This window comes from Ranitomeya variabilis, chromosome 6 (genome assembly GCF_051348905.1).
Source record: "Ranitomeya variabilis isolate aRanVar5 chromosome 6, aRanVar5.hap1, whole genome shotgun sequence".
Lineage (NCBI taxonomy): Eukaryota > Metazoa > Chordata > Amphibia > Anura > Dendrobatidae > Ranitomeya > Ranitomeya variabilis.
The window spans coordinates 143,574,239-143,718,417 of NC_135237.1; the positions used below are offsets into that span (position 1 = coordinate 143,574,239).

The 144,179-nt window shown below is 44.2% G+C and overlaps 1 protein-coding gene and 1 long non-coding RNA gene across 4 annotated transcripts; one reads left to right on the plus strand and one right to left on the minus strand.

Annotated features, from left to right (window-relative positions):
* Nucleotides 1-24,348: 24,348 nt before the first annotated feature.
* Nucleotides 24,349-75,671, minus strand: CTNNB1 (catenin beta 1). 3 transcript variants are annotated; one of them, XM_077269087.1, is made up of 17 exons: nt 75,327-75,671; nt 53,133-53,209; nt 32,167-32,215; nt 31,775-32,002; nt 31,447-31,700; nt 31,016-31,254; nt 30,649-30,850; nt 30,350-30,494; nt 30,027-30,130; nt 29,601-29,939; nt 28,997-29,155; nt 28,410-28,529; nt 28,100-28,250; nt 27,434-27,555; nt 26,980-27,040; nt 25,316-25,540; nt 24,349-25,225 (listed from the first exon to the last, which is right to left on the minus strand). In XM_077269087.1, exons 3-16 carry the CDS (start codon nt 32,177-32,179, stop codon nt 25,332-25,334), a joined length of 2,346 nt encoding a protein of 781 aa, XP_077125202.1. In that variant the 5' UTR covers nt 32,180-32,215; nt 53,133-53,209; nt 75,327-75,671; the 3' UTR covers nt 24,349-25,225; nt 25,316-25,331. The 3 variants fall into 3 exon arrangements, with proteins under 3 accessions (XP_077125202.1, XP_077125201.1, XP_077125200.1); XM_077269086.1 differs by lacking the exons at nt 53,133-53,209; nt 75,327-75,671 and adding an exon at nt 36,711-36,776; XM_077269085.1 differs by lacking the exons at nt 53,133-53,209; nt 75,327-75,671 and adding an exon at nt 36,499-36,757.
* On the plus strand, nt 37,258-67,416 carry LOC143782024 (uncharacterized). Its single transcript, XR_013216861.1, has 3 exons — nt 37,258-37,397; nt 38,991-39,150; nt 66,824-67,416. It is a non-coding gene; the product is annotated as an uncharacterized LOC143782024 (long non-coding RNA).
* Nucleotides 75,672-144,179: the final 68,508 nt, after the last annotated feature.

Below are 144,179 nucleotides of genomic sequence, written 5' to 3' on the forward strand. Positions count from 1 at the left end.
CGGAGCACGAATCTATGGTAATTTCATCCAGCATTAGATTTGTCAGATATCAAATATGAAATTGGAGTAGAAAAAATATTTATGTCATCATTGTTCAGGTTTGTGGTGGGAAAACTTTATTTAAAGGAGTTCCCCATAACTAACATTTATCAGCTATACAAAGGGTAGATGCGAATTGTCTGATAGCTGAGGACTTTACCACTTGTACTGATCCGTAGAAGCCGCCATTCCTCTGTAGTGTATGATTGAGCATGCCGCATGTCTGTGGGGCCGACAGAAACAGCTGCGCTCGGCTCACTCCATCACATCTATAGACTTTGAAGGGAGCGTCACATTATATGTTTTATCACCGACCCGGCTTAGGACAATCTTTGAACTTTTGTTAGTGGTTTTTTTTTTTTTTGTTTTTTTTTTAAAGTCTTACTAGGAGACTTGTATACACCATGCGCTAATCCAACGGTCCAAAACCCATCTGAATATACGGGCTGCACATGGAAAAAAAAAAAAAAAGTTGAATTTGACGGGCTTCATTCTTGCAATACGACGATTGATGTTTTCAATTATACCATTTTTTATATATGTTACATTGTGATACATTTTTTGAACATTTTTGGAGTTTTTTTTTATTATATAGCTTGGGTAGTTCCGGATACAGCGATAATGAACATGCACTTTTCTGTTGACTTTAGTTTGTACATAAACCATCATTTATAGTGACAAAATATTTTTCCATTATTTTTTCATACTTTATTTTGAATTTTTTTACTTATATATCCCATTTTGTAGAAATGTTACCCAACCTGAGGTAATGCGCCCATAATGGTCCCCATTTTGTGGTAATGTCCCCCATCCTACTCTCCATCGTGGCAATGTCCCCATCATGGTCTCCATCTTGAGGTAATGCCCCTCTAGTCCCCATCTTATAGTAAAGTTCCCCATCCTGATCGCCATCTTGTAGTAATGTCCCCCATCATGTGGTTATGTTCCTCATCCAGGTCTCCATCTTGCAATAATGTACCCCAGCCCGGTCCCCACCTTGTTGTAATTTCTCTCATCCTTGGCTTCATGTTGCTGTAATGTCCCTCATTCTGCCACTCTTCACATACACACAAAAAAAATACTTCTCCCCTGTCGTCCACAACTGGGGCACCACCTGGCACTGTCGTCACACACCGCCTGTGATTGGCTGGTATGGGTATTGCGGTAGAGAGCTGGTTGGGCACCGCAATACATTTCAATTTAATGTGAATCTAAGGACAAACATTCAGCTGTAATACAGCGCTAGCGTCGGCTGCCCCCTCACCAGGCTGCAATTGACACTGGGGCTCTGGTGCCTGCGGGCTGCAAGACCCAACCTCAGGGGCTGCAAGACCCAACCTCAGGGGCTGCAAGACCCAACCTCAGGGGCTCCAAGACCCAACCTCAGGGGCTCCAAGACCCAACCTCAGGGGCTCCAAGACCCAACCTCAGGGGCTCCAAGACCCAACCTCAGGGGCTCCAAGACCCAACCTCAGGGGCTGCAAGACCCAACCTCAGGGGCTGCAAGACCCAACCTCAGGGGCTCCAAGACCCAACCTCAGGGGCTCCAAGACCCAACCGCAGGGGCTGCAGGCACACTCAGCATTTAAGACCCCTGCTCTAATGACTCACATAATACACTGCCATATTCATGCCCAACAGAGTATACCCGATGGCATAATCCTCTTTAATACAAGGCAGACGTGTGTGTGTGTGTGTGTGTGTGTGTGTGTGTGTGTGTGTGTGTGTGTGTGTGTGTGTGTGTGTGTGTGTGTGTGTGTGTGTGTGTAAACATGGTGTAAGAGTATTATTTGTATGGAATCTCATTATTTGCTGCACTACGGCAGTCACCCCTGATAGATTCTGCTCACTTAACCAACTAGATGCCGCGTTCTCTCCCATCTCAGCCATCACAGCAAAGGGTCAGTAAACTAAAGCTAACAAGCACTGCAGATTGGCACAAGGTCAGCTTACACATATATCTCAAGCCAAGTTAGAACATCTGTCAGTAGCACCACAGTTGCAGAAAAGGCTGGAAAAAAAAATTGCATCGCTACAAAGGCAGTGGCAAAGAAGTAATGGCAGAATTTCAACCAGTGTGAAAATAATGGCAGGCAATGTATTTTGACTTATTCAAAAAGGCAAATGCAGCCATAAATCTGTTGTAACATGTATCAATAAAATGGACATATATAGCTTCTACAGCCGTACAATGAATAAAATAACATTAACTAAATTTAGAAATAAAATGTAATTAAAATATAGAAAATTATATATTCCCAAGTTCTCTAAGGAAAGATATATTCCTAATCTTTCTCTTCTATCCAATACAAACCTTAAAGGGAATCTGTTATCAGGTTTTTACTACTCTATCTGAAAGCAGCATAATTTAGGAGCAGAGACCCTGATTCCAGCGATGTGTCACTTTACTGAGCTGCTTTGAACAGTTTAGATAAAATCAATGATTTCTCTGCTGCAGAACTTGCAGTTCTCTAATGCTGAGCTCTGTATAACGCCGCCCACATCACAGATTGCCAGCTTTCTGTGTACGCGCTGCATGGGACAGAACTCATGACAATGGGGACTACTACATGGCAGAAGGTTTACTAGTCCTCTAGTGATGATCTCCTGCTGATAAAACAATGCAGCCCAATAAGTGATTCAGGGTCACTAGAATCTGGATGCTGCTCTCAGATTAAATATAACTATTTGCCAGGTTTACACCACATAAAGTGGCTGTGGCGGGAATCTTATGGCACCTTTAATATACCTGTTAGAGGATTACAGGTTCAGCAAATCTATACCTGCAGTAACTAATGGCTCCGAGTCTTGCGAGAATCTGATGACACCCACAAAAGAAAGCTAAGATAAAGTAATAACAGACTGCACAAAATACACATTTCATGATAGTAATGTATGCGCAAACTTACAAAAAGAGAGGACTGAATTGAATAAGTATTCATCAAACAGTAAATACAAGAGACCAAATTAATCTTTTGAGCCTAAATAAAATGGGAATGTATTTTTATCTATTGTGAAACAGCGCTGGCTCTCACGCTGGGGAGGAATGCATGACATTTACTTGTGGTTAAATAATGGTCGTTTCTCAGTTTAATAGAATTATTGAGCATTTCAAGTATATTCATAATCCACTTGTGTTGTATGTTTTTCTAAATATGGTTACACAATTATAACATAGAAACCTAATACGCCATAACAAGAATACTATAGAAGGACTCTGTGTTTTCCTTACTACTGCGGGTACTTTCTCAGACTTGGTAGTTCATGAATTGTAATACTATAAAGCCGAGGATAGATACTCTACAACACTGCCATGTGAAGATTAGAGGCGTTGTTTGGTCTTGTGGACTTACAGCGTGCACACTGTGTGCTGTCAGGATTCTCCAGTACTGCCCGTAACATCACCGCAAGTGTGTGATTTGCATACATGAGGTCACATGTTAAATGTGCTCGGCCTCACTCGGTATAAGAGAATTGCGCGAGGCAGAGCACATCTAGCTGTAATGTGACTGGACGTATGCAAATCTCATATTTGCAGTCATGTGGCCTCCTGCTCTCCCCGGCAACACCGGTTAATCCCGACAGTGTGCAGTGCACGTGCCGTGAGGATTCAGAAGAATACACCCAAATACAGACCAACTTAAAGAGACTCCGCCAGCACAGAATGACTGTTCATACTAAGTACTGGCCCTCAGTGCATCATGGTGGAGGCCACACAATGAAGTACACCTTTTCACCTGATTATTTTCCCTCTATCTCCATCCCTCCTTCTTTGATGGATAGCTCTGGCTTCATAGAGTCAAACTGAAAACAAGCAGTTGTGAAGGTGTTCTTAATTGTATAACCATGCCTTGAGGCACCGAGCACATGTATTTGGTTTGAACACTCATTCTGTGCGGACAGAGTCCATTTAAAATCATATACTTTTCTGGAGGACTTTGGGCTGTTTCCGTTGACTCCAAACATCCCTCTGGCACCAGAGCTGCAGGGAGCAGTTACAGTGCAGGAAAGGTAGACATGATTAAGGGGGTACATATAGCTATACAAAAGTGATGCTGCACTGAGAAATATGAATTAAGGTGCTTCATATGATATGGGACTAGGCTTACAAAACTTAGGCTAGAAAAGCACAGAGGTATCGCAGTGTGTTTGAGAGCGACAGAATTGATTCTACAAGAAGTATGCCGGCATAAAGTCTCCACTTCATTTCCAGAGTTCCAAAAAAATATATAACCTGGTAAGCAGACCTAGTGACCAGATCCACTTCTATATTTCTCACTGCAAGTGCTGTTATCATGCATAGTGTGATAAGTTCTAACAGTATCAAAAGGTTATTCCCACAGTGCTGTTCATTGACTCAAAATTATAGGACTATTTTCCCAAAAGTGACTTATGTAAGACTTCTTTCATTTGAAAGGGATGACTGCAGCTGATCAGCATTCAGAGATTGGCTGCAGAGGTCATGTAATGCCCTAGAATGGCAAAGGACCCAGCAGTATGGAGGAAAGGCATCTTTCTGAGAAAAAAAAAAAACTATATATATATATATATATATATATATATATATATATATATATATATATATACACTCACTGGCCACTTTATTAGGTACACCTGTCCAACTTCTTGTTAACACTTAATTTCTAATCAGCCAATCACATGGCGGCAACTCAGTGCATTTAGGCATGTAGACATGGTCAAGACAATCTCCTGCAGTTCAAACCGAGCATCAGTATGGGGAAGAAAGGTGATTTGAGTGCCTTTGAACGTGGCATGGTTGTTGGTGCCAGAAGGGCTGGTCTGAGTATTTCAGAAACTGCTGATCTACTGGGATTTTCACGCACAACCATCTCTAGGGTTTACAGAGAATGGTCCGAAAAAGAAAAAAAATCCAGTGAGCGGCAGTTCTGTGGGCGGAAATGCCTTGTTGATGCCAGAGGTCAGAGGAGAATGGGCAGACTGGTTCGAGCTGATAGAAAGGCAACAGTGACTCAAATCGCCACCCGTTACAACCAAGGTAGGCCTAAGAGCATCTCTGAACGCACAGTGCGTCGAACTTTGAGGCAGATGGGCTACAGCAGCAGAAGACCACACCGGGTACCACTCCTTTCAGCTAAGAACAGGAAACTGAGGCTACAATTTGTACAAGCTCATCGAAATTGGACAGTAGAAGATTGGAAAAACGTTGCTTGGTCTGATGAGTCTCGATTTCTGCTGCGACATTCGGATGGTAGGGTCAGAATTTGGCGTAAACAACATGAAAGCATGGATCCATCCTGCCTTGTATGGAGCATCTTTGGGATGTGCAGCCGACAAATCTGCGGCAACTGTGTGATGCCATCATGTCAATATGGACCAAAATCTCTGAGGAATGCTTCCAGCACCTTGTTGAATCTATGCCACAAAGAATTGAGGCAGTTCTGAAGGCAAAAGGGGGTCCAACCCGTTACTAGCATGGTGTACCTAATAAAGTGGCCGGTGAGTGTATATATATATATATATGTTTTTTTTGCTTTTATTCTTGTTACCCCACCCTAGACTCATTGAAGATAACTTTTAAATTAGTCAAAACCTCTTAGGGTATGTGCACACAGTCAGTAAACGCTGTGGGTTTGGACACTGCGTATTTGCACAGTGTCCAGATGTTACAGCATAGTGGATGGTATTTCAATGAATCCCATGCCCACTATGCACCCACAGATGCCCGCGGCTTACCTGCAGAGACAGACATGTGACGCGTCATTCCAGACTGCAGCATGTCAATTTCACCCATACAATGTATTGGACGCGGTGATTCCGCACGGTTCAATGAACACATGTGGAATCACCTGCATTCAATAGCCAGCAGCACTTTGGACGCATCGGACATGTGCTGCGTACAACGCGCTGCCAATTCCTGAACGTCTGCACATACCCTAAAGTGATATCGTTCTTCACTATAGTACCGTGTACATGAGGCACAGTAAAGGACCAATATTTATCATGGGGAAAATAGTTCTGGTAGTGGCAGACTTTCCTGTATATTGGCCAGGAAGAAAAAAGAAAAAAAAATCTTCAAAAACCTACAAAGAAAGAAAGGATTAAGCCCAAAATGTAAAATTGAATGTTTGAGTAACCACAATTAAAAATACATACAAGAATTAAAAAGTAGAGATTATATACAGAAAAACCACTGTACTCAGGTGACCCAGAAAATAATCACAATAATTACATAAAATGTTGCATAAGCTCCATAAAGCCAAGAATTCTGCAAAATAATAAATAAGTGCAGCTAACAAGGTGTTTGGATGACCAAAAAAAAAAATATAATAATTTATCTATGTGTTACAGTTAAAGATATGGACAAAGAAAGAACATAAAATACATAAATGGCAAAGAAAAGGCAACGCTGGATAAGCAACCTGTAGGCAGTAGAAGGACTCCGATGCACTTTGCGTTAGTTTCTTCCAAGAGTGGAGAAATTGGTACTGCCTTCCACTTGGTTCTAATTGCTCTGCACTTTAGAATTGTCGGACATTGCTTTATATTAATGCTGTGAGAACTACCTATTTGTTGGTTAGCATTAAAATCTATATTATGAATAATTTCATAAAACTTATATTGTTTAATAATTCTGTAATGTTTGCCACCCACCTTTTTTTGTGGCTATGCAATTGATAAATGAAAGTGTATAGATTTTTTTGCTATCCAAACACCTTGTAAGCAGCGCTTATTATTTTGCAGAATTCTTGGATTTATGGCACTTATGCAACATTTGCTGTAATTAGTGTGATTATTTTCTGGGGCACCCCCGAGTGCAATAGTTTCTCTTTTACATAATCTCCACTTTTTAATCCTTGTATGTCTTTTTAACCCCTTACTGACCTCGGACGGGATAGTACGTCCGAGGTCAGCTCCCCTGCTTTGATGCAGGGCTCCGCGGTGAGCCCGCATCAAAGCCGGGACATGTCAGCTGTTTTGAACAGCTGACATGTGCCCGCAATAGGCGCGGGAAGAATCGCGATCTGCCCGCACCTATTAACTAGTTAAATGCCGGTGTCAAACGCAGACAGCGGCATTTAAATACCACATCCGGCCAGGCGGCCGGAAATGACGTCTTCGCCGACCCCCGTCACATGATCGGAGGTCGGCGATGCTTCAGAATGGTAACCATAGAGGTCCTTGAGACCTCTATGGTTACTGATCGCCGGTAGCTGTGAGCGCCACCCTGTGGTCGGCGCTCACAGCACACCTGCATTTCTGCTGCATAGCAGCGATCTGATGATCGCTGCTATGTAGCAGAGCCGATCGCATTGTGCCAGCTTCTAGCCTCCCATGGAGGCTATTGAAGCATGGCAAAAGTAAAAAAAAAAAAAAAGTTAAAAAAAAATGTGAAAAAAATAAAAAAAATATAAAAGTTTAAATCACCCCCCTTTCGCCCCAATCAAAATAAATCAATAAAAAAAAATCAAACCTACACATATTTGGTATCGCCTTGTACAGAATCGCCTGATCTATCAATAAAAAAAAGCATTAACCTGATCGCTAAACGGTGTAACGAGAAAAAAATTAGAAACGCCAGAATTACGTTTTTTGGGTCGCCACGACATTGCATTAAAATGCAATAACGGGCGATCAAAAGAACGTATCTGCACCAAAATGCTATCATTAAAAACGCCAGCTCGGCACGCAAAAAATAAGCCCTCACCTGACCCCAGATCACGAAAAATGGAGACGCTACGAGTATCGGAAAATGGCGCTTTTTTTTTTTTGCAAAGTTTGGAATTTTTTTTCACCACTTAGGTGAAAAATAACCTAGTCATGTTAGGTGTCTATGAACTCGTACTGACCTGGAGAATCATAATGGCAGGTCAGTTTTAGCATTTAGTGAACATAGCAAAAAAGCCAAACAAAAAACAAGTGTGGGACTGCACTTTTTTTGCAATTTCACTGCACTTGGAATTTTTTTCCCGTTTTCTAGTACACGACATGGTAAAACCAATGTTGTCGTTCAAAAGTACAACTCGTCCCGCAAAAAAATAAGCCCTCACATGGCCAAATTGACGGAAAAATAAAAAAGTTATGGCTCTGGGAAGGAGGGGAGTGAAAAACGAACACGGGAAAACTGAAAATCCCAAGGTCATGAAGGGGTTAAATTGCTGTTATTCAAACATTATTCGATTTTACATTTTAAGTATAGTACTTCCTTTGCTTGTAGGTTTTAGAGACACTTTTGTCCATATCTATATTTCAGCAGCTTGCCTTTCAGGCAGATGGCAACTATTAACATTAAAGCAGTTGTCCGCTAATTGGACTTCTTACAACCCTCGCTTGGCCCCCATTAATTAATAAAGCTTATACTCACCACCCGTGCTGCCATCGTTTCCGCAGTGTCTGCACTCTGTCTCCCGTGCAGTTGTGACTAGTGTTGAGCGATACCGTCCGATACTTGAAAGTATCGGTATCGGAAAGTATCGGCCGATACCGGCAAAGTATCGGATCCAATCCGATACCGATACCCGATACCAATACAAGTCAATGGGACGGTATCCCTGATGGTTCCCAGGGTCTGAAGGAGAGGAAACTCTCCTTCAGGCCCTGGGAACCATATTAATGTGTAAAAGAAAGAATTAAAATAAAAAATATTGCTATACTCACCTCTCCGACGCAGCCTGCACCTTACCGAGGGAAGCGGCAGCGTTCTTTGTTTAAAATTCGCGCTTTTCTTTCCTTTACGTGAAGTCCCGGCTTGTGATTGGTCGCGTGCCGCCCATGTGGCCGGGACGCAACCAATCACAGCAAGCCGTGACGTAATTTCAGGTCCTTCAGGATTTTAAAATTACGTTCCGGCGTTGTGATTGGTTGCGTCGCAGTCACATGGGCGACGCAACCAATCACAGCAAGCCGTGACGTAATTTCAGGTCCTTCAGGATTTTAAAATTACGTCCCGGCTTTGTGATTGGTTGCGTCGCGGTCAACCAATCACAAGCCGGGAGGCTGGACACGCGCGCATTTTAAAATGCGCGCTTGTCCAACCTCCCGTGACGTCCCGGCTTGTGATTGGTTGCTTCGCGGTCAACCAATCACAAGCCGGGACGTCACGGGAGGCTGGACAAGCGCGCATTTTAAAATGCGCGCGTGTCCAGCCTCCCGGCTTGTGATTGGTTGATCGCGACGCAACCAATCACAAGCCGGGACGTCACGGGAGGCTGGACAAGCGCGCATTTTAAAATGCGCGCGTGTCCAGCCTCCCGTGACGTCACGGCTTGTGATTGGTTGCGTCGCCCATGTGACTGCGACGCAACCAATCACAAAGCCGGGATGTAATTTTAAAATCCTTAAGGACCTGAAATTACGTCACGGCTTGCTGTGATTGGTTGCGTCGCCCATGTGACTGCGACGCAACCAATCACAAAGCCGGGACTTCACGTAAGGAAAGAAAAGCGCAAATTTTAAACAAAGAACGCTGCCGCTTCCCTCGGTAAGGTGCAGGCTGCGTCGGAGAGGTGAGTACAGGTCCTTCTCAAAAAATTAGCATATAGTGTTAAATTTCATTATTTACCATAATGTAATGATTACAATTAAACTTTCATATATTATAGATTCATTATCCACCAACTGAAATTTGTCAGGTCTTTTATTGTTTTAATACTGATGATTTTGGCCTACAACTCCTGATAACCCAAAAAACCTGTCTCAATAAATTAGCATATCAAGAAAAGGTTCTCTAAACGACCTATTACCCTAATCTTCTGAATCAACTAATTAACTCTAAACACATGCAAAAGATACCTGAGGCTTTTAAAAACTCCCTGCCTGGTTCATTACTCAAAACCCCCATCATGGGTAAGACTAGCGACCTGACAGATGTCAAGAAGGCCATCATTGACACCCTCAAGCAAGAGGGTAAGACCCAGAAAGAAATTTCTCAACAAATAGGCTGTTCCCAGAGTGCTGTATCAAGGCACCTCAATGGTAAGTCTGTTGGAAGGAAACAATGTGGCAGAAAACGCTGTACAACGAGAAGAGGTGACCGGACCCTGAGGAAGATTGTGGAGAAGGACCGATTCCAGACCTTGGGGAACCTGAGGAAGCAGTGGACTGAGTCTGGTGTGGAAACATCCAGAGCCACCGTGCACAGGCGTGTGCAGGAAATGGGCTACAGGTGCCGCATTCCCCAGGTAAAGCCACTTTTGAACCATAAACAGCGGCAGAAGCGCCTGACCTGGGCTACAGAGAAGCAGCACTGGACTGTTGCTAAGTGGTCCCAAGTACTTTTTTCTGATGAAAGCAAATTTTGCATGTCATTCGGAAATCAAGGTGCCAGAGTCTGGAGGAAGACTGGGGAGAAGGAAATGCCAAAATGCCTGAAGTCCAGTGTCAAGTACCCAGTCAGTGATGGTGTGGGGTGCCATGTCAGCTGCTGGTGTTGGTCCACTGTGTTTCAAGGGCAGGGTCAATGCAGCTAGCTATCAGGGGATTTTGGAGCACTTCATGCTTCCTGGCACCTGCTCACAGTGCCAAAACCACTGGTAAATGGTTTACTGACCATGGTATTACTGTGCTCAATTGGCCTGCCAACTCTCCTGACCTGAACCCCATAGAGAATCTGTGGGATATTGTGAAGAGAAAGTTGAGAGACGCAAGACCCAACACTCTGGATGAGCTTAAGGCCGCTATTGAAGCATCCTGGGCCTCCATAACATCTCAGCAGTGTCACAGGCTGATTGCCTCCATGCCACGCCGCATTGAAGCAGTCATTTCTGCCAAAGGATTCCCGACCAAGTATTGAGTGCATAACTGAACATTATTATTTGATGTTTTTTTTGTTTGTTATTAAAAAACACTTTTATTTGATTGGACGGTTGAAATATGCTAATTTATTGAGACAGGTTTTTTGGGTTATCAGGAGTTGTAGGCCAAAATAATCAGTATTAAAACAATAAAAGACCTGACAAATTTCAGTTGGTGGATAATGAATCTATAATATATGAAAGTTTAATTGTAATCATTACATTATGGTAAATAATGAAATTTAACACTATATGCAAATTTTTTGAGAAGGACCTGTATAGCAATATTTTTTATTTTAATTCTCTCTTTTACACATTTTTACATTAATTTTGTTTCGATACCGATACCCGATACCACAAAAGTATCGGATCTCGGTATCGGAATTCCGATACAGCAAATATCGGCCGATACCCGATACTTGCGGTATCGGAATGCTCAACACTAGTTGTGACACATGACGCCGGCATCACTGTCCCCACCTCTTGTCAAATTGAGCAGGAAGAGGAAGTCCAGAGATCAGCTGCAGCCCGGATTTCCTCTTCATGTTCGATTTGTCCGAAGGCCGGAGCAGTGACGCCGGTGCCAATATAGCGCTGGCATCACAACCACCGCACGTGAGCCCCCAGGACTGCGAGTAACGGCACCGGTACAGGAGGTGAGTACAAGGTTTATTGATTCATGGGGGCCAAACATTTTGATCAAGAAGGGGTTGTCCTAGTAGTGGATAACCCCTTTAAAAGGAGGTTCTCATATTTATGGCTGGGTATTGTTGGTTTGTGCATGTAAAAACAAGCACTTTTGCCATTTACTGTCCTTTACAACTTTCAGCTATTTAACGCCTTTATTTAGCACCATTAATTCCACAAAGCTTGATAGAATAGCTTTTCTATATAGCTCATTGCCTAGGAAGCCGACCACCTCTGCTGTCCATCTTGTAAGTGCTGCACCGAATCTGGTGGTATTAGGATCTAAGAGTCCAGCCATCAAGGCTAGCTTCGAAGCAGTAAGCTAATACATATGAGATTGTAAGCACTGAGCATGCTTGGCCACTGCTGTTAAATTGTAGTGGTGAGCGGTCTCCTAGGAAACAAGCTATAAACAAAAGTGTTAATATTTCAAGAATGACTGAAAATTGTAGCAAGCAATAAATTGCAATGCATTGTTTTTACAAGTGCTGACAATACTCCTCTTTAATGTTCAGAATAAAACTTTAAATTACTGAGATTTTGAAAAAAATTAAAAAGGGAGGAGGGGGGGGGGGACGGGCTGAATCCCACAGGAGCCAAAATGTTATGCTACAAGATGACAATACATTGGTTTTAGTATAAGCAGATAAATTTAAGGTAATTTTTATACTTGCACAATACTTGTATAGAAACTATACAACAATCTGATGCAAGTCATTTTATGCCCAAAATGACAAAAGTACGTTATTGGCTGACTACGAAAAAGAGCATCTGTGCTCTGAAGCCTGCATTCACAATATTAGCAGTGGGCCACCAATACAACACTTTACCAGGTGTACTATAGGCTGTACCTCAGGCTTTATTCACACCACACTGCCAGATAGAAATCTTATTACAACTAAAACCCCACAAAAGCTTTGAAAATTGCACAGTATGTCTGGGTAGTTGGTTTTAAAACCTTTAAAAACACAAGGTGCAGAAAAAAAAGCCCCCCCCCAAAAAAAAAAAAAAAACACAGTAAAAACAGTCAAACGTGCCAAAAAGTCTAGCCACATCCTCTCTGCAATATACTTTATCTATGCTTAATTAACGCCTTTAGATTTTTTGCTAATTCCTCATCTTACTAACTTTAGCTGCTGATGCCATCTGCACCGCATAAAATAAAAAGCTAAAGATAGCAGATCAGCTAAACATAATCCATCTGGATGTAGAAATTAAACATTCTATTATTACATGTACTAAAAAAGAAAACCAGCGTGCGCTGTATTTGAATTATAGCACCACCAAGGCTAATGAGGGGCAGAGATGATGTGGATTTTAAAAAAATTATCAGAAAGCTGAGGGGCATCTCCAACTATAGCACCTCTTAGGGCTCATTTCCACTTGCAAGAGACAAAACGGTCCGATTTACGGACCGAAAAAACGGAGGAAAATTATGCGAGTGTCATGCGATTTTTTTATCGCAACATCCTTATGACATCCGTATTGCTGTCCGATTTTTACGCACCAGTGTCCTTTGAAAAGCCGGTAATTCAGAGCGGTGTACAGTAAAATCATACTGACAGGTTAGAATAGAGTAGATATATACACATATATATATATACACTCACTGGCCACTTTATTAGGTACACCTGTCCAACTTCTTGTTAACACTTAATTTCTAATCAGCCAATCACATGGCGGCAACTCAGTGCATTTAGGCATGTAGACATGGTCAAGACAATCTCCTGCAGTTCAAACCGAGCATCAGTATGGGGAAGAAAGGGGATTTGAGTGCCTTTGAACGTGGCATGGTTGTTGGTGCCAGAAGGGCTGGTCTGAGTATTTCAGAAACTGCTGATCTACTGGGATTTTCACGCACAACCATCTCTAGGGTTTACAGAGAATGGTCCGAAAAAGAAAAAAAATCCAGTGAGCGGCAGTTCTGTGGGCGGAAATGCCTTGTTGATGCCAGAGGTCAGAGGACAATGGGCAGACTGGTTCGAGCTGATAGAAAGGCAACAGTGACTCAAATCGCCACCCGTTACAACCAAGGTAGGCCTAAGAGCATCTCTGAACGCACAGTGCGTCGAACTTTGAGGCAGATGGGCTACAGCAGCAGAAGACCACACCGGGTACCACTCCTTTCAGCTAAGAACAGGAAACTGAGGCTACAATTTGCACAAGCTCATCGAAATTGGACAGTAGAAGATTGGAAAAACGTTGCTTGGTCTGATGAGTCTCGATTTCTGCTGCGACATTCGGATGGTAGGGTCAGAATTTGGCGTAAACAACATGAAATCTTTGGGATGTGGTGGAACGGGAGATTCGCATCAGGGATGTGCAGCCGACAAATCTGCGGCAACTGTGTGATGCCATCATGTCAATATGGACCAAAATCTCTGAGGAATGCTTCCAGCACCTTGTTGAATCTATGCCACGAAGAATTGAGGCAGTTCTGAAGGCAAAAGGGGGTCCAACCCGTTACTAGCATGGTGTACCTAATAAAGTGGCCGGTGAGTGTATGTATATATACACATTCTATGTCAGTGAGACTATATATATATATATATATATATATATTGCAGCGCTAGATAGCATAAAAGCCGCTAATTCAATTGCCGGCTTTTGCTCTCTCCTTCACAAACCCGACAGGATATGAGACATGGTTTACATACAGTAAACCATCTCATATCCCTTCTTTTATTACATATTCCTCTTCACTAATGTAAGAAGTGTCTGTGTGTCAAATTTGGGAGCTCTAGCTATTAAATTAAAGGGTTAAATCACGGAAAAAATTGGCGTGGGCTCCCGTGCAATTTTCTCCGCCAGAGTGGTAAAGGCAGTGACTGAGGGCAGATATTAATAGCCTAGAGAGGGTCCATGGTTATTGGCCCCCCCCTGGCTACAAACATCTGCCCCCAGCCACCCCAGAAAAGGCACATCTGGAAGATGCGCCTATTCTGGCACTTGGCCACTCTCTTCCCACTCCCGTGTAGCGGTGGGATATGGGGTAATTAAGGGTTAATGTCACCTTGCTATTGTAAGGTGACATTAAGCCAGGTTAATAATGGAGAGGTGTCAATTATGACACCTATCCATTATTAATCCAATAGTACGAAATGGTTAAGAAAACACACATTATTTAAAAGTAATTTAATGAAATAAAGACACAGGGTGTTGTAATATTTTATTATTCTCTTAATCCAGCTGAAGACCCTCGTTCTGTAACAAAGGAAAAATAAAAAAACAATATCCCATATCTTCCGACGCTCAGGTCAAGTCCAACGAAGTAAATCCATCTGAAGGGGTTAAATCATTTTACACCCAGGAGCTGTGCTAATGCAATTGTGCTTCTTTGTGTAAAACCCGGGACTGAATGAAATGCAGGGTGACCTGTAGTTACCTTGAGTTGTGGTGAGGCGCCCTCTGCTGGATGTCCTCATGAACTGGAGCCTGTGAAAAGTTCCCATGCTCGAGTTCATGAGGACATCCAGCAGGGGGCGCATCACCGCAACTCAAGGTAACTACAGGTCATCCCGCTTTCCATTCATTCCCGGGGTTGAGCACTGCTTTAGCACAGCTCCTGGCTGTAAAATGATTTAACCCCTTCAGATGGATTTACATCGTGGGACGTGACTGATCATCGGAAGGTATGGGATATTGTTGATTTTTCCTTTGTTACAGAACGAGGGTCTTCAGCTGGATTAAGAGAATAAAATATTATAACACCCTGTGTCTTTATTTCATTAAAGAACTTTTAAATAATGTGTGTTTTCTTAACCATTTCGTACTATTGGATTAATAATGGATAGGTGTCATAATTGACGCCTCTCCATTATTAACCTGGCTTAATGTCACCTTACAATAGCAAGGTGACATTAACCCTTCATTACCCCATATCCCACCGCTACACGGGAGTGGGAAGAAAGTGGCCAAGTGCCAGAATAGGCGCATCTTCCAGATGTGCCTTTTCTGGGGTGGCTGGGGGCAGATGTTTGTAGCCAGGGAGGGCCAATAACCATGGACCCTCTCTAGGCTATTAATATCTGCCCTCAGTCACTGGCTTTACCACTCTGGCGTAGAAAATTGCGCGGGAGCCCACGCCAATTTTTTCCGCAATTTAACCCTTTAATTTCATAGCTAGAGCCCCCAAATTTGACACAGACCATTCTTACATTAGTGAAGAGGAATATGTAATAAAAGAAGGGATATGAAATGGTTTACTGTATGTAAACCATGTATCATATGCTGTCGGGTTTGTGAAGGAGATAGGAAAAGCCGGCAATTGAATTAGCGGCTGTTCTGCTATCTAGCGCTGCATTAAATATAAATATACATATATAGGTGTCTCACTGACATAGAATAGGTATAGATATAGAGATATATATATATATATATATAGAGATATATATATATATATATATAGAGATATATATATATATATATATATATATATAGAGATATATATATATATATATAGAGATATATATATATATATATATAGAGATATATATATATATATATATATATAGAGATATATATATATATATATATATATATAGAGATATATATATATATATATATATATATATATAGAGATATATATATATAGAGATATATATATATATATATATATATATAGAGATATATATATATATATATAGAGATATATATATATATATAGAGATATATATATATATATATAGAGATATATATATATAGAGATATATATATATATATATAGAGATATATATATATATATATATAGAGATATATATATATATATAGAGATATATATATATATATAGAGATATATATATATAGAGATATATATATATATATAGAGATATATATATATAGAGATATATATATATATATATATAGAGATATATAGAGATATATATAGAGATATATATATATAGAGATATATATATATATATAGAGATATATATATATATAGAGATATATATATATATATATATATATATATAGAGATATATAGATATATATAGAGATATATATATATAGAGATATATATATATAGAGATATATATAGATATATATATATATATATAGAGATATATATATATATAGAGATATATATAGAGATATATATATATATAGAGATATATATATATATAGAGATATATATATATATAGAGATATATATATATATAGAGATATATATATATATATATAGAGATATATATATATATATATATATAGAGATATATATATATATATATAGAGATATATATATATATAGAGATATATATATATATATATAGAGATATATATATATATAGATATATATATATATGAGATATATATATATCTATACACTCAACCAGCCAGTATGATTTTACTGTACACTGCGCTGAATTACCGGCTTTTCAAAGGACACCGGTGCGTAAAAATCGGACAGAACTCGCATGGTGCAAGTGCTGTGCGATTTTTTTCTCGCACCCATTGACTTGCATTGGCGAGTCTCGTCCGAGAATCGCAGCAATACGCAGCATGCTGCGATTTTTTTCTCAGTCCGATTTCAGCTGAGAAAAAAAAAAAAAAAAAAAAAAAAAAAAAAATCGCAAATGAAAGGACACCTATTGAATAACATTGGTCCGAGTGCAATCGGATTGCACTCGTCCGTTTTCCTCGCAAGTGGAAATGAGCCCTTATACGCAAAATACCATAAACTTAGAACACGGTATAAGACGCATTGGACTACAAGACACTCCAAATTTGGGGGTGGAAAATAGGAGCAAAAACTTTAAATAAAATGGTGGTGCGTCTTATCAGTTAACAGTAGCACAGTGGTGGGGGGGCGATGGCAGTGGAGCGGAGTCAGGGTCGCTGCTTCAGGAGGGCAATTGGGGGGGGGGGGAGGAGTGGGGTGATGCTGCAGTGGCTGGGCGCTCGTTAGATGTCGACGCCGGTGAGTGGACTCCCCTTTCCCCTTCAGTTCCCTGCGGTAGGCTTTAGGAAAAGGTCTGCTGGAAGAGGCGTATGCAGACTGATCTTGTTCGATCTTAGCTCCTGCGATCTCAATCTGCCCATGCGCCCCCTCTGGCGACCATTTTCATGAAGCCCACCACAGGGAACAGAGGGGGGAAAGGGGTCTTTGCTCATGGGTGTTGACATCTAATGAGCACTCCTGCCACCACCAGCCTCCTGAAGCAGCGTCCCTGCTTCGCTCCGCTGCCCTCCCCCACCCACCATAAGCTCACTTCAGATTATAAAATGCACCCCTATTTTCCTCCCAAGTTTGGAGGAAAAAAAAGTGTGTTTTATAATCTGAAAAATACGGCATTATCTCCAATTTGCATAAGTGACAAAAATGTAAAGTTTTTGATTTTCAAAAACTCATGGATGGTATTGAGGCTCAGGGTTTTTTGGATCACTGAAATCAATCTCAAACACCTGTGATAATTTTCCAAATGAGCCCAAATTAGCGGAAAACCACTTGCAAAAGACATTCCACATTATTAATAAGGACACAGGTTTTAAACTATATGGGAAAGAAAAAGGACTTCTGCTGCCAAAATGCATCACCATGCAATGCCTTGTACAAGGTATGGAAACAATAGATTCTTAATAAAACGGAAAAGTGAACATCATACTGTGAAGAGATTTTTGGGCGATACAGATCTCGGATGCGTTTGTGCAGATAAGAGCATAATGAGGAAGGTTTCTGACAGACCAATTCATCAGCTTAAGAGATGAACTGCTAAAATACCATTACAAATCAGCAAAGTGTTTGAAGCTGCTGGTGCCTCTGGAGTCCCACAAACCTCAAGCTATAGGATTCTCCAGACTTGCAGTTATGCACTAACCTACTATTCGGATACCCTCACGAGAAACAACTGCTGTGGGTCCAGACATACATGAAGACTAGTTTACTGATGAAGGCCATGCAAACCCCTGGATGGTCCAGATGGAAAGAGTAGTGCATGGTTGGTAGATGGTCATGTCCCAACAAGGCTGCATTGTCAGCAAGGTGGTGTAGAGGTTTTAGACCGGAATCATGGGGAGAGCTGGTAGGCGCAATTAAGATTCCTGAAGGTGTTAAAGGGAACCTGTCACCCCCCCCCCCAGGCGTTTTTAACTAAAAGAGCCACCTTGTGCAGCAGTAATGCTGCATTCTGACAAGGTGGCACTTTTAGTTCTTGGTGCTGTAACTGCCAAAAAAAATCAGTTTTGTAATTTGTCCTAAAAACCTTTTCTTCAGTCAAGGAGGCAGGCCTTTCCCCCCTCCTGCAGATGCCACACAGCCGTCACTCAAATCTTCTTGGCGCCGGCTCATCGCTGGTTTGAAATGAGCCGGCGCCTGCGCGCTGTTCTCCTGCCTTGGGCAGGCGCAGTGAGCGCTGCCCGTCTGTCCTCATATGCAGTCTAGCTGACTGTGCCTGTGCGGCCGCCCTGCCTGTGAATCCCCGCCCCGCAGTGTCTTCTGATTTATTCTCACTGCGGGGCTGGGATTCACAGGCAGGGCGGCCGCACAGGCGCAGTCAGCTAGACTGCATATGAGCAGAGGACGGACAGCGCTCACTGCGCCTGCCCAAGGCAGGAGAAAAGAGTGCAGGCGCAGGCTCATTTCAGCGCTGAGGAGGTGGCGCCCAGTGCCAAGAAGATTTGAGTGGCTGCTGTGTGGCGTCTCCAGCAGGGGGGAAAGGCCGGCCTCCTTGACTGAAGAAAAGGTATTTAGGACAAGTTACAAAACTGATTATTTCAGCAGTTACTGCAACCAGAACTAAATGAGCCACCTTGTCAGAATGCAGCATTACTGCTGCACAAGGTGGCTTTTAGTTAAAACGCCTGGGGGGGGGGGGGGGGGGGGGGGGTACAGGTTCCCTTTAAAATGATCAAGCCAAAGTATATAGTTTGAGTGATCACATTCTTCCATGGTACAAAAAGAACTGCCATCTGTAGCAAAATCATATTCATACATGACAATAGCTCTCACACTGAAGAAAAAAATCCAGCTCACCAGTAATGCCTGAAATCAGTCTTGTCCAGAGCATGGAAAGGGTTACTGCAAAATAAAAAATCCATCTAGTGCTGCAAAGAATACCTCCAAGGCACTGGCTGCTATGGGCATAAAGGAGAGAAACTGAGTGTGGCCATCATCCCCTAACCTAAGCCCTATAGAGAACCTTTGGAATATCGTCAAGTAAAATATCTATGAGGGTGGGAGGCAGTTCACATCAAAACAGCAGCTCTGGAAGTCTGCAAAGAAATACAAGCAGAAACTATCCAAAAACTCAAACGTTCAATAGATGAAAGAATTATGAAGGTGATAAGAATGGGTCCTGTCTTACAAAGGGACTTTGTCAGCACCAAATGACTATTCAAACTAAGTCCTGCTGCTCAGTGCATAACATCGGGGATAATCTTTTAACCCCTTCATGACCCAGCCTATTTTGACCTTAATGACCTGGCCGTTTTTTGCAATTCTGACCGCACTGGTCTTTATGAGGTAATAACTCAGGAACTCTTCAAACGGATCCTAGCGGTTCTGAGACTGTTTTTTCGTGACATATTGGGCTTCATGTTAATGGTAAATTTAGGTTGATAATTTTTGCGTTTGTGAAAAAAAATGGAAATTTGGCTAAAATTTTGAATTTTTATTTTGGTTAACGAGAGCTATGTGACAAAATAGTTAATAAACAACATTACCCACATGTCTACTTTACATCAGCACAATTTTGGAAACAAATTTTTTTTTGCTAGGAAGTTATAAGGGTTAAAATTTGACCAGCGATCTCATTTTTACAACTTTTTTTTTTTTAGGGATCACCTCACATTTGAAGTCAGTTTGAGGGGTTCTATATGGCTGAAAATACCCAAGTGACACCATTCTAAAAACTGCACCCCTCAAGGTGCTCAAAACCACATTCAAGAAGTTTATTAACTCTTCAGGTGCTTCACAGTGGCAGAAGCAACATGGAAAGAAAAAATTAAACATTTAACTTTAGTCACAAAAATGATCTTTTAGCAACAATTTTTTTATTTTCCCCAAGGGTAAAATGAGAAACTGGACCCCAAAAGTTATTGTACAGTTTGTCCTGAGTACGCTGATACCCCATATGTGGGGGGAAACCAGTTTGGGCACACAACAGGGCTCGGAAGGGAAGGAGCGCCATTTGACTATTTCAATGAAAAATTGGTTCCAATCTTTAGCGGACACCATGTCGCATTTGGAGAGCCCCTGTGTGCCTAAACATTGGAGATCCCCCACAAGTGACCCCATTTTGGAAACTAGACCCCCCAAGGAACTTCTCTGGATGCATAGTGAGCACTTTGAACTGCTTCACAAATTGATCTGTAAAAATGAAAAAGTACTTTTTTTTTTTCACACAAATCTTTTAGCCTCAATTTGTTCATTTCCACATGGGCAACAATAAAATGGATCCTAAAATTTATTGTGCAATTTCTCCTGAGTACGAAGATACCTCACATGTGGGGGTAAACCACTGTTTTGGCACACGGCAGGGCTCAGAAGGGAAGGAGCACCATTTGACTATTTCAATGAAAAATTGGTTCCAATTGTTAGCGGACACTGTCGCGTTTGGAGAGCCCGTGTGCCTAAACATTGGAGTTCCCCCACATTTGACCCCATTTTGGAAACTAGACCTCCCATGGAACTAATCTAGATGTGCGGTGTCCACTTTAAACCCCCAAGTGCTTCACAGAAGTTTATAACGCAGAGACGTGAAAATAAAAAAATCATTTTTCTTTTCTCAGACAGGAGGACGGAGGGGAGCGGACCACAGTAAGGGGCAGAATGGAGGACTGGGGAGGAGATCGGTGGCGGGGGGCAGATCAGGGTTTCCAGCCGTGGCCGATGATATTGCAGCATCGGCCAATGGCCATGGCTGGATTGTAATATTTCACCACTTTTCATAGGTGAAATATTACAAATTGCTCTGATTGGCTGTTGAAACAGCCAATCAGAGCGATCGTACCCATTGGTACCACTGAAGTACCACTCCCCCTGTCCCTGCAGATCGGGTGAAATTAGAGTTAACCCTTTCACCCGATCTGCAGGGACGCGATCCCTCCACGATGCCACATAGGCGTCACAGGTCTGATTGGCACCGACTTTCATGACGCCTACGTGGCGTCACAGGTTGGGAAGGGGTTAAATACACCTGGCCGTATCTACAGGTTACCAGTGTTATCCCAGGTGACGGGTTCCAGTTAGTGCTGTAAATTCAACAAATTGTTATTTTCAGCTGTCTTCAACATATAATGTTTGGCAACCAATGCGCATAATTTGGAACAGTGCGTTTCAAAGGGTTTTTTTATCTTTCAAATCAGTTGATAATTTGAACATTTTCCTGACTCACTTGCATTGTCATTTAGGAAAAATCAGAGAATAGTGTTTCAAATTATGCAAATGATGTTTAAGTCACTGAAAAAAAAAAAAGCCCAAAAAACTTAAAATGCAAGCTTGTTCTTGTATTATACCCTTGCATCTTAGTGACCTGGCCAACATTTTTAAATCTGATGTGTAACTTTATATAGGAATAACTCTGGAATGTCAATATATCCCAGTGATTGACACATTGTACTTTATATATTAATGGTAAGTTTAGGATGATACTTCATAATTATAAGTAAATGCAAAATCAGAAATGTGACAAATTTAAAATTAGCAATATTCAGATTTATACATTGCACACCTAACAATAAAGTACAACACTGACCTGATGTTAACTACTGCAATGACAGACACCCTCACTTTGTGGGCTCCTGCGGTGAGCCCACATCTTTTCTGGCACGTCAGCTGTTTTTAACAGCCGACATGTGCCAATAGCCACGGGATCAATCTCATCCACCCGTGGCTGTTAGCGGCATTTAACACGCACTTTCGGCAAGCTCATAGAAATTCTGCTACATACAGGCAATCTGATAATCGCCTGTATGTAGCAGAGGCAATTGGGTTATGGCAGCTTTTAGTCTCCCATGGAGACTATTGAAGCATGCCAATATTTAAAAATAAATATAAAACGTTCAAGTTACCCCCGTAACCAAAAAAAAAAAAAAAAAAAACACATTTTGGAATCGCCATGTTCAGAATCACCCGATCGCTAAATGGTTTAACGAGAAAAAAAAAAAAAAAAAACTAAAAAAAACCACCAGAATTACTTTTTTGTGGCCGCAGCATTGCATTAAAATGCAATAACTGGTGATCAAAAGATCGTATCTGCACCAAAATGGTATCTTTAAAAACGTCAGCTTGGCACGCAAAAAAAATAAGCCCTCACCCAACCCAAGATCACAAAAAAATGGAGACGATACGGGTATTGGAAAATGGTGCAATTCTCACAAAGTATGGAATTTATTTATTTTCTTCACTGCTAAGAAAAAACAAAAGGTGTTTTGAGTCTTATGAACTTGTAATGACCTGGAGAATCATAATGGCAGGTCAGTTTTAGCATCTAGTGAACATAGTAAAAACGCAAAACAAAAGAATTGTGGAATTACATTTTTTTTTGCAATTTCAACGCACCAATTTCCAGTACACGATATGTTAACGATCAATGGTGTTGTTCTAAAGTCCTGCAAAGAAACAAGCCCTCGCATGGCCATTTTGACCAAAAAATAAATAAAAAAAGTTATGGCACTGGGAAGGGGAGCAAAAACAAACGAAAATACCTCTTGTCATGAAGGGTTTAAGTCCAAGTTAATGAGGGTGCAAAAAAGTTTTCAGAAGAAATAGGACCAAATACAGTTTGTTTACATTCATTAATGCAGTATAGTCAAATAAACTCAAGATACTATACAGTTGAGCTATATGGGATGATGGATCAGATCTGTTAGCCCTAGACTTTAATAGTCAAGTTTCATCTGAAATACAGGAAAGATTACTGCATGCCGTGATTTTTTTTTTTGGCCACTGCTTCATTCCTGTTGGCTTGTGATAAGGGTCCCAGTAGAGACCTACATCATAGAATATCTGTGTGCCAAGTCTATCTCCTAATGCTGATCTATTTTGAGATTATTAACAGACCAAGCGTGATCTGGCACTGCAGCATTAAACCCAGCTGCTGCCCAAATATTGACAATTTTAATTAATTTTGGTAGGTTAAGAGTTTGAATAGTTAAATCTGCTCAATAGCGGTCATGCAGCTATCTGTCCATGGTCAACTAAGTGGTTTTGTCCTAAGGGGGTTTTCTGGGATCATTTTATTTTTCCCAATTGGCATAAAAACTGACGGGCAGGTAGTGAGTAAAATAAATAGCACCTGCCTATTATTGGCTCAGAGTGGTCAGAGACCACCAATGCCGCTTCACATCAGAGAAATTTACTCTTTCGGGCTGCCCTGTCACCAGGGTGTGACAGCCAATGACATGCAGAGGAGAGCCAGCTGTCAGTCAGCATGTCGTCAGTCACACCCCACCAACAAAGCAGAAGAGACGCTGCTGCTCTGTGAACACGATTGGAAGCTGCTGAACCACTGGCTGGAGGGATCCATGACTGCTGACCCAGAAGAGATCAGTGCTGGGCACAGGCAAATAGTTCTTTAGCCCATAGGAAGAAAAAAAAAAAAAAAAAAAAAAAAAAGGATGCAAGTACTGCCAGATAACTTAAGGGTCCAAAAAGTTTGCACTGTGTAATATAAAATACTCATTGAGTAATGGCAAACTGATGGGTTTAAATAACCTTTCTTCCACAGGCAAAAAAAAAAAAAAAAAAGTGTAAGTTCAAACAAGATAGCATAAAAAAAAATCCATTCCGTCAATGGCAGCAAGTAGTTTACTGCCCATTCATACACATATTCCATAAAGTTAGACCACACAGCAGAACATTTAAAGCAATGGATTTTGCAGAGAAATGACGCTTCTGTTCACACTAGACACCTGAATTTAAAAATAACTTTACTTTGTTCATTCCATTTACAAACATATAGGTTCGTTCTTAAGACCACAGAAACCCATTCCACATGGACTTGCTTAAAATAACGTGACACAGTAGAATGCATTAAAAGTCCACTTTAATTCTTCTGAGCCATTTTATGATCTGTTTTCATTAAGCATCTGTGGCCTCAGTACATAACTTTGGGATAAAAGGCAACTGGTAAACTGTCCATTACAGGTTCCAAATAAGTTCTTACTGGCCCCTACCCAGACATATCCCAGATAAAAGCTTTGATCAAAAATCGATCCACCTGCTTATTTTAAGCATATTAAAAGTAAACTATTTGGACCATTTCTATTTGTCTATGTTTTATACAAAAAGGCTACACAATGTTCCACTTTATTCAGGATACAATTAGAGTGATTATGAATTAGTGTTCTACACTTACTTGATCCTTAAAAATTAGAAACCGCTTTAGCAATATGCACTAACTGAACACTACAGAGACTTAAAATGTTACCGCAGAAAGGGAAAAGAAATCTAAATACTAAGAAAAGCAAGCTAGGTCAGTACCATTACAGAGATAAAAAAAAATAAAAATAAAAAAGTTATTTAAACAAGCAAGGCTAGTGTTTGAGAAGTTCCAGCTTGCAATCAATTCTTGTGCATTCTTGATGTACGAGTCACTTCCAAAAATCCATTGGTATTGTTCCTCCGACCAAAAATAAGGACCAGAACATAAAGTTAGCTTCCATTGTTCCCATAGGAAACTCAGCTTGGTTAGTGTGTCAGGCACTTTCTGAGATAACCAGTCCACCACTTGAGCCCTCTTTCAGCAACTCTACAGGCCAATCACAATGCAAATTCATTCTGACAATAACTGCAGGGGGAAACAAATGAAACCAGGTTACCATTAAATATAGACCGACATAACAGATAGAGTATTGCCAATAAGCGACAACACACTTACCGAAAAATAGATATATTTACAGGTCAGTGTCAAACCAGGCCAACTGATTGCTGTCACCTGGGGGCAGGCCATCCATAAGATCCTGAGCGTGGCCTAAATCGGGCAAGCCATCAACTGGGTATTCAGCACCAGGATGATGTCCTCCCATGTCGTGGTCCATCATTGGGTCCATTCCCATTGCATCTTGCCCATATCCACCAGCATGGAAAGATCGGTAGCTGGGATCTGCAAAAAGTTATGGTTATGGCACATTGACTGCGAGAACTGCATTACTTCCAACACAGATCATCAGCGTCCGTTGGAGTTAAGTCCAGAAGCTCAGGCCGCTGCAACGTGCAGGACACAGCCCTCAGCATTCGCGCCCTTCTAAGTTTTACATTAAACATTTAAGTGGGACGCGTGCTTCTGCAGAAACGGAAATACAATCTCCTGTAGCACCAAGGTCTGCAGCAAGCTTTGGGCAAATTAAAAAATGTAATGTCAAACTACTACAACAAAAAAAAAACACCACAAACAAACCAAATAGAAAAAAAATGCATATGCATCTACTGGCAACTGCATAGAATCCTGCACACAGGAAGAGCGTTCTGTTCCAGAAGTACTGATGTGGTTTGTGATTGGCTGGAGATCAGACCTGACTGCTGCCCCAATCACACGTTATAACACATTGTCATTCTACCAGCAACCTGTCTCTGAACGCAGACCAAGGAGAAGTCTGCAGATTTGCTGCAAAAAGGCTTTTTTGTAGCCCCAGCATAATTTTCTCCCCCCCCCCCAGATAACATGTTTAGATACCAGGGCCAATTCAAACAATCATGTAATTTTAACCCCTTAGTGACAGAGCCAAATTTTTGAAATCTGACCAGTGTCACTTTATGTGGCAACTCTGGAACACTTCAACAAATTCCAGTGATTTGGAGATTGTTTTTTCGTGACACATTATAACCTTATGATAATGGTAAATTAGGTCAATATCCCTTTAATCCAGATAGCCATACCACAGAAAAACATTAACTAACATTTCCCACATGTCTGCTTTACATCAGCAACATTTGTAAAATATTCTTTTAATTTTCTTAGCATTTTAGGAGGTTTAAATATGTAGCAGTATTTTTTCATGGAAATTTACAATTTTTTTTTTTTTTTTTTAGGGACCTATTTATGTTTGAAGTGCCTTTAAGGGTCCCATATATTGGGAAACCCCCAAAATGTATACCATTTTAAAAACAGCACCCCCTGACATATTGAAAACTGCAATCAAGGCGATTTTCAGGAATTAATGCTAAGCGGCATGACAAATGAAAATCTGTATTTTTACCACCTAAATGCCGCTAACTTCTGAACAGGTTACAACAGCCATCAGACTCTAAGGCTGCTATGTGGTCATGAATTGCCATGGCAAACATTAGGACCACAAAATCATGATCTGAGGGCACCAACTGGGATAAAGAGGAAGACCCCACACTGTTAACCATTTATATGATGTAACTTGACAGCAGCATCTAAGGGGTTAAACAGATTTGGAAGGGGCAAACACTGGCTAATGCAGCAAGCTGTCAGCTATAGTGTACAGCCAACAGCTGCTGGATTGTCACATGTATGGGGAGGGAGGGAGGAAGGGAGGGAGGAAGGAAGGAAGGCAGGAAGATAAAACCAAAACTCACCATCTTGTCTATATCCAAGTGATTCTCCAGGGGCACATATGTCAACACCAAGATCTCCAGCCTGAATAGGAGGGGAACAATTGCATTAGAGAAATAAAGGTTTTATAAGAGGTGTTGTACACAAATGATCTCTGCAATTTTAAGCCAACATTAAGATGCAAAAAGCTACATTTTAAAACACTTTTGTATCTTCAAGGACACCCCCCCCCCCCAGGTGATGCGTCTCATGTGACCTCAGCCGCCATGGATTGCCTGCAGCTTGTCTGTATTCCATCAGCGGCTGTAGCAGTTACATGACAGTGTCACAGCACACGCTGGGAGTGACAGGGCCGACAGTTGGGACGGTACAATGGGGGGGACAAGCAAGTTTTCTTCACATGGAACTGTGTTTAAGTTACTATTGTTTAGTAGTAGACAACACCTTTAAAGGAAAATTAAGCTTTAAAAAGCTCACCTCATTCCAAGGCATTGGCTCAGTTCTGAACAGAGAGCTTGTAAGTTCAACTGACAAACGCTTCTTGTAGTCCTGAGGCTTGTCTTCAGACATACGGAACAGTACAGCGGCTGCATATGTTGCTGCAGAGGGGAGACAAGCATTCAATTAACTTAAACTTGCAGTAGATTGGATATAATGCGAAAAAAAATAAAAAACGAACCACAACACTTTATACAGCCAAGTCAGTTATATTTTGATCCACTCTTGCCAAATTATACAAGTTACAGGACATATAAAAGGTGCGATTGTGGGAGGGAAACCTGACCATGCACATCTTTTCATCCATGGTTACGGCACTTATGGACATAGTACAGCACGTAACTGTCAATCACAAAAAGGTTTATTATTGTGTGACTATTGGGCCATGTAACTGAGCCCTCCAGAGTACAGCTCTTGGAACTGGCTGGTGACAGGTTTGACATCCAGCAATCAGACAATCATGTATGTTGTGGACAGGCGATTATGTCGGGCCCTCTAAATCCACACAAGACAGCCATTACTAGGAGTCAGCTTGCTTGGGCTAGTCTTTAAATGAAAGCAGGAAGTGATGATATTGAAGAATGTTAAGTTAGAACGTAGCGTTCAATATTATAGGGCTGGGTGATTTGTACTGTTTTTACTCACCAACTCCTTCATTTCTTGAGTGAAGCAGTTCTGTCAGAGGGGCAGTAGCACCTTCAGCCTCAATAGCTTCAGCGGCTTCCTTGTCTTGAGCCAGCTCACAGAGCACACCAGCTGCAACCCTTTGGATGTTTTCAATGGGAGAGTATAACAGCTAGAAAAAAGGAGGAAACATTTTTACATTACTTTAAGGTCATTTCAGTCAACCCCCACAAAAAAAAAAAAATCTTGCTTTATTCACTGGCAAGTGCATCATCTGTTAGCCCTTTGCTACAGTAAAAATTTTACCCAAAATCCATAATTTTACATTTACCTGTACAAAAAGTGGAATGGTATTTAGCCCTCGGATAACAATTCTGTTGTGCACATCCCGTGCAAGAATATGAAGAGCCCCTGTGCACCCTTCAACAATTTCTTCCATACGTACACCTTCCTAATGAAAAAGATAAATGCAATAGGGGCAGAGCATTTAACAATCCACTTATGGTAGTGGGACAGCAACTAAATGTTAAATCCACATACTAGTAAACCTGCTGCCATGTAGACCTCCATATTCATGAGCCTTGTAACTCCACCACTACTGCTCATTGGCAGCTTCCTGACTATGCACAGTAAGCAGCCAGTGGTGTGAACAGGGTTCTACAGATCTGTAAGAATGGCAGCAGATAAGGTCATTTTATCAAAACCGCGTACAGCCCAATAAGCGATCTCTTATGCAGCTCTCAAATGGGGTATCCTGATGAGATAATCTCCAATATTGATATGAAATGCTACAAGTGAGTGACAGCTGCTTCATATTCACAATTGTGGAAATCACAGTAGTCAAGACCTTAATTGATAACTGTATTTGCGGTCAAAAGATATGTAAAGAGCGGGGAAAACCCAAGTAGTGCAACATACCACAAACTGCTGCTGTGTTCCCCCCATAGATGTGCGACGTTGGGTGTCCTGGTGTGCACGGACCAGAAGCTGAACCAGCCTTGGAATAGCACCTTGTTCACGTAATGGTGCATGGTTAGCTGGGCACAATGCAAGGTTACGAATCAAGCCAACAGTTGCCTATTAATAAATAAATAAAAAAGTCACTTCACAAAAAAAATGTAAAAAGATGAAAGTACACAAAACCACCCCAGCCTGTCATTCCTTAAGCTATAAAACCTAAAATGTTGACCCAGATATTCACCACATTGTCTCGTTTTCTTCCTGCTCCAGAGAAAGACAGGTTCGATAGCTTTGTAGGTGTGAAAAGGTGGAAGTGGTGGAGCAAACCAATGTCTGCAGGAACATGCAGAAAATCTTGCGGATACAAATAGCGAGAGCATGATCTTAAAGGTATTTTGAGGTATAGTGTTCTGATGTCTCTTGTAGTATGTGTAAGACAGTGCAGTTTTTGGAGCAGAAACTGCAAATTCTAATCAAAGTGCCTCAAAACCAGGAGTTTCTGCTCAGAAAACGCTACAAAAAGCCTGCAAAGATATTAAGGCTAAATACCACATTTGCTTACCTTAATGAGCGGCCAGTGAGAGGGTGGGTGTAGTAACTTTACCACCACTGGGAGTCCATAGTGGAGTCGTACAGCATTCTGAGCCATCTCTGCTTCTTGGTGTCTGCTGGTAAGGTGACGAAGCGCACATATAGCAGGCTCTGTGATGTCCTCTCTGTCACCAGCACGTAGAACTGTGCGCACTAGTGCCTCAATACCACCAACTTGACAGACCATCATCTTATTCTTGTAGTTGTTGCATGTGAGATTGGACAGAATACCAGCTGCACAAGTTACAACATTGATATCATCTGACCCAAGCAGCTGAACAAGGGTTCCTAGAAGGCCTTCCATTCCCTCCTGTAATACAATCACATTGTAAAGCTAATGAATTGCCAGGAATAGAGGCACTATCCACTATAAAATCAAAATTTAAGAAATGCTTACCTGTTTAGTTGCAGCATCGGAAAGATTTCTTAATGTCCAGAGACAATTCTGTACCAGACGCTGGCTTGGGTCTGTGAGGTGCAACCCCAAAGCTTGCATGCCACCTAGAAGACAGCAAGAAATGGTATTTATGTAGCATGGACTATAGGTTCAAATAGAATCCGGACCAAGATTTCAAGCTGATGTCTACAGGTCACATTTGTTAATGCAAATACTAAACCCTACAAAAGCACAGAGTCCAAACGCACAACAGTGCTGCATGAGGACTCTTCCAGTAATGGATCAATATGACCAGAATCAGTAGAAACTCCACCAAATCTTACCTGCTTCAACAATAGCAGGCTTGTTACTGGAGCAGACGGATAACACCTTCAGCACCCGACTTGTGGTCCACAGAAGTTTCTCATAACTGTAAGTCCTCATTATTGTGACCAACGCTTGAGGACCACCACTTGCAAGAATTATTAACTAGAGGGATGGAAAAAATATATATATATTAAATATTAAACAAGTACCAACTCATTAACTGCCAAACGTGTAATGTATGGGTAAGGCAGGTTTTTACAATCTTGAACACGACTACACTACTCAAACCCCATACAGCCATGTTAGCATGACATACCTTGCTCTCTTGGTTCCCATAAGCTAAAATTTGGAGACAATCTGTTGTGATGGCTAAAAATTTGACATTTGTTTTGTTCAGCAGGGCAACCATTTTCTGCAATCCACCGGCTAAGCGAACAGCCATTTTTGCACCTTCTTGATGCAAGAGAAGATTGTGCAGTGTTGTGATTGCGTAAAAGAGCACAGAATCCACAGGTGACCTGAGTAAGATTATAGAAAGACATATTGAGTGCCAAAAATATTTTAACTGGTAAAGTATTAACTTTAGAAACATTATCTAATAAAAATACACAAACTTTAATACCTAATGGAGACATTTGTGATTATGGCAAGATTGTCATGAATACCGTTCAGAAGAAACCTACCCAAGCATTTTGACCAAAGCAGGAATGCCTCCAGATTTGAAGATGGCCAGCAACCCTTCACGATGATGAGAAAGGTTGTGAAGCGTACCAGCAGTACACCGCGCTGTTTCAACATCATTTGTGTTTTGCATGGTACGAACAATCGCAGAAACCATCTGTGGAGAACGCATGATAGCATGGCGGGAAGCTTCCTTTTTTGACAACTGATGAACCATAACCGCAGCTTTGTTAACCACAACCTATAGAACATAAAACAAAAAAATTGTAGTGTTACGAAAGTGATCTGAAGTGGTGTTTAAATGCAATCACCACAACACAAAGCTTAGAAAAGCCTTAGTAAATGTTTAACCAATCTTAACATTTCCTGAATTAAATATTTTTTTAATTATGCACAATAAATGCTGCTAATCGACTACAGAAGAGGAGCTTACCTGATCCTCATCATTAAGCAGTTTTGTTAGCTCAGGAATAGCACGGGTAGCCAATTCTGCATCATCCTGGTAGTTTATCAAGTTGACCACAGCATGTTTCAGCATCTGGGAAGGTTCTGCCAAGCGCTGCACATTTGTAGGATGAGCAGAATCAAACTGTGTTGAGGGAATCTGCATGCCTTCGTCTAGCGTTTCTGGAAACATGGCAGCACGTACCCTCTGGGCTCTGGTCATTGCAAACTGCCCATCAATATCTGCAAATCAATAGAAACATTAGAATATGGAAGCCTCTGCAAATTAATAGGAAAGTTATGAATCATCTTTTCACCTGCCACTTGATCTTGAGTGAAAGGCTGCGAGAAGCCCTGTTCCCATTCATACAGTACTTGGGACGTGTCCACATCTTCCTCATCTGGATTTCCCTTCCCGCTAAGAGATGGGGCAGTGGTAGTAGCTCCAGAATGAATTCCAGAATCCAAATAAGACTGCTGTTGCCAGTGACTGACTGCCGCTTTCCGATCTGGCTCCATTGCCATGTCTAGCTCCATTAGGTCAGCTAATCAAAAAAACAAATCCCAAAATTACAACTGGCCAAGCGTCTTCCTTATATCATAACTGTGCAACAAATTAATGTCATGTGCCATGTAGCCTGTGAAAACAAAACATTCAGACGTTATTATTCCCCCCTTAACATGTCTAGGGCCTAAAAAGAGGAGTCACCTTGATTTGCCATGTTTCAGTCCAAGACAGACTGCTGTAATGTAGAAGCCTTAAAGAAAAAAAACAAAACATTTTATTAGGACACACTTCAATTAAAAAAAGGTAGCAAATATTCTTACAGTAAATTGAAGCAGACATTTAACTTACTCAGCTTATTAGGGAATTACATACAACACTTCCAGTTTACTTAAAAATATTTGATACTAGGTTTAACATTATGGCTGCAAAGCTTAGGTTCAGCTTCTTTCAAAATGCATAATAACTGACGACAAGACCGCTCAGCATAGCAATAAGCACAGTCATGCACATCAGTTCATGTGGAGGAAGGGCTCCATGGATGAGCACAATTTGTGCACCCACATGGTATCCGACAAGTGCTGTGACAGTACCAAGTGCAAGTTTAACTCCTCATTAATTCTAGGGTCTTGATACTAAAACCAATCAACTGTTACACAACCTTCTAATAGACAGTAATAGTGGAGCTAATGCAGTTCCTGTTCGGGAGACCTGCAAATTAAACTTGCCCCAAAGGCCATTACACACTGTTCTCTTCAGCATATGACCCAGCGATTTTGCACAGGGAGAACAGTTTCAGCCTTTTGTGATGCAGTCCTATTCCAAGACAGGAACCAAGCTGTTCCCTCCCCCACTTGGGACTGGGTAATAGAATACCTATATCTTATACCAAGCAGAATTGTGACATTGAGAAATCTCTTCCAGAAAACAACCCCTACAAGCGCAGTGGGGAAAAAAAAAAATAAGGCAATTTCCCCTGAGGAATTTCTTAAGAAATTAAACACATTTAACAGGGTCTTAATTTTAGAATTAACAAAATGGTGACGTTAATACAGGTATTCGCCGAGTAAAAAAAAAAAATATATATATACACACCACTACTGAAAGTTTACTATGAGGTTAGACAGTACTCTGGTCGGCAGAGTCAAGCATCTTAGTTATCGGCACCTAAATGAGGTTTATCTTTTTTTTTTTTTTTAAATTTCCATTAACACATATAATATCATGTTGGCTCTTCAGGTTTGTGGCTTAAAAACACATCTTGCTACTGCTGTCTGTTCCTCCAAGACTTCTGTACAACATTAATTCAAATTGAAAACAAACCTGCTGAGCGAGTGTTTCTTGTTGGAGCCAATGTCACACTAAAGCCCAAAACTAAGGTGTAGGCACATGGTGTAAGCACACTGGACACCAAGACGTTCCTGCATTAGACTGGTGCTTTTCTCACAAACAAGAAGCCACCAAGCTTGACCTGTCTGAGCCCTCATGGTGCAGTATGGCTTCTATAGAGGGGGCAGGTAGTCATTATGTAACCACAATGAAGTCATGACCATTTTGTCAGCCTAGCAATTTAAGGACTGATCAATAGGCTTAAGGGCCACAAAGCAATAGACTTTCTACATATGTAAATAAAGCAGTACTTTCAGCATCTTATGCCACACCAGCTTTTTAGTGTAGAAAGGAGCAGGCTAAAACCTGAAGAAACTTAAGTGTATGATGACCTCAATTAGTACTCAAAAAAGTCCCCATATGGAATGTTTTTTCATTTGGCCACTGACACAAGTGGCCAAGACTGGAAGGATATGGCTCTGCTGCTCTTTGTTTTTTTGCTGTGTGTATGGTCCACAGCCCCGGTTTGTAAGGCAAGGACTGACTTGTGCCAACAGAGAAGAGGACAACTGCAGACAATCTGAAACCATTTCAGAGATGTACATTTACAGTCCACGACAGCCACAAACCCTTCCATCGCTGCAGTAGTCAATAAGGACTGCAGACAGTTCCTACAACTACACCTCCCTTTACATAAAACATTTGTTAGTCTGGAAATTTTGGTGAACAGCATTCACTTGTCATGGTTCAGAAAGGTTACACTTGTTTAGACTACAGGAAATTGTTTACAATAGGGTACTGGTATGAATAGTTATAGCCTTGTATCCAACACAAGAAAAACACCCACACAACTAAAAATTATGCTCTGAACCCCTGAAAGCACTTTACGTCCATATTCATAGAAATGGTTTGCTTAAGGAATCAATATATAATACTAATCACTACTATATTCTTGGGTCTCTTGTAAAGCCAGGAAATGCTGAAAAACAAACTAGAATGGAGACTGGGAAAGTTGGCAAAAAAGTGACTGTCCAGAAATGTAGCCTTTTAACATGGCCACTACCACAGGATTATAGACATTAGCCTATAGGAACTGCAAGTCAGTAATAGCATGAAAAAGCAAGAGCACAGGGCAACAAGACATCAGTCACAAACACGCATTTACCATATAAATACATATCAGGGAAACTTCCCTGAATACACAAGACCACCATGAACAATACTGTGCAGTACATAGATCAGTCTCCAGCACTGGCTGCCTTCACCAGTTACTCAGTACATGTACATATTCACCATCTGATGAACCCTCCTTTCCCCAATAAACGAAGGGGATTATGGAAACCATAAACGGGATCAGCAATTCCTTCTCCATTTTATTAGCATTCAGAACAGTGGCATTTTACCTGGTTTCCACACAAATACACGGCCAATCTGTTTAAATGCTGAAGAAATGGTCCACTGTACATTCTCCACCTCAACAAACTAGCTTTGACATTAGGCTTTAGATGCAGATGCCCCTCAATATCATGGCATATTGATTGTCAAGTTACTTAGCAGCTGTCCTGCATATTAAAGGCAATACCAATGTGCCAGATCATTGTGTTCCTCAGCAAACCCCCATACTATTACCACGGTTAGCACTGTTACCTTGCAGCTCTGGGGTCCTGGGTTCAAATGCCACCAAGGACAACATCTACAAGAAGTTTGTATGTAATCCCCTGTTTGGAGTGTGGGAGGAAACCCACGCAGACATCTACTGATCGGAATTTAGATTGAGCGCCAATGAGGACAGTGATGATGTCTAAAGCACTGTGGAATTAAATGGTGCTAAAGGAGTAAAATAGGATTACTGTTATTGTAAACACCCTAAAAATTGACACCTGTCCACTTATGAACTGCAAAAACCCAGGGGGGAGGTTGTAGGTGAGCAATAGAAACATAATTCTGCAGGCAACACGCAGGGTTAAGTCTGTCCTCAAACAACATCTTATTAAAATGGAAATGCCAGGCTGCCATCTCCATGCCAGTTACTAACCATCCAGAGAGCATTAGAAGCAGGAACATCAGGAAACATGAACTTGAGTCCCACGCATATAATTGACATTTTTGGGCTAAAGTTTATCAAATGAGAAAATAAAAAGTCTGGAAACAATGTACAAACTAAGGAGAAATCAGGTCAGTTGCATTTATAGTTTGATTTCTCTGAATGGTCACTATATGTACACACTGATGTAACTTTGTAATATACACAATAGATTTTGGCAGCCAATGTTGAACAGGTTATCAGTCCTTGGCATCTTCATCTCTAAATTAACCGGAAGAAAAATAAATAAATAATGAACCTCGACTTATGGAGAGGGGGAAAGAAATACAAAAGGCACCTTTAGCGAACACCAAATGTGAGGTGGCGAGGGCAGGATCTAGACCCAACACACCAGTTCTGCAAGGGGATTGTGCCAACCGATGCTCCATCTATTACAAGCCTGAGGACTGTCTATACTTAGAGGTGGCAGGTCATATAGGAGTGCCCAAACAATGTAATCACCTACAACCACACCTACACAGCAGTCATACACAGTTTAAAGGAGAAAAAAAAAAAAAAGCAGCACTGCTACAGAGGCAACAACCTTAGAGTTCTTGTGTAGAGTATTTGTCCCATTGGAAAGTCATATTCTAGGCCGAACAACAGGAGTCAACAGCAGACAAGACAGCACAAGGATCGGCGCTTTACGGCCATGACCCCCAGCTCCCTTCCTGGGCGCCCACCAGGGCTCATGACTAGGACACTTCCCATTACTAACCTACATGTAATGGACGGTCACTAGGTCAGAGCTACGGAGCCGAAGGTAGAGGCAGGCACTGTACACGAAGTGGCCCAGCACTGCACCCCGTGTGCCCCAGAGACACGGAGCCCTATGGGCAGCCATGCAGCAGAGCCAGCACAGCCGCCATCAGGAGAGACCTGGACTGGGCAGGAACTCTGTATAAGGGCAGGGAGGAGCAGGAAGGCACCTCCGCCCTAGCAGCCATTCTCACCACACAGGAGCTCAGGTTACAGCTCCACCGAAAAGTAAACAGTCCCGAGACAAAGAGCAGACAGCGCGTAGTCCGAGGAGGATGGGGGTGATCATGGCAAACACAAGGGCACACCTGGGACAGGCGCCCCGGGGCTGCAGGCACCGCACCGGGCACCGCTCACACACATACCGCTCAGTGCTGGACTCCAGGCTCCGGCTGCCGTTACAATGTCGTCCGGTGTCGGCCTCCTCCTCCTCCAACCCCGCTCTCCTTATTCCGCGCCCCACGTCAGGAGTAACGGTACATAGGGTTCAGTACCAGGAGGTACGCAAGTCACACGGTAATGTTAATAAATCCCCGTAACACGCAATCTCCCCGTGGCTTCCAAGCCAGCCGCGTACCTCTCCGCGCTCTCCCTCCTCACAACGCGACACAGAGGCTTAAAATGGCGTCGCACACTCTAGTTTTATACCAGGGCGCTGCGTCGGTTGTGGCTGTATCCCTCCGCCTGCTCGGCACACAGCGGGTGGGGGGAGCGAGAGCGAGTATGGTGAGGGCGGAGTGATACGAAAAGTAGTCCCGCCTACTCTCGGCTCTGCTGGTGTTGTGACGTGAGCCGTGCATTGTGCTGGTGGTGGCTCTTGGCTGAAGCCCGCTCACAACGCTAACTATACGCCACACATTACATAACTACATTGTAAACGCAGTCTGGTACGTTTTCATGAGGAAAATAAAGCATTCTTATAATTGATCTGAACACACAATAGAACCGGGTAGCGGCGGTGACATACGCAGTAGCGCAGCACATTCCTAACAGCTCCAGGTGGAGGGCGGGGGACGCTTTTCCGCTGCTGCTCATTGTGTGGCTGGAGCTGGATGGCGGAGTGATCCTAGACTGGTGATGCGGCGCACGCACCTTTTCCCAGTGGTTGGAATGTGGAGCTGGAGGAAGGCAGAGACAAAGCGGGAGGGGGCGGGAGCCGGTCACTGCTCAGGACCAACTTTTCTCAGGATGCTGCAGGGCTGCTCACAGTAAAGTTGTCGCCTTACACCACAATGACTGAACATCACTTGAATTCCTCTATGATGTAAATATAAGGGAACGTTGGCAGCTCTGGGAATTTCCATGAATTTCTGCCTCCAAATTCACTTATAGAGGCCAAAACTCAGTCATAACAAAGCTCAAATGAAATCCAAGGATGCAAATAGTAACCTCTCCAAAGACGTCTGCTAGGACTGTCCTACATCAGCTGGGACTGTCCTACATTGGCTAGCGCTGTCCTATATTTTAGCCGGGACTGTCCAACATTAGCAGGATCTGTCCTATATTAGCCAGGACTGTCCTACATCAGCTGGGACTGTCCTACATTGGCTAGCGCTGTCCTATATTTTAGCCAGGACTGTCCTACATCAGCTGGGACTGTCCTACATTGGCTAGCGCTGTCCTATATTTTAGCCAGGACTGTCCTACATCAGCTGGGACTGTCCTACATTGGCTGGCTCTGTCCTGCATTGGCTACCGTTGTCCTATATTTTAGCCGGGACTGACCTACATCAGCCGGGACTGTCCAACATTAGCAGGATCTGTCCTATATTAGCTGGGACCGTCCTACATTAGCTGGCTCTGTCCTGCATTGGCTACCGTTGTCCTATAGTTTAGCTGGGACTCTCCTACATCAGCTGGGTATGGATCCTCACATATTGGTGCATGGCGATGTGTCTAGATAGCTGGTGCCCAGAATAATGGAACCTTCAAGTTTTACCTTAGAGGTTTCCTATCTCCTGAGACCAGCTGAATCCACACATTACTTTATGGAGACACACATTGAACAATGGGCTGCATGTCCCCCTTATTCCAGTGATTGTGGGGTTCCCAATTATTAAACTAACAGAAGACAATCCATATATTGGATTATGGGCTAGTCATGCTCCTGCAGGTCATTCACATCTCACATTGGGGGTGTACAGTTTCACAATCTGTTTTCTTTTCCACACATTTGTTAGACCACAATGCCATAAATAGATTTCCAGCAGCGACATTCCCGGCTGGCCGGAGCAGCAAGGTCCCTACAATGATTAGCTGGTATGCACTGTACATATGGAAGGATAGCTGATGTTTAGTACAAGTCCATCCATGTGTCGGGCTCCTAATGTTGCAGGATGAGCACGTATCTAGACATGTGCAGTCACTTCTTGTACCATACTCTTCTACCCAGTCCAGTAATAAAAATGATGGACTGCTGCTCATGTTCAACTGGGGTGCTATTTCTAGAATGGGCTGATAGGATGAGTGGAATTAGAGGTGCTAAGAGAAATAGAGTAGGAACCTGTCCAATTTTTGTATCCCCATTGGGGACAGTCACCAAAGTCATGAGGTTACAGAGGGCAGTGTAACATACACATTGTCCTCGCCGTCTAGTTTTGTGTAGGATATGGATGCCTACTGCCTGGAAACTTTACCAAAACAACTATTATACCATACAATTGTATTTAAAGGAGAAAATACCCAACACAAATCAAATAAGGTAAAAACCCCACTTAACCATAAGTGATCAAAGAACTTTCAGTTCTTCAACATCTAGCATTTTCATGAGAAATTAATATGAAAGATTGTGCAAAGTAAAGAGTTGGAATTTAGTTAAGTTCCGTTCCTATCAATCACCTCAATTTTTGTGCACCAGGTACCGAAAGACAGTTCAGTTATTGCGATCATGTATCCAGTCTATCGGTTCTCTACAAGGTATCAGTGCAGCCCAAGATGTTCAACTCATTGCCTATAGAATAATTACATGAAAGGGAATCTCAGAAGGCTCAACCCTCCTATGCCATCTATATGGGCAGGTAGGTCATAGGAAGCTGATGCTACCTTAATATCTGCAATCTGATTTTTTAATATGTAAATGAGCCATTACGAACACTGGGCCAGACACTGATCGATACGAGAATCTGCTTCCAGAGCTTATTTTACATGAAGGAGGAGCTATCAATGTGATCAATGTGATATGTAATGGCCGCTCTCTGCAGAGCTGTGTGTGATTGTGCCTGACACATCTGCAGGTTCCTCTCAGCTTCCATCTCACAGGCAGACAGGGCTGCAATATTATTGAGATACAGCAGAGCTGTAGTTGTTAACGTGTTTGTTATGAGAAAGTGCAGCTCTGTTTTGTTAGTTACATGTCTCAGTAATGCCCTCTTTAATGAGAAATAATCTCTGGAGGCAGATTCTCGTGCAAATCAGTATACAGCCCATAGTTCTGAACAGCTGATCAGTGGCTGTGCCGCACCTCCACTGATCTGACATTGAGGACATGTCCTAAAACCCTTCCATAAGGCCCCGTCTCACATAGCGAGATCGCTAGCGAGATCGCTGCTGAGTCACAAGTTTTGTGACGCAACAGCGACCTCCATAGCGATCTCGCTATGTGTGACACGTACCAGCGATCAGGCCCCTGCTGCGAGATCGCTGGTCGTGTCGGAATGGCCTGGACCTTTTTTTGGTCGTTGAGGCCCCGCTGACATCGCTGAATCGGTGTGTGTGACACCGATCCAGCGATGTCTTCACTGGTAACCAGGGTAAACATCGGATTACTAAGCGCAGGGCCGCGCTTAGTAACCCGATGTTTACCCTGGTTACCAAAAAAAACAAACAGTACATACTCGCCTTTCGGTGTCCAGGTCCCTTGCCGTCTGCTTCCTGCTCTCACTGACTGCCGGCCGTACAGTGAGAAGTGAGAGCGCAGCAGTGACGTCACCGCTGCGCTCTGCTCTCACTGTACGGCCGGATCTCAGTCAGAGCAGGAAGCAGACGGCAAGGGACCTGGACACCGAAAGGCGAGTATGTACTGTTTGTTTTTTTTGGTAACCAGGGTAAACATCGGGTTACTAAGCGCGGCCCTGCGCTTAGTAACCCGATGTTTACCCTGGTTACCCGGGTGCTGCAGGGGGACTTCGGCATCGTTGAAGACAGTTTCAACGATGCCGAAGTCGTTCCCCTGATCGTTGGTCGCTGGAGAGCGGTCTGTGTGACAGCTCCCCAGCGACCACACAACGACTTACCAACGATCATGGCCAGGTCGTATTGCTGGTCGTGATCGTTGGTAAATCGCTATGTGAGACGGGGCCTATACACATTAGACTAATTTAGGCTGCACTCACCAATATTGATTGGATTGGCTGACATTCTAAAGGCCCCGTCTCACATAGCGATTTACCAACGATCACGACCAGCGATATGACCTGGCCGTGATCGTTGGTAAGTCGTTGTGTGGTCGCTGGGGAGCTGTCACACAGACCGCTCTCCAGCGACCAACGATCAGGGGAACGACTTCGGCATCGTTGAAACTGTCTTCAACGATGCCGAAGTCCCCCTGCAGCACCCGGGTAACCAGGGTAAACATCGGGTTACTAAGCGCAGGGCCGCGCTTAGTAACCCGATGTTTACCCTGGTTACCAAAAAAAACAAACAGTACATACTCGCCTTTCGGTGTCCAGGTCCCTTGCCGTCTGCTTCCTGCTCTGACTGAGATCCGGCCGTACAGTGAGAGCAGAGCGCAGCGGTGACGTCACTGCTGCGCTCTCACTTCTCACTGTACGGCCGGCAGTCAGTGAGAGCAGGAAGCAGACGGCAAGGGACCTGGACACCGAAAGGCGAGTATGTACTGTTTGTTTTTTTTGGTAACCAGGGTAAACATCGGGTTACTAAGCGCGGCCCTGCGCTTAGTAATCCGATGTTTACCCTGGTTACCAGTGAAGACATCGCTGGATCGGTGTCACACACACCGATTCAGCGATGTCAGCGGGGCCTCAACGACCAAAAAAAGGTCCAGGCCATTCCGACACGACCAGCGATCTCGCAGCAGGGGCCTGATCGCTGGTACGTGTCACACATAGCGAGATCGCTATGGAGGTCGCTGTTGCGTCACAAAACTTGTGACTCAGCAGCGATCTCGCTAGCGATCTCGCTATGTGAGACGGGGCCTTTAGGTGTATGGGGGTGAAGGCCAACTGATTGTGATCGGAGGTGTTGATAAGTATATCCGGTTTCAGACTTCTGATTACCTTGTTCTTCTGGAGATAAGTCGCCAGCTTTCTCATAGAGGACACAGGAGTGTTCGGCTTAGTGACTGCTCCTGTAAATGGGAGAGTGGGCTGAGATTGTTGGTGGCTAAACGATCGTCCAAAGTATTGCTCAGATGACAGCCATCTAATGTGTATGGGTCTTAAGGATAGGTCATCAATATTAGAGTGGGAGAATATTCATTTAAGTTTGTAATCAAACAACAGATTTGTTTTTGAAATTTTCAAATGGGGCTTGTAGAAATCCATGAAGAATGAACAAATCCAAATCCATCCCGTGTGACAATATACTGAAAATAATAACATTTCTACATTTTACAAGGGTCATTCATGTTTTGGAATGATGTATGCTAGGGAGGGTCTATGGCCGTTTGTAGTGATATTAGGAAGCTACTGGCTAAATGTTTGTTTGCTATAGGCTGAAGCTTTTTCTCATTGGTTTTTACATCTCACTTAGTAGTAAAAGGATGGTATGTAACAGCCATTCTGAGTTTTATGAAAGGACAGAAATGAATTTTGAGGACACAGTTTGCTCCTACATATGTTCTCAACATGCCAGAAATCTCTGTCTTGTATGCCAGCAGTGTTTCACTGAGGACATCTGGCTGCAGCTACTTCCTGCTATATTATTGTACACAGGAAGAAGAAGAGACTCATTTCGCTCTCTGTTCCACATATTAATGGAAGACAGGGCAGTGATCCTTGCCAGAACTGCCAACTTCTTTTTCTCTACAGTAGCTGATTCCAGGATTAGTTTAAAGCAACACACACATCTTTCTGTGCGTATTCAGACATGTACAGACTGTGTAATTGTGTGCATTGATGAGAGCTGCCGAAACTAAGAGTATAAATGTAAGGTAACAAGGTAATATAAGTGTCTAGATGTCTACTAGTATACTGACTACAGCAAATGTACTAACACTCCGCCTGACATAGGGAGGGCTAGCCATCTTCTCACTACTACAAATATGTATTAGGAAGACAGGATGAATAATAAAGGCATCTCCTTTATGAAAACTGCCTCCCTGATAATGTTTGCAATGATGACAGCTCAGTTTTTGTATGTTTCTTTTGGCCAAAACAACAGTTTATCCATAAAGGAATTAAAAAGGAAAGCATTTCTGGTTCATGACCCAACAAGAAGGGGGGCACTGCTAGACCTAATATTAACCAACAGGCCAGACCGCATATCAAATATAAGAGTTGGGGGTCACTTGGGGAATAGTGATCACAAAATAATAAGTTTTCGTGTATCCTTTAATAAGATGTGTAGTAGAGGGGTGACAAGGACACTAAACTTCAGGAGGGCAAATTACCAACGGATGAGAGAGGATCTTGGTGCAATTAACTGGGACGATATCCTGAGACATAAAAATACACAAAGAAAATGGGAGACGTTTATTAGCATCCTGGATAGGACCTGTGCACAGTATATACTGTATGGGAATATACATACCGTATATACTCGAGTATAAGCCGACCCGAGTATAAGCCGACCCCCCTAATTTTGCCACAAAAAACTGGGAAAACTTATTGACTCAAGTATAAGCCTAGGGTGGAAAATGCAGCAGCTACCGGTGAATTTCAAAAATAAAAATAGATGCACCATACCGTTCATTATGGCCCCATAGCTGTGCCATATAGTGCTCTGCACCATTCATTATTGCCCCATAGCTGTACCATAGAAAGCTGTGCCATATAGTGCTCTGCACCGTTCATTATTGCCCCATAGCTGTGCCATATAGTGCTCTGCACCATTCATAATTGCCCCATAGCTGTGCCATATAGTGCTCTGCACCATTCATTATTGCCCCATAGATGTACAATAGAAAGCTGTGCCATATAGTGCGCTGCACTGTTCATTATTGCCCCATAGCTGTGCCATATAGTGCTCTGCACCATTCCTTATTGCCCCATAGCTGTGCCATATAGTGCTCTGCACCGTTCATTATTGCCCCATAGCTGTGCCATAGAAAGCTGTGCTGCTGCTGCTGCAATAAAAATAATAAAACACATACTCACCTCTCTTGCTTGCAGCTCCTCAGCGTCCCGTCCCGGCGTCTCTCCGCACTGACTGATCAGGCAGAGGGCGGCGCGCACACTATATGCGTCATCGCGCCCTCTGACCTGCACAGTCAGTGCGGAGAGAGAGACGCCGGGAAGACAGAGCGGCGCCCGGCGTGTGGAACGCGGACAGGTGAATATGACATACTTACCTGCTCCCGGCGTCCCGCTCCTTCCCCCAGACAGCTGGTCTTCGGTGCCACAGCCTCTTCCTCTATCAGCGGTCACCGGCACCGCTGATTAGAGAAATGAATAGGCGGCTCCGCCCCTATGGGAGTGGAGTCCATATTCATTTCTCTAATGAGCGGTCCCACGTGACCGCTGAACAGGGGAAGAGCTGCGGCACCCGGAGACCATGGAACAGGCAGGGGGAGCGCCAGGAGCCCCGGAAGCAGGTAAGTATGCCTCAGCACCCTCTCCCCCTCACCCGCTGACCCTGCCGCCGACCGTGACTCGAGTATAAGCCGAGAGGGGCACTTTCAGCCCAAAAATTTGGGCTGAAAATCTCGGCTTATACTCGAGTATATACGGTACTAGAAATAGGAGGAAACCAATATGGCTAAATAGAGCTGTAAGGGGTGCAATCAGTGACAAAAAGAAAGCATTTAGAGAATTAAAGGAAGTAGGTAATGAGGAGGCATTAAATAAATACAAAAAAATAAATAAATTCTGTAAAAAGCAAATCAAGGCAGCAAAGATTGGAGATAGAGAGACTCATTGCCAGAGAAAGTAAAAATAATCCCAAAATATTCTTTAACTACATAAATAGTAAGAAATTAAAAAATGATAGTGTTGGCCCCCTTAAAAATAGTCTGGGTGAAATGGTGGATGAGGATGAGGAAAAAGCCAATATGCTAAATGACTTTTTTTCATCAGTATTTACAAAAGAAAATCCCATGGCAGACAATATGATCAATGATAACAAAAATTCCCCATTAAGTGTCACCTGCTTAACCCAGCAGGAAGTACGGCGGCGTCTAAAAATCACTAAAATTGACAACTCTCCGGGCCCAGATGAGATACACCCCCAAGTACTGCAGGAACTAAGTACAGTCATTGATAGACCATTATTTTTAATCTTTAAAGAATCCATAATAACAGGGTCTGTACCACAGGACTGGCGTATAGCAAATGTGGTGCCAATATTCAAAAAGGGGACAAAAACTGAACTCGGAAATTATAGGCCAGTAAGCTTAACCTCTACTGTGGGTAAAATCCTGGAGGGCATTCTAAGGGATGTTATACTGGAGTATCTGAAGAGGAATAACCTCATGACCTAGTATCAGCACGGGTTTACTAGGGACCGTTCATGTCAGACTAATTTGATCAGCTTCTATGAAGAGGTAAGTTCCGGACTGGACCAAGGAAGCCCAGTGGATGTAGTGTATATGGACTTTTCAAAAGCTTTTGATACGGTGCCACACAAAAGGTTGTTACATAAAATGAGAATAATGGGGATATGGGAAAATATGTGTAAGTGGATTGAGAGCTGGCTCAGGGATAGGAAACAAAGGGTGGTTATTAATGGAGCACACTCGGACTGGGTCGCGGTTAGCAGTGGGGTACCACAGGGGTCAGTATTGGGCCCTCTTCTTTTTAACATATTTATTAATGACCTTGTAGGGGGCATTCAGAGTAGAATTTCAATATTTGCAGATAACACTAAACTCTGCAGGGTAATCAATACAGGGGAGGACAATTTTATATTACAGGATGATTTATGTAAACTAGAAGCTAGAGCTGACAAATGGCAAATGAGCTTTAATGGGGATAAGTGTAAGGTCATGCACTTGGGTAGAAGCAATAAGATGTATAACTATGTGCTTAATTCTAAAACTCTGGGCAAAACCGTCAATGAAAAAGACCTGGGTGTATGGGTGGATGACAAACTCATATTCAGTGGCCAGTGTCAGGCAGCTGCTACAAAGGCAAATAAAATAATGGGATGCATTAAAAGAGGCATAGATGCTCATGAGGAGAACATAATTTTACCTCTATACAAGTCACTAGTTCGACCACACTTAGAATACTGTGCACAGTTCTGGTCTCCGGTATATAAGAAACACATAGCTGAACTAGAGCGGGTGCAGAGAAGAGCGACCAAGGTTATTAGAGGACTGGGGGGTCTGCAATACCAAGATAGGTTATTACACTTGGAGAAGTTATATAGAAACAGGGGCACACTATAGTATCCTGGGAAGATAATGATCATCAAGGGGTGCAATACCTAGTCTATGTATGAACATATGAAACCAAAGAGAAAAAGGTAGACTAGTATAGTATGCACAACCACAGTCAATATAGAAAATATATATAACACCTTTATTGCACCTCAAAAGATATACACATAAAAACATTTAAAACATGGTACATGAATTAGTACGTAAAAACCACACTCCAAACGATAGAAACTCCTCATAACACCTATAAATATTGTCCTGCATATGCATTGAAAATGAATGGCAATCCATATATATGACAACAACAGCACTATGTATATACCCACTATCCCAGGTATGAAGAGCAAATAGCCCAAGAGGGTGACCCATATATATAGTCCCCTGAAGTAAAGGTGACAATGAAATACATCAACCCTGTGGATACAACCTGTGCATGGATAAGATGGATCCTGAAATGTGCTGCAGAAAAATATGAGGCAGAAGTCCAAAAGTAGCAAGTAAATAGACTCCCTATGAATGAACCGGGGAGACAGGTAGATGGGCAGAATAGCCCAGAAATGGAGGAGTGTGGTGGAAGCAGGCCCACGCGTATCGCTGCCGCAGCAGCTTCGTCAGGGGAAGTGACGTATGTGATGTATAGTACAGGCAGCAGGTACATGCACATCAAATAGTAGAATAATCATTCAGCCTACAACTGGCTTTAGATTTCCGTCATTCACCGTCCAAGACGGACGGCAATGTGAGAACTGGCCTTCTGACCCAAATTCAACAGCCTCATATATGCCTGTTGAGTTTGGGGGAGGAGATCTGTAGCCTGCCAGTCAACCACGATCCATACTTGGACCATGAATGTCAGAAGCGAAGCTGGCCTAAGTACCCCTTTCATATTAACCCCTTCACCCCCAAGGGTGGTTTGCACGTTAATGACCGGGCCAATTTTTACAATTCTGACCACTGTCCCTTTATGAGGTTATAACTCTGGAACGCTTCAACGGATCTTGGCGATTCTGACACTGTTTTCTCGTGACATATTATACTTCATGATAGTGGTAAAATTTCTTCGATATAAGTTGCGTTTATTTGTGAAAAAAACGAATATTTGGCGAAAATTTTGAAAATTTCGCAATTTTCCAACTTTTAATTTTTATGCCCTTAAATCACAGACATATGTCACGCAAAATACTTAATAAGTAACATTTCCCACATGTCTACTTTACATCAGCACAATTTTGTAACCAAAATTTTTTTTTGTGACGGAGTTATAAGGGTTAAAAGTTGACCAGCAATTTCTCATTTTTACAACACCATTTTTTTTTAGGGACCACATCTCATTTGAAGTCATTTTGAGGGGTCTATATGATAGAAAATACCCAAGTGTGACACCATTCTAAAAACTTCACCCCTCAAGGTACTCAAAACCACTTTCAAAAAGTTTATTAACCCTTCAGGTGTTTCACAGGAATTTTTGGAATGTTTAAATAAAAATGAACATTTAACTTTTTTTCACACAAAATTTATTTCAGATCCAATTTGTTTTATTTTACCAAGGGTAACAGGAGAAAATAGACCCCAAAATTTGTTGTACAATTTGTCCTGAGTACGCTGATACCCCATATGTGGGGGTAATCCACTGTTTGGGCGCATGGCAGAGCTCGGAAGGAAAGGAGCGCCATTTGACTTTTCAATGCAAAATTGACTGGAATTGAGATGGGACGCCATGTTGCATTTGGAGAGCCCCTGATGTGCCTAAACATTGAAACCCCCCACAAGTGACACCATTTTGGAAAGTAGACCCCCTAAGGAACTTATCTAGATGTGTGGTGAGCACTTTGACCCAACAAGTGCTTCACAGAAGTTTATAATGCAGAGCGGTAAAAATAAAAAATCATTTTTTCACAAAAATGATCTTTTCGCCCCCAATTTTTTATTTTCCCAAGGGTAAGAGAAGAAATTGGACCCCAAAAATTGTTGTGCAATTTGTCCTGAGTACACTGATACCCCAAATGTGGGTGTAAACCATTGTTTGGGCGCAGGGCAGAGCTCGGAAGGGAAGGAGCGCCATTTGACTTTTCAATGCAAAATTGACTGGAATTGAGATGGGACGTCATGTTGCGTTTGGAGAGCTCCTGATGTGCCTAAACATTGAAACCCCCCACAAGTGACACCATTTTGGAAAGTAGACCCCCTAAGGAACTTATCTAGATGTGTGGTGAGCACTTTGACCCAACAAGTGCTTCACAGAAGTTTATAATGCAGAGCCGTAAAAATAAAAAATCATATTTTTTTCACAAAAATGATCTTTTCGCCCCCATTTTTTTATTTCCCCAAGGGTAAGAGAAGAAATTAGAGCACAAAAGTTGTTGTGCAATTTGTCCTGAGTACGACGATACCCCATATGTGGGGGTAAACCACTGTTTGGGCGCATAGCAGAGCTCGGAAGGGAAGGAGCGCTATTTTACTTTTCAATGCAAAATTGACTGGAATTAAGATGGGATGCCATGTTGCGTTTGCAGAGCCTCTGATGTGCCTAAACATTAAAAACCCCCACAAGTGACACCATTTTGGAAAGTAGACCCCCTAAGGAACTTATCTAGATGTGTTTTGAGAGCTTTGAACCCCCAAGTGTTTCACTACAGTTTATAACGCAGAGCCGTGAAAATAAAAATTCTTTTTTTTTTTCACAAAAATGATTTTTTAGCCCCCAGTTTTGTATTTTCACAAGGGTATCAGGATAAATTGGATCTCAAAAGTTGTTGTCCAATTTGTCCTGAGTATGCTGATACCCCATATGTGGGGGGGAACCACTGTTTGGGCGCATGACAGAGCTCGGAAGGGAAGGAGCGCCATTTGGAATGCAGACTTAAATGGATTGGTCTGCAGGCGTCACGTTGCATTTGCAGAGCCCCTGATGTACCCAAACAGTACAAATCCCCCACAAGTGACCACATATTGGAAACTAGACCCCCCAAGGAACTTATCTAGATGTGTTGTGAGAACTTTGAACCCCCAAGTGTTTCACTACAGTTTATAACGCAGAGCCGTGAAAATAAATTCCTTTTTTTTTTTCACAAAAATGATTTTTTAGCCCCCAGTTTTGTATTTTCACAAGGGTAACAGGATAAATTGGACCCCAAAATTTGTTGTCCAATTTGTCCTGAGTATGCTGATACCCGATATGTGGGGGGGAACCACTGTTTGGGCGCATGACAGAGCTCGGAAGGGAAGGAGCGCCATTTGGAATGCAGACTTAAATGGATTGGTCTGCAGGCGTCACGTTGCATTTGCAGAGCCCCTGATGTACCCAAACAGTACAAACCCCCCACAAGTGACCCCATATTGGAAACTAGACCCCCCAAGGAACTTATCTAGATGTGTTGTGAGAACTTTGAACCCCCAAGTGTTTCACTACAGTTTACAACGCAGAGCCGTGAAAATAAAAAATCTTTTTTTTCCCACAAAACTTATTTTTTGGCCCCCAGTTTTGTATTTTCACAAGGGTAGCAGGAGAAATTGGACCCCAAAAGATGATGTCCAATTTGTCCTGAGTACGCTGATACCCCATATGTTGGGGTAAACCCCTGTTTGGGCACACGGGAGAGCTCGGAAGGGAAGGAGCACTGTTTTCCTTTTTCAACGCAGAATTGGCTGGAATTCAGATCGGATGCCATATCCCGTTTGGAAAGCCCCTGATGTGCCCGAACAGTGGAAACCCCCCAATTATAACTGAAACCCTAATCCAAACACACCCCTTACCCTAATCCCAACAGTAACCCTAACCACTCCTCTAACCCAGACACACCCAACCCTATTCCCAACCGTAAATGTAATCCAAACCCTAACCCTATCTTTAGCCCCAACCCTAACTGTAGCCCCAACCCTAGCCCCAACCCTAGCCCTAACCCTAGCAATAACCCTAGCCCTAACTCTAGTCCTAACTCTAGCCCTAACCCTAACCCTAATGGGAAAATGGAAATAAATACATTTTTTAATTTTTTTATTTTTCCCTAACTAAGGGGGTGATGAAGGGGGGTTTGATTTACTTTTATAGCGGGTTTTTTAGCGGATTTTTATGATTGGCAGCCGTCACACACTGAAAGACGCTTTTCATTGCAAAAAATATTTTTTGCGTTACCACATTTTGAGAGCTGTAATTTTTCCATATTTGAGTCCACAGAGTCATGTGAGATCTTGTTTTTTGCGGGATGCGTTGACGTTTTTATTGGTAACATTTTCGGACACGTGACATTTTTTGATCGCTTTTTATTCCGATTTTTGTGAGGCAGAGTGATCAAAAACCAGCTATTCATGAATTTCTTTTTGGGGAGGCGTTTATACCGTTCCGCGTTTGGTAAAATTGATAAAGCAGTTTTATTCATCGGGTCAGTACGATTACAGCGATATCTCATTTATATCATTTTTTTTATGTTTTGGCGCTTTTATACGATAAAAACTATTTTATAGAAAAAATAATTATTTTGGTATTGCTTTATTCTCAGGACTATAACTTTTTTATTTTTTTGCTGATGATGCTGTATGGCGGCTCGTTTTTTGCGGGACAAGATGACGTTTTCAGCGGTACCATGGTTATTTATATCAGTCTTTTTGATCGCGTGTTATTCCACTTTTTGTTCGGCAGTATGATAATAAAGCGTTGTTTTTTGCCTCGTTTTTTTTTTCTTACGGTGTTTACTGAAGGGGTTAACTAGTGGGCCAGTTTTATAGGTCGGGTCGTTACGGACGCGGCAATACTAAATATGTGTACTTTTATTGTTTTTTTTTATTTTATTTAGATAAAGAAATGTATTTATGGGAATAATATATATATTTTTTTTTTCATTATTTTGGAATATTTTTTTTTTTTTTTACACATTTGGAAAAATTTTTTTTTTACTTTTTTACTTTGCCCCAGGGGGGGACAATACAGATCGGTGATCTGTCAGTTTGCATAGCACTCTGACAGATCACCGATCTGCGAGAAGTGCAGGCTGCTTCACAGTGCCTGCTCTGAGCAGGCTTCTGTGAAGCCACCTCCCTCCCTGCAGGACCCGGATCCGCGGCCATCTTGGATCCGGGTCTGGAGCAGGCAGGGAGGGAGGTAAGACCCTCGCAGCAACGCGATCACATCGCGTTGCTGCGGGGGGCTCAGGGAAGCCCGCAGGGAGCCCCCTCCCTGCGCGATGCTTCCCTGCACCGCCGGCACATCGCGATCATGTTTGATCGCGGTGTGCCGGGGGTTAATGTGCCGGGGGCGGTCCGTGACCGCTCCTGGCACATAGTGCCGGATGTCAGCTGCGATATGCAGCTGACACCCGGCCGCGCTCTCCCCGTGAGCGCCGCAGATCGCGCTGGACGTACTATCCCGTCGGCGGTCATACGGGCCCACCCCACCTCGACGGGATAGTACGTCCGATGTCAGGAAGGGGTTAAAGGGGACCTGTCACCCCGATTTTGCGATATGAGATAAAAATATCGTTCAATAGGGCCTGAGCTCTGCTTTACAAGAGTGCCTTTATTATCCCGATTCCCCACCTTTGCAGAGAAAATACCGTAGTAATCTCGTTGTTTTCTGCTGTCAATCACCCCGGTCCGGTCCGATGGGCTGTGCCTAATCCCTGTCTTTCCCCCGGCTCCTCGGCGTGTCAGACGTAACTCGATCTGTGAATAGCACAGATCGCGCTCACTTTTTGCGTTTGCGCAGTGCATTTGCCGCTAGCGCAGAATACATCATTGCGCATGCGCTGGTTTTTTACTGTAACCTCTGTGCCACGGAAGTCTCGTTATGCAAATTTGCATACCGAGACTTCCGGGGCATAGAGGTTACAGTGAAAAACTGGCGCATGCGCAATGATGTGTTGTATGCTTTGCCCACAGTTGGGCAAAGCATACTGCGCAGGCGCGAGATGACACTTTAATGCGCAGGCGCTAAATACAACGTCAACGCCGGGATGAAAGTTCGTAGTGAAAGCCGGAGGTGGGGAGAATCGGCGATTAAGCCCATCGGACCGGGGTGATTGACAGCAGAAAACGGCGAGATTAGTACGGTATTTTCTCTGCAAATGTGGGGAATCAGAGGATAATAAAGGCACTCTTGTAAAGCAGAGCTCAGGCCCTATTGAACAATATTTTTATCTCATATCGCAAAAACAGGGTGACAGGCTCCCTTTAAGCAAGAATTATCTGAACCTACCAATTTTAGCTGGATTGGAAGACTGTATAATGTGTAGGGGCCTCCAGATTCTTTCCCCGACAGATGATGTCAGGGAGAGAAAGATCTGGCCATTGGAATTTCAACAGCTGATTCTTGTGTTGGCGAGATAATCTGCTACCAGAGGAGTTTAGCAGAAGCTCTCCCATAGAGAAGACAGCAAGCTCCACAGTGCATCCCTGCTTATGGGGGAAACAAAAGAAAAAGCTATTTCATCCAACAGCTATCTTAAGGCCCCGTCTCACATAGCGAGATCGCTAGCGAGATCGCTGCTGAGTCACAAGTTTTGTGACGCAACAGCGACCTCAGTAGCGATCTCGCTATGTGTGACACGTACCAGCGATCAGGCCCCTGCTGCGAGATCGCTGGTCGTGTCAGAATGGCCTGGACCTTTTTTTGGTCGTTGAGGTCCCGCTGACATCGCTGAATCAGTGTGTGTGACACCGATCCAGTGATGTCTTCACTGGTAACCAGGGTAAACATCGGGTTACTAAGCGCAGGGCCGCGCTTAGTAACCCGATATTTACCCTGGTTACCCGGGTGCTGCAGGGGGACTTCGGCATCGTTGAAGACAGTTTCAACGATGCCGAAGTCGTTCCCCTGATCGTTGGTCGCTGGAGAGAGCTGTCTGTGTGACAGCTCCCCAGCGACCACACAGCGACCACACAGCGACACTGCAGCGATCAGCATCGTTGTCTGTATCGCTGCAGCGTCGCTGTGTGAGACGGGGCCTTTATTTGTATGGGAGTCCTTAGAGTCTTGATGTCTCCAAAGAAATATCCATCCTCCCTGTATCTGAAAAAGTGCATCAATGGAGCTGGGATGAGCATCTGCTATATAAAGTATGTGTCTGGTACACTTATCTCCAGGGAATATAATCGATTGGAATGGAAAATCCTTCCTTGTTCAAATTTACTAATGGCAGCTCTCTGTGAATTGTCTAACCCACATGAACAGTAAATCTCATTTTCCCTGCTTTGCATTTCAGATTCAGTGGTCCACATAGGTGACTACCATATATCCTTGAGACCCCTGAGATAGCTGGTCATTGCCACTGAAACAGATGAAAGATACACATCAGGCAAAATAGATCACATATTTTGGCTTTTGTTGATCTACAGCAGGGTTCTTGCCATAGTCTCTCTGTAGAGGAGCAAGTGGTTGTAACTGAATCTTATGGCATTTCTCAGCAGGAAAAGAGAACATTAAAAGGGGTTATCTAGCCAAGAAAATGTGTTTTGTTTTTTAATTCAGAATGCATAAAAAACAAAAAACAAACTAAAGAATGTCATACGCACCTTATCAATTACCCATTACTTCCAATGCAACACTCTTTGCCTCCCAACACAGACCTCTGCAGTTAATCAGTCTTTGGCTGGGATGAAAAAGAAAAAACAAAGCAATGCTTTAGTATACAAACACATGCCCTCCTTTAAAGAAACTTGTCTCGCAGTAATCTCTTTTCAAGGCTTGGTTCATATGCTGTAGAGAAAGTCCACAATGGAACCCCCCCATATATCTGTAGTAAATCCACATGCATTGCTATAGACTAGGTGAAAGTTGGGGGACATCCATAATAAATCTGTGCTGCAATAGAGCATGCTTTAGATTGGAAAACACTCAGATTTGCACAGATTTTTTCCACTGCATGTAAATGAGGTTTTCTAAACCCTATTCATAGTCATTGTACAGCAAGGGCTCATGCAGATGTCCGTGACACTCGGTCCAAGCACAGACCATGCACTGTCTGTGGATCTCTCAACCCGAACCTGATAACTTCATATATGCCTATGAGGTAGTCAAATTCAGGTTGTGAGACTAGCAGATAGTCTACGCATTGCGGTCTGTGCTCGGACTGAGTTTCATGGATCTCTGCTAGAGTCCTACGGATTTTTGATGTGGAATCTGCATTGAAAAATTAGCCAAAAATACAGTATGTGTGAAATGGCCTAATGACTTTTTAATGCTATATCCTAGACAAACATCAGAATTTTTTGAATCAGTGGTATATACAGCATATGTAAGTAAAATATTACATTTAATGTATGAGAAAGTCTGTGCAATTATATTATGAATGACACATACAGGGCTGTAGCACAGAATTAGTCCTCTTGCTGGCACTGTTAGGGAGGGCCCAAATGGAGAGTTTCTCACCCAACAAGTTACAACAAGGAACAACACTATGGACAGACAAAAGGGATTCACTGATTTATGTGCAGGGGAGCAGGGGTCAGAGTATGACACATAGATTAACAGAACACCAAGGAGAGAATCTGTATGTCATTCCCCCTCAGGCTCTCAACTAGGAATCAATTGTGTCTGGTATGTCCTAAAAAAAAAGCTCCCACTCATTACTGGAAGTGATGTGAGCAAGTATCTAATCAGATGTCCCTGCCTTCCCTGCGAAGACCTACAGTTAAGTCCATATATATTTGGACAGAGACAACATTTTTCTAATTTTGGTTATAGACATTACCACAATGAATTTTAAACAAAACAATTCACATGCAGTTGAAGTTCAGACTTTCAGCTTTTATTTGAGGGTATCCACATTAAAATTGGATGAAGGGTTTAGGAGTTTCAGCTCCTTAACATGTGCCACCCTGTTTTTAAAGGGACCAAAAGTAATTGGACAATTGACTCCAAGGCTATTCCATGGACAGGTGTGTGGGCAATCCCTTCGTTATGTCATTCTCAATTAAAGGGAACCTGTCACAGCCGTCACTCCGGGCCTGTGTGCATCGCCTCCTCTTGCAGCATTATCGTCCCCGGCGCCTGCGCTGTAAGTACGAAGGGCAGCGCAACTGCGCATGCCCGAAGAAAAACTTAATGCGCAGGCGCCGGTGGCCAAAATGCTGCAAGAGGAGGCGGCGCCCGGAGTGATGGCTGTGCTGCGTCTGATAAGGAAGGAAAGTCCCGCCTCCCGGACGGTTTCACGGTATGAGGGGGCACATTTTATAAACGTTTATTTCAGCGTGTGCAGGCATCATAACTAAAAGAGCCACCTTGTCAGAATGCAGCATTTGTGCTGCACAAGGTGGCTCTTTTAGTTACAAACGCCTGAGGGGGGTGACAGGTTCCCTTTAAGCAGATAAAAGGCCTGGAGTTGATTTGAGGTGTGGTGCTTGTATTTGGAAGGTTTTGCTGTGAAGTATACATGCGGTCAAAGGAGCTCTCCATGCAGGTAAAACAAGCCATCCTTAAGACAGAAAAAACCCGTCCAAGAAATTGCTACAATATTAGGAGTGGCAAAATATACAGTTCGGTACATCCTGAGAAAGAAAGAAAGCACTGGTGAACTCATCAATGCAAAAAGACCTGGGCGCCCACGGAAGACAACAGTGGTGGATGATCACAGAATAATCTCCAAGGTGAAGAGAAACCCCTTCACAACAGCCAACCAAGTGAACAACACTCTCCAGGAGGTCGGCGTATCAATATCCAAATCTACCATAAAGAGAAGACTTAATTCTTTACTGCATGCTTCCTCTGCTCACTATCCAGCCACGGTTAGGGCTGTCCCGGTCGGACAGTTCCTCAGGATGCGGCGAATTTGCTCCTCTGAGGCTAAATTTGAACTACAAGCAAATGATCTAAAACAGAGGTTTATGGCCCGCGGCTATAGCCGTAGATCTGTTAAAGCTGGCTACGATCGTGCCAGGAAAACCCCTCGGAGTGATTTATTGCATTCTACTACGCAACATCGTGCTGTGGGTGGCGGTGGACCTATCAGGTTCATCTCCACCTATAATCATGAATGGGAGAGTATGCGCTCCATTCTAAAGAAACATTGGCCTGTCCTTCAAACGGAACCCTCTCTGGCTGCCACCCTGGGCAGTCTTCCCCTCATGACCCCGAAAATGTGCAAGAACCTTAGTGATATGTTGGTTAGGAGCCACTACATTCCCGCTCCAATAAACACTTTTGGGACAGGTGGCCCACGTCCAGGATCCACTCCGTGTGGGCACTGTCTTGCCTGCGCCAATGTCCTGCGCTGCTCGAACTTTACTTCGAGCGATGGCTCCAAAGAATTCCAAATTAGACAACGCATAACCTGTGGCACTACCAACGTGATATACTATGCCACCTGTCCATGCCCGAAGGTATACGTTGGTCTTACTACTCATGGACTTAGAGTTCGTGTATGGGAGCATGTGCGGGGACATTGGCGCGGCGACAGTTTCCACTACGATTGATGTAAAAACGATCCCTCATCACTTTAAGTCACACCATAACTGTGATGGGAGATTGCTTTCAGTTAGGGGGATCGATGTACTCCATCTGGGCATCAGAGGTGGTGACAATAAAAAACGTATGGCACAGATCGAAACCAAATGGATCGTTTTGCTAGATACTCTGACCCCTAGAGGTCTTAACGAATCTGTGAGATTTGCCTCTTATCTGTAGTGTGACCTGTTTTAATTAATTCTCTGGTTCTTTGTTTTGTCTTTTTTCACCTTGTTGTACCCCATCATTCTCTTCCGGATTTTTTGTTTTTATCTTGTTTTTAATTTTCTTTTCCTCCTATTATCAGTAAAACTTCCAATCTATGGGTCCTGTCTTGATTCCCTCTGCTCCGTATGGATTTAACTGACCATCATCCCTACCATCTGAAAACATGGACACCAATTATGGATAAGAACATGCTGCTTATTTCCCGCATTGTGTGAATGGATTTCCATGTATTTATGTGATCTTTTTAGGATTGTATTATCTCCATATTATAGTGCTCCTTTTTAAATTAGAATACTGTGGATTATATATTTAATTGATTATATGGTACTGTTACTCCACCTTGTTTGCGGTTACTATACTTTCAGCTGCATGCTCCCCCTGTGGTCATGTGCATTGCACTGTGTATGGTTGGCTCCGGCATGTGGGCGGGCATCTCTGCACTTGGTGCGCCCGCTCCGGGACATTTTCCCGACGCGTGCGCACTTGGTCTGACGCCCTGTCTTCATGCAGGGACCCGGTCGTCGCAGTGCGCATGCGCCGCTTGTGCCACTGTAATTGGTTAGATCCGCACATGTGACCGGGGTCGGGGGGTTATTAGAAGGTCCTGTATGACTCCACTCCATATCCCCTTGAGAACGCGGCGTGGCAGTGCCGAGAAACGCGCGTCGGGGGCTTTCTTTTCCGGCTGTGCCTCTCCTCCTCACCCTCCTTTCGGTAAGCCCACCTTTAAATATTGAAGTCGTGCTATAGACAACCGACGATTTTCTTCTTATACTAGCATATGGGGCTGGATTGCTTGATGTACTTTTTTTTATGGGCTTGCCAATTCCACACTATATATGGGGATCTGTTCTCTTTCCCCAGGGTAACTACCTAGTACTATTGGGGTGAATAGGGGTGGCAGTTCTCTTTCTGTGATTGATTGGAACACAAATATAATGATGTATTACTGATAACTATTTTTAATGTTTGTACCAATAAAGATTTTGTTTATATATATTTCTATTGTATGCTCCTTGTTCTCCTTCTTCTATATGCATTTTATGGAGCGGATATAATTTGTCTGGGGGCACATTATTTATATGTGCTTCCACCCAGACAGTCGATATGATTTTGGGATTTTTTCTATTACATAAAGAGAAGACTGCATGAAAGTAAATACAGCGGGGTTCACTGCACGGTGCAAGCCACTCATAAGCATCAAGAAGAAAAAGGCTAGACTGGACTTTGCTAAAAAACATCTAAAAAAGCCAGCACAGTTCTGGAAGAATATTATTTGGACAGATGAAACCAAGATCAACCTCTACCAGAATAATGGAAAGAGAAAAGTATGGCGAAGGCGTGGTACAGCTCATGATCCAAAGCATACCACATCATCTGTAAAACACGGCAGAGGCAGTGATGGCTTGGGCATGCATGGCTGCCAGTGGCACTGGGTCACTAGTGTTTATTGATGATGTGACACAGGACAGAAGCAGCCAAATGAATTCTGAGGTATTCAGAGACATACTGTGTGCTCAGATCCAGCCAAATGCAGCCAAACTGATTGGTCGTCATTTCATACTACAGGTGGACAATGACCCAAAACATAAAGCCAAAGCAACCCAGGAGTTTATTAAAGCAAAGAAGTGGAATATTCTTGAATGGCCAAGTCAGTCACCTGATCTCAACCCAATTGAGCATGCATTTCACTTGTTAAAGACTAAACTTCAGACAGAAAGGTCCACAAACAAACAGCAACTGAAAACCACCGCAGTGAAGGCCTGGCAGAGCATCAAAAAGGAGGAAACACAGCGTCTGGTGATGTCCATGAGTTCAAGACTTCAGGCAGTCATTGCCAACAAAGGGTTTTCAACCAAGTACTAGAAACAAACATTTTATTTAAAATTATTTAACCCCTTCATGACCCAGCCTATTTTGGCCTTAAAGACCTTGCCGTTTTTTGCAATTCTGACCAGTGTCCCTTTATGAGGTAATAACTCAGGAACGCTTCAACGGATCCTAGCGATTCTGAGACTGTTTTTTCGTGACATATTGGGCTTCATGTTAGTGGTAAATTTAGGTCGATAATGTTTGAGTTTATTTGTGAAAAAAACGGAAATTTGGCAAAAATTTTGAAAATTTCGCAATTTTCACATTTTGAATTTTTATTCTGTTAAACCAGAGAGTTATGTGACACAAAATAGTTAATAAATAACATTTCCCACATGTCTACTTTACATCAGCACAATTTTGGAAACAAATTTTTTTTTTGCTAGGAAGTTATAAGGGTTAAAATTTGGCCAGTGAGTTCTCATTTTTACAACAAAATTTACAAAACCATTTTTTTTAGGGACCACCTCACATTTGAAGTCAGTTTGAGGGTTCTATATGGCTGAAAATACCCAAAAGTGACACCATTCTAAAAACTGCACCCCTCAAGGTGCTCAAAACCACATTCAAGAAGTTTATTAACCCTTCAGGTGTTTCACAGCAGCAGAAGCAACATGGAAGTAAAAAATGAACATTTAACTTTTTAGTCACAAAAATGATCTTTTAGCGAAAATGTTTTTATTTTCCCAAGGGTAAAAGGAGAAACTGGACCACGAACGTTGTTGTTCAATTTGTCCTGAGTACGCTGATACCTCATATGTGGGGGTAAACCACTGTTTGGGCGCACGGCAGGGCTCGGAAGGGAAGGAGCGCCATTTGACTTTTTCAATGAAAAATTGGCTCCAATCTTTAGCGGACACCATGTCGCGTTTGGAGAGCCCCCGTGTGCCTAAACATTGGAGCGCCCCCATTTTGGAAACTAGACCCCCCAAGGAACTTATCTAGAAGCATAGTGAGCACTGTAAACCCCCAGGTGCTTCACAAATTGATCCGTAAAAATGAAACAGTACTTTTTTTTCACAAATAAATTATTTTAGCCTCAATTTTTTCATTTTCACATGGGCAACAGGATAAAATGGATCCTAAAATTTGTTGGACAATTTCTCCTGAGTACACCGATACCTCACATGTGGGGCTAAACCACTGTTTGGGCACATGGTAAGGCTCGGAAGGGAAGGAGCGCCATTTGACTTTTTGAATGAAAAATTATCTCCATCGCTAGCGGACACCATGTCACATTTGGAGAGCCCCTGTGTGCCTAAACATTGGAGCTCCCCCACAAGTGACCCCATTTTGGAAACTAGACCCCCCAAGGAACTTATCTAGAAGCATAGTGAGCACTTTAAACCCTCAGGTGCTTCACAAATTGATCCGTAAAAATGAAAAAGTACTTTTTTTTCACACAAAATTTCTTTTAGCCTCAATTTTTTCATTTTCACATGGGCAACAGGATAAAATGGATCCTAAAATTTGTTGGGCAATTTCTCCTGAGTGCGCCGATACCTCATATGTGGGGGTAAACCACTGTTTGGGTGCACGGCAAGGCTCGGAAGGGGAGGAGCGCCATTTGACTTTTTGAATGGAAAATTAGCTCCAATCGTTAGCGGACACCATGTCGCGTTTGGAGAGCCCCTGTGTGCCTAAACATTGGAGCTCCCCTACAAGTGACCCCATTTTGGAAACTAGACCCCCCAAGGAACTTATCTAGATGCATAGTGAGCACTTATAACCCCCAGGTGCTTCACAGAAGTTTATAACGCAGAGCCGTGAAAATAAAAAATAATTTTTCTTTCCTCAAAAATGATTTTTAGCCCAGAATGTTTTATTTTCCCAAGGGTAATAGGAGAAATTGGACCCCAAATGTTGTTGTCCAGTTTGTCCTGAGTACGATGATACCCCATATGTGGGGGTAAACCACTGTTTGGGCGCACGGCAGGGCTCGGAAGGGAAGGCACGCCATTTGGCTTTTTGAATGGAAAATTAGCTCCAATCATTAGCGGACATCATGTCGCGTTTGGAGAGCCCCTGTGTGCCTAAACATTGGAGCTCCCGCACAAGTGACCCCATTTTGGAAACTAGACCTCCAAAGGAACTAATCTAGATGTGTGGTGAGCACTTTGAACCCCCAAGTGCTTCACAGAAGTTTATAACGCAGAGCCATGAAAATAAAATAATAATTTTTATTTTCTCAAAAATGATTTTTTAGCCCACAATTTTTTATTTTCCCAAGGGTAACAGGAGAAATTGGACCCCAAAAGTTGTTGTCCAGTTTCTCCTGAGTACGCTGATACCCCATATGTGGGGGTAAACCACTGTTTTGGCACACGTCGGGGTTCGGAAGGGAAGTAGTGACGTTTTGAAATGCAGACTTTGATGGAATGGTCTGCGGGCATCATGTTACGTTTGCAGAGCCCCTGATATGCCTAAACAGTAGAAACCCCCCACAAGTGACCCCATTTTGGAAACTAGACCCCCAAGTAACTTATCTAGATGTGTGGTGAGCACGTTCAACCCCCAAGTGCTTCACAGAAGTTTACAACGCAGAGCCGTGAAAATAAAAAATCATTTTTCTTTCCTCAAAAAAGATGTTTTAGCAAGCAATTTTTTATTTTCACAAGGGTAACAGGAGAAATTGGGCCCCAATATTTGTTGCCCAGTTTGTTGTAAGTTTGCTGGTACCCCATATGTGGGGGTAAACCACTGTTTGGGCGCACGTCAGAGCTCGGAAGGGAAGTAGTGACATTTGAAATGCAGACTTTGATGGAATGGTCTGCGGGCATCACGTTGCATTTGCAGAGCCCCTGATGTGCCTAAACAGTAGAAACACCCCACAAGTGACCCCATTTTGGAAACTAGACCCCCCAAGGAACTTATCTAGATGTGTGATGAGCACGTTCAACCCCCAAGTGCTTCACAGAAGTTTACAACGCAGAGCCGTGAAAATAAAAAATCATTTTTCTTTCCTCAAAAAAGATGTTTTAGCAAGCAATTTTTTATTTTCACAAGGGTAACAGGAGAAATTGGGCCCCAATATTTGTTGCCCAGTTTGTTGTGAGTGTGCTGGTACCCCATATGTGGGGGTAAACCACTGTTTGGACGCACGTCAGGGCTCGGAAGGGAAGTAGTGACATTTGAAATGCAGACTTTGATGGAATGGTCTGCGGGCATCACGTTGCATTTGCAGAGCCCCTGATGTGCCTAAACAGTAGAAACACCCCACAAGTGACCCCATTTTGGAAACTAGACCCCCGAAGGAACTTATCTAGATGTGTGGTGAGCACTTTCAACCCCCAAGTGCTTCACAGAAGATAATAACGCAGAGCCGTGAAAATAAAAAATAATTGTTCTTTCCTCAAAAATTATGTTTTAGCAAGTAATTTTTTATTTTTGCAAGGGTAACAGGAGAAATTGGACCCCAACAGTTGTTGCCCAGTTTGTCCTGAGTACGCTGGTACCCCAAATGTGGGGGTAAACCACTGTTTGGGCGCACGTCTGGGCTCGGAAGGGAGGGAGCACCTTTTGACTTTTTGAACGCAAGATTGGCTGGAATCAATGGTGGCGCCATGTTGCGTTTGGAGACCCCTGATGTGCCTAAACAGTGGAAACCCCTCAATTCTAACTTCAACACTAACCCCAACACACCCCTAATCCTAATCCCAACTGTAGCCATAACCCTAATCACAACCCTAACCCCAACACACCCCTAACCACAACCCTAACCCCAACACACCCGTAACCCTAATTCCAACCCTAATCCTAACCCTAATCCCAACCCTAATCCCAACCCTAACCACAACTGTAACCCCAACACACCCCTAACCCTATCCGTAACCCTAACCACAAGCCTATTCTTAACCCTATTTCCAACCCTAGCCCTAATTCCAACCCTAACTCTAATTCCAACCCTAACCCTAAGGCTATGTGCCCACGTTGCGGACTCGTGTGAGATTCTTCCGCACGATTTTTGAAAAATCTGCAGGTAAAAGGCACTGCGTTTTACCTGCGGATTTACAGCAGATTTCCAGTGTTTTTTTGTGCGGATTTCACCTGCGGATTCCTATTGAGGAACAGGTGTAAAACGCTGCGGAATCCGCACAAAGAATTGACATGCTGCGGAAAATACAACGCAGCGTTTCTGCATGGAATTTTCCGCACCATGGGCACAGCGGATTTGGTTTTTCATAGGTGTACATGGTACTGTAAACCTGATGGAAAACTGCTACGAATTTGCAGTGGCCAATCCGCTGCGGATCCGCGGCCAATCCGCTGCGGATCCACGGCCAAATCCGCACTGTGTGCACATGCCATAACCCTAACCCTAACCCTAACCCTACCCCTAGTTCTACCCCTAGTTGAAACCCTAACCCTAGTGGAAAAAGAAAAAAAAATAATTTATTTATTTTATTATTGTCCCTACCTATGGGGGTGATAAAGGGGGGGGTTTATTTATTATTTTTTTTATTTTGATCGCTGTGATAGAACCTACCACAGCGATCAAAATGTACTTGTAACGAATCTGCCGAACGGCAGATTCGGCGGGCGCACTGAGCATGCGCCCGCCATTTTGGAAGATGGCGGCGCCCATGGAGAAGACGGACCGACACCGGGAGCCTCGGTAAGTATAAGGGGAGGAGATCGGGGCACGGGGGGGGGGCATCGGAGCACGGGGGGAGCGGACAGGAGGACGGGGGAGCGGAGCACAGGACGGAGGGGACTACGGGACAGATCGGTGGCTTGGGGGGGCGATCGGTGGGGGGGGGGGGGTCACATCAGTGTTTCCAGCCATGGCCGATGATATTGCAGCATCGGCCATGGCTGGATTGTAATATTTCACCAGTTTTTTAGGTGAAATATTACAAATCGCTCTGATTGGCAGTTTCACTTTCAACAGCCAATCAGAGCGATCGTAGCCACGAGGGGGTGAAGCCACCCCCCCTTGGGTGAAGTACCACTCCCCCTGTCCCTGCAGATCGGGTGAAATTGGAGTTAACCCTTTCACCCGATCTGCAGGGACGCGATCATTCCATGACGCATACGCTGCGTCACAGGTCGGATTGGCACCGACTTTCATGACGCAGCGTATGCGTCAAAAGTCGGGAAGGGGTTAATCTGTCCAATTACTTTTGGTCCCTTTTAAAGGGTGGCAGGTTCCCTTTAATTGAAAATTACATAACGAAGGGATTGCCCACACCTGTCCAAGGAATAGCCTTGGAGTCAATTGTCCAATTACTTTTGGTCCCTTTAAAAACAGGGTGGCACATGTTAAGGAGCTGAAACCCCTAAACCCTTCATCCAATTTTTATGTGGATACCCTCAAATGAAAGCTGAAAGTCTGAACTTCAACTGCATGTGAATTGTTTTGTTTAAAATTAATTGTGGTAATGTCTAACACCAAAGTTAGAAAAATGTTGTCTCTGTCCAAATATATATATATATATGGACTTAACTATATGTTGAGGAAGAGCTTCTTATGGCATGGCAGTAAGTGCTAAATATTATGAACTGGATCACCTAATAATTACATTCCTTAACATTGAAATTGCAACCCCAAGAAAAAAAAGTTGTGGAGTTAGGCCCCTTTCACACATCAGTTTTTTGCCATCAGTCGCAATCCGTCAAATTTTGAAAAAAACGAATCTGGCGACTGATGCCGCCAGATCCATTTTTTTCTCATAAACTTGTATTAGCGACGGATAGCCTCACGTTTCATCCGTCGTTCGCCGCATCTATCGAAAATTGTTTGTCCGGCGGCCGGAGACGACAAAGTAAGCTTTTTTGTGTACGTCGAAAAATCAGACAGCGACGGATCCGTCACCATCTGTCGTTTGCTCGAATGGAGACCTATGGGCCGTTTTTTTTAACTAGGTATGCTCCGATTTATTTAGGATCCAATTAGCCAGATCCGCTAGTCAGATCCGTCGAAAAAACGAATCAGTCGCATGTTTTTCACAATCTGCGACGAATCCGTAGAGCCAACGGATTGTGACTGATGGCAAAAAACTGGTGTGAAAGGGGCCTTAGTAACCTATTTATTCTTTATATCCCTCCCATCCCTCTTATTTCCCTAACCATTCCTTATCCCTTCCCAATTCATTCCCCTCCCTTGTTCCAGTTTGCTCCATGGTTATTTTTCCCCTAGTACCCATTATTGTAAAAATCCCCTAATAAAAATAATTTGACAAAAAAACACATTTAACGACAATCTTGCAGTTTAAACAGGCTGCCAATCATTGGGTGAAATGATCTTTTGCGCAGCACAAAAGATCGTCGTTCTTCACGGTGGAGCGTCCTGTGTTAACAAGACTCACTTTGCCACAAACAATGGCAGCCTTTTACAGATCGCTCAATGTGCATTGTTTATTTTAGTCTTCCTGTATAAAATGATCGCTGAAGGTTTACAGATCAGTGGTTGGTCTGTGTAAATGGACCTTCAGTGTTTTAAAAACACACAACTGTATGCACCATATAGCTATCAGCAGGAAAAACATTGGTTTTATTAGCCCTTCTTCAGCATACCGTAAATCAATCCTGCACTATAAAGACATTGAAATAAAGATTATCTGTAATTGAAGGTATGCCATCACAGCAACAAAAGGAACAGACCAGACAAATGATCGGCTAACACTATGGAAACGTTGTAGAAGCTGATGAACTTAGCAGAAAATGTTTAAGTGGTTGTCCCTCCTTTTCCTTAACTACTCTACCTTTCTGTTTTTTTTCTTACTTCCGATGATTCTTTTGAGTCTCCCAGCATTTACTACGTATTCGCAAATGGATCGTCACTAGGGGGCTGCTGTCACTCCCACAGCTTAATTTTCCACTTAGAAATAGAGTCATTGATGAACGGCGCTGCAGTCACTTACTAGAGCTTCTGTCACTGCTGTACCTTTATGACGTGCTTTTTGAGTAACAGCGATGAAGAAGTGACCACAGCTTATATCACACCACCCTGCATCATCAGTCCACACTGCTTGTGACCAGAGATGAGCGAACCCAAACTTTAAAGTTCGGGGTTCGTATTGGACACTACACGGTGCTAAACTCCGAGTTCCAGGCGAAGAAAAGAGACAGGGAGCGAGACACCAATGTTTTGTTGACTAAATAACAAGTCTTAAACCTCGTAGCATGGGTTTCTATGACAAAGCAGCTGAATGTAACCTTAACATCACCAAGCACAATGCCAAGCATCAGAGCATGGGTGCTCTGGAGCCTTGGAAATATGTTTTGTGGAATTAAGAATCATGTTTCTCTATCTGGTAGTCTGATGGATGAGCCTAGGTTGCGGAGAATGCCAGGATAACGTTGCCTGACTGTATTGTGCCAACTGGTGGAGGGATAATGCTATGGTGTCTCATGGGTTGACGTAGGAGGCCCTTAGTTACAGTGAAGAGATATTTGAATGCTTCTTATCTTATTGAACACATTTGGGATGAAATGTAAATGGAGATGGTGAGCTAGGTCCTCTCATCTAAAAACAGTGTCTAATGTCATAAATGCTCTTCTAGATGAATAGGCAAACATTCCCACAGGCACTCCAAAATCTTACACAAAAGACTTTCTAAAAGAGCAGAAGCTGTTACTGATGCAATGGAGGGGGTGATCTTTACATTAATGCCTATGGATTTAGAATGGTATATAATTAATATTCCAATGGGTTGGTTCATACATTAATAATTTGTTTCCTTTTCCATCCCTTGAGATCTGCTTTATTGTGCTTGGATATTAAAGAAACCTTAATTGCATATGTGAATACAGTCTTAACTAATGCGGTTATGACATATACTGGTGTGAATGAGACTCGAGATCCACATTAGGTGACATAATTCTGTCCTTAGACAGTCATTAATGTCTCCTAGCTGTTGTGACTAACAGCCTACTTCCAGGTAACCCCATTGTAAGCCACTTCAGGAAAACATGAAGCCAGCAAGAAGACATACAAGGGAGCTGTCATTTGAATTAGCATTATGCAAACAACTCTCTCTTGACACGTGTAGGAATTGCTATTTCAATAAGTTTCTAGCTTATAGGTTTGATGCAGGTATTTTTTCAATGCCATTAAGATGAATTGTCATATATTACAGCTGATGTTGCTGTAGAATTGTGACTGTCCTCATTATAGTAATGGCACAGGTCGGAAGCAGCCAGGCTCCCTCCAAAAAAGACAGAAATGTTTTTTAAGGGCGGCGTCACACTAAACATATGGAATATCAGTCCGAGTCTCCCTGCCGAGAGTCGCATGAGTGTTCTCCGTATGGTCATCCGTGTGCAAGGCATTTGCAATGCAATGATGAGCTTTTCTCCCACCCATGTATCAGTATGGCATCTGTATGACTTTACAGTTCTCACTGATTTTCCCACTGAATTAAATTGCTCAATGGGCTGAAATGAGGAAAATGTGTGCGTATTTGTGGCAAGCTAGATGGTCCATGTGGTATCCGATTTTTTCTCGCACCCATAGGCTGGCATTGGCGAGTCTCGGATGATATACACGTACAATTGCAGCATGCTGCGATTTTACATGCACGTGGAATACGCCTGAGAAACAATACGGTGATGTGAGCTGCCCCATAGATTAATAATGTTTTCTCACATAGCACTCGCCCGTATTCTACGGTAGTGTGACCCCGGCCTAACTGTTTCTTCTTTTTCTGTCCTATTTTAGACAGGCCTCAACAAGTACTGTGCATGCAATAGAAGAAATGGCGGTTTTGCTTCCTTTATTGGTCCCATTATTCAGGCAAAAGCTCATATGATTGCTACGATACTTGCCCCTTGTTACAGCAGCTGTTCTAATAAGATCCTGCACTACTTTGTCCCAAGGTCAGGGAAGCTTCCTTCTGTGAATGTTTACAGGAGAAATCTATATTGCAGCGCAATGCAAATGCTCCACAATCGTCTTTTCTGGGTGAATATTGTGTAATAAAAAAAAAAAAAAGTATTGTGCCCTCTCACCCCTGCCAACATCTCTAAACACATTTTACAAACGTATATATTTTCCATATTATTTGTCAAAATATACAGAATACAATGAGCCTGTTCATTACCACATTTGTACCATATTTTCTCTAGCTTTTGGTGTTTTTTCACCAGATTTCCATTTGCACCGTTTTTATTTTATAAGTGTTTTCTGCTTATTTTTAGGTATGTATTTTAGGTGCAGTTTGGGGGTTTCCAGATAATTTAGCTGATACATCAATTGCAATGTTTTTGTGCAAAGATACTCCAGTCTCCCCTGGAATTATTTTTTGTACATGTTTTTCCCCTTTCGCAAATTTTGCAATATTTTAGCAGAACATGCTCAAAAGAACATATTCATTTCTAAGTAAAAAACGAGTTGCTGTTCATATTTTCAGTCATTTGAGAGTCTTTTAACCGCTTTAGGTTTTCAAAGCGCCAGTCAGATAACCCCTTACCGACATATGACGTACTGCTACACCATATATCAATTCCAGCATTTTTCCCGCCAACCATGTGCCTTTAACAGCTTCGCGTTGAGTGAAAGATCAAAGATCCGCAGTGCTCACCGCAGTTCAGCCCGGCTAGGAATACAGCCTCAGTGACCCGCGGTAACCTCAATGTCACCGCTGTTCACTGACGCTGCACTCACAGCAGTTGAATATTACTCAACATTCTCCCCTGCTTGTGCTGATCACAAGCAGAGCAGGGGACAATGATAATAAAGGTCTTCAGCACACGGCACCAGGGAACAGCGCTAACAGTACCACTGTTTCCCAAGCGCCAGTACGTGTCACACTGATGACACATTGATGTCATCCATGTGCAACGTTTTGCAGCCCGTGCTACTGTTAAAAAAATGGATATGAACACACTGTCCGTGGAAACACACTTAGGCTAGTTTCACACTAGCGTTTACCTGATCTGTGGCGGTCTGCGGACTTCCTCCGTGAAGCCCCGCCCCCCGCCGCACCTCCGCCGCTAGCTCCGCCTACTTCTGCATGCGGCCTGTGTACCTATATTTAACATTAGGTACGCAGGTCGTGCCGCAGTATGCGGATGGTGCCGCATGCGTCGTTTTGACGATGCGGAAAAAAAAAAAGCTACATGGCTGCGTCTACGCTGGTTGCCGCATCGTCAAAACGACGCATGCGGCACCATCCGCATACTGCGGCACGACCTGCGTACCTAATGTTAAATATAGGTACACAGGCCGCATGCAGAAGTAGGCGGAGCTAGCTGCGGGGCTTCACGGAGGAAGTCCGCAGCCCGCCGCAGATCAGGTAAATGCTAGTGTGAAACTAGCCTTACATACATAGACCTACTCTAGTGAATGTGTCTGTACACATAAGAGTCTCCGGTAAGTGTGAAACTGTCACCATAAATGCTGGACACACCAATGTCTGAAAGAGCCCTTAATAAAGGTTCAATCTATCAAAATATAAATTAATCTGATCGCTAAACGGCGTAATGAGAAGGAAAAGCCAAAATTAGGTTGTTTTGGCAGCTGCAACATTGCAATAAAAGGCGATCAAAACATCATATCGACCCCAAAATGTTATCAGTAAAAATGTCAGTTCTGAGCGCAAAATATAAACCCTCACACAGCCCCATATCACAAAAAATGAAAGCGTTACCGGTCTCGGTTGGCGAGAATTTATTTATTTTTACATTTCTGAATTTTTTTCATCACTTTAACCCAGTGTTCCCCAACTCCGGTCCTCAAGAGCCACCAACAGGTCATGTTTTCAGGATTTCCTTAGTTTTGCATAGGTGATTGAATTCTTGCCTGTCCAGGTGTTGCAATTATCACCTGTGCAATACTAAGGAAATCCTGAAAACAAGACCTGTTGGTGGCTCTTGAGGACCGGAGTTGGGGAACACTGCTTTAACCCCTTAAGCCCAAAGGGTGGTTTGCATGTTAATGACCGGGCCAATTTTTACAATTCTGACCACTGTCCCTTTATGAGGTTATAACTCTGGAACGCTTCAACGGATCTTGGCGATTCTGACAATGTTTTCTCGTGACATATTGTACTTCATGAGAGTGGTAAAATTTCTTCGATATAACTTGCGTTTATTTGTGAAAAAACTAAAATTTTGAAAATTTTGCAATTTTCCAACTTTGAATTTTAATGCCCTTAAATCAGAGATATGTCACACAAAATAATTAATAAGTAACATTTCCCACATGTCTACTTTGCATCAGCACAATTTTGGAACCAATTTTTTTTTTGTTAGAGAGTTATGAGGGTTAAAATTTGACCAGCAATTTCTCATTTTTACAACACCAATATTTTTTAGGGACCACATCACATTTGAAGTCATTTTAAGGGGTCTATATGATAGAAAATACCCAAGTGTGACACCATTCTAAAAACTGCACCCCTCAAGGTGCTCAAAACCACATTCAAGTAGTTTATTAACCCTTCAGGTATTTTACAGGACTTTTTGGAATGTTTTAAATAAAAATTAACTTAACTTTTTTTCACAAAAAATTTACTTCAGCTCCAATTTGTTTTATTTTGCCAAGGGTAACAGGAGAAAATGGACCCCAAAACTTGTTGTACAATTTGTTCTGAGTACACTGATACCCCATATGTGGGGGTAAACCACTGTTTGGGTGCATGGCAGAGCTCGGAAGGGAAGGAGAGCCGTTTGACTTTTCAATGCAAAAATTAACTGGAATGGAGATGTTGCGTTTGGAGAGCCCCTGATGTGCCTAAACATTGAAACCCCCCACAAGTGACACCATTTTGTAAAGTAGACCCCCTAAGGAACTTATCTAGATGTGTTTTGACAGCTTTGAACCCCCAAATGTTTCACTACAGTTTATAATGCAGAGCCGAGAAAATAATATTTTTTTTTTTCACAAAAATTATTTTTTAGCCCCCAGTTTTGTATTTTCCCAAGGGTAACAGGAGAAATTTGACCCCAAAAGTTGTTATCCAATTTGTCCTGAGTACGCTGATACCCCATATGTAGGGGGGAACCACCGTTTGGGCACATGGCAGAGCTCGGAAGGGAAGGAGCGCCATTTGGAATGCAGACTTAGATGGATTGGTCTGCAGGCGTCACTTTGCATTTGCAGAGCCCCTGATGCACCTAAGCAGTAGAAACCCCCCACAAGTAACACCATTTTGGAAACTAGACCCCACAAGGAACTTATCTAGATGTGTTTTGACAGCTTTGAACCCCCAAGTGTTTCACTACAGTTTATGACGCAGAGTCTTGAAAATAAAAATTATTTTTTTTCCCACAAAAATTTTTTTTAGCCCACCAAATTTTTATTTTCCCAAGGGTAACAAGAGAAATTGGACCCCAATAGTTGTTGTCCAATTTGTCCTGAGTATGCGCATACCCAATATGTTGGGGTACACCCCTGTTTGGGCGCACGGGAGAGCTCGGAAGGGAAGGAGCACTGTTTTACTTTTTCAACGCAGAATTGGCTGGAATTGAGATCTGACGCCATATCGCGTTTGGAGAGCCCCTGATGTGCCTAAACAGTGGAAACCCCCAATTCTAACTGAAACCCTATCCCAAACACACCCCTAACCCTAATCCCAACCATAACCCTAACCACACCCCTAACCCTGACACACCCCTAACACTAATCCCAACCGTAAATGTAATCCTAACTTTAGCCCCAACCCTAACTGTAGCCCCAACCCTAACTGTAGCCCTAACACTAGCCCCAACCCTAACCCCAATGGGAAAATGGAAATAAATACATTTTTTAAATTTTATTTTTCCCTAACTAAGGGGGTGATGAAGGGGGGTTTGATTTACTTTTATAGCGGGTTTTTTAGCTGATTTTTATGATTGGCAGCTGTCACACACTAACAGACGCTTTTTATTGCAAAAAATATTTTTTGCGTTACCACATTTTGAGACCTATAATTTTTCCATATTTTGGTCCACAGAGTCATGTGAGGTCTTGTTTTTTGCGGGAAGTGTTGACGTTTTTATTTGTAACATTTTTGGGCACGTGACATTTTTTTATACGTTTTTACTCCGATATTTATGAGGCAGAATGACCAAAAAACAGCTATTCATGAATTTATTTGGGTGGGGGGGGGGGGGCGTTTATACCGTTCCACGTTTAGTATAATGGATAAAGCAGTTTTATTCCTCTGGTCAGTACGATTACAGCAATGCCTCATTTACATTTTTTTTATGTTTTGGCGCTTTTATACGATAAAAACTATTTTATAGAAAAAATAATTATTTTTGCATCGCTTTATTCTGAGGACTGTAACTTTTTTATTTTTTCGCTGATGATGCTGTATGGTGGCTCGTTTTTTGCGGGACAAGAAGACGCTTTCAGCGGTACCATAGTTATTTAGATCTGTCTTTTTGATTGCGTGTTATTCCACTTTTTGTTCGGCGGTATGATAATAAAGCGTTGTTTTTTGCCTTTTTTTTTTACGGTGTTCACTGAAGGGGTTAACTAGCGGAACAGTTTTATAGGTCGTGTTGTTACGGACGCGGCGATACTAAATATGTGTACTTTTATTGTTTTTTTTTTTATTTAGATAAAGAAATGTATTTATGGGAACAATATATATATTTTTTTCTTTATTTAGTAATTTTTTTTTTTTACACATCTAAAAAAATTTTTTTTTACTTTTTTACTTTGTCCCAGGGGGGGGCATCACTGTATAATGAGAAATCCCTGATCTGACACTTTGCAGAGCACTATGTCAGATCAGCGATCTGGCGTGCCCTGCTCTGAGCAGGCGCTTAGTAAGCCACCTCCCTGCAGGACCCGGAAATAGCCCCGCGGCCATTCTGGATCCGGGGCCTGCAGGGAGGAGATGCTCGGTACAAGGTGAGCACATTGCCTTGTACCGATCATCTCAGGGAAGTCCGCAGGGAGCCCCCTCCCAGCGCGATGCTTCCCTATGCCCCCGGAACACTGTGATCATGTTTGATCGCGGTGTGCCGGGGGTTAATGTGTCGGGAGCGGTCCATGACCGCTCCTGGCACATAGTGCCGGATGTCAGCTGCGATAGGCAGCTGACAGCCAGCTGCGATAGGCAGCTGACAGCCAGCCGCGCTCCCCCCACCGGGAGCGCGACCAATCGCATATGACGTACTATCCCGTCCCTGGGAATTAAGTCCCAGGTCACCTCGACGGGATAGTACGTCATATGGGATGAAGGGGTTAATAAAATAAAAAAAATTACCCATGTTTGTCATCTGTGTAATTGTACTTACCTGGAGAGTCATATTGCCAGGTCAGTTTCACCCAATATTGAAAATGGCAAATAAAAAAAAAAAAATTGTGAAATTGCAAAGCAATTTTTTGGCAATTTCAACACACTTGGAATTTTTTTTCTGCTTTCCAGTTCATCATATGATAAAATTAATGGGGTCATTCAAAACATTCAAAAGTACAACTTATCCCGCAAAAACAAGCCCTCATACATATTGACGGAAAAATAAAGTTGCGGGAGGGAAAAAATGATGTCACCCCCTTTCCCAAAAATAACTCAGCGGTGAAGGGGTTAAAGAGTCACTGCCATTCTTCAGGTGTCTTCCCATCTGACACACTTTATACTTTACAAATCAAATCACTGGGAAGGCTCAAAAAGACACAATAAATACCTCAATAACTCTGGAAAAATTGGTAGGGTTAGAAAACATTGAAAAAAGTGCTCAGAGAATTACCGAGAGAGAAAAAAAAAAAAAAAAAAAGGACGTTTTGGCCACCTGAAAAAAAATCTGTGAACATACCCTAAGGCTATGTGCACACGTTGCAGATTTCCTGCGGATCCGCAGCGTTTTTTACCGTGCAGAAACGCTGCAGATCCGCAAATGATTTACAGTACAATGTAAATCAATGAAAAAAAAAATTGCAGTGGTAATAGTGTGGAAAATTCCGCGCGGAACTGCTGCGGATTAAAAGAAGTAGCATGTCACTTCTTTTGTGCGGATCTGCAGCGTTTTTGTACCCATTCCATTATAGAAATCCGCAGGGGTAAAAAACGCAAGAAATCCGCATCAAATCCACACAAAATCCGCCTAAATAACGCATCAAATCCACACCTGCGTTTTCTGCCAAGAGATGCAGAATACGCACATAAATTCCTGAGGCTAATCCGCAACGTGTGCACATAGCCTAAAAAGTTGAAGGGATAGATTACAAAAGGAAAACCGATGATGTTAGTGTGATCAGGATCTTCCATCTACAAAAAGAACTCTGCATCCAAAATATATGAAACGTTAGAGGCTGATTTATCAAATAGTTTGTGCCAGAAATCTGTTCTACAACTTTGCAACATTTTTTGCGCAGCTCGTAGTTGTAAAAACTTTTAGAGTTCAGTTTATCAAGACTGGTATTTTGCGCACAAGGTTTGATGAAGGGTCTATTGGAGTAAGACGCACCAAATTCATTAGAAGCCCACACCTCTAAATTAATGAGGGTCATCCGTCAGCTGCCATGCGCCAGCATCAAAATTTACACCACTTTTGTTGAGCAAACATTTTGCATAATTTCAATCCGTTTTACATCTGATTTCTGGCATGCGTTCATGAATGTTTTCACGCCAGGTCTGACAATTGTTTGAAAAGAGATTTACAGGAGGGGGAATGGCCAAGTGCATCACAATTTACGCCACAAAAGTGAAAAACATTACGTCAAAACGTACTCCAGTCCTGGAAATTAATTTAGAAGCATGCCTCTTAAATCAGTGATAAGTGAACGTGTTCAGTAAGGTGTTGTCCGAGTGTCTTCAGCGTGCGTGAAAAATGTTTCCGGTGGCTGCATGTCTTGCGGCTGTTAGACAGCTGCAATATGCGGGGACTGCCTAACAAACAGGTAATCCCTGCATGTGTTGTGGCTGTTAGACAGCTGCAATATGTGGGGACTGCCTAACAAACAGGTAATCCCTGCATGTGTTGTGGCTGTTAGACAGCTGCAATATGTGGGGACTGCCTAACAGGTAATCCCTGCATGTGTTGTGGCTGTCTCAGGCTTCTTTCACATTTCCGTCGGTACGGGGCCGTCGCAAACCGTCGGCCCGACGGACGTTGTGCAAATAGTGCACAACGTGGGCAGCGGATGCAGTTTTCAGACGCATCCGCTGCCCATTATGAATTCCGGGGAGGAGGGGGCGGAGTTCCAGCCGCGCATGCGCGGTTGGAAATGGCGGTTCTGACGGACGAAAAAACATTACATGGAACGTTTTTTCGTCACGACGGACCTCAAAAGCACGACGCATCCGTTGCACGATGGATGCGACGTGTGGCCATACGTCGCAATGCGTCGCTAATGTAAGTCTATGGAGAAAAAACGCATTCTGCGGGCAACTTTGCAGGAAGCGTTTTTTCTCCAAAATGACGCATTGCGACATTGGCCAAACGACGGAAGTGTGAAAGAGGCCTAACAGCCATGATACTCGAGCATATTATTCAAGCACGCCGAAGACACTCGGTCAGTACCTGAGCATGCTCAGATGACACCTATTTAAGCATGCTCGCTCATCACTAATAGAAAACTGTATTTGTTCTGTATTTAATAATGTACAAAACAGATTCTGTAACGATGGACAGAACAGACACATGGATTGTATACAGATGTAAAAAACGGATGTCATATGGATAAAAAAAATAATAATAAATTATCAGCTTTCCTGGACATAAAATTGGCCTAACAAGCAATCAGATGGACCCCAAAATGGTATTGGTCAAACAGATCGCGACACATGACGAGTCCTCACAAAGCCGCACTGACAAAAAAAACAAAACATTACAGGTTCAGAAAACGGTGACAATTTTTTTTTTGCACATTTCAAAATTGCTTTTAATCACTTTAAAAAAAAAACCTAAAATGTGATAAGTTTGTTGTCAGTGTGGCCATACTGCGCTACAGTCCTGCTGACCGGGGAGTTGTCGGGCAAAATGAAGGCCGTATAGCCGTGCCGTAGCGGCCCCACAGGTGTGACCACCGGCACCGGGTCACGGTATTCGCTGTCCGGAGACCACCGAGGTCACCAATGAGCTAACCACGAAGAGTCCTAAACAGTGAAACTCCGGCGGTGACAAGAGACTGCACAGGTGAGGTGAGGTGAGGTGAGGTGTGGCTGGGCGACCCCCGCCATACTGCCTCTCACCACGTCATGACAAGAGGGCGCACTGCTCCGAGCTCTAACTGCCGCCGCCAGCCCACCGCATTCAGGACTGGAGTTCAGCCAGAGACTACACACCTCTACCACGTCACTGTAGCCCCGCCCCCTCCGTCCAGCCGTGACGTCACACGCGGCTGTCCTGGAAGCCCCAGCAGCAGTTGTAACCTGAGCGTAGGGGCGCCTGTGAGTCATGTGACCACGCCCTGGCCGGCGCGCTCCACAGTCCGGCGTGCAGACGGCCACATCCCAGTTCCGACTCCCGAGTTTCTGCCTGGGGGCTGCGACAGTGTGTGAACTCTGGTGGTGGAATGTGAGGCCGTGCCTCCCTCCCTCCCTCCCGGCTGCTGTCTGCGCTGCAGGTGGAGCGGAGCCTCCGAGGTGTCCGCACAGCGCACCAGACAGGAAGTAGACAGTGCGTAGCTTAACCCCTTCCCTAACGCCACACTGTTCATGCTGTTTTTGACGAGGCTGAAGTTGGTTTCTTATTCAGCAATTTTTTCTTTTCTGTTTTTTATAGGTTTAACAACAAAAAATAATCATCACAATCATAAAACACAAGGCAGCGAGGAGCCCTGATGTGAATATGCTTAAAAACGGCTACAAAAACAATAAAAATGGGCATCAAAGTGGGCACCAAAGAGCGCTGAAGAAAGGGTTAAATGCCTTTGGGCCACTGATCTCACACTGCAGACATATAGAACAGGGCGCCCGACATCCAAACCAGTTATTTCCAGCCTGGCCCAAATGGGTTCTGGGCATCAGAACAGGCATCAAAGTGGGCAGACAGTCAATTTTGGCCATTTGAATAAGTAACTGATGTTTTTAAGGGGTTAAATGCCTTTGGGCCACTGATCTGACATTTAAAATACACAGAAATTGATGCCCTGCATCAAACCCAGGTCCCTCCAGCCTGGCCCAAATGGGTTCTGGGCACCAGAACTGGCATCAAAGTGGGCAAACAGCCCATTTTCACAGATTTGAATAACTAATGTTTTTAAGGGGTTAAATGCCTTTGGGCCACTGATACCACAGTGCATACATATAGAACAGGGAGCCCCACATCAAAAACAGGTCCCTTCAGCCTGGCCCAAATGGGTTCTGGGCATCAGAACTGGCATCAAAGTGGGCAAACAGTACATTTTCACACAGTTGATTAACTGATGTTTTCAAGAGGTTAAATGCCTTTGGGCCACTGATCTGACACTTAAAATGCACAGATATTGATGTCCTGTATCAAACCCAGATCCCTCCAGGCTGGCCCAAATAGGTTCTGGGCATCAGAACTGGCATCACAGTGCGCAAACAGCCGATTTTCACACATTTTAATAAGTGATGTTTTCAAGTGGTTAAATGTCTTTGGGCCACTGATACCACAGTGCGTACATATAGAACAGGGAGCCCCACATCAAACCCAGGTGCCTCCAGCCTGTCCCAAATGGGTTCTGGGCACCAGAACAGGCATCAAAGTGGGCAAATAACCCATTTTCACAGATTTGAATAAGTAACTGATGTTTCTAAGGGGTTAAATGCCTTTGGGCCAGTGATACGACACTTAAAATACACAGACAGTGAAGCCCTGCATCAATCCCAGGTCCCTCCAGCCTGGCCCAAATGGGTTCTGGGCTTCAGAAGTGGCATCAAAGTGGGCAAACAGCCGATTTTCACACATTTGAAAAAGTAACTGATGCTTTTAAGGGGTTAAATGCCTTTTGGCCACTGATACCACAGTGCATACATATACAACAGGGAGCCCCACATCAAAAACAGGTCCCTCCAGCCTGGCCCAAATGGGTTCTGGGCATCAGAACTGGCATCAAACTGGGCAAACAGCCAATTTTAACAGATTTGAATAGGAACCTGTTGTTTTCAAGGGGTTAAATGCCTTTAGGCTACTGATACGACACTTACAATACACAGACAGTGATGCCCTGCATCAAACCAAGGTCCCTCCAGCCTGGCCCAAATGGGTTCTGGGCACCACAACTGGCATCAAAGTGGGCAAACAACCCATTTTCACAGATTTGAATAAGTAACTGATGTTTTTAAGGGGTTAAATGCCTTTGGGCCACTGATCAGACACTTAAAATACACAAAAAGTGATGCCCTGCATCAAACTAAGGTCCCTCCAGCCTGGCCCAAATGGGTTCTGGGCACCACAACTGGCGTCAAAGTGGGCAAACAACCCATTTTCACAGATTTGAATAAGTAACTGATGTTTTTAAGGGGATAAATGCCTTTGGGCCACAGATCTGACACTTAAAATACACAGAAAGTGATGCCCTGCATCAAACCCAGGTCCTTCCAGCCTGGCCCAAATGGGTTCTGGGCATCAGAACTGGCATCAAAGTAGGCAAACAGCCCATTTTCACAGATTTGAATAAGTAACTGATGTTTTTAAGGGGTTAAATGCCTTTGGTCCACTGATCCGACACTTAAAATACACAGAAGGTGATGTCCTGCATCAAACCCAGGTCCCTTCATCCTGGCCCAAATGAGTTCTGGGCATCAGAACTGGCATCAAAGTAGGCAAACAGCCCATGTTCACATATATGAATAAGTAACTGATGTTTTTAAGGGGTTAAATGCCTTTGAGCCACTGATACCACAGTGCATACATATAGAACAGGGAGCCCCACATCAAAAACAGGTCCCTTCAGCCTGGCCCAAATGGGTTCTGGGCATCAGAACTGGCATCAAGCTGGGCAAACAGCCAATTTTAACAGATTTTAATAGGGACCTGTTGTTTTCAAGGGGTTAAATGCCTTTAGGCTACTGATGTGACACTTAAAATACACAGACAGTGATGCCCTGCATCAAACCCAGGAACCCGCAGCCTGGCCCAAATGGGTTCTGGGCTCCAGAATTAGCATCAAAGTTGGCAAATAGTGGGTTGGTTTTGGGAATGCCTTGGTTACAGCATCATAACCCTGTTATTAACTGGGTTACTGGGAAATTGTTCAATGGTCCTTTTCTAAGTCCTTGAAGTCTGTATCTGTGTTGTCTGTCGGTCTGGAAGCTATTCCGGAGTACCTGAAGGTCTTTGAAGACGTGTTCTCTGAAAGCGAGACTGAGGTTCTACCGCACATCCATCTTTTAATTGTGCCATCAATTTAATTCCTGGGGCTAAATTACCCAAGGCCCGTTTGTTTAATCTGTCTTGTCCTGAGCGGCTGGTCATGAAGGAGTATATTGCCGAGAGTCTTCGTAAGGGGCATATCTGCCCTTATGTTTCTCCTGTGGCAGCTGGCTTTTTCTTTGTAAAGAAAAAAGATGGTGGTTTGAGTCCTTGCCTCGACTTTCGGGAACACAACAAAATCACTGTGAGAAACACGTACCCTCTTCCTCTCATTCCTGACTTGTGTAACCAATTGTCTGGGGCCAAATGGTTTTCTAAGTTGGATTTGTGGGGAGCCTATAATTGGATAAATGTTCGAGAGGGAGACGAGTGTAAGACGGCGTTTCTCACATGAGAAGTTCTTTTTGAGAATCTGTTTATGGTTGGCTAACAAACACCCCTGGCCATTTTTCAAAATTTTATTAATGTTGTGTTTGCTGATCTGATCGGTCGCTTTGCGGTTATTTACCTTGACGACATCTTGGTTTACTCCCCTGACGGTGAAACTCATTTTCACTATTTGCGTACTGTCCTTCAGAGACTCAGGGAAAACCAACTTTTTTCAAAATTTTAAAAATGTTAATTTTTTGTACAGGAGTTATCATTTTTGGGTTTGATTGTTTCCAATGAGGGGTTTCGCATGGATCCCAAGAAGGTGCAGGCTATTAGTGATTGGGTTCAGCCCCGTGACTTGAAGGGTTTGCAACTAGTGATGAGCGAGTATACTCGTTGCTTGGGTTTTCCCGAGCACGCTCGGGTGGTCTCCGAGTATTTTTGACTGCTCAGAGATTTAGTTTTCCTTGCCGCAGCTGCATGATTTACAGCTACTAGACAGCTTGATTACATGTGGGGATTCCCTAGCAACCAGGCAAACCCCACATGTACTCAGGCTGGCTAGCAGCCATAAATTATGCAGCTGTGTCAACAAAAACTAAATCTCCGAGCAGTCACAAATACTCGGGAGACCACCCGAGCGTGCTCGGGAAAGCCCGAGCAATGAGTATACTCTCTCATCACTGTTTGCAACGCTTCTTGGGGTTTGCAAACTAGTATTGAAAGTACATAAAGTGTTTTTTGCAGATAGTTAATGGTGATGAGTGAATATACTGGTTGCTCGGGTTTTCCCGAGCACGCTCGGGTGATCTCCGAGTATTTGTGACTCCTCAGAGATTTAGTTTTTGTTGACGCAGCTGCATGATTTATGGCAATTATGGCACTTAGCCTCTCTCTTCCCACTGCCCTGTAGCGGTGGCATAAGGGGTAATAGTTGGATGGTTGATGTGACCCTTGAATTGTAAGGTCAAATCAAGCCCGGCTTAGTAATGGAGAGGCGTCAATAAGACAGCTATCCATTACTAATCCTATAGTTGTTAGAGGTTCAATAAAGACACAGCCAGAATAAAGTACGGTATTTTAATGAAATAAAACAATAAACACAGTTTGCCATCTTTATTATTCAGCTAATCCATGAGACGCCCTCGATCTCCTGTAATGAATAAAAAACAAAAAAAACAAAACATACCTGTCCGTCGTTCTGTCCCATGCAGTAATCCATATCTGGGGAAAATACAGTTTACAACCAGGATAGTGCTAAGATGCTACCGGCCCAGCTGCAAACTACTGGGGAATGAGGAGATGCTGCCAGCGCAGCCTCAGTGACTAGCAGTGAAGTCACTGAGTCTACCCTCCCTGACTGCCTGACCCGCGCTGAACTCTGGAGTGTGGGAAAATGCCAGTTCATTTTCCCACGCTGCAGAGTTCATCGCAGTTCAGGCCGGCAGGGAGGGCAGACTCAGTGACGTCAGCGCTAGTCTCTGAAGCTGCGCTGGCATCATCTCATTCATTCACCAGTAGTTTGCAGCCATTGCGGTCGCATTTCAGCTCCTAGTTGCAAACTGTATTTTCACCAGATATGGATTACTGCATGGGACAGAACGACTGACAGGTATGGCATATTGTTGTTGTTTTGTTTTTGTTTTTTAACACAGGAGAACAAGGGTGTTGTATGCATTAGCTGGATAATAAGGATGAAAAACTGTGTTTAGTGTTTTATTTAATTAAAAGACTTTATCCTAGCTATTGAACCTGTAACAACTATAGGATTAGCAATGGATAGGTGTCTTCTTGACACCTCCATTACGAAGCTGGGCTTGATGTGACCTTACAATATAAAGGTGACATCAACTCCCAAACTATTACCCCATATACCACCGATACAGGGCAGCGGGAAGAGAGGCTAAGTGCCGGAATTGGTGAATCTTAAAGATGCGCCATTTCTGGGGAGGCTGAGAGCTGGTGTTTCTAGCCAGGGGGATCAATATCCATGGCCCCTTCCTAGGCTATGAATATCAGCCCGCAGCTGTCTGCATAGCCTTTTCTGGAAATTAATTATAAGGGTACCCCATGTCATTTTTGGGGGGCCACCCTATTTTAATAGCCAGTAAACACTAAAAATACAGCTGCGGGCTCATATTCATAGCCTGGGGAGATCCATGGGTATTAACCCCTTCTTAGGCTATAAACATTGGCCCCCAGTTGCTGGCTTTCCCTCTCTGGATTGGAAAATTACGTGGGAGCCCACAACATTTTTTCCCCAAAAAATAATCTTTTATTAATTACATACATGTCCCCTAATTTGCACTCACACTATACTAATTGTATTGATCACTGACATATACAGTACATATCTAACTATTCTGCATCAATTTAGTGTATGTGAACCATGTCTTCTATCCTGTCGGCTCCAGCAGTGATTTTACAGAGGCCGACAAATGAATTACCGGCTATTCTTCTATCTATCTCTCTCTGCAATATAAAGATTATATATATATATACTAGATGGTGGCCCGATTCTAACACATCGGGTATTCTAGAATATGCATGTCCATGTAGTATATTGCACAGCCACGTAGTATATTGCCCAGCGACGTAGTATATTCCACAGCCCACGTAGTATAATGCACAGTGTCATGGTTCCCAATGGCAAGGGAACGTCAGAGAACTTAAATAACAGACTAGCTCTTGGGTGATGGAATCTCGAGCTGACCGTGAGCTAAACCTACCACACAACTAACAGTGGCCGGGTGACGTACCTACGTTTTATCCCTAGACGCCTAGCGCCAGCCGGAGGACTAACTAACCCTAATAGAGGAAAAGACAGACCTGGCTTACCTCTAGGGAAATTCCCCCAAAAAGGAGACAGAAGCCCCCCACATATATTGACGGTGAGTTCAGAGGAAAAGACATACGCAGTATGAAGGTAGGTTCAGCAAAGCGAGGTCCGCTTACTAGATAGCAAGAAGATACAATAGGGAACTTCACGGTCAGCTGAAAACCCTATTAAAATACCATCCCGAAATTACTTTAAGACTCATGTGTCAACTCATGACACCGGAGTGGCAATTTCGGCCCACAAGAGCTTCCAGCTACAGAAAAATAACATAACTGTGAACTGGAACAAAAATGCAAAACAAACTTAGGACAAAGAGTCCAACTTAGCTGATAGTAGTCTAGAAGCAGGAACATGCCACAGAAAGGCTCTGGTTACATTGATGGCCGGCACTAGAAAAACTGAGCAGCAAGGCTAAATAGGATACTCCCATATCCTGATGGAAACAGGTGAACAGAGAAAGTGAAGCACACAAGTCCAGTACCACCAGTGACCACCGGGGGAGCCCAAAAACCAAATTCACAACAGTACCCCCCCCTCAAGGAGGGGGCACCGAACCCTCACAAGAACCACCAGGGCGATCAGGATGAGCCCTATGAAAGGCATGGACCAAATCAGAGGCATGAACATCCGAGGCTGTCACCCAAGAATTATCCTCCTGACCGTAGCCCTTCCACTTGACCAGATACTGAAGTTTCCGTCTGGAAACACGGGAGTCCAAGATCTTCTCCACAACGTACTCCAATTCACCCTCAACCAACACCGGAGCGGGAGGCTCAACGGAAGGCACAACCGGTACCTCATACCTGCGCAATAATGACCGATGGAAGACATTATGGATAGAAAAAGATGCTGGGAGGTCCAATCGAAAGGACACGGGGTTAAGAATCTCCAAAATCTTATATGGGCCGATGAACCGAGGCTTAAACTTAGGAGAAGAAACCCTCATAGGGACAAAACGAGAAGACAACCACACCAAGTCCCCAACACGAAGACGAGGACCAACACGACGACGGCGGTTAGCAAAATGCCGAGTCTTTTCCTGGGACAACTCCAAATTGTCCACCACCTGTCCCCAAATCCGATGCAACCTATCCACCACAGTATCCACTCCAGGACAATCCGAAGACTCCACCTGACCGGAAGAAAAACGAGGATGAAACCCCGAATTGCAAAAGAAAGGAGAAACCAAAGTGGCAGAACTAGCCCGATTATTGAGGGCAAACTCCGCCAACGGCAAAAAGGCAACCCAGTCATCCTGATCCGCAGACACAAAACACCTCAAATAAGTCTCCAAGGTCTGATTAGTTCGCTCAGTCTGGCCATTAGTCTGAGGATGGAACGCAGACGAAAAAGACAAATCAATGCCCATCCTAGCACAGAACGCCCGCCAAAATCTAGACACGAACTGGGTCCCCCTGTCAGAAACGATATTCTCCGGAATACCATGCAAGCGAACCACATTTTGAAAAACAGAGGAACCAACTCGGATGAGGAAGGCAACTTAGGCAAGGGCACCAAATGAACCATCTTTGAAAAACGGTCACACACCACCCAGATGACAGACATTTTCTGAGAAACAGGGAGATCAGAAATAAAATCCATAGAGATGTGAGTCCAAGGCCTCTTCGGAATAGGCAAAGATAACAACAATCCGCTAGCCCGAGAACAACAAGGTTTGGCCCGAGCACAAACATCACAAGACTGCACAACAACTCGTACATCTCGAGACAGGGAAGGCCACCAGAAGGACCTAGCCACCAAATCCCTGGTACCAAAGATCCCGGGATGACCTGCCAACACAGAAGAATGAACCTCCGAGATGACTCTACTGGTCCAATCATCAGGAACAAACAGTCTACCAGGCGGGCAACGATCAGGTCTATCCGCCTGAAACTCCTGCAAAGCCCGTCGCAGGTCTGGGGAAACAGCAGATAATATCACCCCATCCTTAGGGATACCTGTAGGTTCAGAATCACCAGGGGAATCAGGCTCAAAACTCCTAGAAAGGGCATCCGCCTTCACATTTTTAGAACCTGGTAAGTATGAGACCACAAAATTAAACCGAGAGAAAAACAACGACCAGCGCGCCTGTCTAGGATTCAGGCGCCTGGCAGACTCAAGATAAATCAAATTCTTGTGATCGGTCAATACCACCACCTGATGTCTAGCCCCCTCAAGCCAATGACGCCACTCCTCAAAAGCCCACTTCATAGCCAAAAGCTCCCGATTACCAATATCATAATTTCGCTCGGCGGGCGAAAATTTTCGAGAAAAGAACGCACAAGGTCTCATCACGGAGCAGTCGGAACTTTTCTGCGACAAGACCGCCCCAGCTCCGATCTCGGAAGCATCGACCTCAACCTGAAAAGGAAGAGTAACATCAGGCTGACGCAACACAGGGGCGGAAGAAAAGCGGCGCTTAAGCTCCCGAAAGGCCTCCACAGCAGCAGGGGACCAATCAGCAACATCAGCACCCTTTTTGGTCAAATCAGTCAAAGGTTTAGCAACATCAGAAAAACCAGTTATAAATCGACGATAAAAATTAGCAAAGCCCAAAAATTTCTGAAGGCTCTTAAGAGAAGAAGGTTGCGTCCAATCACAAATAGCCCGAACCTTGACAGGATCCATCTCAATGGAAGAGGGGGAAAAAATGTACCCCAAAAAAGAAATCTTTTGAACCCCAAAAATACACTTAGAACCCTTCACACACAAGGAATTAGCCCGCAAAACCTGAAAAACCCTCCTGACCTGTTGGACATGAGAATCCCAGTCATCCGAAAAAATCAAAATATCATCCAGATACACGATCATAAATTTATCCAAATATTCACGGAAAATGTCATGCATAAAGGACTGAAAGACTGAAGGGGCATTTGAAAGACCAAAAGGCATTACTAAATACTCAAAATGGCCCTCGGGCGTATTAAATGCGGTTTTCCACTCATCCCCCTGCTTAATTCGCACCAAATTATACGCCCCACGGAGATCAATCTTAGAGAACCACTTAGCCCCTTTTATTCGAGCAAACAAATCAGTAAGCAGTGGCAGAGGATACTGATATTTGACTGTAATTTTATTCAAGAGTCGATAATCAATACACGGCCTCAAAGAGCCATCTTTTTTAGATACAAAGAAAAAACCGGCTCCTAAGGGAGATGAAGAAGGACGAATATGTCCCTTTTCCAGGGACTCCTTAATATATTCTCGCATAGCAGCATGTTCAGGTACAGATAGATTAAATAAACGACCCTTTGGAAATTTACTGCCCGGAATCAGATCTATGGCACAATCGCAATCTCTGTGAGGAGGTAGTGAACCAAGCTTAGGCTCCTCAAAAACATCACGATAATCAGATAAAAATTCCGGAATCTCAGAGGGAATAGATGACGAAATGGAAACCAAAGGTACGTCCCCATGAGCCCCCTGACATCCCCAGCTTAACACAGACATTGCTTTCCAGTCAAGGACTGGGTTATGAGATTGTAACCATGGTAATCCGAGCACCAAAACGTCATGTAGATTGTACAACACAAGGAAGCGAATCATCTCCTGATGGTCTGGATTCATACGCATAGTCACTTGTGTCCAGTATTGTGGTTTATTACTAGCCAATGGTGTAGAGTCAATACCCTTCAGAGGTATAGGAACTTCCAGAGGCTCTAGATCAAACCCACAGCGCCTGGCAAAGGACCAATCCATTAGACTCAAAGCGGCGCCAGAGTCGACATAGGCATCCGCGGTAATTGACGATAATGAACAAATCAAGGTCACAGACAGAATAAACTTAGACTGTAAGGTGCCAATTGAAATAGACTTATCAACCTTTTTTGTACGTTTAGAGCATGCTGATATAACATGAGTTGAATCACCACAATAGAAGCACAACCCATTTTTTCGCCTAAAATTCTGCCGTTCGCTTCTGGACAGAATTCTATCACATTGCATATTTTCTGGAGCCTTCTCAGAAGACACCGCCAAATGGTGCACAGGTTTGCGCTCCCGCAAACGCCGATCAATCTGAATAGCCATTGTCATGGACTCATTCAGACCTGTAGGTGCAGGGAACCCCACCATAACATCTTTAATGGCATCAGAGAGACCCTCTTTGAAATTCGCCGCCAGGGCGCACTCATTCCACTGAGTAAGCACAGACCATTTACGAAATTTTTGGCAGTATATTTCAGCTTCATCTTGCCCTTGAGATAGGGCCATCAAGGCTTTTTCAGCCTGAATCTCTAAGTTAGGTTCCTCATAAAGCAACCCCAAAGCCAGAAAAAACGCATCCACATTGAGCAACGCAGGATCCCTGGGTGCCAATGCAAATGCCCAGTCTTGAGGGTCGCCCCGCAGCAAGGAAATTACTATCCTAACCTGCTGTGCGGGATCTCCAGCGGAGCGAGATCTCAGGGAAAGAAATAATTTACAATTATTTTTGAAATTCAGGAAACGAGATCTATCCCCGGAGAAAAATTCTGGTATAGGAATTCTAGGTTCAGATATAGGAGCATGAATAACAAAATCCTGTAAATTTTGAACCTTCGTAGCAAGATTATTCAAACCTGTAGCCAAACTCTGAGGATCCATTTTAATCAGGTGAGATCAGAGCCATTCAAGGATTAGAAGGAGAGAGAGAGACAAAGGCTGCAATTAGAGCAGAAAAGCAACTAAGTCAACTATAGAGCAAGCTCAGAGGGGAAAAAAAAAAAAAAAAAAATCTGCAGACTTCTTTTTCTCTCCTTTCTTCTGCCAACGGTTTTAACCCTTGGCCGGCCATACTGTCATGGTTCCCAATGGCAAGGGAACGTCAGAGAACTTAAATAACAGACTAGCTCTTGGGTGATGGAATCTCGAGCTGACCGTGAGCTAAACCTACCACACAACTAACAGTGGCCGGGTGACGTACCTACGTTTTATCCCTAGACGCCTAGCGCCAGCCGGAGGACTAACTAACCCTAATAGAGGAAAAGACAGACCTGGCTTACCTCTAGGGAAATTCCCCCAAAAAGGAGACAGAAGCCCCCCACATATATTGACGGTGAGTTCAGAGGAAAAGACATACGCAGTATGAAGGTAGGTTCAGCAAAGCGAGGTCCGCTTACTAGATAGCAAGAAGATACAATAGGGAACTTCACGGTCAGCTGAAAACCCTATTAAAATACCATCCCGAAATTACTTTAAGACTCATGTGTCAACTCATGACACCGGAGTGGCAATTTCGGCCCACAAGAGCTTCCAGCTACAGAAAAATAACATAACTGTGAACTGGAACAAAAATGCAAAACAAACTTAGGACAAAGAGTCCAACTTAGCTGATAGTAGTCTAGAAGCAGGAACATGCAACAGAAAGGCTCTGGTTACATTGATGGCCGGCACTAGAATAACTGAGCAGCAAGGCTAAATAGGATACTCCCATATCCTGATGGAAACAGGTGAACAGAGAAAGTGAAGCACACAAGTCCAGTGACCAACGGGGGAGCCCAAAAACCAAATTCACAACAGCACAGCCACGTAGTATAGTGCCCAGCGACATAGTATATTGCACAGCCCATGTAGTATATAGCACAGGCCACGGAGTATATTGCAGAGCCCACGTAGTATATAGCACAGGCCACGGAGTATAGTGCAGAGCCCACGTAGTATGTAGCACAGCCCACTGAGTATATTGCCCAGCCACATAGTATATAGCACAGGCCATGGAGTATATTGCACAGCCCACGGAGTATATTGCACAGCCCACGGAGTATATTGCACAGCCCACGTAGTATATAGCACAGCCCACGGAGTATATTGCACAGCCACGTAGTATATACTCACCTTCCGTCCGCAGCTGTCACTGCCGCATGTGCTGCGCTGTTTCCTGCTGTCGCGGCCATCATCACTGACCGCGGCCTTCATCACTGACCGTGGCCGTCATCACTAACCGCGGCCGCAAATTTAGTCCCCAGATTTTGGCTGCTGTAGGCCCAACAGCGCCCATGGTCCTGGCCGGCTCCGCCTTCCTCACGGTGACTCCGCCCCCTTTGTAGCGCTTTTGGCCGGGCCTGTACGGAGTGGGCAAGGACTCGCTCTGCAAACTTCCTGGCCTCCCCTGCCCTTTTTTGTCTCCCCTCACTGGCTGGCCGCGACCCACGGCCGCTAATTTAGTCCCCGGCTTTTGGCCACGGTAGGCCCAACAGCGCCCATGGTCCCGGCCGGCTCCGCCCTCCTCATGGAAACTCCGCCCCCCTTTGCAGCGCTTCTGGTTGAGCCTGTGCGGAGTGGGCGGGGACTCGCTCTGCATACTTCCTGGCCTCCCCTGCCCTTTTGGATATGCCCACTGGCTGGCCACGACCAATGAATATCCGCGACAGACAGACAGACGGAAGTGCCCTTTAGACAATTATTTAGTGTATATATACATTTATATATATATATATATATATATATATATATATATATATATATATACACACATACACACACTAGGTATTGAACTGGTTCTACGCCCAGGTGGCGAGCATTTATATTGGTATATGGTCTCCATCCTGGTATGCGCCTTGTCATGTGCTGCTACCATCTTGCAAACCCCATCCTGTCATATGCTGCTCCCATCCTGCACCCCCTTCCTGTCATGTGCAGCCCCATCCTGCGCCCTCATCCTGTTTTGTGCGCCTCCATCTTGTCATGTACTACTCTCTTCCTGAGCCCTCATCCTGTCATGTGCTGCTCCCATCCTGCGCCCCCATCCTGTCATGTGCTGCTCCCATCCTGCGCCCCCATTCTGTAATGTGCTGCTTCCATCCTGCGCCCCCATTCTGTCATGTGCTGCTCCCATCCTGTCGTGGTGCTCCCATCCTGCGCCCACATTCTGTAATGTGCTACTCCCATCCTGCGCCCCCATTCTGTCAGATGCTGCTCCCATCCTGCGCCCCCATTCTGTCATGTGCTGCTCCCATCCTGCGCCCCCATTCTGTCATGTGGTGCTCCCATCATGCGCCCCCATACTGTCATGTGCTGCTCCCATCCTGCGCCCCCATCCTGTCATGTGCTGCTACCATCCTGCGCCCCCATTCTGTCTTGTGCTGCTCCCATCGTTGATGGCCCCCATAAGATGCTCCATAGCATAATATGCCCTGTATGCTGCTGCTGCAATTTAAAAAAAAAAATTACATACTCACCTCTCGTCGCTGGGCGCCGAGTGCCTAAGCAGGCGGGGACACCGGCGCACTATGGGGGTCAGGTGCCGGAGTCGCTGCTGGCTAAGGCCCCGGTGTAACAGCGTGTCCCTCCCCCGTCCTGTGTCCCTGGACTGCCATGTAATCAGGCTTGAGTCAACAACCAGTAGGGGGAGCCCTCCCCCATGGAGGGGTGGATCCCAGGACACAGAACAATAGACTCATGTGTTGGCTGATTCAATTGTGTAGTGACTTGCGAAGGGCTGGGATCTTATGCTGAGGCGAGATCCTGGTGCCCATGTGTGGAGGGTTAAAAGCTGCCACGTGGAATGGTGTTGTGTCCCTCATCTGTTGGATCCAGTGATCCATCCCAGGATTATTTGTCTTTTCCCTGGCGTCGGATTGCCAGTTGGCGCCCCCGGATCTGCTCCCTTTGTGTGGACTCATTGTAGACTAATTATGGACGCTGCAGAATTATTTTGATTTATGTTGTCCCAGTTCCCTGTTCCAATAAATCTTATTGGATTGATTATCGGCCTGGTGTCTCTTCCTGCTCTGTTGCATGCCCCGTCACACCTGGCACGTGCGATATTCACCTGTCCCTGTTCCACCACCGCCCGCCACTCTGTCATCCGTGTCCTCTGGCTGTGACTGTTCAGGCAGGGAGCATACACTAACCACGTCATCGCGCCCTATGACCTGAAAGTCACAGCCAGAGGACGCGGAAGACCCGGCGGTGGAACGGGGACAGGTGAATATAGCATGGCTCACCCTCCCCCTTCATACTCACCCTCCTGGTGCGTCCCTGCTTCTCCCTCGGAGATCGCGGTATGCGTTCAGTGCTTACTCATACCGCGATCTCCTGGGCCACAATCCTCCTCCACAGATGCGTCACACTGTGGGGTCCAGACCGTGCAGACGCGTCGCGCTTGCGCAGTCTATAAAGGCTTCGGACAGAGTGACGCTATCAGCGTTATAATATATACTAGCTGTACTACCCGGCTTCGCCCGGGTTAATGACTGCTGTTAGCAAAATAGAATGTGTTAACAAAAATTTATTCTGCACACAAAAACCACAAAACAAATAGATAGAAATGTAATTATTAAAAGGCAAAAACTAAGCAAATAGAAGCATTTCACAACATATATTAGCTTTGTTATACTGAGAATGTCTTTGTTGCCTATATTAACCAATCAGAGCTCAGGTTAATTAACTGTAGCAAAATAGAAGCTGAGCTGTGATTGGTTGCTATTGGCAGCCTGATAAATCCCCAGCCAACAGGAAGCCCTCCCCCCTGGCAGTATATATTAGCTCACACATACACATAATAGACAGGTCATGTGACTGACAGCTGCCGTATTTCCTATATGGTACATTTGTTGCTCTTGTAGTTTGCTTATTAATCAGATTTTTATTTTTGAAGGACAATACCAGACTTGTGTGTGTTTTAGGGCGAGTTTTATGTGTCAAGTTGTGTGTGTTGAGTTGCGTGTGGCGACATGCATGTAGCGACTTTTGTGAGATGAGTTTTGTGTGGCGACATGCGTGTAGCAACATTTTGTGTGTTGAGTTGCATGTGACAGGTTAGTGTAGCAAGTTGTGTGCAGCAAGATTTGTGCATGGCGAGTTTTGCGCGTGGCGAGTTTTATGTGTGGTGCATTTTGAGTATGTGCAAGTTTTGTGTGAGGCAACTTTTGCATGTGGTGCAACTTTTGTACATGTGGCAATTTTTCTGTGTGTGCAAGTTTTGCATGAGGTGAGTTCTCCATGAGGTGAGTTTTGCACGTGTGGCGAGTTTTGCGTGAGCCTAGTTTTGCATATGGCGAGTTTTGCATGTAGCGAGTTTTGAGTGGTGACTTTTGTGTTTCGACTTTTATGTGGCGAGGTTGGTGTGTGTGTGTGGTGAAATGTGTGCTGAGGGTGGTATATGTGTTCAAGCACGTGGTAGTGTGTGGCGCATTTTGTGTTTGTGTTCATATCCCCGTGTGTGGTGAGTATCCCATGTCGGGGCCCCACCTTAGCAACTGTACGGTATATACTCTTTGTCGCCATCGCTCTCATTCTTTAAGTCCTCATTGTTCACATCTGGCAGCTGTCAATTTTCCTCCAACACTTTTCCCTTCACTTTTTCCCCATTATGTAGATAGGAGCAAAATTGTTTGGTGAATTGGAACGCGCGGGGTTAAAATTTCACCTCACAACATAGCCTATGACGCTCTCGGGGTCCAGACGTGTGACTGTGCAAAATTTTGTGGCTGTAGCTGCGACGGTACAGATGCCAATCCCGGACATACACACATACATACATACACACATTCAGCTTTATATATTAGATATACCTGTATGTAATCTCCTGTATATAGTATATACCTGTGTGTCATCTCACCTATATATAGTATATATCTGTGTGTCATCTCCTGTATATAGTATATACCTGTATGTCATCTCCTCCTATACATAGCATATACCTGTGTCATCTCCTCCTGTATATACTATATACCTGTAGGTAATCTGCTCCTGTATATAGTATATACCTGTGTGTCATCTCCTCCTGTATATAGTATATACCTGTATGTCATCTCCTCCTGTATGTAGTATGTACCTGTATGTCATCTCCTCCTCTATATAGTATATACCTGTGTGTCATCTCTCCTGTATATAGTATATATCTGTGTGTCATCTCCTCCTGTATATAGTATATACCTGTGTGTCATCTCCCCTGTAAATAGTATATACCTGTGTGTCATCTCCTGTATATAGTATATAGCTGTATGCCATCTCCTCCTGTATTAGCCCTCGTTCACACGTTATTTGGTCAGTATTTTTACCTCAGTATTTGTAAGCTAAAATGGCAGCCTGATAAATCCCCAGCCAACAGTAAGCCCACCCCCTGGCAGTATATATTAGCTCACACATACACATAATAGACTGGTCATGTGACTGACAGCTGCCGGATTCCTATATGGTACATTTGTTGCTCTTGTAGTTTGTCTGCTTATTAATCAGATTTTTATTTTTGAAGGATACCAGACTTGTGTGTGTTTTAGGGCGAGTTTCGTGTGTCAAGTTGTGTGTGTTGAGTTGCGTGTGGCGACATGCATGTAGGGACTTTTGTGAGATGAGTTTTGTGTGGCGACATGCGTGTAGCAACTTTTTGTGTGTCGAGTTGCATGTGACAGGTTAGTGTAGCAAGTTGTGTGCAGCAAGTTTTGCGCATGGCGAGTTTTGCGCGTGGCGAGTTTTATGTGTGGTGCCTTTTGAGTATGTGCAAGTTTTGTGTGAGGCAACTTTTGCATGTGTTGCAACTTTTGTGCATGTGGCAATTTTTCTGCGTGTGGCAATTTTTCTGCGTGTGCAAGTTTTGCGTGTGGCGAGTTTTGCACGTGTGGCGAGTTTTGCATGTGGAGAGTTTTGCGCGTGGCGAGTTTTGAGCGGCGACTTTTGTGTTTCTACTTTTATGTGGCGAGGTTGGTGTATGTGTGGTGAAATGTGCACTGAGGGTGGTATATGTGTTCGAGCACGTGGTAGTGTGTGGCGCATTTTGTGTGTGTGTTCATATCCCCGTGGTGGTGTGATTATCCCATGTTGGGGCCCCACCTTAGCAACTGTACAGTATATACTCTTTGGTGCCATCGCTGTCATTCTTTAAGTCCCCCTTGTTCACATCTGGCAGCTGTTAATTTGCCTCCAACACTTTTCCTTTCATTTTTTCCCCATTATGTAGATAGGGGCAAAATTGTTTGGTGACTTGGAAAGCGCGGGGTTAAAATTTCACCTCACAATATAGCTTTGACGCTCTCAGGGTCCAGACGTGTGACTGTGCAAAATTTTGTGCCTGTAGCTGCGACGCCTCCAACACTTTTCCTTTTCACTTTTTCCCCATTATGTAGATAGGGGCAAAATTGTTTGGTGAATTGGAAAGCGCGGGGTTAAAATTTCACCTCACAACATAGCCTATGACGCTCTCGGGGTCCAGACGTGTGACTGTGCAAAATTTTGTGGCTGTAGCTGCTACGGTTCAGATGCCAATCCCGGACATACATACATACATACATACATACACACACACACACATTCAGCTTTATATATTAGACTAGCTATACTACCCGGCTTCGCCCGGGTTAATGACTGCTGTTCGCAAAATAGAATGTGTTAACAAAAATTTATTCTGCACACAAAAACCACAAAACAAATAGATAGAAATGTAATTATTAAAAGGCAAAAACTAAGCAAATAGAAGCATTTCACAACATATATTAGCTTTGTTATACTGAGAATGTCTTTGTTGCCTATATTAACCAATCAGAGCTCAGGTTAATTAACTGTAGCAAAATAGAAGCTGAGCTGTGATTGGTTGCTATTGGCAGCCTGATAAATCCCCAGCCAACAGGAAGCCCTCCCCCCTGGCAGTATATATTAGCTCACACATACACATAATAGACAGGTCATGTGACTGACAGCTGCCGTATTTCCTATATGGTACATTTGTTGCTCTTGTAGTTTGCTTATTAATCAGATTTTTATTTTTGAAGGACAATACCAGACTTGTGTGTGTTTTAGGGCGAGTTTTATGTGTCAAGTTGTGTGTGTTGAGTTGCGTGTGGCGACATGCATGTAGCGACTTTTGTGAGATGAGTTTTGTGTGGCGACATGCGTGTAGCAACATTTTGTGTGTTGAGTTGCATGTGACAGGTTAGTGTAGCAAGTTGTGTGCAGCAAGATTTGTGCATGGCGAGTTTTGCGCGTGGCGAGTTTTATGTGTGGTGCATTTTGAGTATGTGCAAGTTTTGTGTGAGGCAACTTTTGCATGTGGTGCAACTTTTGTACATGTGGCAATTTTTCTGTGTGTGCAAGTTTTGCATGAGGTGAGTTTTCCATGAGGTGAGTTTTGCACGTGTGGCGAGTTTTGCGTGAGCCTAGTTTTGCATATGGCGAGTTTTGCATGTAGCGAGTTTTGAGTGGTGACTTTTGTGTTTCGACTTTTATGTGGCGAGGTTGGTGTGTGTGTGTGGTGAAATGTGTGCTGAGGGTGGTATATGTGTTCAAGCACGTGGTAGTGTGTGGCGCATTTTGTGTTTGTGTTCATATCCCCGTGTGTGGTGAGTATCCCATGTCGGGGCCCCACCTTAGCAACTGTACGGTATATACTCTTTGTCGCCATCGCTCTCATTCTTTAAGTCCTCATTGTTCACATCTGGCAGCTGTCAATTTTCCTCCAACACTTTTCCCTTCACTTTTTCCCCATTATGTAGATAGGAGCAAAATTGTTTGGTGAATTGGAACGCGCGGGGTTAAAATTTCACCTCACAACATAGCCTATGACGCTCTCGGGGTCCAGACGTGTGACTGTGCAAAATTTTGTGGCTGTAGCTGCGACGGTACAGATGCCAATCCCGGACATACACACATACATACATACACACATTCAGCTTTATATATTAGATATACCTGTATGTAATCTCCTGTATATAGTATATACCTGTGTGTCATCTCACCTATATATAGTATATATCTGTGTGTCATCTCCTGTATATAGTATATACCTGTATGTCATCTCCTCCTATACATAGCATATACCTGTGTCATCTCCTCCTGTATATACTATATACCTGTAGGTAATCTGCTCCTGTATATAGTATATACCTGTGTGTCATCTCCTCCTGTATATAGTATATACCTGTATGTCATCTCCTCCTGTATGTAGTATGTACCTGTATGTCATCTCCTCCTCTATATAGTATATACCTGTGTGTCATCTCTCCTGTATATAGTATATATCTGTGTGTCATCTCCTCCTGTATATAGTATATACCTGTGTGTCATCTCCCCTGTAAATAGTATATACCTGTGTGTCATCTCCTGTATATAGTATATAGCTGTATGCCATCTCCTCCTGTATTAGCCCTCGTTCACACGTTATTTGGTCAGTATTTTTACCTCAGTATTTGTAAGCTAAAATGGCAGCCTGATAAATCCCCAGCCAACAGTAAGCCCACCCCCTGGCAGTATATATTAGCTCACACATACACATAATAGACTGGTCATGTGACTGACAGCTGCCGGATTCCTATATGGTACATTTGTTGCTCTTGTAGTTTGTCTGCTTATTAATCAGATTTTTATTTTTGAAGGATACCAGACTTGTGTGTGTTTTAGGGCGAGTTTCGTGTGTCAAGTTGTGTGTGTTGAGTTGCGTGTGGCGACATGCATGTAGGGACTTTTGTGAGATGAGTTTTGTGTGGCGACATGCGTGTAGCAACTTTTTGTGTGTCGAGTTGCATGTGACAGGTTAGTGTAGCAAGTTGTGTGCAGCAAGTTTTGCGCATGGCGAGTTTTGCGCGTGGCGAGTTTTATGTGTGGTGCCTTTTGAGTATGTGCAAGTTTTGTGTGAGGCAACTTTTGCATGTGTTGCAACTTTTGTGCATGTGGCAATTTTTCTGCGTGTGGCAATTTTTCTGCGTGTGCAAGTTTTGCGTGTGGCGAGTTTTGCACGTGTGGCGAGTTTTGCATGTGGAGAGTTTTGCGCGTGGCGAGTTTTGAGCGGCGACTTTTGTGTTTCTACTTTTATGTGGCGAGGTTGGTGTATGTGTGGTGAAATGTGCACTGAGGGTGGTATATGTGTTCGAGCACGTGGTAGTGTGTGGCGCATTTTGTGTGTGTGTTCATATCCCCGTGGTGGTGTGATTATCCCATGTTGGGGCCCCACCTTAGCAACTGTACAGTATATACTCTTTGGTGCCATCGCTGTCATTCTTTAAGTCCCCCTTGTTCACATCTGGCAGCTGTTAATTTGCCTCCAACACTTTTCCTTTCATTTTTTCCCCATTATGTAGATAGGGGCAAAATTGTTTGGTGACTTGGAAAGCGCGGGGTTAAAATTTCACCTCACAATATAGCTTTGACGCTCTCAGGGTCCAGACGTGTGACTGTGCAAAATTTTGTGCCTGTAGCTGCGACGCCTCCAACACTTTTCCTTTCACTTTTTCCCCATTATGTAGATAGGGGCAAAATTGTTTGGTGAATTGGAAAGCGCGGGGTTAAAATTTCACCTCACAACATAGCCTATGACGCTCTCGGGGTCCAGACGTGTGACTGTGCAAAATTTTGTGGCTGTAGCTGCTACGGTTCAGATGCCAATCCCGGACATACATACATACATACATACACACACACACACATTCAGCTTTATATATTAGATATACACACACACACACACTTATTCTATGTGTATATCTCTATTCTATCTATTGTAATCTAACCTGTCACTCTGTACGTGGCTGATCATTTGCCGGCTTTTAATCTATCGATCTAGAATATACAGGTCCTTCTCAAAAAATTAGCATATAGTGTTAAATTTCATTATTTACCATAATGTAATGATTACAATTAAACTTTCATATATTATAGATTCATTATCCACCAACTGAAATTTGTCAGGTCTTTTATTGTTTTAATACTGATGATTTTGGCATACAACTCCTGATAACCCAAAAAACCTGTCTCAATAAATTAGCATATTTCACCCGTCCAATCAAATAAAAGTGTTTTTTAATAACAAACAAAAAAACAATCAAATAATAATGTTCAGTTATGCACTCAATACTTGGTCGGGAATCCTTTGGCAGAAATGACTGCTTCAATGCGGCGTGGCATGGAGGCAATCAGCCTGTGACACTGCTGAGATGTTATGGAGGCCCAGGATGCTTCAATAGCGGCCTTAAGCTCATCCAGAGTGTTGGGTCTTGCGTCTCTCAACTTTCTCTTCACAATATCCCACAGATTCTCTATGGGGTTCAGGTCAGGAGAGTTGGCAGGCCAATTGAGCACAGTAATACCATGGTCAGTAAACCATTTACCAGTGGTTTTAGCACTGTGAGCAGGTGCCAGGTCGTGCTGAAAAATGAAATCTTCATCTCCATAAAGCATTTCAGCCGATGGAAGCATGAAGTGCTCCAAAATCTCCTGATAGCTAGCTGCATTGACCCTGCCCTTGATGAAACACAGTGGACCAACACCAGCAGCTGACATGGCACCCCACACCATCACTGACTGTGGGTACTTGACACTGGACTTCAGGCATTTTGGCATTTCCTTCTCCCCAGTCTTCCTCCAGACTCTGGCACCTTGATTTCCGAATGACATGCAAAATTTGCTTTCATCAGAAAAAAGTACTTGGGACCACTTAGCAACAGTCCAGTGCTGCTTCTCTGTAGCCCAGGTCAGGCACTTCTGCCGCTGTTTATGGTTCAAAAGTGGCTTTACCTGGGGAATGCGGCACCTGTAGCCCATTTCCTGCACACGCCTGTGCACGGTGGCTCTGGATGTTTCCACACCAGACTCAGTCCACTGCTTCCTCAGGTTCCCCAAGGTCTGGAATCGGTCCTTCTCCACAATCTTCCTCAGGGTCCGGTCACCTCTTCTCGTTGTACAGCGTTTTCTGCCACATTGTTTCCTTCCAACAGACTTACCATTGAGGTGCCTTGATACAGCACTCTGGGAACAGCCTATTTGTTGAGAAATTTCTTTTTGGGTCTTACCCTCTTGCTTGAGGGTGTCAATGATGGCCTTCTTGACATCTGTCAGGTCACTAGTCTTACCCATGATGGGGGTTTTGAGTAATGAACCAGGCAGGGAGTTTGTAAAAGCCTCAGGTATCTTTTGCATGTGTTTAGAGTTAATTAGTTGATTCAGACGATTAGGGTAATAGGTCGTTTAGAGAACCTTTTCTTGATATGCTAATTTATTGAGACAGGTTTTTTGGGTTATCAGGAGTTGTATGCCAAAATCATCAGTATTAAAACAATAAAAGACCTGACAAATTTCAGTTGGTGGATAATGAATCTATAATATATGAAAGTTTAATTGTAATCATTACATTATGGTAAATAATGAAATTTAACACTATATGCTAATTTTTTGAGAAGGACCTGTATATATATATATATATATATATATATATATATATATATATATATATATATATATATATATATATATATATATATATATATATATATGTAAACATATATATAACATATATATATGTTTTGAAGAATATTTCGTTTTAAAACTATGTGTAAATGATTTAGAACATTTCTGTATGTAAAATCTCATGTTAAAATCGCACTGCAGTCGGATGTAAATCGGATGCTAGGTGTGAAAAGTCAGATTGTACTCGCACAAAAAACGCCTGACACTCACATGACACTTGCATTGCACTCGTCAAACTAAACTGCAATAAATCGGACCGATTTTTAAATCGCTAGTGTGTCTCCAGCCTGTGTATGTAATAGTGGTGTGAGATCAGTGGCCCAAGGTCATTTAACCCCTTAAAAAAATCAGTTACTTATTCAAATCATTAAAATCAATGCCATCTTTGATACCAATTCTCATGGCCAGAACCCATTTGGGAAAAGCTAAAGTGTCATGAATTTCATGCAGGGCATCAAAATGCATGTAATAATGGTGTGGGGCTCCCTGTTCTATATGTATGCACTGTGGAGTCAGTGGCCCAAAGGCATTTAACCCCTGAAAAACATCAGTTACTTATTCAAATCTGTGAAAATGAAATGTTTGCCTACTTTGATGCCAGCTCTGATGCCCAGAACCCATTTGGGCCAGGCTGGAGGGACCTGGGTTTGATACAGTGCATCACTGTCTGTTTATTTTAAGTGTCGTATCAGTGGCCCAAAGGCATTTAACCCCTTAAAAACATCAGTTACTTATTCAAATCTGCGGAAATGGGCTGTTTGCCCACTTTGATGCCAGTTCTGGTGCCCAGAACCCATTTGGGCCAAGCTGGAGGGACCTGGGATTGATGCAGGGCATCACTGTCTGTGTATTTTAAGTGTCAGATCAGTGGCCCAAAGGTATTTAACCCCCAAAAAACATCAGTTACTTATTCAAATCTATGAAAATTGGCTGTGTGCCCACTTTGATGCCAGTTCTGATGCCCAGAAACCATTTGGGCCAGGCTGGAGGGACCTGTTTTTGATGTGGGGCTCCCTGTTCTATATGTATGCACTGTGGTATCAGTGGCCTAAATGCATTTAACCCATTAAAAACATCAGTTACTTATTCAAATGTGTGAAAATGGGCTGTGTGCCCACTTTGATGCCAGTTCTGATGCCCAGAACCCATTTGGGCCAGGCTGGAGGGACCTGTTTTTGATGTGGGGCTCCCTGTTCTATATGTATGCACTGTGGAGTCAGTGGCCCAAAGGCATTTAACCCCTGAAAAACATCAGTTACTTATTCAAATCTGCGAAATTGGGCTGTTTGCCCACTTTGCTGCAAGTTCTGGTGCCCAGAACGCATTTGGGCCAGGCTGGAGGAACCTGAGTTTGATGCAGGGCATCACTGTCTGTGTATTTTAAGTGTCAGATCAGTGGCCCAAAGGCATTTAATCCCTTAAAAACATCAGTTACTTATTCAAATCTGCGAAAATGGGCTGTTTGCACACTTTGATGCCAGTTCTAATGCCGAGAACCCATTTGTGCCAGGCTGACGGAACCTGGCTTTGATGCAGGGCATCACTTTCTGTGTATTTTAAGTGTCAGATCAGTGGCCCAAAGGCATTTAATCCCTGAAAAACATCAGTTACTTATTAAAATCTGTGAAAATGGGCTGTTTGCCCACTTTGATCCCAATTCTGGTGCTAAGAACCCATTTGGGCCAGGCTGAAGGGACCTGGGTTTGATGCAGGGCATCACTGTCTGTATATTTTAAGTGTCAAATCAGTGGCCCAATGGCATTTAACCCCTTAAAAACATCAGTTACTTATTCAAATTCATGAAAATGAGCTCTTTGCCCACTTTGATGCCGGTTCTGATGCCCAGAACCCATTTGGGCCAGGCAGGAGGGACCTGTGTTTGATGCAGGGCATCACTGTCTGTGTAATGTAAGTGTCAGATATGTGGCCCAAAGGCATTTAACCCCTTAAAAACATCAGTTACTTATTCAAATCTGTGAAAATGTGCTGTTTGCCTACTTTGATGCCAGTTCTGATGCCCAGAACCCATTTGGGCCAGGCTGAGGAGACCTGGGTTTGATGCAGGCCTCCAATATCTGTGTATTTTAAGTGTCAGATCAGTGGCCCAAAGGCATTTAACCCCTTAAAAACATCAGTTACTTATTCAAATCTGCGGAAATGGGCTGTTTGCCCACTTTGATGCCAGTTCTGGTGCCCAGAACCCATTTGGGCCAAGCTGGAGGGACCTGGGATTGATGCAGGGCATCACTGTCTGTGTATTTTAAGTGTCAGATCAGTGGCCCAAAGGTATTTAACCCCCAAAAAACATCAGTTACTTATTCAAATCTATGAAAATTGGCTGTGTGCCCATTTTGATGCCAGTTCTGATGCCCAGAAACCATTTGGGCCAGGCTGGAGGGACCTGATTTCGATGTGAGGCTCCCTGTTCTATATGTATGCACTGTGGTATCAGTGGCCCAAGGGCATATAACCCATTAAAAACATCAGTTACTTATTCAAATGTGTGAAAATGGGCTGTGTGCCCACTTTGATGCCAGTTCTGATACCCAGAACCGATTTGGGCCAGGCTGGAGGGACCTGTTTTTGATGTGGGGCCCCCTGTTCTATATGTATGCACTGTGGTATTAGTGGCCCAGAGGCATTTAACCCCTTAAAAACATCAGTTACTTTTTCAAATCTATGAAAATGGGCTGTTTGCCCATTTTGATGCCAGTTCTGGTGCCCAGAACCCATTTGGGCCAAGCTGGAGGGACCTGAGTTTGATGCAGGGCATCACTGTTTGTGTATTTTAAGTGTCAGATCTGTGGCCCAAAGGCATTTAACCCCTTAAAAACATCAGTTACTTATTCAAATCTGCGAAATTGGACTGTTTGCCCACTTTGATGCCAGTTCTGATGCCCAGAACCCATTTGGGCCAGGCTGAAGAGACCTGTTTATGATGTGCGGCTCCCTGTTCTATATGAATGCACTGTGGTATCAGTGGCCCAAAGGAACTTAACCCCTTAAAAACATCAGTTACGTATTCAAATCTGCGAAAATGGGCTGTTTGCCTACTTGGATGCCAGTTCTGATGCCCAGAACCCATTTGGGCCAGGCTGAAGAGACCTGGGTTTGATGCAGGCCATCAATATCTGTGTATTTTAAGTGTCAGATCCGTGGCCCAAAGGCATTTAACCCCTTAAAAACATCAGTTACTTATTCAAATCTGCGAAAATGGGCTGTTTGCCCACTTTGATGCCAGTTCTGGTGCCCAGAACCCATTTGGGACAAGCTGGAGGGACCTGGGATTGATGCAGGGCATCACTGTCTGTGTATTTTAATTGTCAGATCAGTGGCCCAAAGGCATTTAACCCCCCAAAAACATCAGTTACTTATTCAAATCTATGAAAATTGGCTGTGTGACTACTTTGATGCCAGTTCTGATGCCCAGAACCCATTTGGTCCAGGCTGGAGGGACCTGTTTTTGATGTGGGGCCCCCTGTTCTATTTGTTTGCACTGTGGTATTAGTGGCCCAAAGGCATTTAACCCCTTAAAAACATCAGTTACTTATTCAAATGGCCAAAATTGACTGTCTGCCCACTTTGATGCCAGTTCTGATGCCCAGAACCCATTTGGGCCAGGCTGGAAATAACTGGTTTGGATGTGGGGCGCCCTGTTCTATTTGTCTGCAGTGTGAGATCAGTGGCCCAAAGGCATTTAACCCTTTCTTCAGCGCTCTTTGGTGCCCACTTTGATGCCCATTTTTGTGCCAGTTTTATTGTTTTTGTAGCCGTTTTTAAGCGTATTCACATCAGGGCTCCTCGCTGCATTGTGTTTTATTATTGTGATGATTATTTTTTGTTGTTAAACCTATAAAAAACAGAAAAGAAAAAATTGCCGAATAAGAAACTAACGAATAAGAAACCAACTTCAGCTCCGAATAAGAAACTGAACGAATAAGAAACCAACTTCAGCCTCGTCTGTTTTTGGGACTTTGTTTAACAACAGATAAGGGGTCCGCGTGCGCATACTGTGAAATTGCAAAAACAAAAAATGGCCTTGTAGGCACGGAGTTAATCACTTCAAAAACACCAAGTGTCTAAAAGAAGTTACATGTCCAATCTAAAAGTGGTTTCCGCTACCAAAATATCCCATGCTTTAGACTAGAAGTCACTGTGAGGCTAAAAAGAAATGGCCAGATGATGTCAAAGTGTCTTTTTGATCATTCTGAAAACTTTTTCACTTCAAGAAACACTAGTGTTTTATTCACTGCTAAAATACATTTACAACAGCGCTTCAGGGTTAAAAAAAAACTGCCCAGAGACAAGGGGTGATTGCTAAAGTGCCCTCTGCTTGGAAAAGGGACTTGGCCTCTTGTACAAAAAAAAAAAGGTGTGAACATGACCTAAGGCTATGTGCACACGTAGGAAGGGTCCTCTGCGGGTTCTCCCGCATGGGATTTAATAAATCTGCAGGGCAAAACCGCTGCGGTTATCCCTGCAGATTTATCACGGTTTGTCTTGCGGTTTCCGCTGCGGGTTTACTCCTGCACTTGTTTTACTATTGATGCTGCATATGCAGCATCAATAGTAATGTTAAAAATAATTAAAAAAATGGTTATACTCACCCTCCGACGTCCCGATCTCCTCGGCGCTGCACACGGCGGTCTGGTTCCAAAGATGCTACGCGAGAAGGAGCTTCGTAACGTAACGGTCATGTGACCGCGACGTCATCGCAGGTCCTGCTCGCATAGCAACCCTGCGACCGGACGGCCGCGTGCAGCGCTGAGAGGTGAGTATATCATTATTTTTTATTTTAATCATTTTTTTTTACGCAAATATGGTTCCCAGGGCCTGGAGGAGAGCCTCCTCTCCTCCACCCCGGGTACCATCCGCACATGATCCGCTTACTTCCCGCATGGTGGACATAGCCCCATGCGGGAAGTAAGCGGATCAATGCATTCCTATGTGTGCCGAATCGCAGCGATTCCGCACAAAGAAGTGACATGCTGCGGATTGTAAACCGCTGCGTTCCCGCTGGGTTTTTTCCGCAGCATGTGCACAGCGTTTTTGGTTTCCCATAGGTTTACCTTGAACTGTAAACTCATGGGAAACTGCTGCGGACCCGCAGCTGCAGAAACGCTGCGGATCCGCAGCAAAATCCGCAACGTGTTCACATACCCTAAAAGTTTTTAGTGTTTTTTCTTGCACAGTCTTTGGGAAAAAAAATGACACCTTCACTATATCTGATGCCACATAATTCTAGTATAATTTGTTTTAGCATTTCAAGACTCAGAAAGTCTCTGTGGCTGCACATTTCTAGCTGGATAAACCCGATAGTTGTTTGCCATTTTAGGCTACATACAACTTTTTAATCACTTTTTTTTTTAGAGTAAACTGCATTTTTTTGGATTGTTATGGGTGCTTTATTATCATATATATGCAGTATGTTTTTTCGATAACATGGCATTTTTCAAAGGAAATCACTTTTTGCCTAAATACTTTATGAAACCTGCATGTGTCCTGAATGCGAAGAGGGGAATCCGGCTCGGTTAGACACTGAGGGCAAGGCTTATCGCCATTTAAAAACAAAGCATCTCGTCTAGTATGTCCAGGCGAGGAGACTTAAAGCCCAATGCTCCTCTGGGAAATATGCAAATTGTCTCTTCAGAGAGGAAGAGGACTGGAACTCTAGTGCCACCTATTGGAAGTAGCAATCCTAACAGTCAATGTCAACCCCTTAACGAGCCTTGTCACATGACTTAGGATAATAGCCAAACCAGAATCTCAATTTGCAGAGGGTACTGCCCCTCGTCAGTGCAAAGCGGATATCTGGTTTGGCTGATTGAGAGGCGTCTGACTGGGATCCAAGAAGTATCGTTTCTCCTTGCGGAGAGTGACATGATAAGCATGTCGAGGTGAGGAGACTTAAAGCCGCAATGCTCCTCTGGGAAATATGCAAATTGTCTCTTCAGAGAGGAAGAGGACTATAGAACTCTAGTGCCACCTATTGGAAGTAGCAATCCTAACAGTCAATGTCGACCCCTTAACGTGCCTTGTCATATGACTTAGGATAATAGCCAAACTAGAATCTCAATTTGCAGAGGGTACTGCCCCTCATCAGTGCAAAGTGGAGATCCGGTTTGGCTGATTGAGAGGTTTCGTCTGCAGCTTACTCGGCAAGCGCTATAGCTTTCCGAATAAGAGGGAACCCGAGCAAATTCGCTCATCTCTAGTAATAACTCTGGAACGCTTCAACAGATCTCATTTATTTTGTGACTTTTTTTGTGACACATTGTACTTTATGTTAATAGTAAATTAATTTTGATATTTTCTGAGTTTATTTATAAAAATATCAGAAATGTGTCAAAAAATGCAAGCAATTTGCAATTTTCAAACTTTGAATGATTACACAGGTCAACAAAAAAAATTTTTTTTTCTGGTGTCCAAAATATTTTAATGAATTTGGGGTATTTTTGGGGTGCTGATTCTGAATATGCTATCAGTTTTGCCAGATTGGCTCAAGTTTTTGAGATTTTTGGTATCTTATTTATAGCACTTGTTGGTAAATGCGACGCATCATCTCATTAATTTCTTTGGATTAGTACTTGAACTGAGCAGTTCTCAATATAGTTTTGTGTTAATTAGTGTTCTAAAAGTTTGTTCATAGCTTGATTTTTGCACTAACTTTATGTTGTTGTCTGTTTTCCAGTGAAAAGCATGAACTCATCAAGAAGAAGTTGTCTTAACGATCCAGACTCATTCTGTTACATTTGTGGTGAATACACACTGCCAAAACATAGAAGAAACATAACAGACTTCGTAAAAAAAGTGTATTTTGCCTATTTTGGGGTTATGCTTGGGGACCAAGACAAGTTTTGGGCACCACACATAGTGTGCAAAGCATGTATCGAATTATTACGAAAATGGAGCAAAGGACAAAGAAAAAGCTTCAAATTTGGTGTTCCAATGGTGTGGAGAGAGCCAAAAAATCATCATGATGACTGTTATTTCTGTGCAGTGCAAGTGCAAGGATTCAATAAGCATAAGAAACGAAAATGGGAGTAACATGGAATCTGCAAGAAGGCCTGTCCCTCATTGTGAAGATGTGCCTGTACCTGTGTTTACCATAAATAACAGTCATCATGATGATTTTTTGGCTCTCTCCACACCATTGGAACACCAAATTTGAAGCTTTTTCTTTGTCCTTTGCTCCATTTTCGTAATAATTCGATACATGCTTTGCACACTATGTGTGGTGCCCAAAACTTGTCTTGGTCCCCAAGCATAACCCCAAAATAGGCAAAATACACTTTTTTTACGAAGTCTGTTATGTTTCTTCTATGTTTTGGCAGTGTGTATTCACCACAAATGTAACAGAATGAGTCTGGATCGTTAAGACAACTTCTTCTTGATGAGTTCATGCTTTTCACTGGAAAACAGACAACAACATAAAGTTAGTGCAAAAATCAAGCTATGAACAAACTTTTAGAACACTAATTAACACAAAACTATATTGAGAACTGCTCAGTTCAAGTACTAATCCAAAGAAATTAATGAGATGATGCGTCACATTTACCAACAAGTGCTATAAATAAGATACCAAAAATCTCAAAAACTTGAGCCAATCTGGCAAAACTGATGACATATTCAGAATCAGCACCCCAAAAATACCCTAAATTCGATGAAATATCTTTGGCACCAAAAATGCTGTTGACCAGTGTTATCTCTTTAACCCAGACAGTCATACCACATAAAATAGTCAATAAATAACATTTCCCTCATGTCTGCTTTACATCGGCACCATTTTTAAAATATAGGATGCTAGAAGGTTTAACCCCTTAGTGACAGAGCCAATTTGGTACTTAATGACCGAGCCAATTTTTACAATTCTGACCACTGTCACTTTATGAGGTTATAACTCTGGAACGCTTTAACAGATCCTGCTGATTCTGAGATTGTTTTTTCGTGACATATTGTACTTCATGTTAGTGGTAACATTTCTTCGATATTACTTGCGATTATTTATGAAAAAAACGGAAATATGGCGAAAATTTTTAAAATTTTGCAATTTTCAAACTTTGTATTTTTATTCCCTTAAATCAGAGAGATATGTTGTCATGATCTGTACTTTTGCCCTGTCCTGCATTTGAATAATATGCCATTTGATGTATGTAACTGTTCTCTGGTTTCTATTAGCTGTAATTTATGTATTTAATTGTGCTAGGAGTTTACCTGTAACGATGTCTCCTTCCCCCAATACTTGCAGCCCTAAGCTTTAATGTAATTAAGCTTTGTCAACACTAGTGACGGAATAGCCATTCTTCCTCTCAGCAGGTGGCTAGTCAAATGTACATACGACCTAGACTAAGTGGAGCCGACCAGAATAGAATCTTCTGGTGGACTCAGCCATTGAATAAAAGGTGTGACCCCTACCCCCTTCATGGGCGGATCCCAGGAGCTCAGACAATCCATTCTTATTTTGAGATGAGATGTGAGTTGACCCTTGAAGGAGAAGGAGTGGGGATTCTTAGTTGAGGCAAGACCCCACGTTCATCTGTGACTGCGGAAGCGAACGGAGCGAGACTTGAGCTGAGGACATATCTCGTCGTTCGTGGGATTGTTTTGGGATCCCTTGGACTCGTGTGGACTATTGCTTTGTTAGCTGGCACAAGGATTATCGGGAGGTGCCCCGAACCTGTTCCGTTGGACTAATTGTGGACTCTGTAGATCTACCTGCATGTGTTGTTCCAGCGTTCTTGATAATAAATCTGTGGAATCATCCATTGGCCTGTTGTCCCTTCTTGCTCTGCCATACACCCCGTCACATATGTCACAAAAAAATAGTTAATAAATAACATTTCCCACATGTCTACTTTACATCAGCACAATTTTGGAAACAACATTTTTTTTTGTTAGGGAGTTATAAGGGTTAAAAGTTGACCAGCAATTTCTCATTTTTACAACACCATTTTTTTTTAGGGACCACATAACATTTGAAGTCATTTTGAGGGGTCTATGTGATAGAAAATACCCAAGTGTGACACCATTCTAAAAACTGCACCCCTCAAGGTACTCAAAACCACATTCAAGAAGTTTATTAACCCTTTACGTGTTTCACAGGAACTGAAACAATATGGAAGGAAAAAATGAACATTTAACTTTTTTTTGCAAACATTTTAATTCAGAACCATTTTTTTTATTTTCACAAGTGGAAAAACAGAAATTTAACCATACATTTTGTTGTGCAATTTCTCCTGAATACGCCAATACCCCATTTGTGGGGGTAAACCACTGTTTGGGTGCACCACAGAGCTTGGAAAAGAAGGAGTGCCGTTTGACTTTTTCAATGCAGAATTGGCTGGAATTGAGATCGGACGCCATGTCGCGTTTGGAGAGCCCCTGATGTGCCTAAACAGTGGAAACCCCCCACAAGTGACACCATATTGGAAACTAGACCCCTTAAGGAACTTATCTAGATGTGTGGTGAGCAATTTGAGCCTCCAAGTGCTTCACAGAAGTTTATAAAGTAGAGCCGTGAAAATAAAAAATCGCATTTGTTTACACAAAAATGATCTTTTTGCCCACAAATTCTTATTTTCACAAGGGTAACAGGAGAAATTAGACCACAAAAGTTGTTGTGCAATTTCTCCTGAGTACGTGGATACCCCACATGTGGGGGTAAACCACTCTTTCGGCGCACCGCAGAGCTTGGAAGAGAAGGAGTGCCGTTTTACTTTTTCAATGTAGAATTGGCTGGAATTGAGATTGGACGCCATGTCGCTTTTGGAGAGCCCCTGATGTTTCTAAACAGTGGAAACCCCCCACAAGTGACACCATTTTGGAAACTAGGCCCCTTAAGGAACTTATATAGATGTGTGGTGAGCACTTTAAACCCCCCGGTGCTTCACAGACGTTTATAATGTTGAGCCGTGAAAATAAAAAATCGCATTTTTTCTATAAAAAAAAAAAGGATAATTTTGCCCCAAAATTTTTATTTTGACAAGGGTAACAGGAGAAATTAGACCACAAAAGTTGTTGTGCAATTTCTCCTGAGTATGTCGATACCCCATATGTGGGGGTAAACCACTGTTTGGGCGCACCGCAGAGCTTGGAAGTGAAGGAGTGCCGTTTTACTTTTTCAATGTAGAATTGGCTGGAATTGAGATCGAACACCATGTCGCGTTTCGAGAGCCCCTGATGTGCCTAAACAGTAGAAACCCCCCACAAGTGACCCCATTTTGGAAACTAGACCCCTTAAGGAACTTATCTAGATGTGTGGTGAGTACTTTAAACCACCAAGTGCTTCACAGAAATTTATAACGTAGAGCCGTGAAAATAAAAAATCCTTTTTTTCCCCTCAAAAATGATTTTTCAGCCTGCAATTTTTTATTTTCTCAAGGGTAACAGGAGACATTGGACCCCAAAATCTGTTGACCAGTTTGTCGTGAGTACGCTGATACCCCATATGTGGGGGGGGGGCACTGTTTGGGCACCCATCGGGGCTCGGAAGGGAAGGAGTGCATCTTGGAATGCAGACTTTGATGGGATGGTCTGCGGGCATCATGTTGCATTTGCAGAGCTCCTGATGTACCTAAACAGTAGAAACCCCCCACAAGTGACACCATTTTGGAAACTACACCCCCCCAAAGAGCTTATCTAGATGTGTGGTGAGCACTATGAACCCCCAACTGCTTCACAGAAGTTTATAATGTAGAGCCATGAAAATAAAAAAAATCATATTTTTTCCACAAAAATTATCTTTTCACCCCCAAATTTTTACTTTCACAAGGGTAACAGGAGAAATTGGACCCCAAAATTTATTGTGCAATTTATGCTGAGTAGGCTAATACCCCATATGTGGGGGTAAACCACTGTTTGGGCGCATGGCAGAGCTCGGAAGGGAAGGAGCGCCGTTTTGGAATGCAGACTTTGATAGAATGGTCTGCGGGCGTTATGTTGCGTTTGCAGAGCCCCTGACGTACCTAAACAGTAGAAACCCCCCACAAGTGACTCCATTTTGGAAACTAGACCCCCCAAGGAACTTACCTAGATGTGTGGTGAGAACTTTGAATGCCCAAGTGCTTCACAGAAGTTTATAATGCAATGCAGAGTCGTGAAAATAAAATATATTTTTTTTCCACAAAAAAGATTTTTTAGCCCCCAAGTTTTTATTTTCACAAGGGTAACAAGAGAAATTGGACCCCAAAAGTTGTTTTCCAATTTGTCCTGAGTGCACTGATACCCCATGTGTGGGGGGGACCACTGTTTGGGTGCACGGCAGAGCTCAGAAGGGAGGGAGCACCATTTGACTTTTTGAGCGCAAAATTGGCTGTGGCATTTAGAGACCCCCTGATGTACCTAAACAGTGGAAACCCCCCAATTCTAACTCCAACCCTAACGCCAACACACCCCTAACCCTAATCCCAACCCGATCCATAATAGTAATCACAACCCTAACGATGATCACAACCCTAACCCCAAAACAACCATAACCCTAATCAGAACCCTAAATCCAACACACCCCTAATCCTAATTTCAACACTAACCTCAAACCTAACCCTAATCCCAATACACCCCTAACCCTAATCCCAACCCTAATCTTAACCCTAATCCCAAACCTAACCCTAATCCCAAACGTAACCCTAATGCCAACCCTAATCCAAACCCTAACCCCAACTCTAACCCTAACTTTAGCCGCAACCCTAGTCCTAACATTAGCCCCAACCCTAGCCCTAACTTTAGCCCAAACCCTAACTTTAGCCCCAACCCTAACCCTAAATTTAGCCCCAACACTAACCCTAGCCCTAACTTTAACCCTAACCCTAATTTTAGCCCTAACTTTAACCCTAACCCTAACTTTAGCCCCAACCCTAGCCCTAACCCTAAATTTAGCCCCAACCCTAACCCTAAATTTTGCCCCAACCCTAACACTAAATTTAGCCCCAACCCTAACACTAACCCTAAATTTAGCCCCAACCCTAACCCTAACTTTAGCCCCAACCCTAACCCTAAATTTAGCCCCAACACTAACCCTAGCATGCGCCCGCCATTTTCTTACCGGAGGAAGAAGCCGGCGGCCAGGAGAGGACACAGGAGGACCCAGGGACACCGGTAAGCATAACAGGGTCCCCGAATCCCCCTATTTCTCTGTCCTCTAATGTGCGATCACATCAGAGGACAGAGAATTCACATCGCTTTTTTTTTTTTTTTCTTTGCGGTCGTCGGTAAACAGTTAATTACCGGCGATCGCAAAACGGGTCGGTAACAACCGACCCTGATCATGTTCTTTGGGGTCTCGGCTACCTCCGGCATCCGAGACCCCAAAGATTTTCCCGGTGCCGGCCGGAGGGCGCACTGCGCATGCGCCCGCCATTTTTTCGCCGGAACAAGATGGCGGCGCCCATCGGGAGCCACAAGGAGCACCGGGGGAGACAGTTGAGTATCGGGGGCGATCGGGGACCCCATTTCTCTGTCCTCTGATGTGCGATCACATCGGAGGACAGAGAAATTAAATGGGAAATCACATTTTGGTTTTTTTTTGCGACCGCCGGTAAACGGTTAATGTTATAAGCTGGTGGTTTAGGAGCAACATGGGATGTGCTCTGGAGGAGGTGGTACCTGTACTGACCGCAGTTCCTGAGCTTAACACAACACTAGAAGTAGCCGTGGGATGTTCCTGTCACTCCCTAGACACCTCGTCACAGCTGGAGGACTAACTACCCCTAAAGATAGAAACAGGAAAGCTATCTTGCCTCAGAGAAAATCCCCAAAGGATAGGACAGCCCCCCACAAATATTGACTGTTAGTGGAGAGGGAAATGACATACGCAGAATGAAACCAGGATGTAGCAAAGGAGGCCAGTCTAACTAGATAAATAGAACAGGAAAGAATACTGTGCGGTCAGTATTAAAAACTAGAAAAATCCACCACAGAGTTTACAAAAATCTCCACACCTGACTAAAGATGTGGAGGGTAAATCTGCTTCCCAGAGCTTCCAGCTTAACTGAATAAATCCATACTGACAAGCTGGACTAGAGAAAACATAGAAAGTGCAGAAAGATTAAGTCCACAACAAGTGGACTGCAAAAGAACAAAGCAAGGACTTATCTTTGCTGAACTGGTCAGAATATCAGGGAAATCCAAGCAGAGATGTGAATCCAACCAGGAACCATTGACAACTGGCACAGGCTGAAGGATAGAACCAGGCTAAGTAGTCGAGCCAGAAAGACAATCAGTGGAAGCAGCTGCTGACCACTAAATCCAAGGAGCAGCAGTACCACTTAAAACCACCGGAGGGAGCCCAAGAGCAGAACTCGCAAAAATGCCACCTACAACCACCGGAGGGAGCCCAAGAGCGGAATTCACAACAGTACCCCCCCCTTGAGGAGGGGTCACCAAACCCTCACCAGAGCCCCCAGGCCGATCAGGACAAGCCAAGTGAAAAGCACGAACCAAATCGGCGGCATGGACATCGGAGGCAACAACCCAAGAATTATCCTCCTGGCCATAACCCTTCCACTTGACAAGATACTGAAGCCTCCGCCTCGAAAAACGAGAATCCAAAATTTTCTCCACCACATATTCCAACTCCCCATCAACCAACACCGGGGCAGGAGGATCAACAGAGGGAACAACGGGCACCACATATCTCCGCAACAAAGATCTATGGAAAACATTATGGATGGCAAAAGAGGCTGGAAGGGCCAAACGAAAAGATACCGGATTGATAATCTCAGAAATCTTATAAGGACCAATAAACCGAGGCTTGAACTTAGGGGAAGAAACCTTCATAGGAACATGACGAGAAGATAACCAGACTAAATCCCCCACCCGAAGCCGGGGACCAACACACCAACGGCGGTTAGCAAAATGTTGAGCCTTTTCCTGAGACAACGTCAAATTGTCTACCACATGAGTCCAAATCTGCTGTAACCTGTCCATTACAGAATCCACACCAGGACAATCAGACGGCTCAACTTGCCCCGAAGAAAAACGAGGATGAAAACCAAAATTACAAAAGAAAGGCGAAACCAAAGTAGCCGAACTAGCCCGATTATTAAGGGCAAACTCGGCCAACGGCAAGAAAGCCACCCAATCATCCTGGTCAGCAGACACAAAGCATCTCAAATAGGTTTTCAAGGTCTGATTAGTTCGCTCAGTTTGGCCATTTGTCTGAGGATGAAATGCCGAAGAAAAAGACAAATCAATGCCCATCCTAGCACAAAAGGCCCGCCAAAACCTAGAAACAAACTGGGAACCTCTGTCAGACACAATATTCTCCGGAATGCCATGAAAACGAACCACATGCTGAAAAAACAATGGAACCAAGTCAGAGGAGGAAGGCAATTTAGGCAAAGGTACCAAATGGACCATTTTAGAGAACCGGTCACAAACCACCCAGATAACAGACATCTTCTGGGAAACAGGAAGATCCGAAATAAAATCCATGGAAATATGCGTCCAGGGCCTCTCAGGGACAGGCAAAAGCAACCCACTAGCGCGGGAACAGCAAGGCTTGGCCCGGGCACAAGTCCCACAGAACTGCACAAAAGAACGCACATCCCGCGACAAGGAAGGCCACCAAAAGGACCTAGCAACCAAATCTCTGGTACCAAAAATCCCAGGATGACCAGCCAACACCGAACAATGAACCTCAGAAATTACCTTACTTGTCCATCTATCAGGAACAAACAGCTTCCCCACAGGACAGCAGTCAGGTTTATCAGCCTGAAATTCCTGAACCACCCGCCGTAAATCAGGGGAGATGGCAGAAAGAATCTCCCCTTCCTTAAGAATGCCAACCGGCTCAAGGACTCCAGGAGAATCAGGCAAAAAACTCCTAGAGAGGGCATCAGCCTTAACATTCTTAGATCCCGGAAGATACGAGACCACAAAATCAAAACGGGAGAAAAACAGGGACCATCGAGCCTGTCTAGGGTTCAGCCGCTTGGCCGACTCGGGGTAAATCAGATTCTTATGATCGGTCAAGACCACAACACGGTGCTTGGCTCCCTCAAGCCAATGTCGCCACTCCTCAAATGCCCACTTCATGGCCAACAACTCCCGATTGCCGACATCATAATTGCGCTCCACAGGCGAAAACTTTCTGGAAAAAAAGGTGCACGGTTTCATCAAAGAACCATCAGAACTCCTCTGAGACAAAACGGCCCCTGCCCCAATCTCAGAAGCGTCAACCTCAACCTGAAAAGGAAGAGAAACATCCGGCTGACGCAACACAGGGGCAGAAGTAAATCGGCGTTTAAGCTCCTGAAAGGCCTCAACAGCCGCAGAGGACCAATTCGTCACATCAGCGCCTTTCTTCGTCAAATCGGTCAGGGGCTTAACCACACTGGAAAAGTTGGCAATGAAACGGCGATAAAAATTAGCAAAGCACAAAAATTTCTGAACACTCTTCACAGATGTGGGTTGAATCCAGTCATGAATGGCTTGGACCTTAACAGGATCCATTTCTATAGACGAGGGAGAAAAAATAAAACCCAAAAAAGAGACCTTCTGAACTCCAAATAGGCACTTAGACCCCTTCACAAATAAAGCATTATCACGAAGGATCTGGAATACCATCCTGACCTGCTTCACATGAGACTCCCAATCATCGGAAAAAATCAAAATATCATCCAAATACACAATCATGAATTTATCAAGATAATTGCGGAAAATATCATGCATGAAGGACTGAAATACAGAAGGAGCATTAGAGAGCCCGAAAGGCATCACAAGGTATTCAAAATGGCCTTCGGGCGTATTAAATGCAGTTTTCCATTCGTCACCCTGTTTAATACGAACAAGATTATATGCCCCTCGAAGGTCAATCTTAGTAAACCAACTAGCCCCCTTGACCCGAGCAAACAAATCAGAAAGCAAAGGTAAAGGGTATTGAAATTTGACCGTGATCTTATTAAGAAGGCGATAATCAATACAGGGTCTCAAGGAGCCATCCTTCTTGGCAACAAAAAAGAATCCCGCTCCCAATGGTGACGAAGACGGCCGAATATGCCCCTTCTCCAAAGACTCCTTAACGTAACTCCGCATAGCGGCATGCTCTGGCACAAACAGATTGAAAAGTCGGCCCTTAGGGAACTTACAGCCAGGAATCAAGTTAATAGCACAATCACAGTCCCTATGTGGAGGAAGGGAACTGGACTTGGGCTCATCAAATACATCCTGGAAATCCGACAAAAACTCAGGAACTTCAGAAGAGGGGGAAGAGGAAATTGACATCAAAGGAACGTCACTATCTACCCCTTGACAACCCCAACTAGTCACAGACATAGATTTCCAATCCAGCACAGGATTATGTCCCTGTAACCATGGAAAACCCAGTACAACAACATCATGCAAATTATGCAACACCAGAAAACGGCAATCTTCCTGATGTGCTGGAGCCATGCACATGGTCAGCTGAGTCCAATACTGAGGTTTATCCTTGGCCAACGGCGTAGCATCAATGCCCCTCAAAGGAATAGGGCTCTGCAAAGGCTGCAAGGAAAAACCACAGCGCCTGGCGAATTCCAAGTCCATCAAGTTCAGGGCAGCGCCTGAATCCACAAATGCCATGACAGAAAAGGACGATAATGAGCAAATCAAGGTCACAGATAAGAGAAATTTAGGCTGTACAGTACTGATGGTAACAGACCTAGCGACCCTCTCAGTACGCTTAGGGCAATCAGAAATAACATGAGCAGAATCACCACAGTAAAAACACAGCCTATTCTGGCGTCTGAATCCCTGCCGTTCTGCTCTAGTCAAAATCCTATCACATTGCATAGGCTCAGGACTCTGCTCAGAGGACACTGCCATATGGTGCACAACTTTGCGCTCGCGCAGGCGCCAATCAATTTGAATGGCTAGAGACATAGATTCGCTCAAACCAGCAGGCGTGGGGAACCCCACCATAACATCTTTCAGGGCTTCAGAAAGACCCTTTCTGAAAATTGCTGCCAGAGCCTCCTCATTCCATTTAGTGAGCACAGACCATTTTCTAAATCTCTGGCAGTATACTTCTGCCGCTTCCTGACCCTGACACAGGGCCAACAAGGTCTTTTCTGCATGATCCACAGAATTAGGTTCGTCATACAATAATCCGAGTGCTTGAAAAAATGCGTCTACATTAAGCAATGCCGGATTCCCTGATTCAAGGGAGAATGCCCAGTCCTGAGGGTCACCACGCAGCAGAGAGATGACAATTTTAACCTGCTGAATGGAATCACCAGAGGAACGGGGTTTCAAGGCAAAAAACAATTTGCAGTTATTTTTAAAGTTCAAAAACTTGGATCTGTCCCCAAAAAACAAATCAGGGGTTGGAATTCTAGGCTCTAAAGCCGGAGTCTGGACAACATAATCTTGGATACTCTGTACTCTTGCAGCAAGTTGATCCACACGAGAAAACAAACCCTGAACATCCATGCCAGCGCCAAAATCCTGAACCACCCAGAGATTAAGAGGAAAAAAAAGACAAAACAGACTGCAGAAAAAAAAATGGCTCAGAACTTCCTTTTCCTTCTTTTGAGATGCATTTAATTCATTTTTGGCCAGTTGTACTGTTATAAAGCTGGTGGTTTAGGAGCAGCATGGGACGTGCTCTGGAGGAGGTGGTACCTGTACTGACCGCAGTTCCTGAGCTTAACACAACACTAGAAGTAGCCGTGGGATGTTCCTGTCACTCCCTAGACACGTTGTCACAGCCGGAGGACTAACTACCCCTAAAGATAGAAACAGGAAAGCTATCTTGCCTCAGAGAAAATCCCCAAAGGATAGGACAGCCCCCCACAAATATTGACTGTGAGTGGAGAGGGAAATGACATACGCAGAATGAAACCAGGATGTAGCAAAGGATGCCACTCTAACTAGATAAATAGAACAGGAAAGAATACTGTGCGGTCAGTATTAAAAACTAGAAAAATCCACCACAGAGTTTACAAAAATCTCCACACCTGACTAAAGGTGTGGAGCGTAAATCTGCTTCCCAGAGCTTCCAGCTTAACTGAATAAATCCATACTGACAAGCTGGACTAGAAAAAACATAGAAAGTGCAGAAAGATTAAGTCCACAACAAGTGGACTGCAAAAGAACAAAGCAAGGACTTATCTTTGCTGAACTGGTCAGAATATCAGGGAAATCCAAGCAGAGATGTGAATCCAACCAGGAACCATTGACAACTGGCACAGGCTGAAGGATAGAACCAGGCTAAATACAGGCTAAATAGTCGAGCCAGAAAGACAATCAGTGGAAGCAGCTGCTGACCACTAAATCCAAGGAGCAGCAGTACCACTTAAAACCACCGGAGGGAGCCCAAGAGCAGAACTCGCAAAAATGCCACCTACAACCACCGGAGGGAGCCCAAGAGCGGAATTCACAACAGGTTAATTACCGGCGATCGCAACTTGGGGGTTAGTAAAAAAAAACCCGAATCATGTTCTCTGGGGTCTCGGCTACCCCCGGTAACCGAGACCCCAGAGAAAATCTGACTCTGGGGGGCGCTATTCACTTTAAGTACCCTTAACTGCCGCTGTTAAAAGGCGTATCAGCGGTCGTTAAGGGGTTAAAACTGTAGCAGCAATTTTTATTTTTTTCAGGGAAATTTACAAAACATACCTTTTATGGCCCTATTCAGCCTTGAAGTGACTTTGGCGAACCAATATGTCATATGAACCCCAAAAGTGACATCATTTTATAAACTGCACCCCTCAAGGTATTCAAAATTGCTGTCAGGTAGTTTATTAACCATTCAGGTGCTTTAAGAATTAATACAAAGTAGCATGCTAGGAAGGAAAAATGTTATTTTTACCCCCTAAATGTTGCTAACTTCTGTCCGGGTTGCTTTAGCCAGCAGACTTTAAAGGTAATCTGTCACCTACTTTTTCGTATATAAGCTTCGGCCAACGCCATCAGGGGCTTATCTACAGTATTCTGTAATGCTGTAGATAAGCCCCGGACGTAACCTGAAAGATAAGAAAAACAAGTTATATTATACTCACCTGGGGGGGTCGTCCGGTCCGATGGGCGTTGCCGTCTGTGTCAGGCCCCTCCCATCTTCATGCGATGACGTCCTCTTCCTTGCATTTGTCGTGGTTTCTGTGCAGGCGTGCTTTATCTGCCCTGTTGAGGGCAGAGCAAAGTACTGCAGTGCGCAGGCGCCAGGAAAGGTCCGAGAAGCCCAGCACCTGCGCACTGCAGTATTTTGCTCTGCCCTCAACAGGACAGATAAAATACACCTGCGCAGGAGCCGCAACAGAAGCAAGGAAGAGGACGTCATCGCATGAAGATGGGAGGCGCCGGACCCAGACCGCAACACCCATCGGACCGGACCGCCCCCCCCCTCGGTGAGTATAACCCCTTTCTGACCTGTGACGCCACGTAGGCATCATGAAAGTTGGTGCCAATCCGCATATGTGGCGTCATGGCAGGATCGTGTTCCTGCAGATCGGGTGAAAGGGTTAACTGAAATTTCACCCGACCTGCAGGGACAGAGGGAGTGGTACTTGAGCCCACGGGGGGTGGCTTTGATCTCTCTGATTGGCTGTTGAAAGTGAAACAGTCAATCAGAGCAATCGTAATATTTCACCAATGAAAATTGGTGAAATATTACAATCCAGCCATGGCCGATGCTGCAATATCATTGGCCACGGCTGGAGACCCCGATCTGACCCCGACACCGACTGACAGCGGCGATCTGCAGCCGTCGCCAGTGTTTCCTACCTCTCCATCCTGTCCTCCGCGCCCTCCTCTCCCCTCCATCCTGTCCGGTCCCCCCGCTGTCTGATCCCACCCCCCCATACCTCCGGAGTCCCGGGGTCCCTCCCGTTGTCCTTCCGGCTTCTAGGATGGGTGCCACCATCTTGCAAAATGGCGGGCGCATACGCAGTACGTATGCGGCCACCGAATCTGCCAGCCGGCAGATTCGGTCATTCATTTTGATCACTGTGATAGATCATATCACTGTGATCAAAATAAAAAAAATAGTAAATAAACCCTTCCAAATTGGCGGGCGCATGCGCAGTGCGCCTGCCGAATCTGCCGGCATGCAGATTCTTTCCAGGTACATTTTGATCGCTGTGATAGAACCTATCACAGCGATCAAAATAAAAAAAATAGTAAATAAACCCCCCCTTTATCACCCCCATAGGTAGGGACAATAATAAAATACAAAAATTATATTTATTTTTGTTTTTCCATTAGGGTTAGGAGTAGGGGTAGGGGTAGGGTTTGGGTTGCACTTAGGGTTAGGGTTGCACTTAGGGTTAGGGTTGCACTTAGGGTTAGAGTTGCACTTAGGGTTAGGGTTGCACTTAGGGTTGCACTTAGGGTTGCACTTAGGGTTAGGGTTGCACTTAGGGCTAGGGTTGCACTTAGGGTTGCACTTAGGGTTAGGGTTGCACTTAGGGTTAGGTGTTGTGAACTATACTTTTTGGCTCCCTCTTGTGGTCACTAGTGATTTGGCACTTGGATTGTCTTTTACCAGGTTTGTGCTCACCTGCTTCGTTAGGCCTGGGGTGTTGCTATTTAAACTTCCTGGATTCTCAGTCCAGTGCCTGGCTTCGTTGTAATCAGTTCACTTCTGTTTGCTCCTGTCTTCAGGTCCTGGTTCTTTGCAAGATAAGCTAAGTCCTGCTTTCGTACTCTTGATCATTTGCATTGTTCATATTTTTTGTCCAGCTTGTACAATATGTGATTCCTGTTATTGCTGGAAGCTCTAGGGGGGCTGATATTCTCCCCCCTGTTATGACCCCAATGGCAGGGGGTCTCAGAAATAAATACCAAGTCTGCAAACACAAAAAACCAGCTCATAGGGCAGTGGTAACTGGGCTGACCGTATATCTAATCCTAGCACCACAAATAGCAGCAGCCGGGGAACGTGCCTACGTTGGTTCTAGACGTCTCGCGCCAGCCGGAGAACTAACTAACCCTAGAAGGGAAAAGATAGACCTTTCTTGCCTCCAGAGAAAAGACCCCAAAAGTTGGATACAAGCCCCCAACAAATAATAACGGTGAGGTAAGAAGAAAAGACAAACGTAAGAATGAACTAGATATTTAGCAAAGAGAGGCCCACTGACTAATAGCAGAATATAGTAAGATGACTTATACGGTCAGCAAAAACCCTATCAAAATTTCCACGCTGGATATTCAAGAACCCCCGAACCGTCTAACGGCCCGGGGGGAGAATACCAGCCCCCTAGAGCTTCCAGCAAAATCAGGAATCACATTTAGTACAAGCTGGACAAAAAATAAGAGCAATGCAAATAACCAAAAAACAAGGAAGCAAGACTTAGCTTAATTTTGCAAGAACCCGGACCAGCAGACAGGAGCAAACAGAAAGGACTGATTACAACGATGCCAGGCACCAGACTAAGAATTCAGGAAGTTCATATAGCAACACCCCTGGACTAACGACCCAGGTGGGTGCCAAACTGAGGAAAGACAATCCCAGAGTCATATCACTAGTGACCACAAGAGGGAGCCAAAAAAGTCTAATTCACAACACCCCCCACACCGTCAGTCGGTTTGGGGGTTCTTGGATATTCAGCGTGGATATTTTGCAGGATTTTTTGCTGACTATATAAGTCTTCTTACTATATTCTGCTATTAGTCAGTGGGCCTCTCTTTGCTAAATCTAGTTCATTCTTAACCCGGTTTCTTTTCGTTTGGATCTTCCGGTGTCGTTTGCCATTCACAACGTGTTCCATAGGTCTTTGTTACGGCGGTACGTTGTGCCTGTGGTTCCTGCTGTTGAGCCTCCTGCTCCGGTGTTGGTTGAGGGCGAGTTGGAGTACGTGGTGAAGAAGATCTTGGATTCTCGTCTCTCTAGACGGAGGCTCCAGTATTTGGTCAAATGGAAGGGCTATGGTCAGGAGGATAATTCCTGGGTGGCCGCCTCTGATGTTCATGCGGCCGATTTGGTTCGTGCCTTCCACGCGGCTCATCCTGGTCGCCCTGGTGGTCTTGGTGAGGGTTCGGTGACCCCTCCTTAAAGGGGGGGTACTGTTGTGAACTATACTTTTTGGCTCCCTCTTGTGGTCACTAGTGATTTGGCACTTGGATTGTCTTCTACCAGGTTTGTGCTCACCTGCTTCGTTAGGCCTGGGGTGTTGCTATTTAAACTTCCTGGATTCTCAGTCCAGTGCCTGGCTTTGTTGTAATCAGTTCACTTCTGTTTGCTCCTGTCTTCAGGTCCTGGTTCTTTGCAAGATAAGCTAAGTCCTGCTTTCGTACTCTTGATCATTTGCATTGTTCATATTTTTTGTCCAGCTTGTACAATATGTGATTCCTGTTATTGCTGGAAGCTCTAGGGGGGCTGATATCCTCCCCCCACACCATCAGTCGGTTTGGGGGTTCTTGGATATTCAGCGTGGATATTTTGCAGGGTTTTTTGCTGACCATATAAGTCTTCTTACTATATTCTGCTATTAGTCAGTGGGCCTCTCTTTGCTAAATCTAGTTCATTCTTACGTTTGTCTTTTCTTCTTACCTCACCGTTATTATTTGTTGGGGGCTTGTATTACTTTGGGGTCTTTTCTCTGGAGGCAAGAGAGGTCTTATTTTCCCTGATAGGGGTAGTTAGTTCTCCGGCTGGCGCGAGACGTCTAGAATCAACGTAGGCACGTTCCCCGGCTACTGTTAGTGTTTGTGCTAGGATCAGGTATATGGTCAGCCTAGTTACCACTTCCCTATGAGCTGGTATTTATGTTTTGCAGACTTTGCTGTAATCTTTGAGGTCCCCTGCCATTGGGATCATAACAGTTAGGGTTGCACTTAGGGTTGCACTTAGGGTTAGGGTTGCACTTAGGGTTAGGGTTGCACTTAGGGCTAGGGTTGCACTTAGGGTTGCACTTAGGGATAGGGTTGCACTTAGGGTTGCACTTAGGGATAGGGTTGCACTTAGGGTTGCACTTAGGGTTAGGGTTGCACTTAGGGCTAGGGTTGCACTTAGGGCTAGGGTTGAACTTAGGGCTAGGGTTGCACTTAGGGCTAGGGTTAGAATTAGGGTTAGAATTAGGGTTAGGGTTGCAATTAGAGTTAGGGTTACAATTAGGGCTAGGGTTGGAATTAGGGTTAGAATTAGGCTATGTGCACACGGTGCGGATTTGGCTGCGGATCCGCAGCGGATTGGTCGCTGCGGATTCGTAGCAGTTTTCCATCACGTTTACAGTACCACGTAAACCTATGGAAAACCAAATTCGCTGTGCCCATGGTGCGGAAAATACAGCGCGGAAACGCTGCGTTGTATTTTCCGCAGCATGTAAATTCTTTGTGCGGATTCCGCAACGTTTTACACCTGCTCCATAATAGGACTCCGCAGGTGAAATCCACACAAAAAACACTGGAAATCCACGGTAAATCCGCAGGTAAAGCGCAGTGCGTTTTACCTGCAGATTTTTCAAAAACGGTGCGAAAAATCCGCACACAAATTCGCAACGTGGGCACATAGTCTTAGGGTTAGGGTTGGAATTAGTTAGGGTTGGAATTAGGGTTAAGACTAGGGTTAGGGGTGTGTTGGGGTTAGGGTTGTGGTTAGGGTTGGGATTAGGGTCAGGGGTGTGTTGGGGTTAGTGTTGGAGTTAGAATTGAGGGGTTTCCACTGTTTAGGCACATCAGGGGTCTCCAAATGCGACATGGCACCACCAGTAATTCCAGCCAATCTTGCGTTGAAAAAGTCAAATGGTGCTCTCTCCCGAGTCCCGACGTGTGCCCAAACAGTGGTTTACCCCCACATATGGGGTACCAGCGTACTCAGGAGAAACTGGACAACAACTTTTGGGGTCCAATTTCTCCTGTAACCTTTGGGAAAATAAAAAATTGCGGACTAAAAAATTATTTTTGAGGATAGAAAAATTATTTTTTATTTTCACGGCTCTGCGTTATAAACTTGTGTGAAGCACTTGGGGGTTCAAAGTGCTCACCACACATCTAGATAAGTTCCTTTGGGGGTCTAGTTTCCAAAATGGGGTCACTTGTGGGGAGTTTCCACTGTTTAGGCACATCAGGGGCTCTGTAAACGCAACGTGACGCCCGCAGAGCATTCCATCAAAGTCTGCATTTCAAAACGTCACTACTTCTCTCCCGAACCCCGACGTGTGCCCAAACAGTGTTTACCCCCACATATGGGGTATCAGCGTACTCAGGAGAAACTGGACAACAACTTTTGGGGTCAAATTTCTCCTGTTACCCTTGGGAAAATAAAAAATTGCGGGCTAAAAAATCATTTTTTGAGAAAATAAAAATTATTTTTTATTTTCATGGCTCTGCGTTATAAACTTCTGTGAAGCACTTGGGGGTTCAAAGTGCCCACCACACATTTAGATTAGTTCCTTGGGAGGTCTAGTTTCCAAAATGGGGTCACTTGTCGGGGAGCTCCAATGTTTAGGCACACAGGGGCTCTCCAAACGCGACATGGTGTCCACTAATGATTGGAGCTAATTTTCCATGCAAAAAGCCAAATGGCGTGCCTTCCCTTCCGAGCCCTGCCGTGCGCCCAAACAGTGGTTTACCCCCACATATGGAGTATCAGCATACTCAGGACAAACTGGACAACAACTCTTGGGGTCAAATTTCTCTTGTAACCCTTGGGAAAATAAAAAACTGCGGGCTAAAAAATCATTTTTGAGGAAAGAAAAATTATTTTTTTATTTTCACGGCTCTGTGTTATAAACTTCTGTGAAGCACCTGGGGGTTTAAAGTGCTCACTATGCATCTAGATAAGTTCCTTGGGGGGTCTAGTTTCCAAAATGGGGTCACTTGTGGGGGAGCTCCAATGTTTAGGCACACAGGGGCTCTCAAAACGCGACATGGTGTCCGCTAACGATGGAGATAATTTTTCATTCAAAAAGTCAAATGGTGCTCCTTCCCTTCCGAGCCTTACCATGTGCCCAAACAGTGGTTTACCCCCACATGTGAGGTATCGGTGTACTCAGGAGAAATTGCCCAACAAATTTTAGGATCCATTTTATCCTGTTGCCCATGTGAAAATGAAAAAATTGAGGCAAAAAGAATTTTTTTGTGAAAAAAAAGTACTTTTTCATTTTTACGGATCAATTTGTAAAGCACCTGGGGGTTTAAAGTGCTCACTATGCACCTAGATAAGTTCCTTGGGGCGTCTAGTTTCCAAAATGGGGTCACTTGTGGGGGAGCTCCAATGTTTAGGCACACGGGGGCTCTCCAAACGCGACAAGGTGTCCGCTAAAGATTGGAGCCAATTTTGCATTAAAAAAGTCAAATGGCGCTCCTTCCCTTCCAAGCCCTGCCGTGCGCCCAAACAGTGGTTTACCCCCACATATGAGGTATCAGCGTACTCAGGACAAATTGTACAATAACTTTTGGTGTCCTGTTTCTCCTTTTACCCTTGGGAAAATAAAAAATAGTTGCTAAAAGATCATTTTTGTGACTAAAAAGTTAAATGTTCATTTTTTCCTTCCATGTTGCTTCTGCTGCTGTGATACACCTGAAGGGTTAATAAACTTCTTGAATGTGGTTTTGAGCACCTTGAGGGGTGCAGTTTTTAGAATGGTGTCACTTTTGGGTATTTTCATCCATATAGACCCCTCAAACTGACTTCAAATGTGAGGTGGTCCCTAAAAAAAATGGTTTTGTAAATTTTGTTGTAAAAATGAGAAATCACTGGTCAAATTTTAACCCTTATAACTTCCTAGCAAAAAAAAAATTTGTTTCCAAAATTGTGCTGATGTAAAGTAGACATGTGGGAAATGTTATTTATTAACTATTTTGTGTCACATAACTCTCCGGTTTAACAGAATAAAAATTCAAAATGTGAAAATTGCAAAATTTTCAAAATTTTCGCCAAATTTCCGTTTTTTTCACAAATAAACGCAGAAATTATCGACCTAAATTTACCACTAACATGAAGCCCAATATGTCACGAAAAAACAATCTCAGAACTGCTAGGATCTGTTGAAGCGTTCCTGAGTTATTACCTCACAAAGGGACACTGGTCAGAATTGCAAAAAATGGCCAGGTCATTAAGGTCAAAATAGGCTGGGTCATGAAGGGGTTAATAATGGATAGGTGTCTTATTGACACCTCTCCATTATTATCCTGGCTTAATGTCACCTTACAATAGCAAGGTGACATTAACCCCTTATTACCCCATATCCCACCACTACAGGGGAGTGGGAAGAGAGAGGCTAAGTGCCAGAATAGGCGCATCTTACAGATCTGCCTTTTCTGGGGTGGCTGGGGGCAGATGTTTTTAGCCAGGGGGGGCCAATAACCATGCTCCCTCTCTAGGCTATTAATTTCTGCCCTCAGTCACTGGCTTTCCTACTCTGGCGGAGAAAATTGCGCGTGAGGTCCATGATTTAACCCTTTATTTTAACAGCTAGAGCCCCTAAATATTGCACACAGACACTTCTATCATTAGTAGTGAGGGATATGTAAAAAATAAGGGATATGAAATGGTTTATTGTATGTAATCCATGTCTCATATCCTGTCGGGTTTGGGAAGGAGATAGCAAAAGCCGGCAATTGAATTACCGGCTTTTCTGCTATCTAGTGCTTTATGAAATATAAATATATATATATGTGTCTCACTGATATATATATATACATATATATATATATATATATATATATATACCTATACTATGTGGATACATTAATTTTATCTGTTCTATTCTCTAACCTGTCAGTGTGATTTTACTGTACACCGCAATGAATTGCCGGCTTTTCTATAGAACACCAGTGCGTATTTCTCGCAAGTCACACTGATGGTCCGTGTGTAATCCGTTTTTTTCGCACCCATAGACTTGCATTGGCGATTCTCAGCCGAGATAGGCTGACAATCGCAGCATGCTGCGATTTCACTCGGATCTTGAATACGGCCGAGAAAACGGATAATAGGAGCTGCCCCATAGATTAACATTGCGCCGAGTGCTATGCGATTTTTTATCGCATTGCACTCGTCCGTATTACGGTGTAGTGTGACTCCAGGCCTTAGGGTTAGAATTAGGCTATGTGCACACGGTGCGAATTTGGCTGCGGATCCGCAGCGGATTGGCCGCTGCGGATTCGTAGCAGTTTTCCATCACATTTACAGTACCTTGTAAACCTATGGAAAACGAAATCCGCTGTGCCCATGGTGCAGAAAATACCGCTCTGCATTTTCCGCAGCATGTCAATTCTTTGTGCGGATTCCGCAGCGTTTTACACCTGTTCCTGTATAGGAATCCTCTGGTGAAATCCGCACAAAAAACACTGGAAATCCGTGGTAAATCCGCAGGTAAAGCGCAATGCGTTTGACCTGCGGATTTTTCAAAAACGGTGCTGAAAAATCCGCACACAAATCCGCAACGTGGGCACATAGCCTTAGGGTTAGGGTTGAAATTAGAGTTAGAGTTGGAATTAGGGTTAGGGTTGGAATTAGGGTTAAGGTTAGGGGTGTGTTGGGGTTAGGGTTAGGCTTTTGGTTAGGGTTATGTGGGATTAGGGTTAAGGGTGTGTTGGGGTTAGGGTTGTGGTTGGGATTAGGGTTAGGGGTGAGTTGGGGTTAGGGTTGTGGTTAGGGGTGTGTTGTGGTTAGGGTTGCGGTTGGGATTAGGGCTAGGGGTGTGTTGGGGTTAGGATTGTGATTAGGGTCATGGTTAGAGTTGGGATTAGGGTTAGGGATGTGTTGGGGTTAGTGTTGTAGTTAGAATTGAGGGGTTTCCACTTTTTAGGCACATCAGGGGGTCTCCAAACGCGACATGGTGCCACTATTGATTCCAGCCAATCTTGCGTTCAAAAAGTCAAATGGTGCTCCCTCCCTTCCGAACCCCGACATGTGCCCAAATAGTGGTTTACCCCCACATATGGGGTATCAACGTACTCAGGACAAACTGGACAACTTTTGGGGTCCAATTTCTCCTGTTACCCTTGTGAAAATAAAAAATTGCGGGCTAAAAAATAATTTTTGAGGAAAGAAAAATGATTTTTTATTTTCACGGCTCTGCTTTATAAACTTATGTGAAGCACTTGGGGATTCAAAGTGCTCACCACACAACTAGATAAGTTCCTTGGGTGGTCTAGTTTCCAAAATCGGGTCACTTGTGGGGGAGCCCCAACGTTTAGGCACACGGGCTCTCCAAACGTGACATGGTGTCCGCTAACGTTTAGAGCTAATTTTCCATTCAAAAAGTCAAATGGCGCGCCTTCCCTTCCGAACCTTGCAGTGCACCCAAACAGTGGTCCCCTCCCCACATATGTGGTATCGGCGAACTCAGGACAAGTTGGACAACAACTTTCGGGGTCCAGTTTCTCCTTTTACCCTTGGTAAAATAAAAAAAATGTTGCTAAAAGATCATTTTTGTGACTAAAAAGTTAAATGTTCATTTTTTCCTTCCATGTTGCTTCTGCTGCTGTGAAACACCTGAAGGGTTAATAAACTTCTTGAATGTGGTTTTGGGCACCTTGAGGAGTGCAGTTTTTAGAATGGCATCACTTTTGAGTAATTTCAGCCATATAGACCCCTCAAACTGACTTCAAATGTGAGGTGGTCCCTAAAAAAAATGGTTTTGTGAATTTTGCTGTAAAAATGAGAAATCACTGGTCAAATTTTAACCTTTATAACTTCCTAGCAAAAAAAATTTTGTTTCCAAAATTGTGCAGCTGTAAAGTAGGCATGTGGGAAATGTTATTTATTAACTATTTTGTGTCGCATAATTTTGTTTTAACAAAATAAAAATTCTAAATTTCAAAATTTACGCCAAATTTCTGTTTTTTTTTCACAAATAAACGCAAAAATTATCGACCTAAATTTACCACTAACATGAAGCTCAATATGTCACGAAAATCAATCTCTGAATAGCTAGGATCCGTTGAAGTGTTCCTGAGTTATTACCTCATAAAGGGACACTGGTCAGAATACAAGAAATGGCCAGGTCATTAAGGTCAAAATAGGCTGGGTCATGAAGGGGATAATATGGGTATGTGCACACGTCAGGATTTCTAGCAGAAATTTTCCTGACAAAAAGGCGTTTTTTTCGCGTTTTTTCATGCGTTTTTGACGTGTTTTTGATGCTTTTTTTGCAATAAAAACGCTATGAAAACTCATTAAAAATGCATACATTATGCATCCTATCATTTAGAATGCATTCTGCATGTTTTGTGCACATGATGCGTTTTTTTCTGCGAAAAAAACGCATCGTGGTAAAAAAAGCAGCTTTAGTACAGTTGAGTGCAGCCATTGATCTATTTGCTATGTAAGTCCTTTTTGGTTATGTACCAGTTCAGACTAGATTGCTGTTCAGTCAGTTTACCTATATTTACTATGTACTATTTTTTCTGACTTGAACGCCCCGTCCTTCACCATGCTGTGATTTTAATTACATCCAAACACAGTTGGTTCTGACCTTCCTATAAATGCAGGCTTTACCATGTTATTAGCCATAGGTAAGTGTTCACACTAGGCAGTCAGGTCAGGGACCCATCCGATCTGAGATTACCTTGATGTTTGGTGGATGGGCTCACATTTTTTGGCCAAATCTTGTGCTAAGCATCTCATGTGTTTTTTCATAGATTTCACAAGCCATTAAGCTATTCACATTTCATGTATCACACATTTCCTTGCTTTAGTACAGTTGAGTGCAGCCATTGATCTATTTGCTATGTAAGTCCTTCTTGGTTATGCACCAGTTCAGACTAGATTGCTGTTCAGTCAGTTTACCTATATTTCCTTTAATGTATATACTCTAAGCCAAAGTGTCGCCTCGGATGTATTTACTCCAGCTCCTATGTCTCCTATGCGATTTATCTACTATATAATTGTCTAAGGGTACTTCCGTCTTTCTGTCTGTCCTTCTGTCTGTCTGTCTGTCGCGGTTATTCGTTCGCTGATTGGTCTCGGCAGCTGCCTGTCATGGCTGCCGCGACCAATCAGCGACGCGCACAGTCCGGAAGAAAATGGCTGCTCCTTACTCCCCGAACTCACTGCCCGGCGCCCGCATACACCCCTCCACTCATCGCTCACACAGGGTTAATGGCTGCGGTAACGGACCGCGTTATGCCGCAGTGTAATGCAGTCCGTTACCGCTGCTGTTCACAATGTGTGACCAACTTTTTACTATTCATGCTGCCTATGCGGCATGAATAGTAAAACGAATGTTAAAAATAATAAAAAAATAAATAAAAAAACGTTATATACTCACCGTCCGTGGGCCCCTCGGATCCAGAACCGGCCTTTCCCGCTTGCGACGCTCCGGTGACTGCTTCATGCTGCGATCTCGCGACATGATGACATTGCGGTCTCGCGAGACCGCTACGTCATCATCTCACGAGACCGCAGCATGGAGCAGTCACCGGAGCGTTGCAAGCGGGAAAGGCCGGTTCTGAATCCGGAGGCTCCGGAAGGTGATTATATAACTATTTTTTATTTTATTTCTTTTTTTAACAGGAATATGATGCCCACATTGCTATATACTACGTGGGCTGGGCAATATACTACGTGGCTGGGCAATATACTACATGGGCTGTGCTATATACTACGTGGGCTGCGCAATATACTAAGTGGCTGGGCAATATACTACGTGGGCTGCGCAATATACTACGTGACCTGCGCAATATACAATGTGGGCTGCGCAATGTACAACGTGGGCTGCGCAATATACTACGTGGGCTGCGTAATATACTACGTGGGCTGCACAATATACAACGTGGGCTGCGCAATATACTACGTGGGCTGCGCAATATACTACATGGGCTGCGCAATATACTACGTGGGCTGCGCAATATACTACGTGGGCTGCGCAATATACTACGTGGGCTGCGCAATATACTGCGTGGGCTGCGCAATATACAATGTGGGCTGCGCAATGTACTGCGATGGCTGAGCAATGTACTGCGTTGGCTGCACAATGTACTACGAGGGCTGCGCAATGTACTACGCGGGCTGCGCAATGTACTACGTGGGCTGCGCAATTGTTATGATCTGGTGGCCTAAGAGCAGCATGAGACGTACTCTGGAGAAGGTGGTACCTGTACTGACCGCAGACCCTGAACTTAACACCGCAACTAGAAGTAGCCGTGGAATGTACCTAGCGCTCCCTAGACATCTCGACACAGCCGGAGGACTAATTACCCCTAGAGATAGAAAAGGAAAAACTATCTTGCCTCAGAGAAAATCCCCAAAGGATAGACAGCCCCCCACAAATATTGACTGTGAGAGGAGAGGGAAAAAACATACACAGACTGAAATGAGAATTTAGCAAAGGAGGCCACTTCTAGCTAAATAGGAAGGATAGGACAGAGTACTATGCGGTCAGTATTAAAACACTAAAAAATATCCACCACAGAAAATACAAAATCTCCACAGCTAACTAAAGATATGGAGGGTATATCTGCATCTCCAGAGATACCAGCTTGGCTAAACAAATCCTTATACAGACCAAGCTGGACAAGACAAAAACATGGAAAAGAACTGAACAATAAGGCCACAGCATGTGGACAGCAAAAATCAAGGCCAGAACTTATCTTTGTTGAAATGAACTGCAAAGCAGAAGAGACCAGGCAGGGATGTGAATCCTCCAGGAACAATGGACAACTGGCACTGACTAAAGGGTGAAGCAAGACTAAATAGCCCAGTCAAAATTGCAAGAAGTGAACACACCTGATAAATGCTGCGATTCAGAGACAGCAGCGCTATCACTTACAACCACCGGAGGGAGCCCAAGAGCAGAATTCACAACACGCAATGTACTATGTGGGCTGCGCAATGTACTGCGTGGGCTGCGCAATGTACTACGTGGGCTGCGCAATGTACTGCGTGGGCTGCGCAATGTACTGCGTGGGCTGTGCAATGTACTACGTGGGCTGTGCAATATAATACGTGGGCTGTGCTATACACTACGCATACATATTCTAGAATACCCGATGCGTTAGAATCGGGCCACCATCTAGTATATATATAACAGTCTGTGTTCCTATGTGTTGAATACACAGCAGTCTTGGTGTCTCCTATGTGATGTATATAAAGCCGTCTCTGTGTCTCCTAAGTGATGAATACTGCAGACCTCCCTCTTCTTGAGTTCTATAAATGTAAAGTCGGCAGTGATAGATTTCCCACTATGAGGAGACATTCAGTGTAATATACATCTGTGTCTGGTACAACTTACTGCTGTGAGTTTGTTACAAAACTTATCGCAAAGAGTCACCTGCACTCTAGACCATCGCAAAATGTGAAAAAACAGTTATCATCCATACCACCTAACATCACATCCTCACCAAAGAGAAGTGGTTCCAGCCATCTGATTAAGGGTGAGTTAATTGTTTGACCAAATATCAGGGTAATTTTCAAGTTGATAATTTTGTACTGTCCCCGAATGATGATATAAATATCCAAATGCTCCTTGAAAGAAATAAAGTTCTACACCCCTGCTGTAAAAAGTTCTGTAAAAGATTAATAGCTGCTAAGTAAAACATTGCATATGGACTGCACACTGATGACAGTGAGAAAAAAATCTTCCTACTTTTCTGGATGAAAATCTGACCTTTTTTATACTCTCATGTGACTCCAGCCTAAGTGTTTTTATTTTAACTGGGGCAAAAACTCAGACTGAGGAAGGGTGGTCCGAGTAGTAGATAACCCCTGTAATGACATTGGCTAATTGTTTGTAGCCGTCATCCTGCTGTAGAATAAATTTGGATCCAATCAGGTGCCTCCCTGATGAGCTACATGATGGATAAGTATCTGCCCATATTTCTTAGCATTGTAGATAATAATAATCCTGACCAAATCCCCAACACCATTTGCTGAAAATAGTGGTTGACCTGTGTAAACAGGCTATTTAACCCCTTTACGACATGCGCCGTACACGTATGGTGCATGTCGGGTGTTAGGGCTAGCGGAACGCACCGAATGAATATAGAGATTTTATTATAATAGATGCGTTCGCAGCCCGGGGTCCACCGTGCAGGAGAACCTGCTGCTAGCAAACGGCGGAACTATATGGCGGTATGAGCTAACTCTGTTACTTCACAGAGTAGCCGTGAACTCAAAGCACTGCGCTCTGTTAGACTTCACAGTGGCACAGGCTAACTACCCAAACAAGAGCAGTCAGTGGTCATGCATGCACACAAAACTCCTAGCCGGAGGTGCCAGCGTTCTAGGGGCTTATTTCAGCCAGGTCCCTGAATACACAAACACACAAACTCCTCGCCGGAGGTGCCAGCATTCTAGGGGCTTATTTCAGCCGGGTCCCTGAACACAATCATATATGACCACACTGGCGCAAAGTACATAACTTAGAACAATACTAGCGCATGGCCGTGCGGCCATGCGAGCCTTAAATAGTTGCAGCACGGACAGGACCTTCCTAGAAGGACCAATGACCTTAGCTGCATTATCTGATCATGTGACCCTCGATCTCCACTGAGAGATCTTACTCTGGGCATGCTCAGAACGAGAAAAGCAGGACTTAGTCCCAGAAGCGTCTGCTCGCCGCTGCCCAGCACTGACTTCAATGGCAGAAGCAGGGAAAGCAGCAGTAACTCTTTGTACAAAGTCAGACTGAGCGAGACGCTGGGACCGACGTCTCCGCTGAGCAGGCTCCACTGCGGCAGGAGAAGAATGGGAGGCCACAGCGGAGATGGACCTAGATTCCCCCTGTGCAGAGGTGGGAACTCGACCCCTAACATTACCCCCCCTCCTTGGGCCTCGCTACGTTCGAAGGCAGCAATGAGCTGCGGAGCCCGAATGTGCTCAGCAGGCTCCCAGGACCTATCCTCAGGACTGTAACCCTTCCAGTCCACCAAATAAAATTTTTTGCCACGAACCACCTTGCACCCCAAAATAGCGTTCACCTCATAATCGTCCGTAAACGAACCCGGTGTCCCGGCAGATGACTCAGAAAACCGGGACATGTATACGGGCTTAAGGAGGGACACATGAAAGGTGTCGGTGATACCTAGGCGTGGAGGAAGGGCTAGACGGTAGATCACAGGATTAACCTGTTCGAGGGCCTTGAAGGGACCCAAGTAGCGAGGTGCAAACTTAGTGGACTCAACAAGCAGCCTGATGTTACGAGCGGAGAGCCACAATAAGTCGCCAGGAGCAAAGGTCGGGGCAGGGCGCCGATGTGCATCGGCGGAGGACCTCATTCTCTCCTTGGAGGCCTGGATAGCATCCTGAGTGCGGTCCCAAATGTCTCGTGCCTCCACTGCCCAGTCTGCCACCCTGGAATCAGCAGAGGACACGGGCATGGGCACAGGAACCCGCGGATGTTGGCCGTAATTAAGGAGGAAAGGAGTCTGACTGGTGGAGTCGGCTACAGCGTTGTTAAGAGCAAACTCAGCCCACGGTAACAAGGATGCCCAGTCATCCAGCCTGGCAGAAACAAAATGTCGTAAACAAGTGACCAGAGTCTGATTGGCCCTCTCAACCAACCCATTCGTCTTGGGATGATAAGCCGAGGAGAGATTTAACTCAATACTGAGTAGACGACAAAGCTCCCTCCAGAATCGAGACGCAAACTGGGGACCCCGGTCACTGACAATCTTGTCCGGCATACCGTGTAAGCGAAAGATATGCTTGATGAACAAGGCTGCCAGAGCCGGTGCAGAAGGTAGCCATGGAAGAGGCACTAAATGAACCATTTTGGAAAAATGGTTGATCACCCAGATAATGGTGCAGTTATGAGACTTGGGTAAGCCCACCACAAAGTCCATCCCGACCATCTCCCAGGGCCTGTCTGCCACCGGCAGAGGGTAAAGCAATCCAGCTGGCCGTTGCCGAGGGGACTTGTTCTTGGCGCAAGAGACACACGCCCGAACATAGTCTGCGACATCACGAGCCATATGCGGCCACCAGTATGTCCTCGCCAGTAACTCAGATGTCCTTTTGGAACCAAAATGTCCACCCACCCTGGACGAGTTTGCCCAAGAGAAAACCTCCGGTCGCAAACTGGATGGTACAAAAGTCTTGCCCGGATGCAGAGACTCTAGTGAAACCGGGGCCACAGTTCTCAGGCTCTCAGTGGGGACAATAAGCCGAGGCTCCTCTTCCTCCTCCACAGATGACACAACGGAGCGAGAGACAGCATCGGCACGAATGTTCTTCTCCCCAGAAAGAAAATGGAGGGTGAAATGAAACCAGGAGAAGAACAAGGACCATCTGGCCTGGCGAGAATTTAACCGCTGGGCTGTCTGCAGGTACACCAAATTTTTATGATCTGTGAAGACTTGGAAGGGAAAACGAGCTCCCTCCAAGAGATGTCTCCACTCCGAGAAAGCCAACTTCATGGCTAGCAACTCCCTCTCCCCGATGGAATAATTCCTCTCTGCTGGTGAGAAGGTCTTAGAAAAGAAGAAGCAAGGATGCTTCCGACCTTGAGCATCATTTTGGAAGAGGACTGCTCCAGCACCAACAGATGAGGCATCCAACTCCATGATAAATGGCTTATCTACATCGGGGCGATGTAGGATGGGAGCGCTAGCGAAGTGTGACTTAATGGAGTTAAAGGCCTTGGAGACCTCCTCAGACCACAATTTGGGATTTGCTCCCTTCTTGGTGAGGGCAACCAAGGGAGCTACCAAAGTTGAGAAGTGCGGAATGAACTGGCGATAATAATTAATGAACCCCATAAAGCGCTGCACCGCTTTAAGAGAATGGGGTTCCTGCCAGTCCATCACAGCCTGTAGTTTGGCAGGATCCATAGCCAATCCCTGGGCGGAGATGATATAGCCAAGGAAAGGTAAGGACTCCTGCTCAAACACACACTTCTCCAACTTGGCATAGAGGGAGTTTGCCCATAGGAGGTCGAAGACTTTGCAAACATCTCTCCGGTGGGAGTCAATATCTGGAGAGTAGATGAGAATATCATCCAGATAGACTACGACCGAGGTGGAGAGCATATCCCGGAAGATGTCGTTCACAAAGTCTTGGAAAACGGCTGGGGCATTGCAGAGCCCGAAGGGCATCACCAGATATTCATAGTGGCCATCCCTGGTGTTAAAAGCCATCTTCCATTCATCCCCTCACGGATGCGAATCAGTTTGTAAGCTACCCGCAGATCTAATTTAGTAAATACCGTTGCTCCCCGAAGCCTATCAAAGAGCTCAGATATCAGGGGCAAAGGATACTTATTCTTAACGGTGATGGCGTTAAGACCCCTGTAATCTATGCATGGACGCAGTTCCCCATTCTTCTGCACGAAGAAGAACCCAGCCCCAGCAGGTGACACTGACTTCCTGATGAACCCTCTTGCCAGATTCTCTTGAATGTACTGAGACATTGCCTCCATCTCCGGGAGAGATAACGGATAGACTCGACCCCGGGGAGGCTCAGCACCAGGTAAGAGGTCAATAGGACAGTCATAGGGGCGATGGGGAGGAAGGGTCTCCGCCGCCTTTTTGGAGAACACGTCCGCATAAGACCAATATTGCTTGGGGAGAGAGAATAGATCTGCGGGTACCTCTGTAGTAGCAACCTGAACGCACTCCCTCTGACACCTACCCCCACAAGATTCACCCCAACCCAAAATTCTGCCTGAGGACCACTCGATATGAGGAGAGTGGTACCGTAGCCATGATATCCCCAACAGGACCTCATCTATTCCCTCAGGAATGACGAGCAGAGATATAATCTCCTGATGGGATGGCGACATGGACAGAATAAAAGGGATGGTCTGGTGTGTTATCTGTGAGGGCAGTGTCGACCCATTCACCACTCGTACCGTTACTGGTTGAGCTAGCATAACCAGGGGTATTGCGTGACGTCGGGCGAAGGCAGAAGACATAAAATTGCCCTCCGCCCCAGAATCCACGCAGAGCTCTTCCAAGTGGGAGGATGAGTGTTGTGAATTCCGCTCTTGGGCTCCCTCCGGTGGTTGTATGTAGCACTTTTGTGAGTTCTGCTCTTGGGCTCCCTCCGCTGGATTTAAGTGGAACTGCTGCTCCTTGGATTTAGCAGTCAGCAGCTGCTTCCACTAATCGTTTATTCTGGCTCGGCTATTTATCCTGGCTCTATCCTTCAGCCTGGGCCAGTTGTCAATGGTTCCTGGTTGGATTCACATCTCTGCTTGGATTTCCCTGATATTCTGACCAGTTCAGCAAAGATAAGTCCTTGCTTTGTTCTTTTGCAGTCCACTTGTTGTGGACTTGATCTTTCTGCACTTTCTATGTTTTTTCTAGTCCAGCTTGTCACTATGGATTTATTCAGTTAGGCTGGAAGCTCTGGGAAGCAGATTTACCCTCCACACCTTTAGTCAGGTGTGGAGATTTTTGTAAACTCTGTGGTGGATTTTTCTACTTTTTAATACTGACCGCACAGTATTCTGTCCTGTTCTATCTATCTAGCTAGACTGGCCTCCTTTGCTACACCCTGTTTTCATTCTGCGTATGTCATTTCCCTCTCCACTCACAGTCAATATTTGTGGGGGGCTGTCCTATCCTTTGGGGATTTTCTCTGAGGCAAGATAGCTTTCCTGTTTTCTATCTTTAGGGGCAGTTAGTCCTCCGGCTGTGACGAGATGTCTAGGGAGTGACAGGAACATCCCACGGCTACTTCTAGTGTTGTGTTAAGCTCAGGAACTGCGGTACCACTACAGGTACCACCTCCTCCAGAGCACGTCCCATGTTGCTCCTAAACCACCAGTTCATAACAGTACAACTGGCCAAAAATGAATTAAATGCATCTCAAAAGAAGGAAAAAAGGAAAATTTTGAGCCATTTTTTTTTCTGCAGTCTGTTTTGTCTTTTTTTTCCTCTTAATTTTTGGGTGGTTCAGGATTTTGGCGCTGGCATGGATGTTCAGGGTTTGTTTTCTCGTGTGGATCAACTTGCTGCAAGAGTACAGAGTATCCAAAATTATGTTGTCCAGACTCCGGCTTTAGAGCCTAAAATTCCTACTCCTGATTTGTTTTTTGGGGACAGATCCAAGTTTCTGAACTTTAAAAATAACTGCAAATTGTTTTTTGCTTTGAAACCCCGTTCCTCTGGTGATCCCATTCAGCAGGTTAAAATCGTCATCTCTCTGCTGCATGGTGACCCTCAGGACTGGGCATTCTCCCTTGAATCAGGGGATCCGTCATTGCTTAATGTAGACGCATTTTTTCAAGCGCTCGGATTATTGTATGACGAACCTAATTCTGTGGATCATGCAGAAAAAACCTTGTTGGCCCTATGTCAGGGTCAGGAAGCGGCAGAATTATACTGCCAGAAATTTAGAAAATGGTCTGTGCTCACTAAATGGAATGAGGATGCTCTGGCCGCAATTTTCAGAAAGGGTCTTTCTGAAGCCCTGAAAGATGTTATGGTGGGGTTCTCCACGCCTGCTGGTTTGAGCGAATCTATGTCTCTAGCCATTCAGATTGATCGGCGCCTGCGCGAGCGCAAAGTTGTGCACCATATGGCAGTGTCCTCTGAGCGGAGTCCTGAGCCTATGCAATGTGACAGGATTTTGACTAGAGCAGAACGGCAGGGATTCAGACGTCAGAATGGGCTGTGTTTTTACTGTGGTGATTCTGCTCATGTTATTTCTGATTGCCCTAAGCGTACTAAGAGGGTCGCTAGGTCTGTTACCATCAGTACCGTACAGCCTAAATTTCTCTTATCTGTGACCCTGATTTGCTCATTATCGTCCTTTTCTGTCATGGCATTTGTGGATTCAGGTGCTGCCCTGAACTTAATGGACTTGGAATTCGCCAGGCGCTGTGGTTTTTCCTTGCAGCCTTTGCAGAGCCCTATTCCTTTGAGGGGGATTGATGCTACACCGTTGGCCAAGAATAAACCTCAGTATTGGACTCAGCTGACCATGTGCATGGCTCCAGCACATCAGGAAGATTGCCTTTTTCTGGTGTTGCATAACTTGCATGATGTTGTTGTACTGGGTTTTCCATGGTTACAGGAACATAATCCGGTGCTGGATTGGAAATCTATGTCTGTGACTAGTTGGGGTTGTCAAGGGGTACATTGTGACGTTCCTTTGATGTCAATTTCCTCTTCCCCCTCTTCTGAAGTCCCTGAGTTTTTGTCGGATTTCCAGGGTGTATTTGATGAGCCCAAGTCCAGTTTCCTTCCTCCACATAGGGACTGTGATTGTGCTATTAACTTGATTCCTGGCTGTAAGTTCCCTAAGGGCCGACTTTTCAATCTGTCTGTGCCAGAGCATGCCGCCATGCGGAGTTATGTCAAGGAGTCTTTGGAGAAGGGGCATATTCGGCCGTCTTCGTCACCATTGGGAGCGGGATTCTTTTTTGTTGCCAAGAAGGATGGCTCCTTGAGACCCTGTATTGATTATCGCCTTCTTAATAAGATAACGGTCAAATTCCAATACCCTTTACCTTTGCTTTCTGATTTGTTTGCTCAGATTAAGGGGGCTGGTTGGTTTTCTAAGATTGACCTTCGAGGGGCATATATTCTTGTTCGTATTAAACAGGGTGACGAATGGAAAACTGCATTTAATACGCCCGAAGGCCATTTTGAATACCTTGTGATGCCTTTCGGGCTTTCTAATGCTCCTTCTGTATTTCAGTCCTTCATGCATGATATTTTTCGCAATTATCTTGATAAATTCATGATTGTGTATTTGGACGATATTTTGATTTTTTCCGATGATTGGGAGTCTCATGTGAAGCAGGTCAGGATGGTATTCCAGATCCTTCGTGATAATGCTTTATTTGTGAAGGGGTCTAAGTGTCTCTTTGGAGTGCAGAAGGTTTCTTTTTTGGGCTTTATTTTTTCTCCCTCATCTATAGAGATGGATTCTGTTAAGGTCCAAGCCATTCATGACTGGATTCAACCCACATCGGTGAAGAGCCTTCAGAAATTTTTGGGCTTTGCTAATTTTTATCGCCGTTTCATTGCCAACTTTTCCAGTATGGTTAAGCCCCTGACCGATTTGACGAAGAAAGGCGCTGATGTGACGAATTGGTCCTCTGCGGCTGTTGAGGCCTTTCAGGAGCTAAAACGCCGATTTACTTCTGCCCCTGTATTGTGTCAGCCGGATGTTTCTCTTGCTTTTCAGGTTGAGGTTGACGCTTCTGAGATTGGGGCAGGGGCCGTTTTGTCTCAGAGGAATTCTGATGGTTCTTTGATGAAACGGTGTGCTTTTTTTTCCAGAAAGTTTTTGACTGTGGAGCGCAATTATGACGTTGGTAATCGGGAGTTGTTGGCTATGAAGTGGGCATTTGAGGAGTGGCGACATTGGCTTGAGGGAGCCAAGCACCGCGTTGTGGTCTTGACCGATCATAAGAATCTGATTTACCTCGAGTCGGCCAAGCGGCTGAACCCTAGACAGGCTCAATGGTCCCTGTTTTTCTCCCGTTTTGATTTTGTGGTCTCGTATCTTCCGGGATCTAAGAATGTTAAGGCTGATGCCCTCTCTAGGAGTTTTTTGCCTGATTCTCCTGGAGTCCTTGAGCCGGTTGGCATTCTTAAAGAAGGGGTAATTCTTTCTGCCATCTCCCCTGATTTGCGGCGGGTGCTTCAGGAATTTCAGGCTGATAAACCTGACCGCTGTCCTGTGGGGAAACTGTTTGTTCCTGATAGATGGACTAGTAAGGTAATTTCTGAGGTTCATTGTTCAGTGTTGGCTGGTCATCCTGGGATTTTTGGTACCAGAGATTTGGTTGCTAGGTCCTTTTGGTGGCCTTCCTTGTCATGGGATGTGCGTTCTTTTGTGCAGTCCTGTGGGACTTGTGCCCGGGCCAAGCCTTGCTGTTCCCGCGCTAGTGGGTTGCTTTTGCTTTTGCCTTTGCCGGTCCCTGAGAGGCCCTGGACGCATATTTCCATGGATTTTATTTCGGATCTCCCTGTTTCCCAGAAGATGTCTGTTATCTGGGTGGTTTGTGACCGGTTCTCTAAAATGGTCCATTTGGTACCTTTGCCTAAGTTGCCTTCCTCCTCTGATTTGTTTCCATTGTTTTTTCAGCATGTGGTTCGTTTGCATGGCATTCCGGAGAATATTGTGTCTGACAGAGGTTCCCAGTTTGTTTCTAGGTTTTGGCGGGCCTTTTGTGCTAGGATGGGCATTGATTTGTCTTTTTCTTCGGCGTTCCATCCTCAGACTAATGGCCAAACTGAGCGAACTAATCGGACCTTGGAAACCTATTTGAGATGCTTTGTGTCTGCTGATCAGGATGATTGGGTGGCTTTCTTGCCGTTGGCCGAGTTTGCCCTTAATAATCGGGCTAGTTCGGCTACTTTGGTTTCGCCTTTCTTTTGTAATTTTGGTTTTCATCCTCGTTTTTCTTCGGGGCAGGTTAAGCCTTCTGATTGTCCTGGTGTGGATTCTGTTACAGCAGATTTGGACTCATGTGGTAGACAATTTGACGTTATCTCTGGAAAAGGCTCAACGTTTTGCTAACCGCCGTCGGTGTGTTGGTCCCCGGCTTCGGGTGGGGGATTTAGTCTGGTTATCTTCTCGTTATGTTCCTATGAAGGTTTCTTCCCCTAAGTTCAAACCTCGGTTTATTGGTCCTTATAAGATTTCTGAGATTATCAATCCGGTATCTTTTCGTTTGGCCCTTCCAGCCTCTTTTGCCATCCATAATGTTTTCCATAGATCTTTGTTGCGGAGATATGTGGTGCCCGTTGTTCCCTCTGTTGATCCTCCTGCCCTGGTGTTGGTTGACGGGGAGTTGGAATATGTGGTGGAGAAAATTTTGGATTCTCGTTTTTCGAGGCGGAGGCTTCAGTATCTCGTCAAGTGGAAGGGTTATGGCCAGGAGGATAATTCTTGGGTTGTTGCCTCCGATGTCCATGCTGCCGATTTGGTTCGTGCCTTTCACTTGGCTCGTCCTGATCGGCCTGGGGGCTCTGGTGAGGGTTCAGTGACCCCTCCTCAAGGGGGGGTACTGTTGTGAATTCCGCTCTTGGGCTCCCTCCGGTGGTTGTAAGTGGCACTTTTGTGAGTTCTGCTCTTGGGCTCCCTCCGGTGGATTTAAGTGGAACTGCTGCTCCTTGGATTTAGCAGTCAGCAGCTGCTTCCACTGATCGTTTATTCTGGCTCGGCTATTTATCCTGGCTCTATCCTTCAGCCAGGGCCAGTTGTCAATGGTTCCTGGTTGGATTCACATCTCTGCTTGGATTTCCCTGATATTCTGACCAGTTCAGCAAAGATAAGTCCTTGCTTTGTTCTTTTGCAGTACACTTGTTGCTGGCCTCCTTTGCTACACCCTGTTTTCATTCTGTGTATGTCATTTCCCTCTCCACTCACAGTCAATATTTGTGGGGGGCTGTCCTATCCTTTGGGGTTTTCTCTGAGGCAAGATAGCTTTCCTGTTTTCTATCTTTAAGGGCAGTTAGTCCTCCGGCTGTGACGAGATGTCTAGGGAGTGACAGGAACATCCCACGGCTACTTCTAGTGTTGTGTTAAGCTCAGGAACTGCGGTCAGTACAGGTACCACCTCCTCCAGAGCACGTCCCATGTTGCTCCTAAACCACCAGTTCATAACAGATGAGCCTATAATAATTGTCCCCTTAAAGGACAATTTGGAGGCCGTGTCTAGTGTACCTCCACCTACTACCACTAGACGCTGACGTTTCCTCGGCCGCTGGGGACATCTGGTGGCAAGATGTCCTGACTGCTGGCAGACATGACAGACCTTGAGTGCACAAGCGGTCCGGGACTTAGATCCCGCTCGTGACACTTCCATGGCCTCACGTGACTTAGGGACCAGGACCGGAGATTCCAGAGGTTTGGCGAAGGTGGGAGCCAGCCGAAACCTCTGCCTACACTGGGCTCGCTCTAACCTCCGCTTGTTAAAACGGAGGTCAATACAAGTAGAGACAGTTATTAATTCCTCCAGTGTGGCAGGAATCTCCCTAGTGGCCAGAGCATCCTTCACGTGATCAGCCAGCCCCCTCCAAAATATGGGGATAAGGGCTTTATCCGACCACTCCAGCTCAGAAGCTAATGTACAGAAGTGGACGGCAAAATGGCTGACCAAGGACACACCCTGAGTTAATGCTAGCAGTTGGAGCACCGTGTCATGGGTGACTCGCGGTCCTAAAAAGACCTGTTTCAAAGTACTCAGGAATAGCGGAGCACTCTGCACCACATGATCGCCACGCTCCCACAGCGGTGTAGCCCATTCCAACGCCCTGTCCGACAAGAGGGACACAATAAATCCCACCTTAGCCCGCTCTGTGGGAAAATGTGCGGCCAGGAGCTCGAGGTAAACAGAGCACTGACTCACGAATCCCCTACAAGTTTTGCTATCTCCAGAAAATTTTTCTGGTAGCGGGAGGCGAGATAATGTCAGAACAGGGGTGGTAGTGGACAAGGTTGCTGCAGCCACGCTAGCAGCCTGTACAGCAACTGCGGTTACATCCACAGCTGAGGTTGAGCTATCGAGAGCTGCCAACCTACCCTCCAGCTGCTGGATATACCGCAAAGATTGCTGAATGTCCGCCATTTACTAGCCAGACCCTGGCGCTAGTATTATGTTAGGGCTAGCGGAACGCACCGAATGAATATAGTGATTTTATTATAATAGATGCGTTCCCAGCCCGGGGTCCACCGTGCAGGAGAACCTGCTGCTAGCAAACGGCGGAACTATATGGCGGTATGAGCTAACTCTGTTACTTCACAGAGTAGCCGTGAACTCAAAGCACTGCGCTCTGTTAGACTTCACAGTGGCACAGGCTAACTACCCAAACGAGAGCAGTCAGTGGTCATGCATACACACAAAACTCCTAGCCGGAGGTGCCAGCGTTCTAGGGGCTTATTTCAGCCAGGTCCCTGAATACACAAACACACAAACTCCTCGCCAGAGGTGCCAGCATTCTAGGGGCTTATTTCAGCCGGGTCCCTGAACACAATCATATATGACCACACTGGCGCAAAGTACATAACTTAGAACAATACTAGTGCATGGCCGTGCGGCCATGCGAGCCTTAAATATTTGCAGCACGTACAGGACCTTCCTAGAAGGACCAATGACCTTAGCTGCATTATCTGATCATGTGACCCTCGATCTCCACTGAGAGATCTTACTCTGGGCATGCTCAGAACGAGAAAAGCAGGACTTAGTCCCAGAAGCGTCTGCTCGCCGCTGCCCAGCACTGACTTCAATGGCAGAAGCAGGGAAAGCAGCAGTAACTCTTTGTACAGAGTCAGACTGAGCGAGACGCTGGGATCGACGTCTCCGCTGAGCAGGCTCCACTGCGGCAGGAGAAGAATGGGAGACTGCAGCGGAGATGGACCGAGATTCCCCCTGTGCAGAGGCGGGAACTTGACCCCTAACATCGGGTCTCTCCATTTGATGTGAGCTACGGCGCTGAGCCCACACCTTTCCCAGCATGTCAGCTGATTTGAACAGCTGATATGTGCCCCTAACAGCCAAGGGTGGAATTGTGATCCACCTGTGGCTGTTAACCTGTTAAATGCAGCTGTCAATCTCTGACAGCGGATTTAACATGATTGCGCCAGAAGCACATCACTAATCGACTAACGGGTCGCCAATATGTTGACATAACAACCTGTGGTCTGCAGCAAACCCCTGTGGTTGTCATTGCCGGATTGCTGCTCTATGTAGTACACGCGATTGGATGATTGCAGCTTGTAGTCTCCGTGACGTCATTGTAACGCAAGGCATTACTGGGACCGGCAGCTGCCGGGAGCGTCGCGTTCATTGGTAACACAGCGCGGGAAGGTGAGAATATTGTGATTTTTTTTATTTACATACCTTTTTACTATTGATGCTGCATAGGCAGCATCAATAGTAAAAAGAGCGAGAGAGAATTTCCCTGACTGGAAATTCTTCCACGCATGCTCAGTTTCAAAAGACGGAACCCGTCGCTGGATTCCTGCTTTTGACAGTCAGCGACAGATCTTGCATCCATAGGCTTCCATTATAGCCAACAACAGGCAGCGCAGGATCCGTTGCTGAGCGATTTTCCGACGTGCAGAAAAAACGTTCCTCTGTACGTTGTCCCCACCCGAAGGACAGCAATTTTCCGACGGATCCAGTGCACGACGGATGAAACGGATGGCCCTCCGTCACTAATACAAGTCTATGGGCAAAAACAGGATCCAGCAGAAAAATTTGCTGGATCCGTTTTTTTAAATAATCGACAGATTTCGACGGGAGCTAAAAGACGGAGGTGTGAAAGAGGCTTATCACTGCTGCCCTCCACCAGTCGGGCCTTTATGGCCTGACAAAAGCCTTTCCTCAGTGCATGACATATATGAAAGCCCACCTAGAGTTTGCTAAAAAAACACATGAAGGACTCCCAGACTATGAGAAATAAGATTCTCTGGTCTGATGAGACGAAGATAGACCTTTTTGGTGATAATTCTAAGTGGTATGTGTGGAGAAAACCAGGCACTGCTCATCACATGCCCAACGCAATCCCAACAGTGAAACGTGGTGGCAGCATCATGCTATGGGGGCGTTTTTCAGCTGCAGTGACAGGTCGACTGGTTGTCATTGAAGGAAACATGAATGAGGCCAAGTACAGAGATATCCTGGATGAAAACCTCTTCCAGAGTGCTCTGGACCTTAGACTTGGCCGAAGGTTCACCTTCCAACAAGACAATGACCCTAAGCACACAACTAAAATAACAAAGGAGTGGCTTCAGAACAACTCTGTGACCATTCTTGACTGGCCCAGCCAGAGCCCTGACCTGAACCCAATTGAGGATCTCTGGAGAGACCTGAAAATGGCTGTCCACCAATGTTCACAATCCAACCAGACGGAACTGGAGAGGATCTGCAAGGAAGAATGGTAGAGGATCCCCAAATCCAGGTGTGAAAAACTTGTTGCATCATTCCCAAGAAGACTCCTGGCTGTACTAGCTAAAAAGGGTGCTTCTACTCAATACTGAGCAAAGGGTCTGTTAGGGGTCGAGTTCCCGCCTCTGCACAGGGGGAATCTCGGTCCATCTCCGCTGCGGTCTCCCATTCTTCTCCTGCCACAGTGGAGCCTGCTCAGCAGAGATGTCGGTCCCAGTGTCTCGCTCAGACTGACTCTGTACAAAGAGTTACTGCTGCTTTCCCTGCTTCTGCCATTGAAGTCAGTGCTGGGCAGCGGCGAGCAGACGCTTCTGGGACTAAGTCCTGCTTTTCTCGTTCTGAGCATGCCCAGAGTAAGATCTCTCAGTGGAGATCGAGGGTCACATGATCAGATACTGCAGCTTAGGCCATTGGTCCTTCAGGAAGGTCCTGTAGGTGCTCACGCTCTGTGGCAGCCTCTCATTGGTCCTTCTAGGAAGGTCCTGTACGTGCTGCAACTATTTAAGGCTCACATGGCCGCACGGCCATGCACTAGTATTGTTCTAAGTTATGTACTTTGCGCCAGTGTAGTCATGTATGATTGTGTTCAGGGACCCGGCTGAAATAAGCCCCTAGAATGCTGGCACCTCCGGCGAGGAGTTTGTGTGTTTGTGTATTCAGGGACCTGGCTGAAATAAGCCCCTAGAACGCTGGCACCTCCGGCTAGGAGTTTTGTGTGCGTGCATGACCACTGACTGCTCTCGTTTGGGTAGTTAGCCTGTGCCACTGTGAGGTCTAACAGGGCGCAGTGCTTTGAGTTCACGGCTATTCTGTGAAGTAACAGAGTTAGCTCATACCGCCAT

Bases quoted from the DNA above. Each gene is read 5' to 3' on its own strand.
- CTNNB1 (XM_077269087.1), bottom strand. The intron at 30,495-30,648 runs GTATGTCATGCT...CCATCCCTCTAG, and splicing joins ATGGGAACCAAGAGAGCAAG to TTAATAATTCTTGCAAGTGG. The intron at 30,131-30,349 runs GTAAGATTTGGT...GCTGTCTTCTAG, and splicing joins GCCTGCTATTGTTGAAGCAG to GTGGCATGCAAGCTTTGGGG.